This window comes from Budorcas taxicolor, chromosome 12 (assembly GCF_023091745.1).
Source record: "Budorcas taxicolor isolate Tak-1 chromosome 12, Takin1.1, whole genome shotgun sequence".
In the NCBI taxonomy this organism is placed as follows: domain Eukaryota; kingdom Metazoa; phylum Chordata; class Mammalia; order Artiodactyla; family Bovidae; genus Budorcas; species Budorcas taxicolor.
In genome coordinates, this window is record NC_068921.1 from 32,341,439 (window position 1) to 32,485,617 (window position 144,179).

A 144,179-nucleotide genomic window follows, 5' to 3' on the forward strand; every position below is an offset into this window, starting at 1 on the left:
GCCAAGGTGATAGCAGGAGGGGCGGGGCCTTACCTGACTCCCCCAGATCCCCTTTTCCCCTGGGGCCAGGATCAAGTCTCTTTCTGACTTGCTGCTGGCCCCCTGGCAGTGTAGCAGTGTCAGTCGCTTCAGTCCTGTCCGGCTCTTTGCGCCCCACGAACTGTAGCCCTCCAGGCTCCACTGTCCATGGGGTTCTCCGGGCAAGAATACTGGAGTGGAGTATTGCCATACATTTCTCCGGGGAATCTTCCCGACCCAGGGATCGAACCCAGGTCTCCTGCATTGCAGGCAGATTCTTTACCATCTGGGCCACCGGGGAAGATCTTGGCCCCGTGGGGGACGGGATTAATTCCAGGCTGGACCCCGCCCGCCCCGGGAGGCCTTTCCGGGGACAACGGACAGCTATAGTTGATCGATACATTTTGATGAATTTCACAACAGAACAAGATGCACGTGTAAGACGGTATTTGTCTCATCCGCGATCTTGAATGGTTTCACAGCTCAACTGGGTCAAAGGACAAGCGTTTGTTTATTTTTGCCGGGGGGGGCGGGAGTGGGGGTGAGGATGAGCGAGTTTGGATGTAAACTGTCCCTATCTCGCATCCCCATCCTTTCCTTCCTGGATCTTTTTCTCTCCCTGGAGTACGTCCTGCCTCGCTTTGGACACGTCCTTTCTTCTTCACCCTTTTGGCCTCTTCAACCTCACCCGCGGAACCTCCCTCTCACCTTCGTTCCCAGGTGCTCATGACCCCGCCTCGGCAGCCTTTCACCACCCAGACTCGCTCTCCGCGCCCCGACCCCTCAGGTGTTCTTTACCAAAACCCTCGCTTCTCCCTTCCTGTCCCCCCTCACCCCCTCCAGCTCCCGTCCCTTCCCCCCACCCCGACCCCCGCTGTCCTCTCGCCCGACACGCCCACAGTCCAGCTTTCCGGCGCCACCTGTTCTCCCTACCCCACCCCCGACCCCCTAGATGTTCCCCGCCTCCCCTAGCTGTTCCCCTGTCCTCGCGCGATCGGTAGTGAGAGCAGAGGCAGCACTGGCCCCGCGCCGGGGGCTGCAAGGCGGACAGCAGTGGGGACGGCTGAGGGGGTGGAGGGAGGGCGCGCGGCGGTCTGGGGCGGAGCGGGCTCACTCTAACCCGGAGTGACGGCCCGGGCCCGGCCCGCCCCCCGAGCTCTCGGATAGGTGAAGCCGCCCTCTGGCCCGGCCCTTCCCCGCCCTATGCCGCTACCCATTGGCCGGGGTGCGTGTCGGCTTGCGTGGCTCGGCCCTGGCGTTCGCCCGCGGGAAGGCAGCAGGGGCGGTTGAGGAGCGAAGTCTTGACTAGAGTTTGCTCCTTGCCAGGAAATCTGCGGCGGCGGCAGCGGCGGCAGGTCCGGGCGGAGCGGAGGCCAGCTGGCCCCCGCGCTCCCTCAGCGGGGCCGCGGAATCGGAGCCGACGCTCGGCTGGGGCGCGGGAGCCGGGCTCACCCGGTGAGTAACTTTGCCCTGCCCGCCACGCTCGGCGGCCGCTCGCGGTCCGGCCGCGCCTCAGGTGCGGGCGGCGTGTGGGGTGTGGGGCGTCGCGGCGCCCGGGAGGCGGCGGAGGCGGGCGGCCGCGGCGTCCGTCGCGCTCTCCTGGCCGGGCCGGGCTGCGGGGACACGGGGTCCAGGGAGGAGGGCGCGGGGCTGCCGGGCGCCGGCGGGGGCGGGCGGCCTCGGCTCTGACAATCTGGGGGGTCCCGGCCGCCGGTGGCCGAGCTTTTTGAGTCGTTTGCTCCGGTTTTAGGGAGGGGAGAGGTGGGGTAATATTTTTGTCCCCTGAGTGTCTGTGGCCATGGGTGAGAGAGCCACCGGCTGCATTACCCGGTCTTGTACCCATTTGAAAGGAGCGGGGCGAGGTCGTACGCTCCGTCCCAGCCTGTTGCCCGCGAATTCTCACCTTTCCCTGGAGGCTGGAGAGGGTGAGAGAGAGACGTGACACCCTCGAGGGGGTAATTTCAAAACACGGCCCTTGGCTTGGAAACAGCCGCACACAAAGCACCGTTCAGAAAGGACCTCACTCGCTTTTCAGAACCTCATGCCCGGATCTAGACGAAGGACTTGCGGCTTAGATGTAGCGTTTTTTCGGAGGTTTCTGTGTGCATTTACGGTTATGAATCAAGACGTTCAGTATATGCCAGGAGCTACAGTACGCTCATACCTGGGCTTAACTCTAGTAGATGGCTGCTTTTTAAATTACAGAAATGAAGTTGAGCGAAAAGCAGTGGCGATTCAGAAGGGGGAAACAGTTGTGAGCTTCGGTTTATTGTAACTTCGCTTTTAAAATTTCACATTCTGGCCGCAGTCATACTAATTTCTAAATTGGTCTCAGGACAGATTTTGACTTTTTTTTTTTTCCTCTCTTCCTTGCACCATACTGTGACGTAGCCCTGGTGAGTTCATCCCAGTAGATCAATATTATTTACTTGGATAGATTTGATTCCCATCTCCTCACCCCTTTAGACAATGGACTTTCATCTTGTATCCTTTTTGGCCTGTCCGAGCTTTCTGGAGCCACTAATAACAAAAGTTGTGCCCTTTTAGCTTGTCCAAGTCCTGCACGTGAGTTTTCCCATAGGAGGAAAAATGTAGGCCTGTTTGTAACCCAGGCAAAATAACTACTGCTGCTTTTAATGTGGCCCACCTGTGTGTTAGCATTCCTAATTCTGTATCTTGTTCCTCTCCTTTTCTCATCAGGTTATACTTTTCCTATTATTTATTCATTCAGCAAATGAGTGTCTTCTGCAAACCGGACATGCTTGGCAAGGGTCAGCTCTTGCCCTAAACTGGCTCACAGTGCTGTTTGGAAGCCTATATATGACTTTCTTCAACCAGCCACTTGAAAGCGATTTGAGCGGGTGTTGAGGGACCTTAAAAGAGGGAGAATTTCTGCCTGGAGTTTGTTAGGGAAGGCATCACACCTGCACTTACTCTTCAGGTGGCTGGGGGATTTTCATTCTCTGCAGAGGGACTAGCGGGTAGGGTGTTGCTTTGAGAGCCACATCTGGTTTCTCTGGCTGAAGAACATAGTGTCTGTGGTTGGAGTCGTGGTCAGGGCCTGGGATGTGTTATTCATTTCGGAGCACTTAGCACTTGGCCTTGCTTACAGTGGGCACTCAAATATTTATTGAACTGAGTTGAACAGGAACGTAAAGGGTTTTGTGTGCCAAATTAAGAAATTTGGACTTGATCCAGTCAGCGATATGGAGCTGCCAAGTTTAAGCAGGAGAATGTCATGATAACATTTGCCTTCCAGAAGGATGTCTGCGGCAGGCTGAAGGTTGGTGGGGGTCCAGATGGGAGGTAGGGAGACGGCGCAGGGCCTCTTAAATCCTGGAGGGTTTACGTGCTCAGCACTTCTCAATTCACATTGTCTGGGTTTGGATCTGGCTCTGTCACTCATTACGTAACCTCTTTCTTCTTTAGGGTCTTCACTTCATAGGATTTGGGGGATAAAGCTTGAAAAATATGTATGTTACTTAGAATAGTGCTTGGCACATAGGAAGGACTTGGTAGATGCTGTTTTTTGTTCTCTGTGAAGGCAGTAGAAGTAGAGATGATGTGGCATCCAGGAGGTATAATTGGTCCAACCAGATAGGTGACTATGAATGATTAATGAGAGAGGGATGGTTCGGAGGGTTTTTGACTTGGGAGCATTGGAGTATACTGCTTAAGCTGGTTGTGGAGTCTGAACGGGGTTGAATTCCATCACTTACTCTGAGCACCACTGTCCTCACCGAACTTTGGTTTCCTAACATTTAGAAAAGGAAGTGTACCTGTCTAGTGGGGTTTGAGGATCAAATGAAATTATGCATTAATGCCCTTGGCAGAGTACCTAGCACATTACAAGTGCTCAATAAATATTGGTTGTTCCTGAAGTGGTTATGACATTAAAGAGCTAGTGGAATGCTGGAAGTTACGAGAAGGAACAGTTAAGAACAGTCCGTGGTAGAGGTGGGGAAAGGAAGTAGTTTGGGACCAATCCATTGAGGTGCACATGGGTGGTTGAATCTGTGGTGCTGTTATTAGATAGATGTGCTAGGCAGGAGCTAGGAAAGAATGGAAGATAAAACGATCAAGAGCTCACATAAAGCCTTGGTGGGTGTGGTCAGCTTTTGGGAGGTTTGCAGGGGGTGCAGCAGTGGGGAGTTTACATCATTGCAGTGCCAGAAGTGTTGCTGTCCCATGCTGGGCGTCTCTAGCCTTAAAATGCGTTTTGGTCACCATCACAAGGGAACTCAAGGCTCCTGTAACCTGGTGGGCCCTTTGCCCTCATCCCCTGCCTCCTCTTCTCCTTTTTGATTGCTCCCCTCAAAATCCCGGTACTTTTTAATTTTATTATGCAGAGCCATTTAATTTTTCCTGGGGCTAAAGTTCACTTTAGGCCTACCTTCCTATATCAAAATCCTAGGTTTCTAGAAGAGTCAAAGTTCTCATCTAATAGGTTTACTTAGGAAGTAATGTTGGTTCTAAAAACAGATGTATATAAGCATATTTTAAATACATATCTGTGTGTATCTTGCATGTACAGGTACAGTTGTAGAAGGCTTAGGCCTAAAATGATTCTGTTAAGGGGCCTGGGAGATTGACAAACTCAGTCCCCTTCAGCTTTCCTGTCATACGTCTCTCTTCCTCAGAAAGTACAAAACTGGAAAAATCTGTGGTTACATAAGTTTTTTGGTCAGTCGAGTTAGAAGAAACGGCTGTTTTGTCTATTCACTGACGAGAAGTTGTTAAGAGGAATTTTTTAAGAAGCAAATGTTGGCGATGTACATTATGGTGACGGAGATAGAAGCATCCAGTCAGTGTGCTTTTAAAGAGGCAGATATATAGGCTCTGGCAATGGCACCCCACTCCAGTACTCTTGCCTGGAAAATCCCATAGATGGAGGAGCCTGGTAGGCTGCAGTCCATGGGGTCGCTAAGAGTCAGACATGACTGAGCGACTTCACTTTCACTTTCACTTTTCACTTTCATGCACTGGAGAAGGAAATGGCAACCCACTCCAGTGTTCTTGCTTAGAGAATCCCAGGGACGGGGGAGCCTGGTGGGCTGCCGTCTGTGGGGTCGCTCAGAGTCGGACACTACTGAAGCGACTTAGCAGCAGCAGTCCTCAGAATGCACACTTCGTGAGAGCAGGGATCATGATTTGGTCACTGCAGTAGAGTCCCCAAGTCCCAGAACCAAAGATACTAATGTATGCATGAATAAATGAATTGGCTCCATTGACTTGGATCTGTCTTGGCCCACAGACATACTGAAATCTTTAGAACAGCATTGGTCAGAGGGAAAACAAAAGAGGCATTTGAGCCAGCCAAGCTGCTTAAAGTACTCTATGTTCTTACAGAAAACACCGGAACAGAATTTATGGCCATTATGATTCAGTGATTTTAGTGCCAGCTGCTGTAATTTATTTGCATGATTCCCTTTTTCTCCCCTTTTACTGTGATTGTTGTGGGGTGTAGTTGGGAAGAAAGGTTTCTGTAGGGGTATTGCCTTGTTCAGAGCTAAACTGATGACACCTGTATCATCATTTTGTCCTCTTATTAGTAAAACTCCAGGCCAGATAAGACATGAGAAAAGGAGCAGAAATGTTGTGGGTAGAGCGGGCCAAGCACAGTTTACACCTTAATTCCCCCACCCTTGAGGTCTCCTTCTATTCTTTCTGATAATCAGGGTCCCTCATCAGAATAATTATGTGGGAGAATTTTGTTTCTCAAAATTGGACCGGGAAGGCAAAATGAGAATTAGAAACAAGTGCAGAAAATAGGCGATAGGCAACTAAAACTTTGCCTACACAGAATATATGCCTAAGTATACTATAGGAATTACATATATCATGTATTTACGTGTTTATCTATATGTATAAGCATAAACTGTCATGTGTCCACTTAAAAAGCATGCCACTTTCATGTAAACAAATTAGGTTTTGTTTCCTCTGTTGAAAGAGTAATCTTGGAGTTCTTTTAAATAGCAAATTTCCCTAAAGTATATAATAGGGGGCATTGTAAAAAATGTTTATAAACAAACTATGAGGACCTGTATCTTATGTAAAACAGGTGTCTGGTGGTGGTGGTTAAGTAGCTAAGTAGTGTCTGACTCAATGGCACCCCACTGCAGTACTCTTGCCTGGAAAATCCCATGGACGGAGGAGTCTGGTGGGCTGTAGTTCACGGGGTCCCGGACACGACTGAGCGACTTCAGTTTCACTTTTCACTTCATGCGTTGGAGAAGGAAATGGCAACCCACTCCAGTGTTCTTGTCTGGGGAATCCCAGGGATGGCGGAGCCTGGTGGGCTGCCGTCTCTGGGGCCTCACAGAGTCGGACACGACTGAAGCGACTTAGCAGCAGCAGCAGCAGTGTCTGACTCTTGCAACCCCATGGACTGTAGCCCGTCAGGCTCCTCTGTCCATGGGATTCTCCAGGCAAGAATACTGGAGTGGTTTGCCATTTTCTTCTCTAGGGGATCTTTCCGACCCAGGGATCGAACCTAGGTCTCCTGCATTGCAGGCAGTTTCTTTACCAACTATAAACAGGTGTCTACTTGGCTTTAATAAAGCTACCAAAGGCTCTGTTGGTTATCATTTTGTTTTACTGATAAAAGTAAAGTAAGTCTGGTATATATTTGTACCCCATGTCCCCTTTACCCCTCAGATTGGGATTTTGGCTACCAAAATTAAAAATTAATTCTTTATCAGAGTTCTTAATCCTGTTCAATTGAACTATCTAATTATTGAGCAAATAAATTGAAGTCCTTATGTCTTATTTCATTGTTTTATTCTAACCATTTCCACTTTTCTTCCACATGATTTTAATGTTTGTAGACTTCCAATTTAATTGTATTCAACAAGCAGCATACATGATGGGATCGACACTGGGCTGTGTGGGATATAACATTCTCTGCCCTTGGAAAGGTTAAGATCTTAAAAGACGTTAAGTCAGAGTTAATCATTCTGAGGCAGAAGATAGATGGACCCTGGGTTAGACATTTACAACTAACCTCCTGTTTATGCTTTAAGACAAAGATAATAACAGGAACAGGATAAGCAGCTGGATTTAGTCTCCTGTGGACGCTAAGATAACAGTGGTGGCAGGAACAGAGAAGGGCTGAGCCCTGGCTAGGTAAGGAGGTTGCACATTCCTCAGTCTTGGGGTCAAGGCAGTCTCCCAGACTACACATGCACAGAAAGGGTCCTCAAGGGAGGGGACACTAGCCCATAATATGTCCAGTCAACCTCCCAGAGACCTTCACGCTGGAATCCATCTTGGCTAAAAGATAACACAGGGGAGGGCCATGAGTCAGACCAAGTGTGGGGTTAAAGCAAGGTAATTGGCTGGAGGGAAACAAAGACCCAGAAAACTGCCTCCATATAGCAACCAGGGCTTCCCAGGTGGCTCAGAGGTAAAGGATCTGCCTGTAATGCAGGAGGCGCAGGTTCAATCCCTGAGTCGGGAAGATCCCCCGGAGAAGGGAATGGCTACCCACTCTAGTGGGAAATCTTGCCTGGGAAATCCCGCCTGGGAAATCCCATGGATAGAGGAGCTTGGTGGGCTACAATCCATGGGAACACAAAAGAGTTGGACATGGCTTGTTCGGTCACTGAGTCATGTCCTACTCTTTGCAACTATGGACTGCAGCATGCCAGGCTTCCCTGTCCTTCACCATCTCCCAGAGTTTGCTCAAACTCATGTCCGTTGAGTTGGTGATGCCATCCAACAGTCTCATCCTTTTGTCTTCAGTCGTTCCCAGCATCAGGGTCTTTTCTAATGAGTCAGCTCTTCACATCAGGTGGCCAAAGTGAAGAGCCAACTCATTGGAAATGACTCTGATGTGACTAAACAACAACAAGCCACCCCAAAAGCACCTGAGCTCACCTGCATGTATTTTTCTAATAAACAGTTTACCAGTTTCTCTTTTTTCCATCTTTTTGCTAAAATTCCTTTTGCAAAGAAGGCAAGAGCCAGGACCCTGCTTCTGGCTACTAGTCCCTGGTGGTCTAGTGGTGACGATTTGGCGCTTTCACTGCCACAGTCTGGGTTTGATTCCTGTTCAGGGAACTGAGATCCCACTTCAAGCCTCCACCCTCCATGGCCACCCCACATCATCTCAGAGCATGACGAACACCGCTGACTTAAAGCAAGTACCTTGTCTCCTCTTCTCCTTGACCTTCACTTCCACTGTCCTTGGACATTCCCCCAGTTCTCCACATTAGACCTTACGTTTCTGTATCCTGTCCTCTGACCGCAGCTTCTGAGCCTGTCCTTCCAGCTGTCTCACACTCACAGTCGCTCTTCGGTGCCCTTTGGGCAGGGACAGTTTGCCTGCCATCCTGTTTATCCCACCTCCCATCCTGTTGTATTAACATCTGTGGGATCTATATTTAAGCACCTGGAATATGTCTCCCTGGCACCTTAGCTTCTCTTGAACTTGCTTTTGTTCTGTGCCTGCTTCATTAACTCTGCTTCTCCCTGAGTTATTTTGACAAACCCTGTTAGAAGGCCAGGCCAGGCCAGGAATCACCTCTCAAACAGCCCCTCCCCTGCATTCCCCTCAGGCAGTTCCCTTTATTTGGCACCTACTGAGTGCTGCGACACTGAGCTCAGCAGGCAGGAGTATCTCACAGAACTTACATTCTAGAGGAGATGGACATTCAACGAATAGCAGCACACATTATAGTCACAAATACGGTAAGTACTTTGACGAGACAGAGAGCTGTGCTGTCCAGCACGGTAGTCACCTGCATGTGTAGCTCCTGAAACGTTCCTGGTCGGAATTGAGATTGCTGTCACTGTACTCTTCCCGATTTTGAAGACTTAGTACCCAAAATGGTAAAATAGCTCAGTAAGTTTTATATTGATTACAGGTTGAAATGATATCCTGGATATATTGGGTCAAATAAAATATTCAAACTAGTTCATTCACTTGGCTACTAGAACATTTAACATGGCAGGTGTGATTCACCTTCGGTTGGGTAGCTGTGGCATGGGGTGTTGTCAGGGGTATAACAAGGGGAAACTAACCTAGTCTCTGGGGAGCTGGCTGTCCCTGGAACCACCCCAAGGAAGTTGTCTTTGAACCAATATCTGGTTGCGTAGATGTTACAGGTAAAGCCTTCTCAGAGGAAGCAGCAGAGGCGGGTGGCACTCTGCAGGAGGGTGAGGAGGTGGGTAGCAGAGAGTTGGGAAAGTGTGATGGGAGATAGGGCCTCGGAGGTAGGTAGGGCCGGGTCATGTGGGCCCTGTTGGCCCTAATCAGGCTCTTGTTCTTCCTTTCTCATGGATGATTCTAGAAACCTCATTCAGAAACCTTTTATCAAACCCTCTCTTTTGCAGCCTGCAGATAATCTGATCAGTTCTTGAGCACCTGGTTTGATTTAGCAGATTTCTGTCCCTCCCTTTTCCAGCTTGTCTGAATAAGTCTGTTGTGTTAAAGGCTCATTTTCCCATGTGCCCATGATCCCATCCTTCAGAGTATCTTTTAGGAGAGCTTTATCCATTAACCCCCTTCTGTACTGAGTCTCTTTCTCCCTGATGGCTTTTTCGCCTACAAATATACTCCAGTTCCAAACTTGTAAAACAAAGCACCATTGACCTTACATCTCCTTTAGTTATTGTTCCTAAAAAGTAACGAAATATTTTACAGTTTAATATTTAAAATGCGTAATGTGTTAACATGTCAGTATAATTATATTGATACATATATAATTAATAAGATTTGACTTTTTCATACTATGTATTTGAAATATGGTTATACAGTTGATTGTCCATTGAACAACGTGGGGATGAAGGGCACTGATCCTCCCAGGCAGTTGAAAATCCATGTACAACTTAGGGCCAACCCTCCCTGTCCACAGTGCTCTGTATCTGATGATTTCAAATGCAGACTGTGCAGTACTGTAGTATTTACTGTTGAAAACAAGCGGTGTGTAAGTGGACCCATGTAGTTCAAACTTTTGTTCTTTAAGGCTCAACTATATTTTACACATATAGCCTATCTCTTCAAGAAAATTAGTGATACGAAGGGAACATTTCTTGCAAAGATGGGCGCAATAAAGGACAGAAATGGTATGGACCTAAGAAGCAAAATGTATTAAGAAGAGGTGGCAAGAATACACAGAAGAACTATACAAAAAAGATCTTCATGACCCAGATAACCACAACGGTGTGATCAGTCACCTAGAGCCAGACATCCTCCAATGTGAAGTCAAATGGGCCTTGGAGGCATCACTATGACAAAGCTAGTGGAGGTGATTGAATTCCAGTTGAGCTGTTTCAAATCCTAAAAGATGATGCTGTTACAGCGTTGCACTCAATATGTCAACAAATTTGGAAAACTCAGCAGTGGCCACAGGATTGGAAAAGGTCAGTTTTCATTCCAATCCCAAAGAATGTTCAAACTACCGCATAATTGCACTCATCTCACACACTAGCAAAGTAATGCTCAAAATTCTCCAAGCCAGGCTTCAACAGTATGTGAACTGTGAACTTCCAGATGTTCAAGCTGGATTTAGAAAAGGCAGAGGAATCAGAGATAAAATTGTCAACATCCATTGGATCATCAAAAAAGCAAGAGAGTTCCAGAAAAACATGTTTTATTGACTATGCCAAAGCCTTTGACTGGTGGATCACAACAAGCTATGGAAAATTCTGAAAGAGATGGGAATACCAGACCACTTTACCTGCCTTCTGAGAAATCGGTATACAGGTTTCTCAGCTGTTGTCAAGAAGCAACATTTAGAACTGGACATGGAACAACAGACAGTTCCAAATCGGGAAAGGAGTACGTCAAGGTTGTATATTGTCACCCTGCTAATTTAACTTCTATGCTGAGTATATTATGCGAAACACTGGGCTGGATGAAGCACAAGCTCGAATAAAGATTGCCAGGAGAAATATCAATAACTTCAGATATGCAGATGACACCACCCTTATGGCAGAAAGTGAAGAGGAACTAAAAAGCCTCTTGATGAAAGTGAAAGAGGAGAGTGAAAAAGTTGGCTTCAAGCTCAACATTCAGAAAACTAGGATCATGACATTTGGTCCCATCACTTCATGGCAAGTAGATGGGGAAACAATGGAAACAGTGAGAGACTATTTTGGGGGGCTCCAAAATCACTGCAGATGGTGACTGCAGCCATGAAATTAAAAGACGCTTGCTCCTTGGAAGAAAAGCTATGACCAACCTAGATAGTATATTAGAAAGCAGAGATGTTACTTTGCCGACAAAGGTCCGTATAGTCAAAGTTATGGTTTTTCCAGTAGTCGTGTATGGATGTAAGTGTTGGATTATAAAAAAAGCTGAGCAATGAAGAACTGATGCTTTTGAACTGTGATGTTGGAGAAGACTCTTGAGAATCCCTTGGCCTGTAAGGAGATCCAGCCAATCCATCCTAAAGGAAATCAGTCTGGAATATTCACTGGAAGGATTAATGCTGAAACTGAAACTCCAATACTTTGGCCACCTGATGCAAAGAACTGACTCACTGGAAAAGATCCTGATGCTGGGAAAGATTGAAGGCAGGAGAAGGAGATGACAGAGGATGAGATGGTTGGATGGCATCACTGACTCAATGGACATGAGTTTGAGCAAGCTCTGGGAGTTGGTGATGGACAGGGAAACGTGGCATGCTGCGGTCTATGGGGTCACAAAGAGTTGGACATGAGTGAGTGACTGAACCGATCTTAGTGCAGATACTAAATTTTCAGTGTGTAAAGTAAAAGGAATCTTATCAAGATAGTAATAATCTAACAAAAAAATTTTATACTGCTTCAGTTTTTATTGTGGTAAAAAAAACCATGTCGCATAAAATTGACCATCTTGACCACTTTTAGTGCAGGTCAGGAGTCTGAGGTGTGTTCACTTTGTTGTACAGCATGTTTCCAGAACGTTCTCATTTTGCAGAACTGAAACTCTGTACCCATAACAACAGCTCCCCGTTTCCGCCTCCCCCTTTGTCCCTGGTAACCATCATTCATTTATATTTTCCATTTATATGAATTTGATTACTTTAAATACCTCATGTAATTAGAACCATATAGTATTTGTCTTTTTGAAACTGGCTTCCTTCACTTCATATAGTATAATGACCTCACAATTCATCCATGATGTAGTGTGTTATAGGATTTTCTTCCTTCGGAAGGTTGAATAGTCCTCTCTATGTCTATACCCTTCCTCTGTTGATGGACATTTGGGTTGCTTCCGTCTCTTGGCTGTTGTGGTCAGTGCTGCAGTGAACATGAGTGTACAGATGTCTCTTTGAGATCCTGCTCTCAGTTCTTTTGAATCCCAGTTTTTCGATCCTAGACGTGATTTGCTGGATCATGTGGTAGTTGTACTTTTAATTTTTTTTAAAGTAGTTTTCCATAGCTGCTATACAGTTGTAAAATCTCAACAACAGTACTCAAGAGTTCCACTTTCTCTGCATCCTTACCAACCTTTTATCCTGAGTTTTTCAGTAGTAACTATCTTAACAGGTATGTAGAGATATCTCATTGTGGTTTTCATTTGCATTTCTCTGATTAGTGATGTTGAGCATCTTCTCATTATGCTTGTTGACCACTTGTAGATCATCGGGGAAATGTCTATTCAAGTCTTTGGCCCATTATTGTGTTATTTTATTTTTGTTGTTGATTTGTAGGCATTCTTTCTGTGTTTGGATATTAACACTTTATCAGATATAAATTTGTTAATGCCTTTTCACTTCACTGGTGTGTCTTTTGTTTTAAAGTTTGATATAATCCTATTTGTCAATTTTTGCTTTTATTTCCTGTGCTTTTGGTGTCCTATTCAAGAAATCTCTATCAAGATGTCACGGAACATTCTCCCTATATTTTGTTATAGGAGTTTCATAGTTTTTAAAATCCAGATGAATCGTATTTTGGATATGGTGTAAGTAAGGGTCCAAACAAAATATTTTGAACATATTTTTGAGACTGTATGTAAAAGCAAAAGGTCTGAAATACATGGAATAGTTTTAGTGGGAGGAGGAAATGGATGACACTGATGAAGGACACAGTTCTCAAATGGTACTTAGTACAGGTGGCCCTTGAACAACAGGGGTTTGAGCTGTGTGGGCCCACTTATTTGTAGGTTTTTCTTCTCAATAAATAGTGCTGCAGTACTACCCAGCCTGAGGCTAGGGGACCACGGATGCCAAGGGCCTGCTGCAAAGTTTAATGGATTTTCAACTAGAATTTCTCTTTCATTTTTGTATCTTGTACTTGTGAGACACCACAGTCAGCAATCTAAGGCTAGCTGAAGCTAAAAAATAAGGTGGTTGGGAAGGAGCCAGGTATCACACTGTATATGGTTGCTTTCTGTGTCTCTCCTACTAGATATGTAAGGTCAGTAGTCTGCCTTCTAAGACCATTCTGTCAGGGGCCCTTTAGTAAGATTTCAGAAGTATCCATCGCAATTAGATCTCATATGAAATATTTATTAATCTCATTAATTTCTCTAATTTTAGGCTCTGTGCTTTTATTATAGATGAGATACATTAATTGATACTTCAATAGACTAATTTCAGAGTTTGTTAAAAATAGATATAGTTTTTCTGGGTCTCTGACCTGTTCTTTTTCCAGGTATATGGAGTATATTAGTCAGCATCTTTGAATGATTTGTCCACCTTTGAAGGTTTTGTTGTTGTTTAATAATTTGTGTCTGACTCTTTTGTGGCCCTGTGGACTGTAGACCACCAGGCTCTGTCCGTGGAATTTCCCAGGCAAGAATACTGTAGTGGGTTGTTACTTCCTACTCCAGGGGATCTTCCCAACCCAGGGATCGAACCTGAGTCTCTTGTGTCTCCTGCATTGGCAGGCAGGTTTTTTTTTTTTTTTTTTTTTAACCACTGAGCCACCAGGGAAGCCCTTTGTAGGTATATAATAACATTAAGAAAACTTTCAGGACTTATTCTGAAAATCTGGATTCTGAGTTTTAATATATGATAGCTATTTACACAGAGGACTAAAAATTTTTTTTAATGAAACCATTCTATAAGTTACAGAAGGATGATAAAATCTCAGCTTATACCTAATGTGTATTAACTTTTTTCTTATAAAAGGTTTACATGTTATAAAGTTGCTTAGTGTGATTTTAGTCTATGACAATGTGACTTAATTTTCCTTCTTTATAGTTCGGATTCAGAGGTGGTAAATCAAACCTGATCCTGGAAGAAAGCAAAATAGACTATTAGGTAGTTCTGAAAATGCTTATTCGTAGTACAGAGTTCTTTACGTCTCCATAAAGAATTACTCTTGGTTACTTGAGCTTCTCGAAAACAAAATTGCTCTGTTAATAGAAAACAGATTGCTCTCACAGCATACTAGGATTTAAGGAAGGATAATGATAATCTATGTGGGAGATAAAGCTTGATGTTCTTAATAATATTTGTAATTCAATGTTAAAGTAGTAACATCACCATCTTAAAGAATGTCTTTCTATTTTCTTAAAAGAGAATTGAAAAAAATCAGAAATTGAGATGAATCAGATAACAGTGTTATTACAGTTACTATATTTTGATGCAAATATGGTATTTAAATGGTAAAACATAAGCATAGAGAGTATTGTGGCAAGGTGAAAGTTGATAATTACAGTTATAAATTGTAGGTGAAGAGTGGGAGCCACCCTGGTGGCTCAGTGGTAAAGAACCCACCTGCTAATGCAGGAGATGCAGGTTCCATCCTGGGTCCGGAAGATCCCCTGGAGGAGGGCATGGCAGCCCAGTCCAGTATCCTTGCCTGGGAAATCCCATGGACAGAGGAGTCTGGCGGGCTACAGTTCATAGGGTTTGCAAAGAGTTGGACACAACTGAGCAACTAAATAGCAACAAAGGTAGAGAGTAGTCTCGGAGGAAATTTCAGTATTTTTATGACTGTTGGTCTGGAGACAGCTGAGGTGTCTTTTCTCCTGCTGACTATTTATTGAATGTCTGTTACATGCCAGGCACTGTTCTAGGTGGTAAGACAATTCAGTGAACAAGACAAAGTGGGATCCCTGTTCTTACAGAGTTTACATGAAGGGAGGGAGGCAGATTAATGAAAAGCATAGTGACAAATGCTGGGAAGAAAATCAGACAGTGTGGTCAGATCTCAGCGATCTGTTACACCGGTGGCTAAAATCTACAGCTGGTCTTCAGGTTCAGCTGTTAATATTTCAGCTATCAGTTGTCTTCTTCACCAGGACAACTTCTTGCTAACACTGCCCGAAGGACACCAGTAGTCCCTTCTGTTTATTGCCCTTTTGTACCCTCTCCTGGAGGTTTTTCCCCCGCTCAAAGGACTACAGAGCGGAAGTGGGACGGAAGGAAGGGAAGCAGGGCATCTGAAAACTGTGTCTCAGATAATCTGGCTCTGCACCGAGCCGAGGCTTTGTTGAATTTGTACCTGTCAGTCTCTCAACAGCACTTACTGCTTGTAGGTTCTGAATTAAGAAAAATAGAGCCCTGCCAGTTATTAGGAAAGGGACCAAGGGAAAATGATTTTATCAGTCCTTGCAGTTTTATTTGAAAGTTCTCACATCATTTTGAAAATCCATCGTCTGTGTCACTATGTATCAGCTGGTGAGACTGTCATTACAGTTGATGTGTAAGATGTTCACGCCCTGCTTTTTTTGGTACAGAAGAGTTTTCAGTGTGACCCATGACTCATCAGTTGACGTTGCAGAGCATTTTTAGAAACAAAGAATGCAGTAGCAGATTTCCCCTGAGCAGCACTAATGCAAGTAAATACAAGAAACACAAAGTCGACTGTACCTCCTGGTGTTATTACAGCTGTATGTTGATTCTTAGAAAAGTGTTACAACCTTGGACATTTCAAAGAGCTTAAGTAGAATAGGTATAAACTATGTTGTGGATCCTGAAAAAGATTCTTACTCTGCAGCAGTCACTGCATTTTTCCCTTTCTTAGGATATAAAGTCACTTTGTAGATAAATACAGTACTTTAATGTTAGGCTTGTGTTTTACTTATTTTTGAAACAGATGAAGCAGTGAAGAAAAGGCCTTATCTTGGGGATACTACTTCATTTTTAGTGCTTCATAAAACTGTTTTTATTTTTTGATGTGGACATCTTGTTTGTTCACTTAGCTTTTTAATTTCATGTATGTGAGAACCAAGCATGGCTGCTAGAATTTATTGTTGTTGTTTAGTCACTCAGTCGTGTCTGACTCTTGGCGACCCCATGGACTGTAGCCTGCCAGGCTCCTCTGTCCATGGGATTTCCCAGGCGAGAATTCTGGAGTGGGTTGCCATTTTCTTTTCCAGGGAATTTTCCTGACACAGGGATCGAACCTTCGTCTCCTGCATTGCAGGACGGTTCTTCACTGCTGAGCCGCCTGGGAAGCCCTACCTCTGACTTTATCTCCTTTTGTATGTGCTCCTGCTGTGGCATACCCCCACACACGTAAAAGTCAGTCTGTACAAATAGATACTTAATGAAAGTGATCCTTGCACTTCTTTTTTCCAACAATCCAGCTCCTCCAAAGTTGACTATCACTAGTTTTTTCTCTCTAGCCATGCTTTACGCCTATAAACCCATGTGTGTATCTATACAGACATTTTAAAACACATACTGTTCTGTACCTTGATTTAAATTAGCTCAAAATTTGTTAAGTTGCTAGTCTTTTTGAAATTTAACTTAGTTGTTTGTTGGTCTCATCTAAATTATATTACATTAAGAAAAATTGTTTCTCTTGAGAAACATGTAAACATTACCATGCAGAGGTTTTCTCTGCTGATTATGATTCTAGGAAAAAAAAGGTTATTTGAACTTTTTTAAAACTATAAATCATGCCCTGTTGCTTATTCCTTTTTAAAGGGTGTGCTGAACATAAGAAAAATTTAATTATCATTATGATGACATAAGAGAAAATGGAGTATTTGCTGGTTTCTACAGCCATGGAAGAGTAGCTGTTTGGTACATTTTATATTTTGCTAAAAAACTTGGTTATTAGAGCCTATTCGGTAAAAATTATGGTGAATTAGAAACTACTTGTTTAGCAGATCTCCTTGCTGACTTGAAATATCTTGGTGCATCTTACAGTGTTCATCAGTTCTATAGGTTGTATCTTTACAGCATTAACATTTGTAGTGGACACTCTTAGGATACTTTCCAGTTTGAGAAGTGTTGAGTGCATTGATTTTATTCTAAAAGCAGAGGGGGAAAAGCAGTCTTTTCCTTGAATTCGATTAGAATACAATGTTAGATGTGGAGGGGAAAAAAGTAAATTGTTTTAGTGATTTAAGACTATCACCCTAGAAGGCTTTAATATTTTCACTGTATGCAGCCTTCCTTTTGGTTGTGAGATGTTATTGGGCAGAACTGTAAAACTGCAAATATGAATCATTGCAGTAACTACCGTTTGAATGACAACTCTGTCACCCTACTGGGAGCCTGAAGCACCCTGCACGGAGATGCCCACCCATGTGCACCCCTGGCATGTACAGCCCTTGCTTTGGGGCTTCTTTCCTGCCTGAGTGAGTTCGCAGCTAGGCTTGTATGACTCCGTGTCGTTATGTAATGGTTACCTGCTGGTTAGGTGGTCAGTGCTCTGAGGGATGGCCCTTCTTAATCTATCAGATACCCTTTTTATCCTCGTATAGTATATGGATACACATGACAATATGTATAGTATGTAGTGCATGACACTTTAAAGGAAGTGAGAAAATTTGTGGATTGGAGAAGTGAAATCAGTGAGGATTGTAAGATACAAAAGTTAGAAAGTTAAGTCAGAACAAAATTCTGCAGCGTGAAATTAGTAGGACTTTATAGTGGGCCAGTTGTGGGAGGTGAGGGTGAGGGCCGCATCACAGACAGCCTGTAACTATCTGGATTCCTTGGTGTCTCAGAGGGTAGAGAATCTGCCTGCAGTGCAGGAGACCCGGGTTCTCTCCGTGGGTCAGGAAGATCCCCTGAAGAAGGGAGTAGCTACCCACTCCAGTATACTTGCCTGGAGAATCCCATATTCAGAAGAGCCTGGCGGGCTACAGTCTATGCGGTCTCAGAGTCAGACACAACTGGCTGACAGACACTCTCATGACCACATAACCCGTGCTGGGGAGCTTATTCACTAGAGGGGGACTGAGTTTTGGTGGAAATGATCTTGGGTTTGATTCTGAACATGTTATGCTATCTCTGAGACAACCAGGTATGTATTTTGTTTTATCAAACTGTGAAGGAAGACACCTCCCCCACATAGTTCTGGTTTGTGACTCCTGTTTGCTTTCTCGGTCCTGTAAGTGTAGTATGATTCAGGCGCCTCTGGTCCTTGTCTGCTGATGATCTTTCTGATCCTGTTTGTCTACCAGATAATTTAGATGGACAGGTTGAATAAGCTCAAGATCAATTATATTCTTTTATGTTGCTCTTGAGGTATACTTAACAGTCCACAGTGGATGTTTGTTACAAAACACAAGTCAGAAGGTGACATTAGTAAGTATTGAGGTTTACTGGTCCTTTCCCTGTTCTCACACTACCCTCTGTCCTCAATGACCTCATACCTACTTTCCACGGCCTCAGTGCCTCCATATACTAAAAACTCCGTACATCCCTCGTGCAGACCTGTCCTCTCGCCTGTCCACGGGACCTGGGTCCCTGTTTGAATGGCTCTCTCACAGTCATGTCACACTATGTTATGACCTCTCCTCCACCAGACCCTAGGGGATGGCACTGCCCGCTCTCTGTTTTAAAAGTCCGACCGAGAGTGACCCAGACGTCGTCTTCTCTCGCCCTCAGCCCCGTCCCCCCAATATCTGATTCATCCGTCTAACCTTCTACATCTCTCAGACTGCTCCCTTTACACCCCCACCATGTGAGTTCAGATTGGCTTTTTTCCCTTGGACTACTCTGCTGGCTTTTTAACCAGACTCCCCTATCCATTAGTATATCTGGAATGCAGATCTCATCGTGTCAGTCTCCATAAATAACCCTTCAGTTGCTGCTTTCTGTTTATAGGATAAACACCCGAATCCTTAACATTGTCCATGGCGCTTTGTGAGTTACTCATATCCGCGCAGACTCCCCAGCTTTCCTCACACCCTCTAATGAGCTTTCTTTCTGTTGCCTTGACATTCAAGTACTTTGAGCCTCCTTGTCATGCTTTCCTAATAACACATTATGTACTCTTCCTGGCTGTTATACATCTGTGTCCCTGGATGCTTAGTGTCTGCACTGGAGAAGCTCTGTGAGGGCAGGCGCTGTGAGTGGTCCACAGTCACCCGGTGCCTGGCAGGCTGCATGATTGACAAATATGGGTTGAATGAATTGTGAATTTTCTGGCAGTCAGTTTCTGTACCTGTTATGTTCCATGTTTAGTAAAGTAAAAGGGGTCAACAAGGTGAATTAAAAAAAAAATGCATTATGTTTTACTGTTACGTTCTTTGCCTTCAGTTGGTTTCCATGGAAACAGGAAGCAAAAGATTGGCCTGCTGTAATAGTCTCTGGGTGATGTTTGCTGCCATTGTTAACCAACACCCAGAAACTTAAATATTTAGATCTGTGTTTCTCGAGTTTACCATCCCAAGTGTAAAAATTTGAGGAAAGTTGTCAACTATTCACTTTCTTTTCCTGGTATTCTTTTGAAGCTCTTTATTAAAATAGTCTGCCAGAGAGCAAAGAGTTGCTAAAACACAAGGATTGTTCTGACTAGATACCTTTGTTGTTTGCTTTCATTTGTATTATTTGTCACTTGTTTTCTTTCTTAATGAATGCTTTGTAAATAAGTGTTTTAGTTGACATTTACATTGTTAGAACAGAATTATATTGTCTGTAAAATAAGTGAACTTCTCTTACTGGAAATCTTAAGGTCAGATTGCACTGAGGATGCTAGTAGGGAATAGAGATAGTTATATCTCAAATTATGCCCAGAGCTATTGGCAAAAAAAAAATAAAGATGAGAATATAGATTTTGAGACATTAATATACACAGTAGTGGTAGATGGCCTTGGATGGCAGTGCTGCTGCACTGAGGAAGCATGAAGGCTCCTTTTGTATATTAAGCACAGGGAGAAAGCGCCAAACAGAGTCAGACCCTCACACGGTACTCTCTCGGTACCCATTAGGACCGGTTCCAGCACCCCCGAGGTCACCAAAATCCAGGGGTTCTCAAGTCCCTGATATAAAATGGCATAGTCTTTGCATATAATACTATATGCATCCTCTTATATACCTCACATCATTTCCAGATGGTATAATGGTATATGGATAGTTATAAATACAATGAAAAAGCTGTATACATAATTGCTGGTTTGCAGTAAATTCAGGTTTTCCTTTTGAGGACTTTTTGAAATTTGTTTACTTGTATATTTTCCACCTGACGTTGATTGGTTTCAGTGAATCTGCAGATGCAGAACCTACCTATAAAGAGGGCTGACTGGCCACCCTTTTATGTAAGAAGGCATTCAGAGCTTTGTACTCCACTGCAAATGTAAGTGAATGTTTTCCAGAAAGTGTTTAGAAAGATTGATGAACAGCTCAAAAATGGAGATGCTCTATGGTTATATTTATTCTGATTGATTTTGATATCTGAATGCAGAAGCACAAAGGTATTTTAATTTTGTGGTTGTAAAAAGGAATGTCGATTTTGAAAGTTTTATTTTATTATGGTAAAAATTAAAATATAAAATTGTGGAAAATTCCTGTGAGATTAAGAAATCAGGTCCATCCAGCATTCTGGCCCTTCTATAAACAGCATGTGTTTTCTTCTGGAAACAAGCCTCCCAGATGGGAACAGCAGAAGATAAATTATTTTCCTATAGGTTTATCATCCATTTATTTGTATGACTATATGTGTGTGCATGTGTGCTCAGCTGTGTCCGTCTCTTTGTGACCCCATGGACTATAGCCCACCAAGCTCCTCTGTCCATAGAATTTTCCAGTGAAGAATGCTGGAGTGGGTTGCCATTTCCTCTTCCAGGGGATATTCCTGACCCAGGAATCAAACCTGCATCTTCTGCATTGCAGGCAGATTCTTTTACCACTGAGCCACCAGGGAAACCCATGAACATATGTATGTGTGTGTATACATTTATGTGTGTGTATATACTGGAGAGTGTGTGCCACCTCTACATATTTACTTTGTACTTAATTAAGTACAGTATGTACTTTTAAAATTGTAGCTCTGGAGTCAGAGTGCCTGATTGGAATCGTGGTTGCATCAGTTACTAGCTTTGGGCTTTTGGGCAACTTAATGTTTCTTATTTTCAGTTTCCTCATCTGAGAAATGGGGATGCTGATGATATCAAACTCAGGGTTATCATGAGGACTGAATCTGTTAATTCTCCAATTTAGTTAATGCCATGCCTGATAGAGGGTAAATAAATATTAGCTCTTACAATTATCTCCTGAAACCCATTCCTTCTAGATGTCAAAATTGCCCCCATTAGTTAATCCCTGTTTAGACTGTGTGTTTCTTTGTCATATCCCTTTTGTCTAACAGCAGAAATCCTAATAGTTCTGTCCCATCACATGTTCTAGTTCCTTTCACTCATTCTCATTTTAGTTGCCTGCTTCTCAGTCTTTTTCTGACTACACTGTGTTTTCTTTGAGGTTATCGGGCATTGATTGACATTTCACTGAGGTATATGGTCTCTAGGTGTTGAGCACAGTGTTTGCCTTTGGTTGTAAACAATGCTGTGACTCCTCTCCTCTGAATAGTCCCCCACTCTGTACCCATCACTGTGCTTCCCAGAGTGTTTGAGCTGAAAGAAGCTTAATGGATTGTCTAGCCCAGAGCCCTGGTTGTTCAAAGCAGAAGGCTGGGGCTCACACCATACTCCTGCTGAGGATGGACATTTCTTTTCTTTTTTTTTTTTAATCTTGAAAGACGTTTTATTTTCAACAGACTATAATTCACAGACTAAAACAGTAAATGGACTTGTAAATTGGGGAGATAGTAGGAAATTCTTAGATTTATGACTGAGAAACTCACCTGAATTATAGGGAACATACATATATTTTGATGGAACATAAGAGAAAACTTCACTGACAGGTCTTTTTTCTTGGATATGTCTGTGATGGTTTTGGTTTGTGAACCCCTGCTTTTACCCTCTTGCTCCTCTTTTACTTCCACATTCTAAAACGCTGCGCGAATCCACTTTTCCTTTGACTGTTCTATATCACTTGATAGAAATTTATTTCCTTAAAGAGGTTTTGTTTCAAAAGGAAATAGGTAAGGGTGGAAAGGATAGTATTGAAATGAAGGAAGGTAAGGACATAGAAAAGGAAAAAAATGGTTAAGAAAACAAAATGTATGAGACAGAATTAATCACGTGTATGTCTCATGTACCTTCATAGGATCCTTTCCTTCTCACCGTCTTTTCCTTTAGGTTTTTTAAGAAATAGTTGATCGAGCTTTGTTAAAAGTAGAGAGTTGTGTAATAATAACGAATCTTTAATTCTGTGTGCTAGAACTTCAATCATGTAGATTGAGGCATCCTCACAATTTAAAAGTAAAAATAAAGTGTATAATTGAAAATATATTTTTATTTAATGAATATTTGACCTTTGTTCTAATATTGTTCTGTAAACCAAAGGTTTTCATTTTATAGCTATTTTAACTTGAGTGTCTGTCTACTTTCCATACTCCAGTGAAATGAATTAAAATGAAAAGGGTGTACATGAAAAACAGTTTATCTGGCAAAACCACAAATAAATCTGAAGCTTTTCTTTTGTTATTTCCAATTTTGATCAATTCTGTTAGTTTTCTTGAAAACTACTGTAAAACATACACAACATGTTGAAAATAGAAACTTAAAAAACTGTTTGATTAATAGAATCACAGATATATATTCAATTTTATTTGCCAAGTACCCAGCCTAGCACAGAGTGGGCACTCAGTAAATATTTATTAGGTGCAATTTAATTGACTAAAGTATAACATCAGTGGCCACAAAATGCTCAATCCATTCAGAAGCAATATCCTGAGATGATAATTTGAAAGACTAATACATTTCTCAGAAGCCAGAAATTTCCTTCTTGTTTCTGTATATGGGTAGAATTATTTAACTTGAAATAGAATAATGTCTACCATTTTAACACCTTTACTTTCGAAAACCTGATTTTCTTATGCTTAACAAAGTTGTCATTGGTAATGTAATGCATACTTTTAATACTTTACATAATATATATTTTTAATAGAAGTAGTTCTTGCTAGGTCATGTCTGACTCTGCGACCTTGTGGACTGTAGCACACCATGCTTTTCTGTCCTTCACTATCTCCCAGAGTTTGCTCAAAATCATGTCTACTGAATCGGTGATGCTATCTAACCATCTCATCTTCTGCCACCCTCTTCTCCTCCTGCCCTCACTCTTTCCCAACATTGGGGTCTTTTCCAGTGAGCCAGCTCTTCCCATAAGGTGGCCAAAGTATTGGAGCTTCAGCATCAGTCCTTCCAGTGAATGAATATGAATAGAAGTAGTTAGGCAACATTATTGGAAGTGTGGAAATTGTGGTGAGGGTGTGAATTAATTAATGTCATTGGGCCGTTGGTGATTGGGGTTAGTGCTGAGTGGACTGGAATTGTCCAAGAATAGTGACAGTAGGTGGTTGCAGTTATATCTGAGATGTAAAGAGGCTCAAAAATTAGTGTTTGGAGGATAAGATCTTAAGGGTATAGGATAACTGGGCATGACCCTTTTGAGTTGATCAAAGCTGTTCTCTTGACTATTATGCTTTTCATTGGCATGGAGAGGGTCAAAATTGGACCCTTAGTTCTCAGTAGAGACATCTTCACAGATAGAATTCCACAAACCTGGTGAATCCTTTTTCTGTAAAAAGATTAGATACAACTGAATGACCTCTTGTCACAGCAGTCTTGGGCATTTGGCCTAATTCTGGACCTCCACAGTTACTTCTCCTGGGGAAGTGGGGAGGGGTGGCTTCTGGTCACAGTCACATGCCCAGCTATGTGGGTGGTGTCCTCTGAGTGCGTGGACTTCTAGACAAAGCACTTATAGGGATAGGGAGCTTCCTGGAGTCGGAAAGGGCCATTTTCTGTGATTTCCTTCCTCTGAGATGTCTTTGTGGTCTAACCCATCCTTTCTTTGTGGTCTAACCCGTCCTCTTATAACAAACACTTCATGTGATATGTTACTGAAATCTACTGCTTTGGAGAGAGGTTAAATGTAGACATTTTCTGTTTGGCATTTGAAGGAAATAACCCTGCCGAAGAGCCCGTGAACACCGGTCTGCCCCAGCTGCACCGTGCTCCTGCCGTCGGCTTGCAGGGTGCTGCGCATTTGCTGGGAAGCCAGGGATGCCTGTCTGCCCCTGTCCCTGGGCAGGGGCTCTTTCTTTCCCTTTTTCATTGACCAGTTTCACACTTTTTTTTTTTCATTAATTTGGAGAGTATGCATTGCTTCTTAAATAAACAAACAATTTTTATTGTACAAGTTATACATGGCCATCTTAGAAAACTTTGAAAATACATATAGGTAAACATAAGAAAGTCAGTCACCTGTGATGTACATCTCAGTACTGCTTTTAATGTTCTACATGCTGAGTTTTAAATTATAGAAAGGATATATTAAAGTCTAACTTAGTTCATTTTTTTTTTGACCAGTTGGCCAATGATTTATAGTTAACTGACATAAATGGGTATAATGGATGGCTTTAAAATCTTTAAGTGAATATTTTTAAGCGATAATTGTAATCGGTCCCCATTCTAGCTCTCGGTAGAGAATCTGCTTGCAATGCAGGAGACCTGGGTTCGATTCCTGGATCAGGAGGATCCCCTAGAGAAGGAAATGCAGCTCACTCCAGTATTCTTGCCTGGAGAATCCCATGGACAAAGGAGCCTGGTAGGTTCCCAGTCCATGGGGTCACAAGAGTTAGACATGACTTAGCGACTAAACCACCACCACCCCCTTAAAAGGGGGGCAGTTGCCTGAGTAGCTAAAAGAAGATGATAGTGTTTGAGGGAAAATGTTATACAAAATCAGTAATTCACTACTCAGTAATATCATTGCTATACCTTTTTATTTTCTCCTCTAACTTTGAAATTTGATATTCATAGTCTGAGCACTTGTGAATTATATTTTGTAAAGACTGACTCATCTATTGCCCTTTTCAATTATTAAGCACTCTACAGCTAGTATTTCTATTTACATTTGAGTAGTTAATAGCATTTCATAATTAAATAATATTTTATATATGGTACACTGTACTCGCCCACATCGACCCAACCATATACATCCACCACACAGTGTTTCCTCATGGGTATTTTTGTACTTCTCCAGCCACTGCAAAATATAGCTGAAGGGACACAGTCAGCATCTAGGAAAGCAATAAGCATATGGTATTGAGCTATTTATACCATGTTCAGTTCAGCTCATTTGCTCAGTTGTGTCCGACTCTTAGCGATCCCATGGATCGCAGCACGCCAGGCCTCCCTGTCCATCACCAACTCCTGGAGCTCACCCAAACTCATGTCCATCGAGTTGGTGATGCCATCCAGCCATCTCATCCTCTGTCGTCCCCTTCTCCTCCTGCCCCCCATCCCTCCCAGCATCAGAGTCTTTTCCAATGAGTCAGCTCTCTGCATGAGGTGGCCAAAGTACTGGAGTTTCAGCTTTAGCATCAGTCCTTCCAAAGAACACCCAAGACTGATCTCCTTTAGAATGGACTGGTTGGATCTCCTTGCGGTCCAAGGGACTCTCAAGAGTCTTCTCCAACACCACAGTTCAAAAGCATCAATTCTTGAGCGCTCAGCTTTCTTCACAGTCCAACTTTCACATCCGTACATGACCACAGGAAAAACCATAGCCTTGACTAGACGGACCTTTGTTGGCAAAGTAATGTCTCTGCTTTTGAATATGCTATCTAGGTTGGTCATAACTTTCCTTCCAAGGAGTAAGCGTCTTTTAATTTCATGGCTGCAATCACCATCTGCAGTTATTTTGGAGCCCCCCAAAATAAAGTCTGACACTCTTTCTACTGTTTTCCCCATTTATTTGCCATGAAGTGGTGGGACCAGATGCCAATTTTCTGAATGTTGAGCTTTAAGCCAACTTTTTCACTCTCCTCTTTCACTTTCATCAAGAGGCTTTTGAGTTCCTCTTCACTTTCTGCCATAAGGGTGGTGTCATCTGCATATCTGAGGTTATTGATATTTCTCCCGGCAATCTTGATTCCAGCTTGTGTTTCTTCCAGTCCAGCGTTTCTCGTGATGTGCTCTGTATAGAAGTTAAATAAGCAGGGTGACAATATACAGCCTTGATGAACTCCTTTTCCTATTTGGAACCAGTCTGTTGTTCCATGTCCAGTTCTAACTGTTGCTTCCTGACCTGTATATAGTTTTCTCAAGAGGCAGGTTAGGTGGTCTGGTATTCCCATCTCTTTCTGAATTTTCCACAGTTTATTGCGATCCACACAATCAAAGGCTTTGGCATAGTCAATAAAGCAGAAATAGATGTTTTTCTGGAACTCTCTTGCTTTTTCCATGATCCAGCAGATGTTTGCAATTTGATCTCTGGTTCCTCTGCCTTTTCTAAAACCAGCTTGAACATCTGGAAGTTCACGGTTCACGTATTGCTGAAGTCTGGCTTGGAGAATTTTGAGCATTACTTTATTAGTGTGTGAGATGAGTGCAGTTGTGCGGTAGTTTGAGCATTCTCTGGCATTGCCTTTCTTTGGGATTGGAATGAAAACTGCCCTTTTCCAGTCCTGTGGCCACTGCTGAGTTTTCCAAATTTGCTGGCATATTGAGTGCAGCACTTTCACAGCATCATCTTCCAGTATTTGAAATATTAGGACATGCTTAATAACAGGAAATGATCTGAATATGAGATGGTTTGTAGTATGAAGTAAGTGTTTAGGTGAATCCATTGCTTGATTTTTTTTTTTTTCCAAGGAAAGTACAATTTTTGAACTTCTGTATTTCTTAAGTGAAGACCTAGGAAATAAGGATAATTTTTGTTTCTTTGCAAAGTAGGTTTCCTGCTAGTTAAGACTATAGGCATTCTTAAGAGTGAAGATGCATTTTGAAGTGTTATAATGAATTCTGAATATTTTTAGTACATAGGGGAAATGATATAAGGTTCCAGTAATTACAGAAAAATGTTCTGCTTAATTCATGTTTTAGTAGCTTATGTTGAACACCTATCCTAAGTTAGTTTTTTTTTCCCCTAAAAGTGTTAAAGTGTGTGTATGTGTCTGTGTAATTGTTTATAAATTAATCCAGATTCAGTCAGATTGTTTCTAGAAACAGAACAGTTTCTCATATTGGACTGCTAAGCAACAGATATTTTAAAGTTAAAAAAACCCTAACTCAGTTCTCTAAATAGAGAAATTTGAAGACAGAAGCAACAATATGTAAATTTTGGAGGAGTGGTAGGTGACTATGTCAGATAGCTATTTTATATGTACAATTTAATTCTAAAATTTCAAGAAGTGTTCTTTCAACAAGACCATTAGATTTTGTTTTATTTAGAGCTAAGATTTAAGAACAGTCAAGAATTATGGAATCTCTTGTTTCTTAGGTTGTCCTTGTTTAAATGTCTCAATGTTAGTGATAAAACCATTGAAATATTTAATGATAATTATTATCATTTCTTAAAAGTTGGAGGCCCTTATCAGGACAACAAAGCACAATACTTAAGGACAAGTTCGAGAACTGTCTTTGAGAAACCTAACAAGAATCTACATCCTGTATTTTAAAATAGATGTTGTATGGGGACATTTTCTATAACCCTTTTTTGCAGTATGATTTGAAGCGAGTTTCATGTTCCTGTAATGTCTCGCCTTACGTTGTATCTGAAATGGTAAATCTCATAGGTAAAATCTGTAAAGTGTAAAATACTATAAAAGTAGGTTGAGGCAATGAATGGTGACTCTGCAGTGGCAAAGACCATCAAACGGTTATAGATATAATTGAGAGTAAGGGGCTCATCAAGTGAGAATGTGATTTGTTCAGCCTTTTGGATTGGCACTTACATGTCTCACAGTAAATTTGAAAGTTGGCATCTTGGTCTGTGAGTGGCTCCCTTAGGCTGTGGACAGAGTGAGGGAAGACACTGAGCAGAGCCATAGATAGAGTTGTGTGTCCAGTTTGCAGCGCCGGAGCCATGAACTCTGCTCCCTTCCCAGACCTCACCACTGGCTGCTTTTTAATGCATGGTTCCTGATGGGTTGGGGTATCTGAATGCCCAGCCTAGAACAGATTAGCAGCAACAGATGGAGAGTTTCGGGGGTGTATTTGTATGAGGACAAGCTTTGAGGGGCGTGGCAGAAAAATGAAAAACTAAAATTGGCTTATTTATAGCACCATTTATGGTGATGAATTGTTAGATAAAAAGTTATGTATACTCTATTTAAGAAGATAAGGAAATATGCATATAAGACAAAGGAGGCCTTGAGAAACTGGTGAGGGGAATATGGTGTGGGGCGTGGAGAGGTCCACAGTCGGAGAGGAGGGGATTGAAGGAGACAGGAAGGAACCACAGCAGGAAGAACCCGTCCCGTCAGAGAGGAGTTCCCAGCTCCCCAGTTGCTGGGAGCATGATGGGGTAAGGCATGTGATCAGGGAATGGTTTGCAGCAGCATCCAGCTAGAGCACTCATGTGGGGTAACAGAGACAGACAGGTCCTGTTAAAGATGCCTGGTTGCTCTCCTGAGAGTGAAGGTCGCTCAGTTGTGTCCGACTCTTTGTGACCCCATGAACTGTATAGTCCATGGAATTCTCTAGGCCAGAATACTGGAGTGGGTAGCTGTTCCCTTCGCCAGGGGATCTTCCCAACCCAGGGATCAAATCCAGGTCTCCCACATTGCAGGCAGATTCTTGACCAGCTGAGCCATCAGGGATGCCCACGAATACTGGAGTGGGTAGCCTATCCCTTCTCCAGCGGATCTTCCCCATCCAGGAATTGAACCGGGGTCTCCTGCATTGCAGGCGGATTCTTTACCAACTGAGCTATGAGGGAAGCCCTGATCTGTCTCCTAGAATCAGATTTTTTTCTGGAGGGGAATGATAGAATAATAGTTGTGTAAAAGATCACCTTAGTGATGGAGAGGTGAAAGGGCAGGCAGGCAGAAAATAGTGAAGAAGTCATAAGAACCTGAATTAGGACAGACATAGTGGGAATAAAAATGCTAGAGAAGATCAGGATTTGGTAGGGCAGGCGACATTTGAGGAAATTTGTTCATTCATCCCCTCTGCGTTTCTTGAGATTAACCACATACTTTGTCTGTCAGGAGAGCTCCAAATGCCAGGGTTATAGAGATGAGGCTTGATTCTTGTTGTTGTTTTTTTTTAATTTTTATGTTATATTGGAGTGTAGTTGTTTAACAATGTTGTATTAGTTTGGGGTGTACCGCGTAGTGATTCAGTTATATCTATATGTGTATCTATTCTTTTTCTAATTCTTTTCTCATTTAGGTTATTACAGGATACTGGGCAGAGTTCCCTGTGCTGTATAGTAGGTCCTTGTTGGTAATGTGTTTTAAATACAGCAGTATATACATGTCTGATTGCTGTCTTTAAAGGGACACTTGGTCTGTAGCAAGACCCGTGCAAGCAAGTGCTTGCTTACCCCAGCAGTGAGGAAGAACACGGTGACTGTAGTAATGACACACTGATGTAAGGGAGAGTGCGTAATTATGTTCTGGTGGATCAGGAAGACCTTCGTAGCCAAGGGTCTCTTGAGCTGGCCCTTAAACGCATGGAGTTCTGCAGACCAGCAAGGTAGGCAAGGACATTCCAGGCAGAGAACAGCATGCTGAGGACAGGGGTCATGGTTCAGCCCTGCACAGAACGTATGGAATTGTGTCAGGAGATGAAACTACAGGAGCCAGATCCGGAGGGTGTAGGCACCAGGTTGAGACTTTGGCTTTCATTTTGTAGAAGCAGCTGGGGCTCCAAAAGAGTACTCAGCAGGGACAGTAATATCACTGGTGCTTGGATTCCAGTGTTGTAAAGGATGATGGGAGAGGAAGAAGCCTGCAAAACCTTGAGTGACAGCTCAGGGAGCCAGTGCAGTGGATAACAGAGCAGTGGTAGGGACCAGGGGAGGGGAGGCAGGGGTGAGACATTCTGGAGGTGGAATTGATAGGAAGCTGGTGACCAGTGGGGGGGTGGAGGGTGGGGATAGGCAGTGGGTGAGAGAGACCCCAGATTCCCTGGCCCCAGTTACAGGATGCTAGGAGTCTAGAAGGGTTGTTAACGACCACAGTAATAGGATCGGTTAGGGAGAAGTAATGATATGGCTTTTGAACATAAGCGTGAGTTAGATATACTAGAATTAGGACAGTTACTTATCTACTGGGAGAGAAAAATCTGTTTTCATACTGCATTCCAGTTGAATTGAGTGTTATCATGTTTTAAAATAGACTACGCAAATGAGGAATATAGGGGCAAATCTTCTTCTCAGCTTTTTGTATGTGAGAGTGCTCGCTTACTCAGCTGTGTCCAGCTGTGGCCCCACGGGCTGGAGCCTGTCAGGCTCCTCTGTCCACGGGATTTCCCGGGCAAGAATACTGGAGTGGGTTGCCATTTCCTCTTCCAGGGGATCTTCCTGACCCTGGGATCAAACCTGTGTCTCTTGCATCTCCTGCACTGGCAGGCAGATTCCTTACCACTGAGCCCCAGGGAAGCCCTCATCTTGTTACAGAGGAGGGGTTAAGAGTAGTGGAGGAATTTTTAAAGAGGAAAATGAATGCATTCAATTACATTAAAATTGACAACTTTTTTATGCCTGTAGACAACTAAAAGCAAACAGAAGGAAAAGTAGTTATAATAATGTGATAAAGGATTGTTTTCTTAATATATTGTTAATATCGATTGAGAAAGACACCACTATTCAATAGGAAAAAAATGAGGCCGAGCATATAGAGGCACTTCATAGAGAAATAAGTATAATAATCATAAATTTAACTAGACTCAAAGAGATGCTAATTAAAGAAAAAATGAGGTGTTATTTTGTATTTCAACTGTCAGATTTATAAATGTTTAAAAAATAAAATAAGCAGGATTAGGAGACTCTTGAGAGTCCCTTGGACTGCAAGGAGATCCAACCAGTCCATCCTAGAGGAGATCAGTCCTGGGTGTTCATTGGAAGGACTGATGTTGAAGGTGAAACTGCAATACTTTGGCCACCTGATGTGAAGAGCTGACTCATTTGAAAAGACCCTGATGCTGGGAAAGATTGAGGGCGGGAGGAGAAGGGGATGACAGAGGATGAGATGGCTGGATGACATCCCCGACTCAATGGACATGAGTTTGGGTAAACTCTGGGAGTTGGGAGTTGGTGATGGACAGGGAGGCCTGGTGTGTTGCGGTTCATGGGGTCACAAAGAGCTGGACACGACTGAGCGACTGAACTAAAAACTGGAAAGAGTTTGGGAGAAGTTAGCATACTAGCACTGCTAGTAGGAATCGAGATTTTGTTCACCATGTTGGAGAGCAGTTTAATGAAGTGAATCAGAAGACTTTTTCTCTTGGCACAACAATTTAAATTTTTTAGAGTTTGTCTAAAAGAAAAAAAATCAGACAGCTGTCATAAAAGAGTGATATGTAGTAAGAAAACTGGAGCAAAGTGGCATAATATAGACAGTGGAGCAAAGAGTTTCAAGGAGAGGGAAATCAGTGATGGTGCAGAGAGAGCAAACAATTCAGAACTGGGAGGTGACCACTGGAGTTGGCAGCCAGTCACGACGACCGTGAGTGGAATCAGCCTTAGCAGTCGGAGCGGGTAGAGGCCCTTTGGATCAAGAAATGGAGACTGCAAGCATGGTCATGTATTTCAGAAATATTGGAGGTGAAATGAAGGAGGTGAAAAGGGTAGTAACTGTAGGGGAGTATTTTGTTTTCATTGTTCAAGTTATTGGAACGTAAACTTCTTTTATGTGGAAGGGAAAAAATTAGAGGAGGTTGAAGAAAGATAAAATATGTGACAAAGGTTGCCAAAAAGAATGGAATATTGAGCCCAAGTGAAGGAGAAGTCTGACCCAAGAAGGAAGTAACTAGGGATGTGTAGATGCAAATAATGAAATTGTACATCTTTGTTAACTATTGAGGGGATCCCCGGTAGAGTCTCAGTTCTTCCCAGAATACAGAATTTCCCTTTCCATATTGCACAGTTTCTCAAAACGATTGTCGGTGCTCTCATCCCTCTCTTCCAAGTGGTCTCTTGAACTCTTTCCCAGGAAGCATTTCTGGGAAATGCTTGGTCCACCAAACCCCTGTCGAGGTCACTGGTGAATGCTGTGTTGCTAAATCCCACGCTTGATTAATTCTCAGTCCTAATCTTATTTTACTTGCCTCCCGCATCTGACACAGCTAATCTTTCCGTCCTCCTTGAAATACGCTGTACGTTTGGTCTGCGCGACACTCTGCCGATCTTCTGCACTGACCACGCCTGCTCGGTTTGGTTCCTTCTCCTCTCCCAGGCCTCGCCATACTGAACATGCCCATGGCTCAGTCCTCAGACCCCTTCTCTTCTACTTACACTAATCCACTCCTCTTTGGTGATCTTTCCCAGTTGAATCGCTTTCTGTACCATCTACACACTGAAGCTTACTAAATTTATATCACCAGCCCAGTCCTCTCGCTTGAACTGGACTTGTATACTTAACTGCCTACTCTGTGTGTCTACTTAGAGGTCTAACCCATTAAACCTACTCTGTTACAGACTTTCCCATGTCAGATGTATTAATTCTGTCTTTCCAGTTCAGACCAAAAGCCTTGGCATCATCCTTGACTTCTGCTGCCGGCAGCCCACACACACATTTTATTCATCAGCAAATAATAGCAGTCTGCTTTCAAAGTAGATCCAGAATTGGGTCACTTCCCACTCTCAACTGTGTGCACCCTGGTTCAGTCCACTGTCATCTCTTGCTTAGAGTATTTTAGTAGGTTCCTGCTTGGTTCTGCCTCTGGCCCTTTCAGATTATTCTCAGCACAGCAGCCAGAGCGATTCTGTGAGGATTCTAACCCAAAGGAAAAGTGAGCCTCTGTTAGGGTCTGCTGCGTTTCCTTCTCTCTGCTTGTGTCTCTCATCCACACGGGCCTCCTGACTATTCCCTGGACATACCAGGCACCTTGTCAGCTCGGGCCCTTTATCCTTACTGTTAACAAGCCACGTAGTTAATATCTGGCGTAGAATGTTTATGTCTATAATAAATGTTCTGTACCAGATATTAACTATGTGGCTTTCTAGTTACATCCTTGTGGCATTAACTCAGGTGTCACCTTCATAGTGAGTTTTTCCTTGATCACCCTGTTAAAAAAGCCCTCCTTCTCCCAGTATTCATTTCGTGTGTGTGTTGTCTATCTTCTCCCCAGCCCCCACCCAGAATGTAAACTTCACAAGGGAAGGGACTTTTGTTTTTGTTCAGGGCTGAATGCCTGGTCCTAGAACAGTGCCTGGCTCATAGAAGATTCTTAGTAACTCCTGGACAGACAGACAGACAGACAGATAGAGGGATGGAAAGGAGGCAGGATGGGAGATTGAAAAGGAGGTTGGGATTGAAGGTTAGGGAGATGGAGATGAGTAATTAGTTTGCTTTTGAATATTTTGTTTGTTAAAGTTTCCTAGTGGAAATGTCAGAAAGGCAGATAATAACTACATAATATGTAAAACCTGGGATTTTGTTTGACTCTGTTTCTGAAACTTGGGAAGCTAATGTAATTTAGGGTGCATTGTTGATCATCCTAACACAGCACAGCCCCTTAACAGTTTCTGGCTTTATAGTACAGACATTTCCCGTCATGTGACGTAGGCAGTTGTACTTTGGAGGGTGCCTGTGACACAGCTGAGCCTGGACCACAAGTCTCATCACATGAAGATATCCTTTTTGATTTTTCTCAGTATTAGAACTGTGTTTAACTCAAAGAACTCATTTTAATCATTTAAAACGACCTCTGGGAACACATGAGAGTCATTCTGGATACACACCAAGGCCAGCAAGGCTGTGGTCCCTGCGTCTGACACCGTGGCATGTCACCTGGTCCTGAGAAAGTACCAGATCTGGCCACTCAGTGATGGTCCTTTGAATCTGGTCCAGAGTCTGGACCAGTCTGGTGTTGAGCTGATCATTCTTGTATGTATTGAATTACAACTGGAGAACTGGGACAAACTGAGCATCTTAAATAGTATCTGTTCTTTTAATTATCAGTGTCCCTAAATGAGCTTAGAAAGCTGGAGCATTTAAATTTCTTATATCTTGCTCACAGTTAAGATAATGAAGCCTGGGAATCTTAATTATTAGTAATACCACCACCATAAAACCTATCCTGACTGTGATTTAGTTCCACTCCATTTATTTTATTGTGTGGGCTTGATCACAGAGGAGTAGGTGTCCTGCTGATTGCTTTGCATTTATTGAAGAAAGCAATGCTGAAGCGTTTGTCCTTTTCTGTAGCTTTGGATGTTTCTTTAATGGGAAAATACAAGATTAACTCTGGAGCAAAATCTGCCATCTAAAACCATGTGTTTATACTACTGACAATTACCTACACTTGTCTTAAAAAAAAAAAAAAAAAAGCTAACTGTATTAGTCCTTCAGATAGATGTACCTGCATCTCCTAAATGGCATTTTTCTGGGAGCCAGGAAGAAGTTATTTTTGTCTTACAGCACTATAGCATCAGATGTTGTAGCACCATAAGAAACGCAGGGAGATGTCCAGTTCTATGTCTAGCCCTCCTCTCTTGTATATAGACTTGTCTGCAAAAAGAGAAATTTTCAGGTCAGGAGATAAGTGGCTGGTACTATAAAAATCAAACAAAATTAAAAAATAAAAAAGAAACTCAAAAAAACCTCCTGATAACCTTCGGATTTAGATCATCTTTATAGTAATTACAGCACTGGATAACAGTAAAGAAAAACGTTTGTCCTTTGGGAACAAATGTGTGCTCAAGCACATTTCTAGTATCATGGAATGAGGGACCTGTAGGTAACTTAGAGTCTGTCTGGTGCGGCCCACTGGTCTGTAGGGAGAGAGAGGGGAAGCCTAGAGAGGAGGAGGGCTGAGCGGGATAGCCTGGTTGCTGGTCTTAGAGCTGAGCATCAGATGCTTTCCTCCTGTAACCAGTCTAGTGGAAGGAGCCCGGGCCACCCAGCATCCAGCTGTCCGCTCTTATCTGCATTGTCCCTTACAGGCCTTAATCTACTCAGAAGTTTCTGTTACGATGCCTTGTGGTCTGTGAGAGGGTTTTCTGGCAGTGTAACCTTTTTAGCCTCACAGTAATCCTGTGCCATAAGCAAGATACTATTTCTAACATGAGGAAGTTGAGGTTTATAAACTTCTAATTGCTGTGCCATGTTATGGTGTCACATTGCTAGTGACTAGCAGGTGGAGCCAGATTTCAAACCTGCAGCAGTGCTCTTTCTGATGCCCTTGGCTTCCTTGGATCACAGAGTTAGTGGAGGAGTTCTGATGCACATTTATAGAAATTAGGGACTGAAAAGACCTGGAAAATAAGAATTTTATCAATCACTTGAAAACAAATGTTTTCTAAACTTAGTGCAAGAAGATAAATGTTTGAAAGTTTTCACCTTTTAGAAGAAAATCGATCATTTAATTTATTAAAATGAGAACATTTGCCTTTGAATGTCATATTGTTGTTGCTCAGTCATTTCTGACTCTTTGCAACCCCGTGGACTGCAGCACACCGGGCTTCCTGTCCTTTACTACCTCCTGGACTTTGCTCGAATTCATGTCCATTGAGTCAGTCATGCCATCCAAGCATCTCATCCTCTGTCGTCCCCTTCTCTTCCTGCCCTCAGTCTTTCCCAGCATCACGGTCTTTTCAGTGAGTCAGCTTTTCTCATCAGGTGGCCAAAGTATTGAGGCTCAAGCTTCAGCATCAGTCCTTTCAATGAATATTCAGGGTTGATTTCCTTTAGGATTGACTGGTTTGATCTTGCAGTTGAAGGGACTCTAAAGAGTCTTCTCCAACACCACAGTTTTAAAGCATCAATTCTTCAATGCTCAGCCTTCTTTAAGGTCTAACTCTGATATCCAGACATGATTACTGGAAAAACCATAGCTTTGACTTTATGAACCTTTATCAGGAAAGTCTCTATTTTTTAATGTACTGTCTAGGCTTGTTGTATCCTAGGAGCAAGCGTCTTTTAATTTGATGACTGTAGTTACCATCCACAGTGATTTTGAATGCCATAATAAATAAGTATAAAACTATATCCAGCTGGTAAACATCACATGGAATAAAGCTAAACCTATGCAAACTGATTCCCCTCACACACCCCCACCTGTGTCATTTCTGTATTGTGCAACTCTCCTGAATTTGTGATGTCTTGAAGATGTTAGGCGACCATCCCAGTGAGCTGGTAGCTGTGCTGAGCTCTGCTGTGAAGCCGTCAGGTGTTGTGGGAGTGTGTCTTACCTGTATGGAAATGTTTAGTTTTCCATATGGTTTGTTTCCTTTTTGAAATAGTTTTATATCAATTCTGTTTTAAAATTACTCTAAGGTAACATCGTTTAATATAATTTTTAGAAGTATAACTCTGAGCCTACAGGAATTGTGTAGGTAATTGGTTTGGTTTTTGCATTAGAAAAAAAAGTTTTCATAGCTTAGTGGTTCAAAATTAGAAGAACTAAAGGCAGAAGGACGTTTGAAATTTGCAAAGTCTTTGGCAGCCACAATTTAACCTCCTTTTTATACTTAGGAGACTATTAAAGTTATCAAAGAACAATAACAGTTGTCAGGACCAGAAGATAAATACAACATATCATTAAGTATTTTATTGTGTATAAAAAGATATAAAATCATGAGAACGATGGAGCTAGATTTAAACTCTGTGCGTGTGTGTGTGTGTATGGTCAGTTACTCTTTAAGCATAGCTGGTAGTACACAGACAGGAAGCCAAGATACCAGAATATCTCTGTAATACCATCATCTAGTAGACTCTGGATAAACATGTGGTGAATGAAAATGAATTGTGTAGTGACCTAATTACCCAGCTGGCATGGAATTCAGAGCCTAAGTTTCATAGCCTGCGGCATTTTTTCTTAGCTTATTAATTTTCTAGCTTACTAAATAGGGTATGTCTAACTACAAGTAGCATCTTAAGAATTTTAAAATGGTTTTTCAGGCATTTCTACTTCATAAAAAGGAAAAGGGAGGCATATCACTGAGTGTGCTGAATCACACTTTTATGTCGACAACGAGAGAATTATAAATTACAGATGTGGAGTTGTTGGAAACTGGTGTTTGGGTTTTTCCTCATGTCTTGCAGTAGGAAATAAATTTTAATTAATTGAAGAATAGACTTTCTGTAAGGGTCTCATAGAATATGCTAAGTACTCCGTACGTACAGAGAAATATCCAGACACACATGTTTAGGGTAGAAGGCTCTGGGGAGAGAGCTCCATTCTAGGACAGGCAGACTTCTCCAGCATGCGCTCACCTCCACATCTTGCCTTTTTCAGGTTTTGTCTTTTTAAAAAGTTGTGTTGGTTGCCGACTAGGACCTCTTCCTGTGGAAGAGGGTGTCAGAACCCTTCAGCACTCTGTGCCACGTGTCCACGTGTGACCCAGGCCACGCTGTGTTCAGCGGGTCTACAAGACCAAAACTGTTTTCCCAGGAACACTAAGATGTTTCCTTCCCTTTTCACTCTCACTGCCTCTCATGAGGGTCCAGTAGAGTTTCCAGAGGAAACTTGACAGGTGAGCTCACAGCAGATTGAAAGAGACAGGCCCGAGACTCCAGATCTGCAAAATACATGCTTTATAAACAGGGCCTCCCCTCAGTGTGTCCTTTAATTTTGAAAAAAAGTTATTTTTCATAAAAAAGTTAATATGTAAAAGTGGGCTTTATTGTTTTATTAACAGATGAATAAACATAAACATCTTAATTAACTTAGTTGCATTGTCATTTCAAGAATGTTATGTACATGGAATAATACAGTATGCAGCCTTCTCAGATCAGCTTCCTCATTCCGCATGATTCTCTAAGGTCCATCCAGACTGGTGTGCACGTCCGTAGTTCATTCTTCTTTACTGCTGAGCCATGTCATGTGGCGTGTCACCTGTTGAAGAATACCTGGGTTGTTTCTGAATTGGGTCTATTACAGATAAGGCTGAACCCATTTTTGTGCAAACATAAGTTTTCGTTTCTTTGAGATAAATGCCCAGGAGTGCAGTTGCTGGATTGCATGGTAGTTTTGGGGTTTTTTGGAAATAGCCAGACTTGTCCAGGGTGGATAAAGGAATCCTTAGGTGTAAAAGGTTGACAACTGCTGCTTTATACAAAGGTAGCTGTGCAAGCTGATATGTAACATAGACAATACAAGAAAATTTTGTGGTATTGATATCATCAAGCCAGAAAAAAGAGGCAGTTTTTTCCTCAGACTTTTGAAGATTAAAGGAAGTAATACCTTATTCCTAGTGTGTTTATGGTCATAGTGCAGGGTCCAGTGTATTGACTACTTGCAGTACCACAGGTTAATACAAGATTTTCTCATATATTTACGTAGTTATATTATACGTCTCAGGACTGTACTTCAGGCTCAGTCTCAGTTTTTTTTATTGCATAGTATGTGCTAACACGTGGGAATACAAGAGAGATAGCAGATACTGTCTTTACTCTCCAAGAGGTGAGAAGACAGCTAAAAGTGTGGCGGTGTTAGTCACTCAGTTGTGTCTGACCGTTTGCGACCCCATGGACTGGAGCCTGCCAGGCTCCTCTGTCCATGGGATTTTCCAGGCAAGAATACTGGAGAGGGAGTTATAAGACTGTTTACCACCTAACTCCAGTCACTATTAATATGCTTGCTCTTCCTGGTTTATGAGACAAGACTATCCTGGTACATCTTAGAAACTCATTTCTTCCTTCAGGGGATCTTCCTGACTCTGGTCTCCTGCATTGCAGGCAGATTCTTTACCATCTGAGTCACCAGGGAGGCCCAAAGACAGATAAACAAGCATGCAAAGGTAGTAACTGCTAAGAGGAAGGCGTGTGTACAGAGCAGCAGGAACAGGAGGGAAGGCCGTGGTCCTGAGAGCAGGAAGGAGCCTGATGGGATCTGACAGGAGGTAGAGGCAGAGCTGAGACTTAGAGAGAGGAGAGGTTTTCTCAGATGTGTCAGAGGAACCAGTGATGTGTTATATCCTGTCCCATCCCTCTACCCACCCCAACCATGCTTTGGTGCTAACTCTTAGCTTATCATCTTTTATCCTGGGCTGGATCTTCCAGGTTAGGGCCAATGAGGACCCTTTTAGCCTAAATGAAAAGTAACAGTAAGATAAATTATCTGAATAACATAGTTTAGGAGTGTGCAGATTAACTGAAAACTACCCTCCATCTGAGTTTCTAAGATGTACCAGGATAGTCTTGTCTCATAAACCAGGAAGAGCAAGCATATTAACAGTGACTGGAGTTAGGTGGTAAACAGTCTTATAACTCCCTCTCCAGTGCTATTTAAATGTGTTGTAATATTCCCAGCCAGTTTAATAGCATCCATCTGTTTACTGCAAAGAATATAATCAATCTGATTTCAGTGTTGACCATCTGGTGATGTCCACATGTAGAGTCTTCTCTTGTGTTGTTGGAAGAGGGTGTTTGCTATGACCAGTGCGTTCTCTTGGCAAAACTCTATTAGCCTTTGTCCTGCTTCATTCTGTACTCCAAGGCCAACTTTGCCTGTTACTCCAGGTGTTTCTTGACTTCCTGCTTTTGCATTCCAGTCCCCTATAATGAAAAGGACATCTTTTTTGGGTGTTAGTTCTAAAAGGTCTTGTAGGTCTTCATAGAACTGTTCAACTTCAGTTTCTTCAACATTACTGGTTGGGTCATAGACTTGCATTACCATGATACTGAATAGTTTGCCTTGGAAACGAACAGAGATCATTCTGTCATTTTTGATGCTGCATCCAAGTACTGCATTCCGGACTCTTGTTGACTATCATGGCTACATTTCTTCTAAGGGATTCCTGCCCACAGTAGTAGATACAATAGTCATCTGAATTAAATTCACCCATTCCAGTCCATTAGTTTGCTGATTCCTAGAATGTTGATGTTCATTCTTGCTATCTCCTGTTTGACCACTTCCAATTTGCCTTGATTCATGGACGTAACATTCCAGGTTCCTATGCAATATTGCTCTTTGCAGCATCGGACCTTGCTTCTATCACCAGTCACATCCATAGCTGGGTGCTGTTTTTGCTCTGGCTCCATCCCTTCATTTTTTCTGGAGTTATTTCTCCACTGATCCCCAGTAGCATACTGGGCACCTACCAACCTGGGGAGTTCATCTTTCAGTGTCCTATCTTTTTGCCTTTTCATACTGGTCATGGATCAAATTGCCAACATTCGCTGGATCATCGAAAAAGCAAGAGAATTCCAGAAAAACATCTATTTCTGATTTATGGAGTATGCCAAAGCTTTTGACTGTGTGGATCACAAGAAACTGTGGAAAATTCTGAAAGAGGTGGGAATACCAGACCACCGGACCTGCCTCTTGAGAAATCTGTATGCAGGTCAGGAAGCAACAGTTAGAACTGGACATGGAACAACAGACTGGTTCCAAATGGGAAAAGGAGTACGTCGAGGTTGTGTATTGTCACCCTGATTATTTAACTTCTATGCAGAGTACATCATGAGAAATGCTGGACTGGAAGGAGAGCAAGCTGGAATCAAGGTTGCAGGGAGAAATACCAATAACCTCAGATATGCAGATGACACCACCCTTATGGCAGAGAGTGAAGAGGAACTAAAGACCCTCTTGATGAAAGTGAAAGAGGAGAGTGACAAAGTTGGCTTAAAGCTCAGCATTCAGAAAACGAAGATCATCACTTCATGGCAAATAGATGGGGAAACAGTGGAAACAGTGCCAGACTTCATTTTTTTGGGCTCCAAAATCACTGCAGATGGTGATTGCAGCCATGGAATTAAAAGATGCTACTCCTTGGAAGGAAAGTTATGAGTAACCTAGATAGTATATTAAAAAGCAGAGACATTACTTTGTCAACAAAGGTCCGTCTAGTCAAGGCTATGATTTTTTCAGTGGTCATGTGTGGATATGAGAGTTGGACTGTGAAGAAGGCTGAGTGCCGAAGAATTGATGCTTTTGAACTGTGGTGTTGGAGAAGACTCTTGAGAGTCTCTTGGACTGCAAGGAGATCCAACCAGTCCATCCTAAAGGAGATCAGTCCTGTGTGTTCTTTGGAAGGACTGATGCTAAAGCTGAAACTCCAATACTTTGGCCACCTGATGCAAAGAGCTGACTCATTGGAAAAGACCCTGATGCTGGGAAAGATTGAAGGCAGGAGGAGAAGGGGACAACAGAGGATGAAATGGCTGGATGGCATCACTGACTCAATGGACATGAGTTTGGGTGAACTCCGGGAGTTGGTGATAGACAGGGAGGCCTGGTGTGCTGCGGTTCATGGGGTCACAAAGAGCTGGACACGACTGAGCGACTGAACTGACTAATCTGTATACAGTATTCCTGGAATACTAGATACAAATAATGTAGCTTGTGAAGATACACATTTTGTGACATTTTGTCTTTATATTTTGGAGACTATTTAAAACTAGTATTTAACTTGTATTTTGGAGAAGGCAATGGTACCCCACTCCAGTGCTCTTGCCTGGAAAATCCCATGGATGGAGGAGCCTGGTAGGCTGCAGTCCATGGGGTCGCTAAGAGTCAGACATGACTGAGCGACTTCACTTTCACTTTTCACTTTCATGCATTGGAGAAGGAAATGGCAACCCACTCCAGTGTTCTTGCCTGGAGAATCCCAGGGACGGGGCAGCCTGGTGGGCTTCCGTCTATGGGGTCACACAGAGTCGGACACGACTGGAGTGACTTAGCAGTAGCAGCAACTTGTATTTTAGTATTCAGATTCTGTTCGTAGAATATCTGAAATCAAAATTAAACATGGGCGTATGCTTCTGTATGTATAAGTGTATTTATAGCCACCTAACTAGCAGGAGTGAGCAAACATTTTGTTACTCAGTTGGTCACTCCACGTTTACGGAGCTTCAGCCTCATGGGAGGCTCAGGTGTGCGGAGCTCTCAGTTAGTCAGGGATGGCAGTGTGAGATGCTGTAAGAGCCATTATCATGGGCTTGCTCCCAAAGTAGAATTACGTCCTGGGCTGCAAGGAGAGGAGTTGGGCTGGGGGTTGGAAAAGCAGGCTCAGGCTCCCTGGTCTTCACAAAATTCATACACTAAGACTTTCATGAGATAACTTTCCTCTTTCATGTAATTACTTAATGTTATTCAGTTGCTAAGTTGTGTCCATCTCTTCGCAACGCTGTGGACTGTAGCCCACCAGGCTCCTCTGTCCATGGGGCTCTCCAGGCAAGAAGACTGGAGTGGGCAGCCATTTCCTCTTCCAGGGAATCTTCCCGCCCAGGGATTGAACCGACTTCTCCTGCACTGCAGGCAGATTCTTTACCACTGAGCCACTGGTGGTAGCCAATTACTATTGGGTTATTTTGAAACAAGAAGGAACTGGATTTATTTTCCTTCTCTCTTACTAAGTAATTACAAGTTGTGTGGCTTTGAGCAAATCATAAAATCTGTCTGAACGTTTATTCCTTTATCTTTGATAATAATAGTAAGAGCTCATATCTCTACAGCACCTATTATGTGCCTGTTTGTTCTGTGTATCACCCCTCTGAGATCGGCACTGTCACTAACCTCATTTTACTTGTGAGCAGGAAACAGCCACAGAGAAGTCCAGTCAGGCCACAGGGCGGGTAAGTGACTGAGCAAGGGTTTGAACCCCTTGCAGACTGGCTCCAGGGTATATGTACTTGTAACTTTCTAGGATCTATGATCTTGATACTCTAATCCATATTTATATGAGCATGTTAGTGATTTACCCCTGAAAAAATTTCAGTGAACATTTGTGTCATGGTACCATGGAGGCATTTTGGGGCTGGCTGTGATGGTGCAATTGTTATTTGGAATTTTGAATGGGAGCATGTTATTTTTCCTCATGAAAAGGTTTTGTGATAAAATAAAAATAAAGAACTAAAAGTTATTTAGAGATTTAGCAAATAACTAAAATATAAGTGTCTTAAGAGAAATGCTTCCTTAGTCATTACATGGGAGGTCAGAATTGCAGTATATTTTCTTGAGAAAAAATTAGCGTGAATGCTGTCACAAACCAAGAAGAGCAAGGGATATATGAATTTTCTTGCTTTTTGAGTAGGGAACAAGAGTCTGTGCACATCTGTATTAAAATGCCTACATTGAAGTAGTCTGTTTGCCTGAGATAAATTTTGTTTCTATCCACAATCTCACATACCTCGTACTGACAAAAGTTATGGTGCGCAGAGTAAGGCCCATGAGTTACAGAATATGAGAAGTGTTTGCTGTCTTAATGCTCTCCTGGTTGTTTAAGATCACAGGCTACTATTATTATTTTATTAAATTGCTTTTGAAAACACAGTTGATCTGAGTCAGCTATGCCAACTGAATCTTGTTCCACCCTCTCATAGTTCATGGCATTTCTTGTTAAGTCTCTTAAAATGTTAATATTGTTTTTCTGATAAGTACTCCACAAAGAAATACAAAAACATATATATATATTAATATATACATGGAGAAGGCAGTGGCACCCCACTCCAGTACTCTTGCCTGGAAAATCCCATGGGCGGAGGAGCCTGGTAGGCTGCAGTCCATGGGGTTTCTAAGAGTCGAACACGACTGAGCAACTTCACTTTCACTTTTCACTTTTATGCATTGGAGAAGGAAATGGCAACCCACTCCAGTGTTCTTGCCTGGAGAATCCCAGGGACGGGGCAGCCTGGTGGGCTGCCGTCTTTGGGGTCACACAGAGTTGGACACGACTGAAGCGACTTAGTAGTAGTAGTAATATATACATATATGTGGATGATCAGGGGAGAATGATCACAGAGACAATGCCAGCAGCATTAACATGCTGTCTGCTCTTTCTCATCTGGTACTGGACCCCAGGTTTCAGGACCACCCCACCTGAGTGCCTTTCTTGTCTTCGCCATTTCACCTGCTCGTGTGCTCAAATTGCTGTGCCAGTTCAGGTGTGACTTAGTCGAGCTCCCCTTGTCCATTTTCTCCTCTGGCCACTGATTACTGCCACTGCCCAGCAGCCACAAAACCAAACTGAGTTAGATACCAGTTCTTCTCCACTTTCTCTGTGTTTGCACAGCGTCCCGTGCACAACTTTCTTAGAAGTTTTAGTGCCTTTAGTTTTCACACTGGGCTTTCTTAACCATCCTTTCCCTACATCCCCTCTCTCCCTGTTCACTGTTTGGCACTTACCAGGGTCTGTAAGTATTCAGAGTAACTTAGCTGCTGCCTTTGGAGGTGAAACTTTTAACCCCTGGTCCTGCAGTGGCAAGAGTTATGGAACCTTCCCTGCTGGCCCTGCACTGGAGTGGGCTGCAGTCTCAGAGGAGACACATACATGTACACACACACACCCCTGAGCTGAGTAAGCCAGAACCAGTGGGTGTGTGGAATAATATGAGCTGAGATTGACATTTATAACATAGCTTATCTCTGTAATTGAATTATAGCAGGTTTTTTTCTCCTAAAGGCATGTAATAATATTGAAGTTTATGGAGTTTGCCTAGATGTCATTCATCTATGCCATGTCTACCAATACAGACAAAATCTGTATTAGAGAATATTCTAATCATACATACGTTCTTTGAAATCCATTTTTTCCTAAACAGTGTAGTGCAGAGGTCATTTTTTCACAGATACTGACTTATCCTTCCAAAGACACCATCTTTGGGATGGCACTGTAGATGTGTAAAAATCCATCAGAAGCAGGGAGCCATGACTGGGATAGCAAATGCAAACATGTTACATATAATATATCTCAGTTTGCACTGTTAGCATACTGTACAGATTAATTGGCATTAAAACTACCATTAAACAGTGAAGTCTTGAGTGATTTCAGTCAGTAGAACATGTGATTCCTGTATTATAACATATATAAATATGACTTCTCTGCTTTTAATCCTGAATTCTTTTCTTACCGATGACTTGGCATGGTAAGTCATTCTTCTCAGCCAACAAGCAAACTATATTAATTTTCATTTTTTTATGTTTTTACGGCTAATTTATTATATGACCTAAATTTTAATTTTTCACTAAAATTTTTTTAGTAACATTTTTATTAAAATGTTAACTGCTAATATGATGTTGATTCTTTTAACCTATGTTGATTGATATTAATTACTTTTTGGGTTATTTTGCTTTGTCTAGTCTAGAAAACCAGGCCTGGATTTTAAAGGACAGCATCACTGACTTTTAAAGGAAACCAAACCTTTGGTGGAAGTCCAGCATATGAAGATACAGAAACTGCTGCAGTTGATTCACAATGGGAACCACAAGTGACGAGATGGGGTCTGTGGAACAGACCTCGTCCTCCTTCAACCCTTTGTGTTTCGAATGTGGCCAGCAGCACTGGACGCGGGAAAACCACCTGTACAATTACCAGGATGAAGTGGATGACGACCTGGTCTGCCATATCTGCCTTCAGCCTCTGCTGCAGCCGCTGGATACTCCCTGCGGACATACATTCTGCTGCAAGTGCCTCAGAAACTTCCTACAGGAGAAGGATTTCTGTCCACTGGACCGGAAGAGACTCCACTTTAAGTCGTGTAAGAAGTCTAGCATTCTAGTTCATAAACTCCTGGACAAATTGTTGGTTTCATGTCCATTTCCTTCAGTGTGCCATGATGTGATGCAGCGCTGTGACCTGGAAGGCCATCTTAAGAACAGGTGAGCGAGAGAAAGGGAGAGCATGGCTCTAGGCTTTGTGGAAAGGCTGCTCAAGCAGACAGAAATGAGAAACATGAATATAAAACCTACAGACAGAAAGTACCATTTTATACCTATCAGTATTTTTAAAAAATAATATTTACTTATTTATTTGGCTGTGTGGGACCTTAGTTGTGGCCATGTTATATCTGTTGCAACTCTTAGTTGCAGCATGTGGGATCTAGTTCCCTGACCAGGGCTCAACCCAGGCCCCCTGCATTGGGAGCTCAGAGCCTTAGCCACTGGACCACCAGGGAAGTCCGCCTATCAGTGTTTTTGGTGGTATAATATGAAGTTGTTATTTTCACATGGGTAGCAGGATATGCAAGGCAGTTTCACAGTTTGTTTCAAAACTGGAACTGTCAGTATCATCTTACCTAGCTTTTCATCCTAAGGACATAATCCAAAAGGAGGGAATGTTGTATATAAAGATGTTCATTGCAACCTTGTGCAGAGTTCAGTAAATTGGGGTCAAGCTAATAATTATTTAACAGTGCTACATCAGTGCATCGGGTTACTATGCAGCTGTTAAAAATGACAACATTGCTGCAACATGGAAATGGGCACAGGCACCCCTCAGAGATGTTGCGGGTTGGGTTCCAGACCACCGCTATAAAGCGAACTTCAGGGAGCATAACACCACGGGTCACAGGAGCTTTCTGGTTTCCGAATGCTTATGAAAGTTATGTTTACACTATGCTGTGCTCTAGGAAGGGTTCAACAGCATTAGGTAAAAATGTACCCACCTTGATTGAAAATCCTTTACTGCTAGGAAAGAAATACCCATCATCTGATGACACATAGGACTGCCACAATTTGTAAAACATGGAGTATCTTTGAAGCACAGTAAAGGACATGCGATAAAATGAGGTCTGCCTGTATCCATGATTTCTTTCTTTAAAATCTTAAAAAATTCTATGTTCAGGAACTAGACTGAACAAGAACTAGAGGTTGGAAACATTTTAGTAGGGGTTTTTGTTCTACTAACAAAGGCTTTTTAAAGGGTGAAGTAATCTGTTCAGCTGATTGTTTAGTGAGTTTTTATCATTTGACCTTAATAAAAGACTTGTTCTTTAAAATTGTTTATATACTTTGGGAAGGGTTAAAACTTACCTCTTCTTAGATAGAATAATATAAAATGACCAAAATAAATGTATTGATGTTTCATAGGTAAACCACTCTTGCAGTGTAAATCTGCAGTAATTGTGAATAACAAAGCTTAGTGTAAGATACTGGATTTAGAAATAATATAGTATAAGTCTGGTATAGAACAGCTTGTCACTATACTCACACTTGCAATCATAGAGTTGAATCTAAGCTCATCCCCTCACTTTAAAAATCAGGAAGCTGAGTCACAGAGATTTGAAGGCAGGTAAAAGCATGGTTAGACTTAAACTTCAGTGTTCCTGCTTACTGTTCTGCCATACCATGCTGGCCTTATGCAGGGTGAATCCCATTCTCTGCTGTGTGGTAGTAAACGTTTGATATGTGAATATGTGTTCATTCTGATCCTAAATATCAGTGTTATATAATGAGTGTACTCATTAGAAATAATTTACATTTATGAGAAAGAATGAGAAGATTTACAAAGGAATTGCTTAAACTTAAGCTCCACTGAACTAAGAGTGGGATAAATGTGTACACTTTTGAAAATGCATGTGATGTTAGGTTCTTGTTTGTCTTTGATCACCAGCAGGCATAGAATCTGAACACAGTAACAGAGACTTCCTGGAAACTGACCCCAGACTTTTGAGTCTACTGTCTGGTTCAGGCCTAGTTGTGGTTGAGGTTGAAGATTTTAGGCTTTTCCTTGAAATGTTTCTTTTCTGGCTCTTACGAACATCGGTTTTGGGATATTAGAGGAACTGAACAGAGTCTCAGTTATTTTGATAGCAGTGAGATAAAAATTACACAATTATTATAGGAATGTTTACTTAAAATGTATATAAGAATTTAATATGTAGTTGAAGTATCATGAATTTTTTCTATCAAAGTGTTATGTTGATGATGTAAAAACTTGGGAACTGCAAACTATCCCTTCACTTATAGGTTGATAAAAGCTAAGCAGTTATGTCCAATTAAAAGTTCCATTTTCCAAGTGTGTTTATTAATATTTGAGCTACTAATTTAATCATTTCCAAAGTGTGTTAGGCCTGTGTTTTGAAAGATAACACTAAAAAAGGTGTATGATTTGAAAGGTGAGGTGACTTGCTTGATGGAAAGAGCTAAGAGTGACTACTGATTATCAAAATTGGAACTAACTTTTGTTCAGTTAAGTTGTTAATCTGTGTTCTGGTTATCTATTGTTGGGTTGCTAAGTCATATCTGACTCTTGCAACCCCATGTCCACCAAGCTCTTCTGTCTATGGGATTTCCCAAGCAAGAATACTGGAGTGGGTTGTCATTTCCTTCTCCAGAGATCTTCCCGACCCAGGGATCAAACCAGTATCTCTTGCATTGGCAGGCAGATTGTTTACTGCTGAGCCACCAGGGAGGACCCTGACTTCACTTACCTATTGCCTGACTGACCTCACAAATGTTAAATGTCAGTATTGGTGAGAAACCAACCACTGCAAATATAACCACATAAAAACAGTGAGCACATGGAAACATATTCCACTTGTGGATTCGGTGAGTCCCAGGGACTCAGGGCATAGCAGGGCTGGCTTGTCTCTGCTCTGTCCACTCTGGGCCACAGCTGAGAACTGAAAGCCCAGGACTGCAGCCATTGGCACTGGAGTGTTTACATCCAGGAAAGAAGCTTCATTCACGTGTCTGGCACACTGATGGAGGTCACAGGAGGCATGGGCTCAGGCAGGACTTGTCCGCGGGAGAGCCTCCAGGTGCCTCTCTAGCTACTTTAAGTTCTTACATGGGTTCCAGTGAATTTGGAGAAGCTGCATGGCCTTGTATGGTCTAGCCTTCAAGTCACATAGCATCTCTTATGCTGTCAGTCATAAGACCGCCCAGATTTGAGGCATAAACTTCCCTTTGTGGGGAGAGAACAAAAAATGTACAGTCACGCAAAACCAGCACAAACTAGCAATAAGGGTGATGTCATGAGACACAGAATTATGATAATTTTATTAGTAGAAATAGTTTGTTAAATCTGGTAGTTTTGAGTGCAAAATTACCTTCCCTATTTGAAAAAAATTCTACTCTTAAGAAATCTGCTTCAGTTTGAGAACAGTTGACATTTTGTCCTAGGGCTAAGAGTATAAAACATTTGTGAAAGATGACTATTTTTAAATAAAATTACTAGTTATTAACTGATTATATATTAGGAAAACAATGAAGAATTTTAAAAGACATGGGAAAGTGCTCATCTTTGAAGGGAGAACTAAAGCCCTCAAGAAATATTCCATATACTGTATGACACATGTAACATTTTAGTAATTGCTTTATGAAGTTCTGCCAAGCAACATCAACTGTGAGGATTCCTCTTCCCCTCTCAACCCCATCCTGCCTTATCCTCAGCAATTTAACATTTAAAGCTTATGGTAATTTAAGTGATAATTTTTTTTAATTAAATTAATCATTTGTGCCCTAGTTTATGGCAAAATTCAGAACCGTTTTTTCTTTTCCTCTTAGAACTTGTGTTTAACAGTGTTCTAAAAGAAAGTACAATACAGAGAAAAACTTGAAAGAAGTCTTTCTGTGCTGAGAGCTTCTCTAGTTAAGTTAACATGGTTTTGAGCCTTTAAGGGTCAGGGTACACTGAGAGAAGACTGCTCTTTTATTTTTTATTTTATTTTTCTTTAAGATTGCTCTTTTATTTATTTATTTATTTTTAATTTTTTTTTTTTAATTTTAAAATCTTTAAATCTTACATGCATTCCCAAACATGAACCCCCCTCCTACCTCCCTCCCCATAACATCTCTGTGGGTCATCCCCATGCACCAGCCCCAAGCATGCTGTATCCTGCGTCAGACATAGACTGGCGATTCAATTCTTACATGATAGTGTACATGTTAGAATGCCATTCTCCCAAATCATCCCACCCTCTCCCGCTCCCTCTTGAGTCCAAAAGTCCGTTATACACATCTGTGTCTTTTTTCCTGTCTTGCATACAGGGTCATCATTGCCATCTTTCTAAATTCCATATATATGCATTAGTATACTGTATTGGTGTTTTTCTTTCTGGCTTACTTCACTCTGTATAATCAGCTCCAGTTTCATCCATCTCATCAGAACTGATTCAAATGAATTCTTTTTAATGGCTGAGTAATACTCCATTGTGTATATGTACCACAGTTTTCTTATCCATTCATCTGCTGATGGACATCTAGGTTGTTTCCATGTCCTGGCTATTATAAACAGTGCTGCGATGAACATTGGGGTACATGTGTCTCTTTCAATTCTGGTTTCCTCGGTGTGTATGCCCAGCAGTGAACGCTCCAACATTCGAATTATAGGAGTCCCAGAAGAAGAAGACAGAAAGAAAGATCATGAGAAAATCCTTGAAGAGATAATAGTTGAAAACTTCCCTAAAATGGGGAAGGAAATAATCACCCAAGTCCAAGAAACACAGAGAGTTCCAAATAGGATAAACCCAAGGCGAAACACCCCAAGGCACATATTAATCAAATTAACAAATATCAAACACAAAGAACAAATATTAAAAGCAGCAAGGGAAAAACAGCAAATAACACACAAGGGGATTCCCATAAGGATAACAGCTGATCTTTCAATAGAAACTCTTCAGGCTAGGAGGGAATGGCAAGACATACTTAAAGTGATGAAAGACAATAACCTACAGCCCAGATTACTGTACCCAGCAAGGATCTCATTTAAATACAAAGGAGAAATCAAAAGCTTTACAGACAAGCAAAAGCTGAGAGAATTCAGCACCACCAAACCAGCTCACCAACAAATTCTAAAGGATATTCTCTAGACAGGAAACACGAAAAGGGTGTATAAACCCGAACCCAAAAATTGCTCTTTTAAATTCACTTTGTAACTTGGAGAGAAGTTTGTGTCTAGCACATGCTCACCAGCATTTTTTCATCCTACATAATGTAAAAAACAGATATGTATTTGTAAATTGTATCCAGTAAGGGTCTAGTATCCAGAATATATAAAGAGTTCTTACAACTGAACAAAAATTCAATACAATTTTAAATGGTCAAAGGATTTAGGTAGATATTTCTCCAGAGAAGATATTTAAATGGCCCATAAGCTCATGAATAATGCTTAATGTCACTAGTCCATTTTAAAAGTGATTGTCTTTTTGTAAGTTTTAAACAGTCTCTATGTATTCTGACACTTATTAAATATGTGATTTGCAAGTATTTTCTCTTATTCTGTCAGTTGTCTTTTCATTTTCCTGTGCCCTTTGAAGGACAAACAAGTTTAATTTTTATGAAGTCCATTTTATCTTTTCTTTCTTTGCTTGTGGTTTTGGTGTCATAGCTAAAAAACCACTGCCTAATCCCAGGTAATGAAGTTTTGCGCCTATGTTTTCTTCTGACTTTTATGCTTTTAGCTCTTACATTTGGGTCTTTGATCCAGTTTGAATTAATTGTCATTGGAAAACATGTATATGACTTAATACTTTAAATTTTATTGAGGCTTTTTTTTTTTTTTTAAGTGGCCTAGCACACAGTCTGTCTTGGAAAATATTCCATTTGTACACTAGGTGTGTTTTACTGTTGATGGGTGGAGTGTTCTATAGATTTATTGTAGGTCTAGTTGATATATAATACTGTTAAAAGTCTCTCTTCTTTTCCTTGTGTCTAATTATTCTATTCATTATTGAAAGTAAAAAAGAGAAGTCTTAGACTTTTTTTTTCTTTTTTTTAAAGACTATTAATTTTTTCCTCTAATTCTGTCGTTTTGAACTTCATGTAAATACTTTGAGGGCCTGTTGTTGTGTTTATTTATAATTGTTATAGTTTTGTGATAAACCCTTTTCATTATTGTAGAATGTTCTTTGTCACTAGAAAGTATTTTTGTCTTAAAGTCTCTGTTGTCTGAAATTAGTATACCCATTCAACTCTTTATGTTGTTTGCTTGTATATTTTTTTCTCTCCTTCTGATTTAAACCTGTTTGTATCTTTGAAATGTGTCTCTTGTAGACAGTATATAGTTGGATCCTGTTTGTCTTTTTAATCCATCCTGCCAGTTACTGGTTTTTGATTGGAGTGTTTTAATTTATTATTATTTGATGTAATTACCACAAGGTAGAATTTATATCTTTTTTATTTGTTATTTGTTTATATATATATCATTTCTTTTCAGTTTCTCTAAAGGTTCATCTGCTTCTTCCCCTGTTCTTGTTAAATAAATATTTCCAAGAATGCCATTTTAATTCCTTTGTTGTTTCTGTTCATACCTGTTTTTTGAATTATTTTCTTAGTGGTTGCCTAGGGGATTACAATTAACATATTAACTTCAACAGTCCAGTTCAGATTAGTATGGACTTGATTTCACTGGTACATAAAAATTTAGCTCATATGTACCTTCTGTTGAAACTCAGTCATTTTTCTTAAATAAAACGCATTCCAGATTGCTACCGAACCCTGGCTTATTTCCAGAGTTCAGTAATAGTTGGTACTGACAATTTTTCCCAGTGTTCGCATGGCTTTATGGAGGAGAGGCTTTTCGGATACCCCAGTCTAACAATTTTACTAATGCCATTTAAGTTGATTTTTGCATGCTATAATCCGTGACTATTTTTATCATTTTTCTTGGTTCTAAGATGCTCGTATTCATTGAGCTTCATTAAGTGCCTGGCATTGTGCTGGTACTTAATCATGAGCTATTTAATCTTACGCCTACTGTTCCTGCCGCTGCCACCCCGCCCCCCGCCCCGCAACACTGCTACTAATAATACAGCGTGTTCTGCTACACTCTGCATCTCCTAATGTGAGTCATCGTATATCAGGGAATGGTGCCACTATGCCATAAATCAAGCTAGTTCATATGTGATTTTCCTCCATAAGGAGAGCCAGAATAGGGGAGTGCAGTTAACCACCTTCAGTAGGAAAGAAGTCCCTCAGTTTGCTCTGGCTGCTGCAAGAGCCTTTGGGATTTATTTAGGAAAATTTTAAAGACACACCTGCATGTAGAGGGCCCTCCCTGGGGAGTGACAAGTGCTCGGCCTGTGGCCGGTCACATTGCATCCAGTGCCCTTGGTCAGGGTCCATACTGTCTCAGGGTTCCCCTTCCACCCGCACTGAATGCACACGTACCCCGATCTTGTTCAGGGCATTTAACTTGGATCAGTGTGCACTTGTTTTCTGCTGTTTTTCATCATGTGCAATAACGTCCACACTAGCCTCCTATTACACTCAGTTACCTACCCTCTGGTGCCAGTTGCAGTTTGTCTTGTTATTGTTAAATGCACCATTTAAAAAGCAGAGGTTTTGTTGTTGCTTGTGAGTTTTGTGTTACCAAGGCCTTTCTTACTGTAACGTTCTATGGCTGTGTTTCTAGGTAAAAGTTTGTGAAAGCAATGCAATTTATGTTTTCTTAAGGCGTAGAGATGGAACTCCATAAGATTGAACTTAGTATGATCCAGTATAAAGAGCAGACATCTTTGAAGTCAGATCTGAGTTTGTTTGGGTTTTGACTCTGTAATTTGGTAGCTCTGTGGTTTTGGCTTAGTTCAGGTTTCCCATTTGTAAAATGGGGATAATAGAGTGGTTATGAGGAGTCAGTGGAATACAGTCCATAACGTCTACACAGCAGCAGGCACAGCTTAGACACTCAACACATCCTGGTGTCTTCCTTTCTCTTTCAGGTCCAAATGTTTACAGATGGGAGGGACACTGACTCTGGCCACCTGTGTCAGAGCTTTGCTCTGGTCTATTCGCTCCCTAATATTTGTTTAAAAATTAGTTTTATTGAGATATATTTCATCTACCATAAACTTCAGCTATTTTTGAAGTGTACAATTGAGTGGTTTTTAGTATATTCGCAGAACTGTGTAACCATCATCACAGTCTAATTTTTAGAACGTGTCAACACCCCAGAAAGAAGCCCTGTACCCACTAGCAACCATCCCCAGACACCCTGGTTTTAGATGGCCTGCCCCAGCCCTCTTTTCCCCTAAGCTCTGCAGATTTTGTGGAATGCATGTATTTTGTTAACAGAGCGGCATGTGTTTGGTCTGGGCATCTGCCCTCATCACTGAAAGTGTTCTCTCTAAGGTCACCATGACCTTCTCATTTCCAGATCAAACAAGTGCTGTGGCCCTTATCTTATTTGCCCCTTCATGGCATTGACACAGTTGGCTGCTTTTTCTTTGTTTTTGCCCTTGTGTGGTTGTTCTATCTCCATCTACTCAGCTGGTTCATCGTATTTAAACATGGGTGTTCCCAAAGGTTCCCTCTCTAACTTCCTTCTGGTGCTAGGCAGGCTTATTCTTTTGTATGTTTGTATGGCATCATTTTTAATGTCTTTAATTCTTGTTACCAATTTGCTCTCCTACTGGGAACTTATATATACCTGTTTCTTTACCTCTCTAGCAACTTTGTTTTGCTTTTTAAACTTGTTTTTCTGTATTTAATAACTATTTCTTAGCCTTTATGATTATTTACTTTTGTAGGAATTTTTTTAGTCATTTGTTAGGCTAATTCCCAGGTGTTCATATTGTTTGTATTTCCTCTTCAATTCCTGTTCCTAGTTCTTTTTTCTAGTCTGTGTAGATATTTGTATGATATATGTTTTGAGAACTAAATCTTTACCTATCTTAGTGATAAGTGTTTTTATGATTCAGTTTTTTTGTGTCAGTTTTTTATTGAGTAAAATATTTTAAAAGTGAATTTCAAATTAAATTCTAATTACTTCTCGACAGAAGTAATCTTTTCAGTGATCTAATTTTCAAAAATATTCACCAAGCCCTTACAGAAACACTCCGTGGAGCACTGCCCCGCAGTGCAGCTCAGAACATCCATTGTGCCCCTTTTTAGCAAGGTGAAGGGAAAATTAGTCAGGAGAGAGTGCTGAAGAGAGACTTCATAATGACCTTCTCAAGACCTTGAAATCCAGGACCTAAAATAAATCTTCGGTTCATGTGGGAAATTGTATTACTCATACCCTTAGGGAATAGCTTCTAATTTTAATTGAATTCTATACTTTAATTGAATTTAATTCTATACTTAATTTGTTTGAAATTTTAGGTTTTTTAAGAATGCTGTCATTGAAAGGCTGCAGGCCTGAACACAAGACTGTCGTCCACCCTGCCCCACCTTTTCTAAACTTCTTCCCCCAGCAGGAGAGTCGGTGGGGTCTGTGGAGTCGTGTCAGGGTCTGGGACTGTGTGCCTGGCTCTCTCCTTCACAGATGCCCGACTCCTCCTGCTCACTCCTCAGACGGCATTCATTATACATCCTGTGTCTTGTCGAGGCGTCAGGTGGAAAAGAGCTGGCACCTTGCAGCATTTCCAGCGTGTGTATAAGTTTCTTTAAATGTTTAAACAAGCATGTATCTGCCTCCTTTGTTTGCCTGAATAAGTCAAAACAAGCCAGGTAACAGTTCTTATTTCTTGGTACTTATGGAAGTTTCCCCAGAACTTAGAAATACATTTTAAGTTTCATAGCGTACCTGTAATTCCCCTGTTGCAGCTTTGCTTTTACAAACCAGGAGGTATGTTTTCACCTGCTTCCCTGTCTGTCATAAAGTAGGTAGTCTGAGCCTTGGCTGAGCTTCCTGCAGCTGGTGAAGCTTCATGTGGATCTCTGCTCCTAGCGGGTGAGGTGCAGTGTTGGTTGCAAGAGCAGAGAGGCCAGCAGTGCTCAGGGTCTGAGGCAGGGTGCCGGCGGCATGTGGAGAAAGGTGCTCGTTCCCACTACTGCGGTTCAGCCGTCTACCTGTGAAAAGGGGGATTAACTGGAGCCTCAGGACAACCCTCACAGGGCAGAGACTACTGTAGTGCTGTATACTGGGTATGTACTAATATATTCCTAAACACAGCTTCTTACTGAAGTATTCTTTGAGATATACCAAATCCTTGTTTGTACAGATGCCTTGTTTTAAATTTGCTGCATGGAGTGGTAAGAACTTAGTTTCTGTGGAAATTAAGATCAGAATTATGTACTTCTTGCGGGTACTTCTAGGTGCTTTTTGCATAGAAGCCTTTGCCGTTGTTTAGTTGTGGTACAAACTATTAGTCACCTTTTTTTTCCCCTTTCACACTGTCTGGAAACCACCCCCTGTTGTCTTTCTAGATGCCCTGGAGCTTCTCATCGGAGAGCTGCCCTAGAGAAACGGAAAACTAGTAAGACTCAGATGGAGATTGAGAATGAAAATGGAACCACTGTCATAGACCTTCCAGCTGCTTTATCACCCGAAACGGACTGCTCAGGGCGGACCCTGACATCGGCATCCCTTCCCTCCTGGACGGAGGAGCCCGGCCTGGACAACCCCGCCTTTGAGGAGAGCCTGGCTGGGGACAGTACGTGCCACCCCCGCCTCTGTTCTCCACCTTGTCTGAAATCAGGCGTTCCTTCCTTCCTTCCCACCTCTCCCCACTGCCCTCCCACATGTGTTGTTTTCCTCTCTAAACAGTTAACTTTGAGATATGGTTCACATACCACAGAAGTCACCCATTTAGGGGTACAGTTCTAACAGTTTGCAGCTTAGAAGCAGGACATGGACCTTAGCCCGAGAAAGGGGACCTTTCCACTCCCTCTTATATTCAGTCCAAGATTCACTGGTTGTTAAACTGCTTCTTATTGTGTTTGTGTTCAAACATTTGCTTATCACTTCTTGACTAAGAAAACAATATCAAGAGCAACGAAAATAATGACCCCGATTAAGTGCCTCTTGTGTCAGGCTCCGTGCCAGACCCTCTCCATCCACTAACTGACCCAAAACCTGTGTCAGTGCCGTGAGGAGGCTGTATCAGGGAGAGTCTGGAGAGTGCTCGGTCAGCATGTGCGGCCAGAGAAGGACTGGGTGTGTCCCTGACACCGAGGCCACTCCTCTGCTGCGATGCTCTGGTGGCCCCCTCGACTCCCGCCCGCTAGGAAAGCCTATAGTCGTAGCTCCTAGGCATAGCTTGGTGGTTGGCCCTGGGTATTTACTTTTAAATACTTAAATTAAATTACTTTTAAATATACTTTTCTTGAAGAAGTTCCTACAAATTCAGATTTTGCTCGCAATAGCCATAACCCATTTTTAAGACGCTCCCTTTCTCAGGGCCTATATGACTTCCCTCTTACCCCTGTGGTGACCACATACCAGAACTGTCTTTTCTTTATACTACTGTGCACTGTTGAGATTTGTTCCACCCTCCAGGGACTTCCTTCATAGCTCAGTTGGTAAAGAATCTTCCTGCAATGCAGGAGACCCTGGTTCAGTTCCTGGGTCAGGAAGATCTGCTGGAGAAGGGATAGGCTACCCACTCCAGTATTCTTGGGCTCCCCTTGTGGCTCAGCTGGTAAAGAATCCGCCTGCAATGCGGGAGACCTGGGTTCAATCCCTGGGTTGGAAAGACTCCCTGGAGAAGGAAAAGGCAACCAACTCCAGTATTCTGGCCTATACAGTCCATGGGGTCGCAGAGTCGGACACAAGTGAGTGACTTTCACGCATACCACCCTCCAGACTGTCTCATCAGTTAGGATGAGGTGATGTTCTCTTAATACAGTTTCCAGATCTCTGTGTCACCCCTCATGATCTGATACATAGTAGCTGGTTGCAATAATTTACTGATCACCTTTAGGAGAAGAAATGTTTAGATAATCTTAACACACAGATATTGTTTGTCATTCTGTTTTCTTATCCAGTGGTATTGCATAGCTGTTAATGTAATATGACTTCTTTGCCTGAAGATAATCAAGATATAAAATGTTGTTTCTCTTTCCATCTATTTTTCTCTCACTTTTAACTTGGCAGCCACACCACAACCACTTAGCTTACCAGAAGGTGAAATCACCACCATCGAAATCCACCGGTCTAATCCTTTTATTCGGCTAGGAATTAGTATTGTGGGTGGCAATGAAACGCCACTGATTAACATTGTCATCCAGGAAGTCTACCGTGATGGGGTGATCGCCAAAGACGGACGCCTCCTTGCTGGAGACCAGATTCTTCAGGTACTTGTTTTAATTCCTCTGTCAACTTGGCGCTTTCTCGTTCTTACTCATGAGATTAGAACAACATTGTGGTACTGTGGGACCTGAGTTGTATGTAAGTAAGTTTTGCTGTTTCTATATGCAAAGTGTGTCAGAATTTGTTAGCAATTTCTCGCCTTTCCCAAGAGCTGGCTTAGGACAGGTGGTGTTTTCTTAGCCTTAGGCCTGAGAGGAGAGGGAGGTGAGGCTTCTGTGTGGGATGAAGTTCCAGCCTGGCCCACTGTGCTGGCTTGTCCACCTTCGTCCTTCCAGTTCTGCTTAGCCTTTCTCCCCTCTCCTTTGTGAGCCACTGACCACCTTCATTGCTCCATTCATTACTTGGCACATCAGGACAGTGCACTGCGTAAGTGGACTTGTCTTTTCTGTGTGACCGCAGCCACCCTGATGGAGTGGATGTGGCTCTAACATTCTGCCAGGCATAGCCACCTCCTTTATTGAAGTAAACCTGGAACCTCTAGGAATTTCCCCACCCCTAGGTGTATGCTGCCCCTCAGGTATGTTATCCCCACTATAACGCTTGGACCCCAAACCCTTAGCATGGCTGATACAGACGGAACTTCCCAGCAGGGTTTTGTTAGAAATACTAAGAAGAAACAGGGTACAGGAAGCGTCACCAGTCCTGGTTATATAAACTCAGCTTCTTGACTGTGCAGTGTTTACCAGTAAGCTCATTCTTCACTGCACAGCTGTGATTGCTCTCACCTTATGACATTAGTCTCTAGCTGTACGAGGCTGGCAAAACCTGTGGGTACCTCACCTGTACTCCCAGCCCCGAAGGCTGGGTCCGCGGGTTGCCCCCACATCCTGACACGCGGGCGGTTCAGGAAAAGAAAAGAGCCCAGCTGCCCTTTTCTGCAGCTCATATATTGTCTTATTTTGGTCCCGTTTTCTCCAACTGCCAGCCATTCTGTTAATAAGTGTACATGGGTTTTTCTGTTTTCTTTTTTGCCAATAGTGATATACTAGCATTAGGTATTCTTTTTCTAAATTTTAAAGGTAAAAATAAATACTTTGTTTTCATTTGCATTTGTTTGATTACAACTGAGGTTAAATAGTTTTTTAGGCTTTGTTAGCTAATATAGTTGGGCAGTAGACTTTTTACTCTTCTGTTTTAGTGAATTGTGTTAAGTAATATAACTGAATCCTTATAACTCAACATTACAGTTATCTGAAATTATTGACTATATTTTTTGAAAATTTACTCAAAGCTGTATACATTTACATTATAGAAATTCCAAGGCTCTGTTGTTTATGGAGGCATAATACTAATAACTCTAGTGATAGTCATCTGAAATCCAGTTTAAGGATTCAAATTGGTAACAAAAGTATGAACACATAACCTGATTAATGAATTCGAAAGAATCTCTGCTACTGTGGGCCCTGACTTCTGCTTAGCCTCTTGGCTGGTTGTGCTGGAACCAGTAAGTAAAGCCACACCCCTCACCCACATGTGGAGTATTAATGGTCACTCAGAAGTGAATACTGGGAAAGGAGGCTGCTTGGAATTTGTTACTATCTGGTTATCTCCATCTTTGCATGAGCTACATAAATAATACATGGAGCCCAATTTGAAAATACACGAGAGTTGTGAAGATGGTATATTTATAGAGCAAAGAGCTCTAAGCCTGTGCTTTTATTTTAGCAAACTTTTTGCAGCAACAGGTGTGGCTTTGGTTTTCCCACATTAAACACACCTTCTTCTGCTACATAGATTCTTTGACTAGGAGACCCATATACCTTCAGGGCCTTTTGTGATGCAGCCTTTGGAGCAGTTGGAAGAAAAAAAATACTGCTGGTATAAATTATATCAGTGTCACAATGAAAGATAATACAACTTTTAAGAGCATTATGAAGAATGAGTGTTCTCAGTTGGAGTTATCATCAATGATTGAAGCATGTTCAGTTTTAAAGGAAAATAACTACACCCATGTGTTGATTGAAAGTGAAGTGAAAGTTTGAGTCGCTCAGTTATGTCCAACTCTTTGTGACCCCAGGGACTGTAGCCTGCCTGGCTCCTCTGTCCATGGGGTTCCCCAGAATACTGGAGTGGGTTGCCATGATCTTCTCCAGGGGATCTTCCCGACCCAGGGATCAAACCCGGGTCTCTTGCACTGCAGGCAGAGTCTTTACTGTCTGAGCCACCAGAGAAGAAGCCCCGTGTGTTGATTATACTGGTACAAAGCACATTTAACCAAAATGGTAGAGTTTACTCTTCTGGCACTGCTTTTACAAAGCCTAGAAACAATAATTTATTTGGTCTCTTCTTTCTCTGCATTTTTCCAGCAACCACACATTTATGAGGGAAAACCTTTTTCCCTTGTGGGATATTCCACACCTACTGCTCAAGGCTAGTTAAGATGCTATATGCTTTCACATGGCTACGACTGGGTTTCGGCCAGAGTCATGTGATATCTGAATGCAAGAAAGACAAATGTGAGCTGAGAGCTAGGTGGCTCTTAGCTGAATAGACAGAAAGGATGGTTTTTGATTCATGGATCCATGGCTGACTAGTCTTTTTAGACACTGCTTTAATTATGTACTTGATCCCGTTATAAAGTGTTCTTATTGAGGGCTTGGGTGGCTACCAAATGCACAAAAGGCTCAGATTTGGGAGAATAGCAAGTTTGTGTACGATACCTATGAATTTGATTGAAGTTTTAAAGACATCAACAGGCCAAAATCAGCAAAATTTCAAGGTAATAGTGTTCAGAACTATCAACCCTAGAGTAACAGGAAGTGGGGAAGCCTTGCTTCATGTAGATTAACATGAAAAAAATGTAAGGAGTTCAGGTGATCACAGCTACCTCAGCCAGAGCCTGTCACTGCTATTCAGAGCCTTGTCCCCCTCGCTGTTGCGTTGGGTTGGGAGCAGCTCTCACTGTGAAAAACTCAAGAGCTGTGCTAATCTCCTCCCATTGGGTAAACAACTGGAACTGGGTGTATTTTCTTAGTGATGTTACATGTCCAAGGATCAGTCACTGTACTTATTTCAGAGTTAAAAAGTTTAATAAGTGTTCTGTGAGTACTAAATTATGCTTATGTTTGTTAGATACATTACACTTGTGAGCCAAAGAATTAGAGTGAAATTATGATTATCTGCTTTAAAGTAACTCACTCATCTGAAATAAGATACATTTGGAATGCGCCAGTTTCCTTAAGTTTATTTTCTCTAACTTAAGTGGATTTCATTTGATCAAGCAAACTTGTAATCCAGTAGACCTTCCGTTTCTGTTTGACTAGAGCTAGTCTTTCATCACCCCTTGTCATACCTGATGTTGACTAGTTAGGCTCATCCTGACTCGGTGGAGTAGATAGTGGTAAACACATTTTACACATGAGACACTCACGCAAACAAGCTCTGAAATCCACCACAGGTTATCCAGCTATCATTAAAGGCTGTGAATTGAACTACCAATCTCTACATACTGCTCTTCATTTTAAGTTAATTTTAGGAAGTCTGTCTTTTAGAATGTCTTTGTAAAGTGTTCTTTGTAAATAATGACTGTATATGTTTTTCACAAGGTTGGTCTCCTTTAGAAATGTTACACATTTCCACAACTTGGGAAAATAAGAGTCGTCCTAATGCTTTCTTTACAGGTCAACAACTACAACATCAGCAGCGTGTCACACAACTATGCCCGGGCCGTGCTATCGCAGCCCTGCAGCACTCTGCAGCTCACCGTGCTTCGCGAGAGGCGCTTCGGAAGCCGCATGCACGGCCACCCCGAGGGCAGCTCGCCCCGGGAGGAAGTCTTCCCAGTGGTGCTGCACAAGCGCGACTCTGCTGAGCAGCTAGGCATCAAACTCGTGCGCAGAACCGACGAGCCGGGAGTCTTCATCCTTGACCTGTTGGAAGGGGGGCTGGCGGCCCAGGACGGTCGGCTGAGCAGCAACGACCGGGTGCTGGCTATCAATGGCCACGACCTGAAGCACGGGACGCCCGAGCTGGCTGCCCAGATCATCCAGGTGAGCCCTGCCCACGCCCACTGCGCTTGCCCAGTCTCCCCTTGGAGCTCAATGTGTGTTCCCAACAGCAGGTAACAGTGATTGGTCCAGGGTGGTGCAACGTCACCTCACCATCCAGCCACGCCACCTGAATTCTTCCATACTGTCTAATCCATGCTAGTCCTGCCTCTTCCCAGCTGATCTACACCCCCATGACCCCTTCTAGGTGGGCTGTTTCTAAAGGCCCTTTGGTGCAGGTGGCCGGTGGTGGTGTCCACAGTTCACATGTGGACTTGTGGGAGCAGCAAGACCCCAGGGGCTGTAGTCACCAAGGGTGTGACTCACCTGGTCTCTCCACTCCCCTGCACTTCTCAGTCCATAAAAATAGGGGAAGGTAACTTACTATTCAGAGTATCTCTATAGTGCCTTTTTTAAAAAATATAATATTTTCTGGAAGTAGGTTGTCATTATTAGAGAAAAGAAATGTGTTTTCAGTAACAGCATCAAAACAGATGAGTTAAAAACCAGAGAAGATCTTTAGGTTCTAGGATGCCATGGCATCTAAGGGGGAGTGGGGAAGGGAGGGGGCTTCCCACAGCCTTACAGAAAGGTAAAGCAAAATGGGTTTTTTTAAGGAGGCACAACACATATTGCAGTGGAAACCAAGCATCTGTTAATTGAATATCTGAAATTAAGATAGGTTGATAGTCATGAAATATGTATATGTACATAGAATCAAATAACATGACGTTTTAAGACTAAGAAAACCCAGGTTTTGCTCCCCCTTTGACCTACTCCCCCCCCCCCCTTTTTTTCCCCCACTTTTTGGTTAAATGTAGCCTTCAGGAAACACACGCACAGCCATACTGCACTGAGAGGAGTTTCAGGCATTGGTCTTATTTCATAGACTTCAAGCTTAAAGAAATAGAATGCCTTGACATTCCCTCACATCAGAGGCAGCACTCAGGGCACCAGGGGCTATACCTGTGGGTTGCATCAGCTGCTGTACTGCTGAGAACAGTTTATCTTGTGTGGGGGGGGAGTTAACCCAGTTTGGAAATTTGTTAAAGGAAATGAGTGAGTTGGATAGGCTTTTTGAAGTGAGAAGTCAGTTCATTAAGATAGCCAAGAAGAGAGCAATATATATTGACTATGTCTCAGGCAGTGTTCTAAATTTCTAACCAAAATGTGGAAAATAAAGTTACACAGGTAGAAAACACACTTAAAATTTTTCATCAGTAATTCATTTATTTGGATTTTTATAATTTAAATAGTTACATCATATTTTGTGTTGTGATTTTTTTTCTCCCAAGGCATAGAAAACTCAAGTTGCTCAATTTAAGTTTCTTTTTGAGAAAAATGAATGGGTTTGACCCCTGGGTTGGCAAGATCCCCTGGAGAATTCCATGGGCAGAGGAGCCTGGCAGGCTACAGTTCGTGTGGTCACAAAGAGTCAGACACAACTGAGCAACTTTCACTTTCAATAATCTTATTGAGGATTGTAAAAATAGATTCTGTGTCTAAAATGGAAATAAAATACCGAAGATAAAATATTGAAAATATGTTAAAATTGAATTTGCACTAAACACTGCAGGCGATGTCAACATTGTTTGGAGAACATCCTTACAAACTCCTGAGTGTGTATGTCCACAGACAGACACACATTTATACAACACATGCACTTACCTTGTAAGTTCTGAATTTGCAGCTTTGTGTCTGCAGTATGTTGTGAACATCCTAACTATGAAAGTAAGTGTAGAACTGTGTCCTGATCTTCACCAGCTGGTTGACTCCGTCATCTCCTATTGACAGACTTGCATGTTTTGTTTTCATTTTAAAAGAAAGTTACGCTTCAAGAAGTCCTGGGGAGGAAGAACACCTTCCTCCCCTGGGGAGGTGGACTGCTCTGCCTGGGTTGTTGGGGAGGGGGGTCTGGGGAGGGTCTGTCCAAGAGCTGTGTGTGTATTTCAGCGGCAGACACCTTGAACCACAAGCTCACAAGACCAGCTCCCTTCCTCCTACCACCAGGCACTTGCAGCCACCCCAGGCAAGGTGCTGGCGCAGTGATGGGAAGTACTTGTGCTCTGCGAAATGAGAAACATCGGTAATGACTGGTGGCTGTGTCTGTATTTCCTCCAGGCCAGCGGGGAGAGGGTGAGTTTAACAATTGCCAGACCAGGGAAACCCCAGCCTGGAAGCACTGTCCGAGAAGCAGGAACTCAGAGCAGCAGCCAGCACCACGCACAGACGCTGCCTTACAGTAGACCCAGCTCGCATAAGGTGAGGCGCTTTGCTCATGGTTCTGAATTCATCCACCCTCCAAGGATAAGTCATTACAAGCTGGTGACACTTGAATGAGGGCTGTGCGCTCCTGGAGAAGGTGCACAGAAGTGTTTGTGCAGTGTGTGCGTCCTGCCACCTTGGAGAGTGCCTGTCTCAGTCCCTCAGTCAGTAGTTTCTTGGTGGGGAAGGCCTCCTGCCAGGTGATTAATGAGAAGTAATTGTCCAGAAAAATCTTTGGTTTGTTTAGTTCTGTTTGAAAGTGGGACTTAACTTGCTCATTTAAATGAAAAGTTTACATAATTGAAAAGGCATAATGAAGACAATGATTGACAGCCTGTACTTAGCAACTGTAGGTAGCTTGCCTAAAACAGAATTACATGTGAATATTAAACACATAACTCATAAATTTTGACAGCTACATGTATAGCATATATAATTTTATCTGCTAGAACAGGAAGACTATTCTAGAATAGGAAGACTACCCTAAATCTTCTTAAAATTCCTGTATGTTTTATCCCTGCTTCTTCAGTATTTCACTGGTTTTATAACATATTCCAAGGTCTTTTACTTGTGCTGAGAATTTTGATACTGTCTCACTGAAGTTGCAGAAATTTAAAGAGGGTTTGTAGTTCCTTCTTGCTAAATGAGCTTCCACAGTCAATCTCTTTAAGTAAAATTAAATTTCTTTACTAAACAAAAACATCTGTTGGTCTGCTTAAAACCACAGGAAGTTCCCTGTGTGTTCAAATGACTTCTTAGTGTAAGGAGAGTATTTGAGAGAATACTTACCTTTGGAATGTCACAGGGACCCTGAGAAAAGCACCCCTTAACAGCAGAAGTATTTTTGGCCTGTCAGGTGTATCTGGTTTCCTAACTTAAGTACAGACTTGTCACTGGTTTCTGGTTTAGTTAATACTTGTAAGAAATTGTACCCACAGGCTCGTTCTCATTTCTGAACTGAAATTGAAGTATATGAAGGAAACCTGTAATTTCACCTTCATGATGATGACTATGAAAAAGGACTTACTGTTTTTAATAGGAATTTCAAATAGTTGTTTCATATGGCTTGTCCTTGCTTTATGCATATAATGTATATTCCTAAAGAATCATAAGGCAAAAATAGGTTACTGAATCAATTTTTGAATTTTACATCATTGAATTTTACGGTAATTTGAGATGTGAGTGTCTGAACATAATTTTAAGACACTTAAAAAACTGTACTTGGTCATTCCAACATTCATATAGAAAACTCTGCTTATTTTATTTGGGGCAAATATTTTTTTCTCTTAACTCTCCTGTTAACTCTGTTGTCTTTAATGTTACATGACAACTGACTGATGCATTTGAAAAGACCCTGATGCTGAGAAAAATTGAAGGCGGGAAGAGAAGGGGATGACAGAGGATGAGATGGTTGGATGGCATCACCGACTCAATGGACAAGAGTTTGAGTAAACTCCAGGAGTTGGTGATGGACAGGGAGGCCCGGCGTGCTGTGGTCCATGGTATCGCAGAGTCAGACATGACTGAGCAACTGAACTGAACTTACATGACAACATTTTAAATAGAATAAGTTTAGCATTACTGTGTACTCTGCAAATCTGATTGGTTAGAACAACCACATGAAATCTACTTTTAAGTGTTAGCTATTTACTACTAAAATACTACATTTGTTATATAAAATCCTGATTTGGAAAAAGGGTCTCCTAGGGAAGACAAACACAAATTCACCCAAAAAAAACCCGTTCAGATGATTATAATCATTGTAAAATCACGGCATACATGAGCCTACTACTAGGCCTCTAAGTAGCTGCTTAGATAAACATTTGTATGATTTAGTACTTTAATTGAAGTATACTGAGTATAATCTTTAAAGTTTGGTTTGGTTCCATTCCCAAGGAGAAATTGTATATCTGAGCCCTCTAGACAACTAAAATAACTAATTGATTAAATACCTGAAAGCCAAAATTGCTTGTAAATACACTCAAGACTACTGAATTTACAGGAGTTGTCTTAATAAAGTGGGTTTTGTCCATTTTTGAAGGATACTAAGATGGATTTCATACCTTTAAACAGGCTTAAGACGTTTCCAAGTTTTCTACTAGGTCATAACAAAATAAGGTTCATGACATTGTACAGGAGACAGGGATCAAGACCATCCCTATGGAAAAGAAATGCAAAAAAGCAAAATGGCTGTCTGGGGAGGCCTTACAAATAGCTGTGAAAAGAAGAGGCGAAAAGCAAAGATATAAGCATCTGAATGCAGAGTTCCAAAGAATAGCAAGAAGAGGAGAAGAAAGCCTTCTTCAGCGATCAGTGCAAAGAAATCGAGGAAAACAACAGAATGGGAAAGACTAGAGATCTCTTCAAGAAAATTAGAGAATCCAAGGGAACATTTCATGCAAAGATGGGCTCGATAAAGGACAGAAATTGTCTGGACCTAACAGAAGCAGAAGATATTAAGAGGTGGCAAGAATACACAGAAGAACTGTACAAAAAAGATCTTCACGACCCAGATAATCATGATGATGTGATCACTAATCTAGAGCCAGACATCTTGGAATGTGAAGTCAAGTGGGCCTTAGAAAGCATCATTACGAACAAAGCTAGTGGAGGTGATGGAATTCCAGTTGAGCTATTTCAAATGCTGAAAGATGATGTTGTGAAAGTGCTGCACTCAATATGCCAGCAGGAAAACTCAGCAGGGCCACAGGACTGGAAAAAGTCAGTTTTCATTCCAACTCCAAAGAAAGGCAATGGCAAAGAATGCTCAAACTACCGCACAATTGCACTCATCTCACATGCTAGTAAAGTAATGCTCAAAATTCTCCAAGCCAGACCTCAGCAATACGTGAACCATGAACTCCCTGATGTTCAAGCTGGTTTTAGAAAAGGCAGAGGAACCAGAGATCAATTTGCCAACATCCACTGGATCATGGAAAAAGCAAGAGAGTTCCAGAAAAACATCTATTTCTGCTTTATTGACTATGCCAAAGCCTTTGACTGTGTGGATCACAATAAACTGTGGAAAATTCTGAAAGAGATGGGAATACCAGACCACCTGACCTGCCTCTTGAGAAATCTGTATGCAGATCAGGAAGCAGCAGTTAGAACTGGACATGGAAGAACAGACTGGTTCCAAATAGGAAAAGGAGTATGTCAAGGCTGTATATTGTCACCCTGCTTATTTAACTTATATGCAGAGTACATCATGAGAAACGCTGGACTGGAAGAAACACAAGCTGGAATCAAGATTGCCAGGAGAAATATCAACAAACTCAGATATGCAGATGACACCACCCTTATGGCAGAAAGTGAAGAGGAACTCAAAAGCCTCTTGATGAAAGTGAAAGAGGAGAGTGAAAAAGTTGGCCTATAGCTCAACATTCAGAAAACGAAGATCATGGCATCTAGTCCCATCACTTCATGGGAAATAGATGGGGAAACAGTAGAAACAGTGTCAGACTTTATTTTGGGGAGCTCCAAAATCACTGCAGATGGTGACTGCAGCCATGAAATTAAAAGATGCTTACTCCTTGGAAGAAAAGTTATGACCAACCTAGATAGCATATTCAAAAGCAGACAGTACTTTGCCAACAAAGGTCCGTCTAGTCAAGGCTATGGTTTTTCCAGTGGTCATGTATGGATGTGAGAGTTGGACTGTGAAGAAGGCTGAACGCCGAAGAATTGATGCGTTTGAACTGTGGTGTTGGAGAAGACTCTCGAGAGTCCCTTGGACTGCAAGGAGATCCAACCAGTCCATTCTGAAGGAGATCAACCCTGGGATTTCTTTGGAAGGAATGATGCTAAAGCTGAAGCTCCAGTACTTTGGACACCTCATGCGAAGAGCTGACTCATTGGAAAAGACTCTGATGCTGGGAGGGATTAGGGGCAGGAGGAGAAGGAGATGACCCAGGATGAGATGGCTGGATGGCATCACGGACTCGATGGACCTGAGTCTGAGTGAACTCCAGGAGTTGGTGATGGACAGGGAGGCCTGGTGTGCTGCGATTCATGGGGTTGCAAAGAGTTGGACACAACTGAGCGACTGAACTGAACTGAACTGAGGAGTGCTAGGCAGTTCTTGCAAGTAGCTCCCTTAAATAAAATTTCAAGAGTTATATGTGTTCTAGGATCAGAGAAAGGGAGATGGGCCTGCAGTTTCAGGGGCTGGATTAACAGATATGTACATGTCAGTGCTTTCAAATCATGTCATTAAAGGAGTGCTACAATTCTGTAACCAGAAACTCATATTTCTGTTGTTAATAATGTTAATTCTTACCTGCATTTTCTCATAGTTGATAAGTGTTGGAAACCTTCTTACGTTAGCTTTCCCTGTGGGACGGTAGTGGTGTGGTGTGGGTGCACATCATATGTGCACATGTTCATATATTTGCATCTGCTCAAGTGTCTGTGCAGGGGCTTAAAGAGCTGTATGATTTGGGACAAGTTACAAGAGCTGAGCTGTTCCTCATCTATAAAAGGGGGGCGCCAATAGTACACTTACTTTGAAGACCACAGTGAGGATTAAATTAAATAATGTACATAGTGCTCCCCTGCTGGCTCAGTGGTAAAGAATCTGCCTGCTAATGCAGGAGACACGGGTTTGATCCCTGATCTGAGAAGATCCCATGTGCCACTAAGCCTGTGTACCACAGCTGTTGAGCCTGTGCTCTGCAACAAGAGAAACCACCACAATGAGAAGCTCCTGCACCATAATGAAGAATAGCCCCCACTTGCCACAACTAAAGAAAAGCCTGTGTAGCAGTGAAGACCCAGCACAGCCAAAAACAAGTAAACTTTAAAAATAATGCATAAAAGCCATGAGCTTTGCACATAGTAAGCCTTCAGTATTGTTTGAATATTCCTATTATATATGTACCTTGATTTTATTGAATTCTATTTTCAAAAGAAAACTGGTTATCAAGAGTATCTCAGTAATAAGTAACAGTAACAGATGTCAATAAAAATAGCTTTTCCTTGAGAATATAGTTTGTTGGGGATTTATTTCCCTGTCATTAACTTCAAAAATTCAATTATTTTATATCCTTTTAGTTTTTCGTAAAACATTTGAAGGTAGATTTGCATCTGCTTCATGACTGAGTGCTCTGATAACCTTTGTAAGTCAGAATCAGAAGATAAGTATGTAGTTTTTTTGTTTTTGGCAGTTAGTAAAATCCATACTTTAATACTACTGTCAACTTTTCTCTCGAAGAATATAAGAGAAAAATGGAAGTAAAATTAATTGGCTTCTCTTCAGGATCTTAAAATTCAAGTGCATTATTTACTTTTGTAGATTGATCCGACCTGGGAGCTCATGGTAACTATATACAAATGATGAGCTTGTTTTACTTGGACTTGCCTGTGTCAGCAGCCCTGAGTGTTTCAGTTACATGTAGTCATGTGAAGAGACAGTAGTCCAGAGTTTGCCATTGTGATCCACAGGGTTCCTGTGCCTGTGAAGAACTGTGTATTACTTTCAATTCTATAGTGATTTTTTTTAATGCCTTTATAATTGCCATGTAAGTTTTTACTTCAGCTGTCTTTACTTTGCCTATATATATTATTCATTATCCAATAAGTTTTTCTTCTCACATTTAGGATATTGCCCAGTGTGTTACATGCCAAGAAAAACACATTACTATAAAGAAAGAACCACAGGAGTCCCTTGGGATGACAGTAGCTGGAGGCCGAGGAAGTAAGAGTGGGGAACTGCCTATCTTTGTGACCAGTGTTCCACCTCATGGCTGCCTTGCACGTGATGGCAGAATCAAGAGAGGTAAGCTAGGGGCTTGGACAGTTTCACCACATCTCTCAAATTCAGCTCGCGTTCTTACAAATAAGAATATCTAACAAAGTTTACTATTAAGCATAGCTTCTTAAAATATCCCTTGCATCAAGAATCCTGGGCTCTGGGATCTAATGCCTGATGATCTGAGATGGAACTGATGTAATAATAGAAATAAAGTGCATAGTAAATGTAATGTGCTTGAATCATCCCCTGCCCCCAATCCCAGTGGAAAAATTGTCTTGCGTGAAACTGGTCCCTGGTGCCAGAAAGACTGGGGACCACTGCTTTACATATGGAAGCATAAAGCCTCTATAAGGTTAGAAAAATTCCTAAGTAAAGGGAAATTGCTGGAGCTTAATAATGGTTCTGTTACTTTCTGTTACTCAGACTGTTGGGTTACTTTTATGTTGGAAAAGATCCTCTAAGAGGTTTATGTTCCCAGCATTATGGCAGACTAGATACTTGGAAAGATTATCTCTCTTGATTTTACTAACTGCCAGCAGAAATATACTTGCTGACTATTAAAGTGTCTGAGTGGGAGGAAGCTCACAGAAGAGGTTGAGCAGAAGATAAACTTAGTAAAAAGGTAGTGGTTTTAGGGATTAATTCATTCACAATTTCACAACCCCTATCAATACTACTAGAGAAGGAAATGGTAACCCACTCCCATTTTCTTGCCTGGGAAATCCCATAGACAGAAGGAGCCTATAGTCCATGGGGGTCACAAGATTTCAACATGACTTAGCAACTAAACAGTCAATACTATATAATTTGTATGGGGGGTGGTAGTTGTAAAAATAGCATTCTCAATATATTTGGTTTGTTTCATATGGAAAAGTAAACCTTAAAAGCTATTTTCCAAAAGTGAAGTTGGAGCCCTACCTTACACCATATATAAAAATTAACTGATCCAAGACCTAAATGTAAGAGGTAAACTTTTAGAGGAAAACCAAATGTAAATCCTCATGGCTTTGATTAGGCAATAGATTAATCAATGGTTATCTTAGATATGATACCAAAAACACAAGCAGTAAAAACAAAAACAGTAGAAAAGATCAATGAAACTAAAAGCTTGTTCTTTGAAAATATGAACAAAATTGATAAACTTTTTTCCAGGCTCAGCAGGAAAAAATGGAGAGGGCCTAAATCAGTAAAATTAGAAATGAGAAAGACGTTAACAGCCAACATCACAGATATACAAATACAAAGGACTTTAGAGACTGCACTAGCAACTATAAGCCAATAAGATGGACAACCTAGGAGAAATGGACAAATTCTTAAGAGAAGTACAATTTCCTGTGACTGAACCAGGGTGATATAGAATATATGAACAGACCGATTACAGGTACTGAAATTCAATGTCAGAAAAAAACTCCCAATAAATAAAAGTCTATTACCAAGTGACTTCATAGGAGAATTCTGTCAAACATTTAGACAAGAGTTAGGACCTGTTCTTCAGAAATTATTACAAATAACTGCAGAGGAAGAAACACTCCCAAACTCAGTATAGCCACTGTCACCCTGATACTAAAACCAGACAAAAATACCACAAAAAAATAAAAATTACAGACCAGTATCACTAATGAACATAGACTCAAAAGTCCTCAACAAAACACTAGCAAATTGAACCCAACAATACATTTAAAGGATCATATACTATGATCAAGTGAGATTTATACCATGGGTACAAGGATTTTTCAATATCTGCAAATCAATCAGGGTGATACACATTAACAAACTGAACAATAGAAACTATATGATCATCTCAGTAAATGTAGAACAAACTTTTGACAAAATGTAACATCGATTTATGATAAAAAAAAACTTTCCAGAAAATGAGCATAGGGGGAACCTACCTCAACATAATAAAGACCATATGTGACAGAACCAAAGCTAACAGATTCAATGGTGAAAAGCTGGAAGCATTCTGTCTAAAATTAGGAACAAGACATGGTTGTCCACTCTTACCATTTTTATTGAATATAGTTTTGAAAATCCAGGCTACAACAGTCTGATAGAAGGACTCTAAATTGGAAAAGAAGTAAAACTCACTTTTTGCAGATGACATATTAATATTTATAAAGTCCTAAACATGCTACCAGAAAACTACTGGAGTAGTTTTCAGTGAATTCAGTAGAGTAGCAGGATACAAAATTAGTGCGTAGAAATCTGTTGCAATTCTATACACTAACAATGAAAGACAAAAAGAGAAGGGAACAATCCCATTTACCATCACATCAAAAAGAATAAAATACCCAAGAATAAACCTACCTAACGAGTTTCCCTGGTGGCTCAGACAGTAAAAAATCTTCCTGCAATGCAGGTGGCCAGGGTTCAATCCCTGGGTTGGGAAGATCCCCTGGAGAAGGGAATGGCAACCCACTCCAGTATTCTTGCTTGGGAAATCACATGGACAGAGAAGGTTGGCACACTACAGTCCGTGGGATTATAAAGAGTCAGACACAACTGAGTGAATAACACTTTCACTGTTCAAGGAGGCAAAAACCCTGTACTCTAAAAGCCATAAGATGCTGATGACAGAAATCAAAAATGAGACAGATGGAGAGATGGATACCATATTCTTTGATTTGGAAGAATCAGTATTGTCAAAATAAAGGAGTTTATTTATTTTCAGATTCAGTGCAATTCCTATCAGATTACCAGTGGCATTTTTCACAGAACTAGAACAAAAAACTAAAAATTTGGAAACATAAAATATCTGGAATAGCTAAAGCAACCTTGAGAAAAAAGCAGAGCTGGAGGAATCAGGCTGCCTGAACTCAGACAATACTACAAAGGTACAGTAATCAAAACAGCATGACACTGGCACAGAAGAGAAATATAGATCAATGAAACAGGACAGCCCAGAAATAAATGCTACAGTCAATTAATTACACACCTATAGTCAGTTACAAAGGAGGGAAAAATATACACTGGAGAAAAGACAGTCTCATCAGTAAGTGGTGCTTGGAAAACTGGACAGCTACATGTAAAAGAATGAATTGAGAACATTCTCTAACACCATATATAGAAATAAACTCAAAATGAGTTAAAGACTAAATGTAAGACTGGATACTATAAAACTCCTAGAGGAAAACATAGGCAGAACACTGATGAAAACTGAAGCAATGTCTGGATCCGTCTCCTGCAGTAATGGTAATAAAAACAAAAAACAATTGAGATCTAATTAAATTTAAAAGATTTGCACAGCAAAGGAAACCATAAACGAAACAGACTACCTACAGAATGGGAGGAAATATTTGCAAACGATGCAGCCAACAAGGGGTTAATCTCCAAAATATACAAACAGCTCAGATATCAAAAACAAAACAAAACAATCAAAAAACAGGCAAACGATCTAAACAGATATTTCTCCAAAGAAGACATTAGATCGCCAAAAGGCATGTGAAAAGATGCTCAAGATCTATGTATTTATATGTATATATAAAACTGAATCACTGCTGTACACCTGAAACTAACATGACATAGTAAATCAACTAAAAATCTAAAACAGTAAACTGAACTTTATCAAAATCACAGATTTTTGTGCTGCAAAGGATACATCATTAAAGTGAAAACCCACAGAATCGAAGAAAATGTCTATAAATCATGTATCTGATGAAGGGCTTGTATCTAGAGTACTTATAGAACCCTTATAACTCAATAATAAGAGATAAACCAATATTAAAATGGGTAAAGGATCTGAATAGTCATTACTCCCAAGAAGACACACAAATGGCCAATAATCATTTGAAAAGATGCTCAGTGACACTAGTTATTAGGGAAATGCAAATTCATCACTAGGATGAATATAGTTTAAAAAGACAATAGCAAACATTGGCAAGGATGAAAAGAAACTGACTTCTAATTTGCCAGCAAGAATACAGAATGGTACGATTGTTTTGTTAAACAGTTTAGCAGTTCTTTCAAAAGTTAAACAGTTATCACATGACCCAGCAATTCCATTCCTAGAAAAATGAAAACATATGTTCACAAAAAATGTGTCCATGAAGGTTTATAGCAGCACTTTCCATAATAGCCAAAAAGGAAAAACATCCCAAATGTCCATTTACTGGTGAATGGATGAAGAGAATGTGATTCATCCATACAATGGAATATTAATTAGCCATAAAAAAGAATGACGTATTACCACATTCTATTGTATAGTAGAAATGAATCTTGGAAACATGCTAAGTAAAAGAAGCCAGTCACAAAAGACTACATGATTCCATATATATGAAATATCCAAATTATATCTATATGTCTACATATCTATCTTTAGAGATAGAAAATAGATTAGTAGTTGTTTAAGACTAGTGGTATGAGGTTTTGGAAGTGATAATAAAAATGTTCTCAAAATGACATGTGATTGTTGTACATCTCTGACCATAAGACCATAAAATTACAGACTTTAATTGAATGGTATATGAATTATATCTTTATAAGGCTGTCTTTTTAAAGTTATTCATTCTGTTGAGGAATTTGAGGTAATTTTATTTGTTTATATATATATATATTTTAAATTTTCTACAAAGAGAATGTTTTGCTTTAATAATCTAAAAAATGATGAATTGGGAGAGGATTACTGTGGACTTTCTTAGTACAAATGTTTGTGCTTCTTATAGAACTAATCCTTTCCTTCCTAACCTTTTATATAAGCTGCATTGCTGTTTTTCATTATATTACTCAGCGTAGCAACAGACACTGTTTTTCTTCCTCAAGCAGGACACGTTCGAATAATGAATTTCGTTTGTGTTGGCCTAAGGATACCCTCTGTACATACTCTGATAAGTTTGCACTGTGTGAGCTATGTAGAGGTGTCTAGATGTATAAAACTGTATAAATATAAACTAGAATGTATTAAAAATCCATTTCTAAGGGCAAAAGATCAAATCATTTTCTTAATTGGAAGGAACTGTAGATAGAGAAATGACAGTGTCCAGGGCCTGTCCGCTGCTACACCAGCGCTGACAATGTGAACCCAACTGAATCCCACAGCCACAACTTTTCCTGAATATTACTACATTAAAAAATTTTTTTTGAATTGTTTGGGAGTATTCTCTGTGAACTGGATTTTTCCTCAGTATTCTAGAATTATAAAGAAGAGAAAAATGGTCTTTTATCTCATTGGAGGTTTTGGACCTAACCTTTGATTAGTTTACAGATAGTAGGATTCATAGGGAAGTAACCACTTGGTAACTCATTTTCCTTGTTTCTTCATTTGAACAGGTGACATCTTGTTGAACATCAATGGCATTGATTTGACCAATTTAAGCCACAGTGAGGCTGTGGCTATGCTGAAGGCCAGTGCCACATCCCCCACAGTGGCCCTGAAAGCGCTGGAGGTGCAGGTGGTGGAGGAGGCTACCCAGGGCCTGGACGAGCCACTCAGCGCCGTCAGTGAGAACGAGTACGATGCCAGCTGGTCCCCGTCGTGGGTCATGTGGCTTGGGCTGCCCAGGTGCTGAGGCTTTTCTGTTATTTTATGGAAAATTATCATTACAGCCTTTATCAGGGTGTAGCACAGCAAGTTAATGAGGAAGGAAAGAGGCTTTGGTTAGATAAAAGTAACAAACCACTCCAGTGTTCTTGTCTAGAGAATCCTGTGGACAGAGGAGCCTGGAGGGCTGCCATCTATGGGGTCTCACAGAGTCGGATACAACTAAAGCGACTTAGCATGCATGCATGCATGCATTGGAGAAGAAAATGGCAACCCACTCCAGTATTTTTGCCAGGAGAATCCCAGGGATGGAGGAGCCTGGTGGGCTGCCATCTATGGGGTCACATGCATGTGTTGAAGAAGGAAATGGCAACCCACTCCAGTATTCTTGCCTGGAGAATCCCAGGGACGGAGGAGCCTGGTGGGTTGCCATCTATGGGGTCGCACAGAGTCGGACACGACTGAAGCGACTGAAGTTGCAGCAGCAGCAACTTCAAATCAGGTCAGTTTTTCTTCGTGCTCGTGCTCAGTCACTAAGTTGTGTGCGACACTTTGTGACCCCATTGGTTGTAGACCAGGCTCCTCTGTCCATGGGATTTCCCAGGCAAGACTAATGGAGTGGGTTGCTATTTCCTTCTCCAGGGGAACTTCTCGACCCTGGGAACAAACACATGTCTCCTGCATTGGTAGGCAGATACTTTACCACTGAGCCACTTAGGAAGCCCCCAGTTTTTCTTAGGTTATTATAGTCAAAAAAGGTAAATTTAACAATAAGAACTAAGCTGAAGAGATTTACATATGCTTATAAAAATGACCCCTACTAGAGGCTCCCACGTGGGCCGCTGTGAGAGTGGGCATTCAGTCTCCTGCTCAGAAGACTCTCCTTTACCAGCCTTCACTCTGACACGCTGCTGGGAGGTGCTGACACGTGCTACTAGAGGCTCCCATGTGGGCCGCCGTGAGAGTGGGCGTTCATTTTCCTTGCTCAGAGGACTGTCCTTTACCTTCACTCTGACATATGCTGGGAGTCAGGTATATTCTCCACTGGGAAAACCAGGTCAAAGTGTCTTCCTGTCCCAGAGCTGTTCTAAAAGCCCTTTCTTAATCCTTTTAACTCTTCCTTAAAAGGAATGTAAAACAGTTTTTATTGGACATAGAGAGTCTGTAGGCCAAATCACTGATGTTCACAAGTACGTGCTCTTAACCCCTGTTACAAAGAGGTAACAGCTGATCAGCCAGGACATTCTGCAGCTGGTTAGTGTCTGGTCATGAGACGTTTGGGACCTCCAGACCATGGCTGTGTGGCTTGGTACTGAGGTAGGGAGGATGCCCATTACATTATCATCTTTGTTTCCGGCTCAGTTTAGGTTCTTACTGTAGAGAAGAATACTGAAACTGAATTATGACAGAACATTCTTTTAACCCAGTGTGAAAATGATCGATTCGTTAAGTAGTAAGAATGTACCAGTTTCTGAGCCATCTGGTTTCATTTGGAATAAATCACTAATAATTAGCATTTATATGGTGCTGTATGGTTTATAAAGTATTTTCACATAAAGAATAACAGAAAAAAGCAAGAACGTTATTGAACTTAGTTTGTTAATTTAATTTTCTGACTTGTCCTCTTGGTTAAAAGGAAAAGGGAAAAAAAGAAGGCCCAAAATTGTAATAGAATTACTGTTACAGGGACCTATAGGGCTCTTGTGGAGAGAGATTTTTTTTTTTTTTACAACAGAAATGATTAACTGCTTTATAGGTTTATTCCAAGTACCAAAAGTGATCTTTTCCCCCATTAAAAAGTCAACATAGCTATAAATGCTTGCTTTTCAATTCCTGCAGACATGCCATCTAAGTTGTGAGGTGTTGGCCCTGAGAAGGAGCCTAACTGATTATAAACGCTCATCCCAAAAGTCTTTGTGTGAAGTTGCGCCCTCATGCTGAGCAGTTCTGCACAGGTACTCCCCACCTCTGCCTCTGGACAGGACAGGACCAGTGAAGTCCTGGAGAAACACCCCTGCTACTTGTAGTTCTCCTTTTGTGTTATCCCAGGCTAGTTTTGGGGTCAGCACTTCTTCCTGTGTTCAGAGCATTTTCTGATGTGCCAGGAACAGTAACAAAGATTTTAGGTAAGAAATACACAATATAGTACAAGGCAGTCAACAGATTCAATGCAGTGTCTATCAATGGCATTTTTCACAGAACTAGAACAAAAAGTTTTAAAATTCGTATGGAAACACAAAGGCCTCAAATAGCCAGAGCAATCCTGAGAATGAAAAACAGATAAGTGGTTGGGATGGTGGAGCAGAAGGACCTGAAGCTCACCTTCTCCCACAAGCGCATCAAAAATGCATCTGCGCATGGAATGAGTCTCACAGAGTGCCTGCTAGATGTTGGCAGACGACCTCAGACAGCTGAAAGGGCAAGAGAATCTTGGGCTTCAGAAATGAGACCCGGGAGAGGAAGGACTGGGGTTGGCTGTGCAGAAACAGCCAGGGAGTGATGGGTGTCTGCTGCGACTGCAGAGGGTGTACACGGAGGATGGCTGGCCACCCTTGAGACCAGGTGCCAGTGTCTGGGGATGTGCAAGGCGAGGGTCAGGACCCACCGTTTTTCCCATATGCACAGAGGGCAGGACACAGCCTGCACAGGATCCAGGAGCCGCCATGAGCCACCACTGCCGCCCGCCCAGACACCAGGAGGATCACAGCTGCTGCCATCTCCCTTTCGGACTCCAGGCGTGGTCGCAAGATACCATCATGTGAGCCACTGCTGCCACCACCTGCCCAGATGCCAGAAACAGTCACAAACCACCATTGCTGCTCCCCTGGGACTCCAGGAGTGGTCTCGAGCTGCCTCCATGCCCACTGTGTGCTCTGGGGGTGTGCCCAAACCACCCCTGCCACCAGAAACTCCAGGAGCAGGCCAGCCACTGCATCTGCACAACCCCGTCAAGGGACATGACCGGCATACACTGAGGAGAGGCAGCAGGCATCCATGCTAAAGACAGCCCTCGCACCAAATATATTAAACCTTCACAAGTGACACAGGGATGCCCCCTCATATAAGTAGCCCCCAAGACCACAGTTTCTCCTAAACTCAGAATAAGAGAAACAGAAGTAAAATAAAGCAGAGGAACCATTTCCCGTTAAAAGGCCAAGAGAATTCCCCTGAAAAAACAAACAGTGAAAGACCTCTTCAGTCTAATAGACACCAATTTTATAAAGGAGGTGATGAAAATATTGAAGGAATTAAGAAAGGCTATGGACAGAAATGCAGAGTACTGTAAAAATGAACTAGAAATATAAAGAAAAACCAAGAAAAATAAGAAAGCTCATTTGCAGAGACAAAAGCTGAGCTGAAGGCAATGAATAGCAGAATGAATAATGCAGAAGAATGAATAAATGGCCTGGAAGAAAGAATAATGAAAATCACCCAGTCAGGACGGCAGAGAGCCAAGTCGGGGGAAAAAAAGTGAAAGCAATATAAGAGTGCCATGGGGTAATATAAAGTGTGCCAGTCTACTCATAGTAGGGACTCTGGTAGGGGAAGAAAGAAAATGAGATCAAAATGTATTTGAAGAAATTATGGCTGAAAATATCCCAAACCTAAAGAAGGAAACAGATACTCAGGTTCAGGGATCACAGAGGGTTGCAAACAATCTAAACCCAAACAGACCTACCTACACCAAGACGTAGTATAATACAAATGACAGAAGTTAAAGATTGGATCCTAAAGGCAGCAAGAGAAAAAGTTGGTTACAAGGGAACCCCCACAAGGCTATCAGCTGACTTCTCTGCAGAAATGGCAGCAGGCAAGGGAATGGTGAGATAAATTCAAAAGTCCTGGAAAGAGAAAACTATACCATCCAGGATGCTCTCCCCAGGAAGATTATCATTTAGAACAGAAGGAGAGAAAGAATTTCTCATACAAGCAAAAACTAAAGAACGCTGCAATACTAAACATATCCGAAGCTCCAATACTTTGGCCACCTGATGCAAAGAACTGATTCATTGGAAAAGACTCTGATGCTGGGAAAGATTGAATGCAGGAGGAGAAGGTGACGACAGAGGATGAGATGGTTGGATGACATCACCGACTCGATGGACATGAGTTTGAGCAAGCTCCAGGAGTTGGTGATGGACAGGGAAGCCTGGCGTGCTGCAGTCCATGGGGTTGCAAAGAGTTGGACATTACTGTGTGACTGAATTAAACTGAAAACATATCTGAAAGGAAAGATCGAAAAGTCTTCTCTAAATAGGAAAAAAAAAGTAACAATCTACAGGAAAGAGAAAATCATAAATGGAAAATAAATCACTTCTATAAGCCAGTACACAGATTAACATATCATTGACCAGAGACACATGTTTTTAGAGAGTAATGCAATTAATGTGCTCACCCTGGACTGTAGCCTGCAACGCTCCTCTGTCCATGGAATTTTCCAGGCAACTTTATTGGAGTGGGTCGCCATTCCTTCTCCAGGGGATCTTCCTGACCCAAAGATCGAACCCACTCCTCTTATGTCTCCTGAATTGGCAGGCAGATCCTTTCAAAACTGATGCATCACGAAATTTTGTGTTTCTAAAAGAACCCCCCTCAGAGATCCACTTTGTTTACTATCATGGAAGATAAAAGAACATATTCTAGAGGAAATACCACCCATAGGACTAAAAAAAAAAAAAAGGCCACCAGAAAGTGTAGCGTCTGCTCTTCCAGGGGAAAGCACAGTGAAACACTATGTTTTTGTAGTAGATGTTGTGATCCCCTGAACAGAGGAACCTGCCACACTGCCTGCCACGCTTTAATGAAATACTAGAATGCTTTACAGTAAGACATGTACAAAGTTTCAAATAAATACATTAAGTGCAAAAAAAAGTTGCTGATATGATTTGAGTTTACTCAAATGCAGGTGTTTCAATATTCACTTACATAACAAATTGCCAGCACAGGTGTTAAATTTCTGCAAAGAGCACCCCCCCAGTTGATAATATGTTAAAAAAAAAATAAAAAATATTTCCATGAAAGTGATAACCATACTGAACAACAAAAGAATGAACATAAAGATGTAAAAGAGGTCATCAAAATTATATAAAATGTGGGGGAGGAGAGTAATTAAATGTAGATTTTTTTTTCCCTCTAAAATGTGTTTGAGCCTGTATGACTACCAGTCTAAGGCAAATAGATATAGGAAGTGGGTAACATACTTGAAAAACAAGATAACCACAAATCAAAAATATAAAATAGATTCACAGAAACCAGAAAGAAGAGAACGTTAGTATAATACAGAAGAAAATCAAACCACGAAAGGAAAAACAAAAAGAAAAAACAAGGGACAAAGAAGAAATATAAAATCAATGGGAAAACAAAGTTTAAAATGACAACAAATACATATATGCTACAATAAATATTATGTCTACTACTGTTGACAAGAATCCCTTAGAAGAAATGGAGTAGCTGTCATAGTCAACAAGAGAGTCCAAAATGCAGTACTTGGGTGCAATCTCAAAAACGACAGAATGACCTCTGCTCGTTTCCAAGGCAAACCATTCACTATCACAGTAATCCCAGTCTGTGCCCCAACCACTAATGTCAAAAAAGCTGAACTTGAACTTGGACGGTTCTATAATGACCTTTTAGAACTAACACCAAAAAACAAAAAATGATATCCTTTTCATCAGAGGAGATTGGAATGCAAAAGTGGGAAGTCAGGGGATGCCTGGAGTAATAGGCAAGTTTGGCCTTGGAGTGAAAAATGAAGCAAGGCAAAGGCTAACAGAGTTTTGCCAAGAGAATACACTGGTCATGGCAAACACCCTCTTCCATCTACACGAGAGATGACTCTCCACATGGACATCACCAGATAGTCAATACCGAAATCAGATTGATTATATTCTTTGCAGCCAAAGATGGAGAAGCTCTGTAGAGTCAGCAAAAACAAGACCAGGAGCTTACTGTGGTTCAGATCATAAATTCCTTATTGACAAATTCAGGTTTAAATTAAAGAAAGTAGGGAAAACCACTAGGCCATTCAGGGATGACCTAAATCAAATCTCTTATGATTATACAGTGGAAGTGACAAATAGATTTAAGGGATTAGATCTGATAGACAGTGCCTGAAGAGCCATGGACAGAGGTTCATGATATTGTATAGGAGGCAGCGATTAAAACCATTCCCAAGAAAAAGAAATGCAAAAAGCTCAAATGGTTGTTTGAGGGGGGCTTACAGATAGCTGAGAAAAGAAGAGAAGCGAAAGACAAAAGAGAAAAGGAAAGATATACCCATCTGAATGCAGAGTTCCAGAGAATAACGAGAGATAAGAAAATCTTCTTAAGTGAACTTTGCAAAGAAATAGAGAAAAACAATAGAAAGGGAAAGGCTAGAGATCTCTTCAGGAAAATTGGAACTATCAAGGGAATATTTTGACCAAAGATGGGCACAATAAAGGACAGAAATGGTATGGACCTAACAGAAGCAGAAAATACTAGGAAGAGGTGGCAAGAATACATAGAAGAACTGTACAAAAAAGATCATAATGACCCAAATAACCATGATGGTGTGATCACTCACCTAGAACCAGACATCCTGGAATATGAAGTCAAGTGGACCTTAGTAAGCATTACTAAGAACAAAGCTAGTGGAGGTGATGGAATTCTAGCTGAGCTATTTCAAACCCTTAAAGATGATGCTGTTAAAGTGCTGTATTTAATATGCCAACAAATTTGGAAAACTCAGCAATGACCACAGGACTGGAAAAGGTCAATTTTCCTTCCAGTCCCAAAGAAGGGCAATGCCAAAGAATGTTCAAACTACCACACAGTTGTATTAATTTCACATGCTAGCAAAGTAATACTCAAAATCCTTCAAGCTAGGCTTCAACAGTAGGTGAACCAGGAACTTCCAGATGTACAAGCTAGATTTAGAAAAGGCAGAGGAACCAGAGATCAAATTGCCATCATTTGTTAGATTATAGAAAAAGCAAGGGAATTCCAGAAAAAAAAAAAAAAATCTACTTCTGCTTCATTGACTACCCTAAAGTCTTCGTGTGGATCACAACAAACTGTAAAATTTCTAGTGAGAGCCAACTCATTGGAAAAGGCCCTGATGCTGGGAAAGATTGAAGGCAGGAGGAGAAGGGGGCAAAAGAGGATAAGATGGGTAGATAGCATCACTGATTCAATGGACATGAGTTTGAGCAAACTCTGGGAGATAGTGAAGGACAGGAAACCTGGTGTGTTGCAGTCCATGGTATAGCAAAGAGTCGGACATGAATGAGCAATTTAACAACAAAATACATATCTTAGTAAATTAGCTTTAACATCAGTGGACTAAATGCTCTAGTCAAAACAGAGTGGCAGCTGGATAAAAAAAAAAAAAAGCCTATAATATACTGCCTGTAAGAGACCCAGTTTAGGGCAGAGGACACATAGATTAAAAGTGAGGCACTGGAAAAACATTTCATGCAGCAAATCACAAGAAAGTGAGGGCTGTAGTACTCAGACAGAATAGACTTTAAAGGCTACAAAGAAAGATAAAGACGGACACTATATAATGATAAAAGGATCAATACAAGAACAGGATTTTATACTCGTCAACATATATGCATCTAATATAGGAGCACCCAAATACAGAAAACAAATAACAGCAGACATAAGGGAGAAACTGATGGGTATACAATAATAGTAGGAGACTTTGACACCCTAGTGACATCAATGGACAGATCTTCTAGACAGAAAATCAGTAAGGCAACAGAAATCCTAAATGATACAACAAAACAGTTAGGCTTAATTTATACTTTCAGGATATTACATTTAAAAAAACCCCACAGTACATTTTCTTTTCATATGCACATGGCACATTCTTTAGGAATTAACTACATACAAGGGCACAAAATAAGCCTCAAGAAATTTAAGAGTATAGAAATTATATCAAGCATCTTTTCTGATCACAGTGGCACAGAACTAGAAATTAACCACAGAAAAAGAAGAAAAATCAATTACATGGAAACTAAACAGCATGCTACTAAAAAATCAATGGGTCAACAAGGAAATCAAAGAGGAAATTAAAAAAAAATACCTTGACAAATGATAGGGAAAGCACAGTCATACAAAATCTGGGAATGCAGCAAAAGTATAGGGAAGTTCAAAGCAATATAGGCCTTCCTCAAAAAAACAAGAAAAATCTGAAATAAACAACCTAACCTACCACTTGAAAAGATTAGAAAAAGAACAAACAAAACCTAAAGTTAGCAGAAGGAGGAAATAAAAGATCAGAGTGGAAATAAAACAGAGATTTAAAAAATAGGAAAAAATCAACACCAAGAACTGGTTCTTTGAAAGAATAAACAAGATTCACAGATCTCTGGCCAGGCTAAACAGGAAGGAAAGAGAGAGAGAACCCAAATAACCAAAATAAGAAATGTAAAAGGAGACATAACAACCAATGCCACAGAAATACAAAAAAACATGAGAGAATACTATGAATAATTAAATGGCAACAAATTTGACAATCTAGAAGAAACAGATAAGTTTCTAGAAACACAGCCCACCAAAATTGAATCAAGAAGAAATAGGTAATTTTAGATTACTAGAAGTGAAATAGAATCTGTAATTTTACTATCTTAGACTTTTTACTTTATATTGATGTATAGCCGATTAAGAATGTTATGATGGCTTCAGGTGCACAGCAAAGTTACTCACCCATATATATGCATGTATCTATTCTCCCACCCACTTCCTACAAACAAATGTCCAAGACCAGATGGCTTCACACCAAATATACAAAAAGAATTTAAACCAAACCTTCTCAAACTCTTCCAAAACACTAAAGAGGAAGGAACACTCCCAAAGACATTTTGTGAATTCACCATCACTCTGATACCAAAACTAGACAAATTGCCAAATTCGCTGGATCATAGAGAAAGCAAGGGAATTCCAGGGAAAGTCCTTGATGCTGGTAAAGACTGAGGGCAGGAGGAAAAGAGGGCGTCGGAGGATGAGATGGCTGGATGGCATCACTGATGCAATGGACATGAACTTCAGCAAACTTCAGGAGAGGTGAGGGTCAGGGAGGCCTGGCGTCCACGGGTCTCAAAGAGTTGGACACAGCTGGGCAGCTGAACACCACCACCTGTGGCTGGCAATTTGTTATATAAGTGAATATTGAAATGTCTCTGGTCAAATATACTTTTGTGTGACAAAAGACATATTAATACGTCTCTGGTCAATAATGTGTTTAAGTGGCCATATACCCAAAGCAATCTCAGATTTAATGCTATCCCTATCAAATTACCCATGACATTTTTTCATAGGATTAGAACAAATAATCCTAAAATTCACATAGAACCATAAAATACCAGAATTGCTAAAGCAATGCTGAAGAAAAATAACAAGGCAGGAGGCATAGTCCTTCAGACATCAGATAATACTACAAAGCTGCAGTGCTCGAAACAGCATGGTAGTGGTACAAAAACAGACATGGGTCATGGAGCAGAACAGAGCCCCGAAATAAACCTGCACACCTACAACCAGGTAACCTCCGACCAAGGGGGCGAGAGTATACAATGAGGAAAAGTCTCTTCAGCAAGTACTGTTGGGAAAGTTGGACAGCTGCATACAAATCAGTGAAGTTAGAACACATCCACTCACCAGACACAAAACAAACTCAAAATGTCTTGAAGACTTAAAACAGGACACCATAAAACTCAGAAGAGAACATAAGCAAAACACGCTTTGACATAATCATACCAATGTTTTCTTAGGTCAGTCTCCCAAGGCAATAGGAATAAAAACAAAAATAAGTGGACCTAATCAAGTCTACAAGCTTTTGGATAGTGAAGGAAGCCATAAACAAAAAGACAGCCTACAGAATGGGAGAAAATATTTGCAAACATGTGACCAACAAAGGTTTAATTTCTAAAATGTATTGATATAAGCAGCTTATACACTGAAACAACAGCAACAAAGAACAACCCAATCAAAAAATGGGCAGAAGATCTAAATAGACATTTCTCCAAAGAAGAAATACAGATGGCCAATAGGTACATGAAAAGATGTTCAACATCACTAGTTATTAGAGAAATGCAAATAAAGATACAGTGAGGTACCACGTCACAGTCAGAATGACCAACATCAAACAGTCTACTAATAAATGCTGGAGAGTGTGTGGAGAGAAGGAAAGTTCCTACACTGTTGGTGGGAATATAAACTGGTGCAACCCCTATGGAGAACAGTATGGAGGTTCCTCCAGAAATTAAAAACAGCTACCACGTGGTCCAGCAATCCCACTAGGGGGATATATCCAAACAAAGCTATAATTGGGAAAGATACATGCACTCCTGTGTTAACAACAGCACTTCTCACGATAGCCAAGACATGGAAGCAACTTACATGTCCACATACAGAGGAACGGATAATGAAGATGTGGTACACAGTACAGTGGACTGTTACGCAGCCATACAACAAGAACAAAATGCCATTTGCTGAAACATGGACAGACCTAGAGATTATCATACTGAGTGAAGTCAGACTAAGAGAAATATCACATAATGTCACTTACATGTGGAATCTAAAAAGAAAAGGATACAGATGAGCTTATTTACAACACAGACCCTCAGACATTCAAAAATAAACTTACAGTTACCAAAGGGGAGACATAGCAACAAGGGATAAATTAGTTTAGGATTAACATACACGTCACTGTATACAAAACAGATAATCAATAAAGATCTGTATAGCACAGGGAACTGTACTCAATATTCTATAATAACCTATATGGGAAAACACCCTGAAACAGAATGGATACATATAACTGAATCTCTTAGCTGTATACCTAAAACACCGTTATAAATCAACTGTGGTGGTGTTTGGTCACTAAGTTGTGTCTGTCTCTTTGCGATCCCATGGACTGTAGCCTGCCAGGCTCCTCTGCCTGTGGGATTCTTCAGGCAGGAATACTGGAGTGGATTGCCATTTCCTCCTCCAGGGGATCTTCCCAGCCCAGCAATCGAACTCACGTCTCCTGGACTGGCAGGCAGATTCTTTACTGCTGAGCCACCAGGGAAACTAAATCAACTATACTCCAATATAAAAGAAGAAACACAGGATACTAAAACCTAGTTTAGTATAGGTCAAAAGAATACCTGTCACTAAACAGCCACTGTTCTGTAGACTCCCAGAGGTGTCTACTATATGCAAACCAGTATTCAATGACCATGGGTCAGAAGGGCTGTCATTTGGGGCAACAGCTCTGCTTTCCCTGTTGGGGTGGGAGTGGGGGCCCTTCCACTGTGTGTGCTGGCATGTACACACACCTGCTTGTTTGCATTGTTTTATCTTCTGCAGAAGATTCAGAATAACAAAAATAACCTGTACTGTCCTAAAACATCAGGCCAATGCATGGGACTCCTCTCTACTGGAAGCCTTTGTACACATTAATGACCAGAGATGTAGTAACACCACAAGCGTTACTTTGTGCAAAGTAACTTCTGTCAGTGTTCTGTTAAGTGCTTCTCATTGAGCTAAGAAACCAGAGCACATGAGCAGCTCTGTTCTGGCATGTTGTATGTTGCTCCCCATCCATAATGGAGGCACGGACCATGGTGTGGAGTTACAACAAAGATGAACAGGCTATAAAAAGCCCTCACACTAATTTTTCTTGGTCTCTTGACAGTGCCCTTCATAGCTGCCATGACATAGTCTTGCGAAGAAGCTACTTGGGAAGCTGGGGCTTTAGTATCGTCGGTGGATACGAAGAGAACCATACCAATCAGCCTTTTTTCATCAAAACTATCGTCCTGGGGACCCCTGCTTATTACGACGGAAGATTAAAGTGAGTCTTATTGTATCTAATGATGTGATTTGCATTTACTGTGATGGACACAAGGTCAGCTCCCAAGTCCAGCCTGTTGTCCATCCTTGTAAATAAAGTTTTATTGGAACACACCCATGCTCCCTTGTTTACCTATCTCCCCGGGCTGCTTCTGAGATGTGATGGCAGAGCCAAGTGGCCAGTCCCGAGACTAGTGACTCACAGAGCCCAGGCCCTCTGTCTACCTACCATCTGGCCCTTTACAGAGACAGATCTGCCAGGCCTGATCCAGACTGAAGCATCTTGGTACCACAGGTCAGTGCCTCTTGTGAGATTAACAGTAACGCAGAGTCATGCGGACATATCACGACCCGAAGCTTGCCCTGAGCACCTGACTCCAGTCCTGTCAGTAGGTGACTTTTCTCTACAGCACTTATGTCAACGTAACGCTCAATTCATGCAAGTCCACGTGGGAGGGATTTTGTTGCATTTTGTGTTAGATCCCTGGCAGCCAGCGTGGGGCCTTGCATTCGTAGTAAAGGTTTCATCAGTATTGATGGATGATGTGCGTGCCAGGCGTGGTGCTAGGTGCTGGCTATGGGTTACTGCACCTTCTTAGCCTGCGAGGTAGGTGCTGCTGGTGTTCCTATTTTATAAGCAAGACACTGAGGATTCAGGTTAAAAAAACTGCCCATAGTCAAATAGCTGGAAGTCGTTGACATCAGTTAATCTAGGAGTCTTGGCCATTCAGCCCCTGCTGTTGTCACCACTGGGCAAAAAGTACCCTCTCAGCCTCTGTGCCACCTTTCTCAGAGCTCAGGCACCATGAGAAGAAACAGGCATTCCATCAAGAGATTATACAGACAGAGGAGACGGGTGACTGTAAGTTCTTAGGACCTAGTTTTGGATGCAAGAAACAGTTCTTAAAAAGTAGATGCTGACATCCTAGTCAGAGTGCTGCACAAATCAGGGCATTTACATTTTGCAAACACAGAGTAACAGCTCGGGAATATCGAGGAAAATCCATCAGGGTCAATGTGCGCCAGATCCCACTATCACCTGGTAGAGATGAAAAAATCACTTCAGGAGAAAAGAGTGGGAGGCTGGGATGAAATAACCATTCTGTTAGCCAAGTGTTCAGCCAGTCTGGGTCTCTTGTAAATTATAGACTAATTAACTTCCACTTCCTAAAAGAAGTTGAACTAGATCACAAGAAAGTAACATATTCATATTCAAAATAAAGACTAAAAATTATAAAAGATAGAAAGGTCTTCAGATTCACCATCCATTTGTGATAATTCAGCTGAAGGACAGTGAGCATCCTTGGCTGAAAGAGGTGTGGGTCTCATTTAGTTGAAGCCTCGAATGAATGGACTGTAAAAAATCAACCATGAAAATAGCAGCCCCCTCCAAATTTATCATGTGGTATTTTTAAAGGAGGCAGCAGGTTTATTCTCTTAACTATACATTGCTTAAGCTTCTGTGAAAATTACTCTGCTTTCCTTTGAAATCATCCACCAGTTACAGGAGAGGCTGGCATGGGGGTGTCCCTGGTTGACGAGGGAAAGCCAATATAGGCTTAAAAATCACCCAGATATTTCTCAAAGAAAGTCATATAGCCTGATCATCAACAGTTAATGGGTAAGTGTACCAAACAAATCTCAGGACAACATTTCTGATACCGTGAAAACAGTAACTGTTTCTGTCTCTCGTTGTCCAGATGTGGAGACATGATCGTGGCTGTGAACGGCCTGTCGACCGTGGGCATGAGCCACTCGGCGCTGGTCCCCATGCTGAAGGAGCAGAGAAACAAAGTCACGCTGACCGTCATCTGTTGGCCTGGCAGCCTCGTGTAGATTTTGAATTTGATGTTAAGTCGAACAGCTTCCCTATTTTTTTAGGTCTTGGAAAGAAACCCCTTTGGTTTTGTCAAGTTTCTGTTAGGGCCTGCTGACTCAGCTGGGACACACAGGGCCAAACCCACTAGGCTTGTCCTTTTGTTATTAATATTTAAATGCCTCCTCCCCCCTAGTTTGTCACATTTCTCTCAGCTCAGAACGCGTCTTCCCCTAACCCTCGTGGGGTCACATTTTCAGAATCCAGGTTCTCAGTTGTCAGAATGTGAGCTGTAATAAAGAATGAAGTCTGCCCAAACTGTGAGCCAGCGGGCTGCATCAGGCGGCTTCCAGTAGCTCTGTTTTAAGTAACTGAGTCATAAAATGAGTTCCATGTGCCCGAGATGGGCCAAGTGGGCTGTCACTTGGGTGGCCAGTGCCGTGAGTGGCCGCCTGCTCAGTGTGGAGAAGCTGCTCCCCATTTTCATCTGTGCCAACATTTCAAACAATACTGTTTAAAAGGTCATTTTTCTGGCTTATTTTGTGTCTACTTTCATCTCAGTACTCATATATGAAGACATAAGTCTGAGACCACTAAAGGTATTTTTAAAAAATAATGTACCATTATTAGAATACTGCAGAATAAAAGATAATATTATCCAATGAAAAAGAATTTGGGAGGTAATTATAGTTTAGTGCTAGAGATGGTAAAAGCTGCATTTACTTGACAGTCTAAAAGATTTCATTTCCAAAGGAATGTTTTGTTATGTAGGAAAATTTTGAAGCAATTTCTGCTAAAAATCATTTTCTAGAGTTTGTATTATACTTCTGTCAGCAAACTTGGCTGGGAATGTTTTTGTGATTTATGCAATTAGATGATAAAAATAAAGGCATATTGCTATTAAATGCACAGTCATATATCACAGCTAAGTAGAAGATAGGCCTTTTTTATTTTATTCTCTTGAGCGTTTTAGAAGCCCTTATTTTCCCCCATTATTGCTTTACTTATATTATACACTTAGTTGTTTCAGGAAAAAGTCTGAAAGATATTAATGTCTGAAACCACCTACTCCAGATTTTTAAAAAACTTTTCAGCTTTTCAGTCAGTCCTTGGTCACTAGACTGTCTCATGTTTTTTGACATGTTTCTGAAAACTGACCAGCCCATTCTGTTCATCCTTTAGTCATCACAGTTGTCCACTGGAAGAACGCATGACGTGAATAAGAGGAGAGTCTCCACCTTATGGATATTATGCATACTTGAAAAGTTTCATTTATAAACCTAGTTCAGAATCTGAGCTAATTTACAAGTGCCCTCTGTAATAAACGGTGTTAATGATCAGAGAATGTATTTCAGAACACTACAGTATATTATGAAGCATGACCATGTTACTTTAAAACCTCACCATCGCATCATTTGTGTAGCGTGTCAGAGATTATTCCAGTTAGTTTTTAAATTGTTTTTTTAAATATATCTCTTTACTAAATAAGAAATGGCAACAATGACTGTTATGACACTCTAAGGTCAGTAGTTAACCAAGATGGAGTGGAGTGCCCCTTGCAGGGTGTCACTATTCTATGGTGACTGGCTTCTGAAGCAGTCTGGTATTGTTACTTGTTACTCTGTTTTGTTACTCTAATTGACATGGAACAAGTGTTTTGGTTTTGTTTTTTTTTTTCCCCTGCTCCTCAAACAGAATTTTGTAGCCCAGTTTGCTATTTTTTAAAACATTTTATAAGAATGTGTCATCCTTGGCAAGTGGCAGTCCATCAGCAAACATCCTGACCACCACTTTGTTATAAATAAAAGGCTTACAGCGGACCCAGGGGTCAGATGAGTATTTTGAAAGGCGACTCTTTTCCAATATTATTTTACCGTGGAAATCTTGAAATCAATTTAAGCTAATTTGGTTTTATTATGAAAGACCAGAGCTTTCGGTCAGAATGATGTTTGGTGATGGAAACTTGTTCATAATTTATTATTACTGAAAAAAAATACTCGAATTCCCTCATCTCAAGCTTCAGTTAAATGTGTTGATTTGTTCTGTGCCTTCAGTTTACATTATTTCAGGATTTTTCAAATGTGTTTAAATAATAATGTGATAATCACTTAGGATGGAAATAAAAATCATCCTTTCCACAAGAGCAACACTGTCTTTTTTTGCACCGCAGGTGCAGACTCGTGTGGACTTATTTTTGTTTGTGGCATTGTGTCATACTACAGCATCCCAAGCTTGACGCCTTGGGATCACAAACCCGTCTTCTAATCGTCACTGCCGAAGGCGGAGCCCACTCTCTCCCTACTGACTGTCGGGTTGTCAGCCGGTGCCAGACCTCTGGATGGCGGCCACTGAGCACCAGAAACGTGGCAAGTGCCACGTGCGGAAGTGCTAATACCCTGGATGTATTGTGTAATATAAAGTTATTAACCTCACCAACTTTTTATTTTTTGAATGTGGCTGACCTTCCCTGGTGGCTCAGACGGTAAAGCGTCTGCTTGCAATGCGGGAGACCTGGGTTTGATTCCTGGGTCAGGAAGATCCCCTGGAGAAGGAAATGGCAATCCACTCCAGCACTCTTGCCTGGAAAATCCCATGGATGGAGGAGCCTGATAGGCTACAGTCCATGGTGTCGCAAAGAGTCGGACACAACTGAGCGACTTCACTTTCACTTCCACTAGGAAACTAAATCTCCAGGGTGGCTCACCTTGCATTTCTGTTGGTTTCCTCAACCCTGGTTTCCTCACCCCTTCCTCTCACAGCACCTCCCAGGTGGCCCTCACTGGGGTTTCCATCCTTGTAGAACTTTGGGTACTGCCTGCATTAAAAAAAAAAAAAAGGTTATTTTTAGTTGAAAGTTGGTTCCCAATTTCCTTGTAAGTTAAGCTCCAACCGAGGCCTCTGGTCCAACCTCAGTCAGGATTTCTACGGCTCTGCAGCCACACTTACCCCCATCACTCCAGCAGGTGCCCCAGGTCCCACCCTCACGCACTCTGGTCATCTTCCCTCCTGTGTCCCTATAATGCTGTCGCTTCTCTGCCTGCTCACATGGTCCCATATATGGAGGCATAGCTTGAATGCTGCCCGCTTTCATCTCCACTCCCCACTTTCGAGAGAATGATCCTCCATGTGATGATTCTCAGCAGGCCTTTGTTTGTGTTGGTATTTCTTATGGCTCCAATCACCTACTTCCAGGCATAGTTCTAAAGCACCATCTTTGAGCTCCACCTTGCCATTCTGAACACGCTGATGCCCTGTAACTCCCATAGTCTGTAGACCAAGCATCCTACTGCTATAGGGCCCCTGAATTCCAAACCTGAAACATGTTTTCCCAAGCACTTGCCTGCTTCCACTCTTTCAATCCAGACTCCCCTCCCATCAGCGTAACTTTAAACAAACCCCAACCCCAGTCATCAACGACCACGTCCTCACCCCATTCACAAGACCAGTGGCTCTGTGTTGTCCGAATGACAGCAGCACGTGACAGGCTCCCCAACACCTGGCCCCAGCCTTCTCTGCCTCTCTGCTAACCCACCACCCACCCCCACCCCCTGCCTTCCTGTGTCACTGTGGCTGGCCTGGCTCAAGTGACGTCAACGTGAGAAATCATTATCAACCTCTCAGGGTGAGCTCCTCCCTTCTAAAAGATTTTACCAGCCAACTCATTGGAAAAGACCCTGATGCTGGGACAGATTGACGGCAGGAGGAGAAAGGGTCGACCAAAGATGAGAGTTGGATGGCATATGAGTTTGAGCAAACTCTGGGAGATGGTGAAGGACAGGGAGGCCTGGCGTGCTGCAGTCCATGGGGTTGCAAAGATTCGGACACAACTGAGCGACTGAACAACAAAACTTTTAACAGTCATGGATGTGCACTGGAAAACTTGTCAGGCAGATGTTTACCACTATTTCAAGCAATTTTTAATACTAGACATTAAATACCAGATTCTGTACCTTCTGAAGAACACAAGTTATCCCAGAGGGAAAATGTGGGCCTCCTGGGCTTTTCTGCTTCAGGGTCCCACGAACCACCAGTTGTCAAGTCTCCGTAGGCTTTCCTTGGCTGTGAGGCTACTCTCGACTTCGCTTGTTTAGGAGGATCTTGAAAGTGTTGAAGAGGATGGTCAGGGACATTGTAGAAAACCCTCCATCAGCACTGTCTGCTGTTCCTCGTGATTAGGTGGGTTGTGGTTTAGGGTAGTAACAGCACCATGTCCCCATGTCCCGTTGAAGGTACCTGCTGTCAACAGGGTTTATGACCCCTGCTGCTGCCCTTGACCTAGCCCAAGTGTGTCCGGCTTCTCACAGTGAAGTGCTCTTCCCTCCGAGCCTCCCTCTCCACCCCAAAGCTCTGTCCCCCCTGCACTGTCGACTCCAGTCACCCCTGCAGTCTAACGTGGTGACCACTGTTGTGGTCCCTCGTCTTCTCCAATTCGTCGTTATGATTGTTCTGAGAAAAGATTTGTTTAGATTTAGTTTCTAACTATGTGAAATACAGAAAAGCTGACACCAGCGCTGTTAGTAGTAGTTCCATCATTGGTAGTAGTTGTTATTGCCATCATGTCCCACAAGGAACACGAGGAGAAAAGTTACTGACACCCCCGTCTTCACCACCACACTATTCACAATAGCCAAGACCTGGAAACCACCTACCTGTCCATCCGTGGCTGAAGACGGTGTATGTAAACAGTAAAATACGGTTCAGCTGTAATAAATAGATCTTCCCATATGGCGCAGCATGGATGGACCCCCAAGGGCATCTTGCTAAGTGAGATAAGTCAGAGAGAAAACAAATACCAAACCATCTCATATGTGGAATGTTAAAACAGACTGCCCGAGTTGGGGTGCAGGTGTGGGAGAAACAGTGAAAGCGATCAAACGGTGTAAACTTGGAGTTATAAAATAGGTCAGTGGGCGGGGTGTGCAGGGGAGGGAGGCTTCAGAGGGAGGGGATATGTGTATACATATAGCTGATTCACTGTGTTGATACAGCAGAAACAACACTGTAAAGCAACCTATGTGCCCTAAGTTGCTTCAGTCGTGTCCAACCCTCTGTGACCTCATGGACTGTAGCCCACCAGGCTCCTCTGTCCGTGGGATTCTCTAGGCAAGAATACTGGAGTGGGTTGCTATGCCCTCCGTCAAGGGATCTTCCTGACCCAGGGATCAAACCCGCATCTCTTATGTCTCCTGTATTAGCAGGCGGGTTCTTTACCACTAGCGCCACCTGGGACGCCCTGCTATATTCCAAAATAAACATTTTAAAAATATTTTGAAATAAGTCATGAGAATGGAAAGTGCAGCATGGCGACTATAGTTAACACTGTTTATTGGAGAGTTGCGGAGCAAGTAGATCTTAAAAGTTCTCATCACAGGGGAAAATGTTCTAACCATGCACAGTGATGACATTAACAAGACTTACTGTGGTCATTCTGCAATGTATACAAATGTCAGGTCTTGTACACCTGGAGCTCAAGTTGTAGGACAATTATACCTTAAAAAAAAAAAAAAAAGAACAACACATGTAGGAAACAGGCCAGAAGGGGATTAAAGGCAACATATTGACCTAGCCCAGAGGTCCCCAACGTCCAGCATCTAATGTCCGATGATCTGAAGTGGAGCCAATGTAATAACAATAGAAATACATTGCACAATAAACGTTTGAATCATCCCGAAACCACCTCCCTACCCCAGCCCGTGGAAAGACTGTCCTCCATGGGACTTCCCTGGTGGCACAGTGGATAGAAATCTGCCTGCCAATGCAGGGGACACGGGTTTTACCCCTGGTCCGGGAAGATTCCACACGCCCCAGAGAAACAGCCCCCGTGGGCCTAGAGCCTGTGCTCTACAAGAGAAGCCGCAGAGGTGAGAAGAGTAGCCCCGTCTTGTGGCAACTAGGGAAAACCCACCCACAGCAATGAAGACAGGACAGCCGAAAGGAAATAAATTTTTTAAAAAAATTGTCATCTACAAAATCAGTCCTTGATGCCGAAAAGGTTGGGGACTGCTGACCTAGACGATCTGGCAGCTGGTGCTACAGCCCAGATGTCAGGAGCGGCTTCAGAGAAGTGTGAGTGCAGCACTGTGGTCACTTCGTTGCCAGCTTCCAAGCTGTCTGAAGTCACTAAAGCAGTTTTTCATTTGCAGGGGATGTGGGGGAGGGGGCAGTTGCAGAGATCAATGTCAGCAGCTTGTCCAGAGAAAGGACAGCTTGTATTAAGCCCAGATACAGCTCCCATAGGAAGAGTCAGGAGGCAGGTCTGGAGGGTTGGTTTTCAGACCACAGAGCCCTACAAGACCACGGCGCCTCCAAATTCTATTGCTGCAGCTTCCCGATGTCCATTCTCCTGTGTATTAAAGTGGACTGCTGCTTTACGATTTCTCAAATGCATGTGTGCATGTGTGCTCAGTCGCATCTGGCTCTTTGCAACCCCATGGACTGTAGCCCTCCCAGGCTCCTCTGTCCATGGGGTTTTCTCCAGGCAAAAACAAAAGTGGGTTACCACTGCACAAACAAGTGGGTTACCATTCCTTTCTCCAGGGGATCTTCCCAACCCAGGGGTTGAACCTGCATCTCCTGCACTGGGAGGTGTATATTCTTTACCACTGAACCACCAGGGAAGCCCTCTCAAATGGATAGTTAAAATGAAATCTGAAGTTATCCACCCTGGATAGCTTCTAAGGCCACATCATCCCATTTATCCTGCCTGAAACTGCTGCTGCTGGTAAGTCACTTCAGTCAAGTCCGACTCTGTGCGACCCCATAGATGGCAGCCCACCAGGCTCCCCCATCCCTGGGATTCTGAAGGCAAGAACACTGGAGTGGGGTGCCATTGCCTTCTCCAGCCTGAAACTCTAGTGGTACAGTAAACTCTACCGTGTAGAGTGAAACTCCATTCATTCAGATTTAACCAGTTTGCAGTATTAAAGCTTAGAGCTTAAGTAAGATAACTATTCTTAAAGTGCCAAGTGAAGTCAAGGTGTCAGATAAGTGAAGGGCGGTGTGTTGAAGCTGCATGCAGACATACATTGGTTAAATTGCCTTAAATACCCAAGCACCTTCAAGCGATTGAAGGGTTTCTTTTCCACGTGGTTTTTTAAACAAGAATTTATCTAGCACCTATGTGTGCAAGAGACACAGACGGGTCTGGATCACTGCTTTAGAACACCTGACTTCCTCCTTCATAACCCAGACTCTCCTCTGTTTGTCTGCACTTGGTGATACATGAAGCCCTAGAGACTCCACCGGCTTGGTGGAGTCAAGTCACTAGACTGCCGCTTAGTCACTGATTGGGAATTCAGAAAGGGAGCTTTTCCTGTCACTCTCTTTGCCTGAAGGGAAGGTTTCAGCTCCTCAGAGTCCTTATTAGAAAGCTCTTTGCTATTTTGCAGTGTAAATCTGTGCCATTTAACTAAGCTACCAATTAGTTTCTATGGCAACGCGGAACCTCTCTGGAAGTAAGGTACAGACGCTCAGGGCCCAGGGTCTGTCTGTACAGAGCTAAGTAAGAGATGCAGAAACTTCTTCAGCGCAGCAGTAGACCGGCAGCCTGTGGGGGCCCTGCCACCCCTGCCCATGGGCCGGGGCACACTTCCCACCTGGAGGGTGCTGCACACACACACCCCCACCCCGCAGTGAGCACAGAAACTCCCCCAGCTCTGTTCCCTCTCACCTGCAAGTCATGAAGCTAGCCTATTTACCAACTTCGATCAGTTCTCAGCTCCTTCCCCAAGAGCTTCGGGTTTAGGGGTGAACCAACAACCACACCTCCTGGCACTGCCTGCAAACTCATCACCAGTCCTAGAAAGGCCGGGCAAGCGCTACTGCTTAGACTCTGATGGAAGAGAAGCAACGACTGCCCAACGTGGAGGCTCCAAGGGTGGAGGCAGCTGTTAAAAAGCAAAGTTTTTCTCCACTTTGCTTAGATTCTATGAAACAGTACTCTGTCGCCCAGGACTCAGAACCAACCTGAGAGTGTCCGAGGTCACGGGAGGTGTGGAGTCACTGGCCCCTGCCTCTCCCCGGGCCGTTTGTGCAGATCTACACCCTCCCCAGCCTCCTGCTCCCGGGACCTGTGGACCCAGCCAAGAGCAGAGTTGGCCTGCGCATAATTTATAAATGTTCTCAGGGAAAAAGAGTTCCTGTCTCATCTTGTTACAGGAACGAACCAAGTCCGGGCGCCTGCCACATGGGAAGCCACAACACAGGGATGCCGAGGTGTGCAGCAAAGGAGGGGGGGTTATCCACAAGGTATTGGAGCAAGATGTCAGACCTGCTCCACTGAGGGGTGAGGTATTTACGTGAAGAGGGATGGAGAGGCAGGCGTGGGGGCTGTGGGCATGGGGAAAGGTGATTGGAAGGTGAGGTTTACAGTTCTGCAGAGGCCTAAAGAGTCCGAAATGCTATCTTCCACCCAATCTCAAAAACAACAGAATGATCTCTGTTCGTTTCCAAGGCAAACCATTCAATATCACAGGGATCCAAGTCTATGCCCCGACCAGTAATGCTGAAGAAGCTGAAGTTGAATGGTTCTATGATGATCTACAAAACCTTCTAGAATTAACACCCAAAAAAGATGTCCTTTTCATTAAGGGGACTAGAATGCAAAAGTAGGGAATTAAGAAACACCTGGAGTAACAGGCAAATTTGGCCTTGGAGAACAGAATGAAGCAGGGCAAAGGCTAATAGAGTTTTGCCAAGAAAATGCACTGGTCATAGCAAACACCCTCTTCCAACAAGAGAAGACTCTACACGTAGACATCACCAGATGGAAATCAGATTAATTATATTCTTTGCAGCCAAAGATGGAGAAGCTCTATATAGGCAGCAAAAACAAGACTTGGAGCTGACTGTGGCTCAGATCATGAACTCCTTATTGCCAAATTTAGACTTAAATTGAAGAAAGTAGGGAAAACCACTAGACCATTCAGGTATGACCTAAATCAAATCCCTTACAATTATACAGTGGATGTGAGAAGTAGATTCAAGGGATTAGATCTGATACACAGGGTGCCTGAGAACTATAGACGGAGGTTTGTGACATTGTACAGGAGACAGGGACCAAGACCATCCCCAAGAGAAAGAAATGCAAAAAAGCAAGATGGTTGTCTGAGGAGGCCTTACAAATAGCTGTGAAAAGAAGAGAAGTGAAAAGCAAAGGAGAAAAGGAAAGATATACCCATTTGAATGCATAGTTCCAAAGAATAACAAGGAGAGATAAGAAAGCCTTCCTCAGTGATCAGTGCAAAGAAATAAAGGAAAACAACAGAACAGGAAAGACTACAGATCTCTTCAAGAAAATTAGGGATACCAAGGGAACATTTGATGCAAAGATGGGCTTGATAAAGGACAGAAATGGTATGGACCTAACAGAAGCAGAAGATAGTAAGAAGACATGGCAAGAATACACAGAAGAACTATACAAAAAAAACCTTCATGACCCAGATAATCCCAATGGTGTGATCACTCACCTAGAGCCAGACATCCTGGAATGCAAAGTCAAGTGGGCCTTAGGAAACATCACTATGAACAAACCTAGTGGAGGTGATGGAATTCCAGTTGAGCTATTTCAAATGCTGAAAGATGATGCTGTGAAAGTGCTGCACTCAGTATGCCAGCAAATTTGGAAAACTCAGCAGGGCCACAGGACTGGAAAAGGTCAGTTTTCATTCCAATCCCAAAGAAAGGCAATGCCAAAGAATGTTCAAACTACCACACAATTGCAGTCATCTCACATACTAGCAACATAATGCTCAAAATTCTCCAGGCCAGGCTTCAACAGTATATGAACCGTGAAATTCCAGATGTTCAAGCTGGTTTTAGAAAAAGCAGAGGAACCAGAGATGAATTTGCCAACATCCACTGGATCATGGAAAAAGCAAGAGAGTTCCAGAAAAACATCTATTTCTGCTTTATTGACTATGCCAAAGCCTTTGACTGTGTGGATCACAACAAACTATGGAAAATTCTGAAAGAGATGGGAATACCAGACCACCTGACCTGCCTCTTGAGAAATCTGTATGCAGGTCAGGAAGCAACAGTTAGAACTGGACATGGTACAACAGACTGGTTCTAAATTGGGAAAGGAGTATGTCAAGGCTGTATATTGTCACCCTGCTTATTTAACTTATATGCAGAGTACATCATGAGAAATGCTGGGCTGGATGAAGCACAAGCTGGAATCAAGATTGCCAGGAGAAATATCAATAACCTCAGATATGCAGTTGACACCACCCTTATGACAGAAAGCGAAGAAGAGCCTCTTGATGAAAGTGAAAGAGGACAGTGAAAAAGTTGGCTTAAAGCTCAACATTCAGAAAACGAAGACCGTGGCATCCAGTCCCATCACTTCATGGCAAATAGATGGGGAAACAGTGGCAACAGTGACAGACTTTATTTTGGGGGCTCCAAAATCACTGCAGATGGTGACTGCATGAAATTAAAAGACACTTGCTCCTTTCAAGGCAACCTAGACAGCATGTTAAACAGCAGAGACATTCCGTTGCCAACAAATGTCTGTCCTCAAAGCTATGGTTTTTCTAGTAGTCATGTGTGGATGTGAGAGTTGGACTATAAAGAATGCTGAGTGCTGAAGAATTGATGCTTTTGAATTGTGGCGTTGGAAAAGTCTCTTGAGTCCCTTGGACAGCAAGGAGATCCAACCAGTCCATCCTAAAGGAAATCAGTCCGGAATATTCATTGGAAGGACTGATGCTGAAGCTGAAACTCCAATACTTTGGCCACCTGATGCGAACAGCTGAGTCATTAGAAAAGACCCTGATGCTGGGAAAGATTGAAGGCAGGAGGAGAAGGGGACGACAGAAGATGAGATGGTTGAATGGCATCATTGACTCAATGGAGATGAGTTTGAACAAGCTCCAGGAGTTGGTGGTGGACAGGAAGCCTGGCGAGCTTAGTCCACGGGGTTGCAAAGAGTTGGACATGACTGAGTGACCGAACTGAACTGACCCATGGTTCACTCTCATCCATAAAGTCATTTCAAAGAATATTATGTCCTTGTGTCTATCAAGTCCCCACACCCTATATACTAAAGTATATATCCCCACTATTGATCCCCAAATCACAGAACCTTAAAATTGTTTCTGGTATGGGAATCACGTCTATAAAATGGTTATCTAATACCTGCTTGAATGTTCCCATGACAGGGACCTCACTACTTTATTTCTAAGTGTAAGTGGCTTTTTTAGAGTTTGTCCCTGTCCCTCTTCTCAGCTAGAGTATGGAAATTTGGGTGTATGTGGGGAGTGAGTCCCTCCATTTGTTACTTTTAATATCTAAATGAATATCAGACAGGTATTATACACAAAATACTGATTCCTCTTTTCACCCAGAAAATATTTATTGAGCATCTACTGTATGCCAGGTACTATGCTCAGAATCCACCAGTTACCAACACAGAGCTACCTCCTGAGCTTATATTCTACAGAGGGGAATAATAAACAATCAAATGAAGGGATAAAGTAATTTTAGATGGTGATGAATGCTATGAGGACAGTTAAGCCAGATACCTGGAGAACACGAGATGGAAATGAACTGGGTGGGAGAGGGGGTCAGGGGAGGTCTCTGTAAGGAGACACACAGGGCTGCTGTTGCAGGTTGGGTGCTGTGTGTCAACTGTGTACTGACCACGGGAAGCTCTCATCCCATTCGCAGGCGACCTCACTCCAGGACATGGTGCCGACATAGTGGGCTCCAGCTCGGGGCATGCTTGTGGACCGCCCCCCAACACACACACACTTCTTACTCAGGCTCTGCAGCAGGAGCACCGACAGAGGCCGGTCCACACACGACACTAACCTAGGGCGAGGCTACCTGCTCCTCACAGAGGATGGAGCCAGAGCCCTAGATCTGCTGTGGCCACTGCCTCCCCAAGAAGAGGGGCAGTTCTCTTAACCTCTGACCTCAGCTTCTCGTGTGTCAAAGGAGAACACCACTCACTCGCTAGATGGCTGCCTGCTCTAGAGATGGTGCATGTAGAACGGTGACGCGTGGTGCAAAGAGGTGATGCTGCCCTGACACCGAGAGAATAAGCAGGAAGCGTGCTGCAAGTGAGTTCTCTACTATAGAGATTCCTCTGAACTCAAGCTTTCATCTACTCCCCAAATAGTGCGTGTTTCCTGAACACGATGCACTGATCGGCAGGATCGCTCACGCACCTGGAATCACAGACCTGCGTCCTGTTCCCTATGTGTCACGGAGCTCTGCCCTGGCCGGGCTCTGCTCGCACTGACCCCTCCACGGACACCCCAGCCCAGCCCCTCAAGCCCTGTGGATCCTTCCAGCCCAGCCCCAAAGCCAGGCTTGCAGAATGGTTTGTCCAGTTCTGACCCCCCGCCTGCAGCACTGCCCCGCCCCTCGCTGTTCCTGCTTGTCCCTGCGGTGCCCTTGGTCCTTCGGGCTGTGCCCCCAGGGGCTGTGAGCTCCTGCAGGAGTGGGGGTCAGTCACCACACCCGACAGTGCCTGGCTCACCCGTCTCCATCCACCAGGGTGGGAAGCAGAGGATGAGACTGTGACGCTGTCTCTGGGTCACATCCTCGGTGACTTTTATGAGAACACGCTCCACAGTGGGCTGAGGCTGGGAAGGCCCAGGGCTGAGGTCAAGGGAGGGGACAGAGCCCCCCAAGGAAGATGCAGGCTGCACTGGCAAGGCACACAGGTACCTGTGGACAAAATGACATGACATCTGGGATTTGCTTTCAAACCGTCCAGCAAATAAGGAAGAACGTGTGGAAATAAGGGAACAGAAGGGAGTAAGGGATGTTTGACATTTTAACAGCAACAAGGCAACCAACAGAAAAGTTTGGAAGTGAGGAAAAAAAAGCTGTCATTGGCCAGATCCCTGCCATTTGAAACTGGAACTGTGGGGCTGCACAGGAAACACTGCAGTGTGGTGTATCTATTTTCGCTTACCCATTCGGACATCATTTCTAGGCAAATTCGCTGGTTTTTGTCTCTCCACACGTTCAAGGGGAAGACACCAGTGAAGCCCACACATCTGTCTGATAATTTTGCATACACATCACAGCTTCACTTTCATACTCTCTGCATGCATCACACGTTTTCCATTTGATTCTCAGAGTCACCTTATGGGGTCTGCTCAGTATAGGTTATTCCCATTTCACAGCTGAAGAAAACTGAGGTCCAATGGCTTAGTTGCCCCAAACTGGCAAATGGAAAAATACAGGTCAAGTCAGAAGAAAAGATGACCCTGTTCTGCTGGAGCTCGGAGAAGCCAGGTGTTAAAGCTCCGCCGAGGAGGAGAGCTGCAAGGTTGCAAACTATGCTAAGTCTATGCTGTGCTGCCTCCTGTTCTTGATTCGGAAAAAGACTGGCTTTCTTGGTTTATAGTGTCCAACCTAAAGCGTTCGGCCCATCCTGCGCATCGGAGCTCTTTGCTGTCACAACGTCTCATTTAAATTTCTAAACGGGAGAATGTCCTTGGAGGCCTCTTCTCAACCCCTGCTCTTGGCGGTGACCTACCATGTCTTGGAAAGCCTCAAGCATACTTCAGAACTCCGAGACTGCACGCATGAAGAACCAGACACTGAAATTCAGTATAAGACCTGGAGAACTGCAGAAATATAGCCATCTCCACCTGCAAAACATTTTCCACCGAGCACCCATGGGCGTGAGTGTTTGCCTCGTATTTCCCCAGCTGCACGGTGGAGAAACTGCCCCCTCCGTGGGTGCCGCCGTGGTGACAGCCAAGGCCAGGCCGGACCTGGTCAGTCGCTCCCAGCTCGAAAGCTGCTGCTGGCTCCTCAGTGTTAGTCACCCAGTCGTGTCTGACTCTTTGCGACCCCATAGGCTGTAACCCACCAGGCTTTTCTGTCCATGGGATTCTCCAGGCGAGAATATTGGAGTGGGTTGCCATGCCCTCCTCCAGGGGATCTTTCCAACCTAGGGATCCAACACAGGTCTTCTGCCTGGCAGGCCGATTCTTCATGGTCTGAGCCACCAGGCTAAGGAATCTGGACTTTATTCAGTGACCTGAGGAGTCAGCAGGGCTTCCCTGGTGGCTCAGATGGTAAAGAACCCGCCTGCCAGTGCAGGAGACAGTGAGAGATTCGGGTTTGATCCCTGGGTGGGAAAGATCCCCTGGAGGATCTTTACTGGCATGGCAACCCACTCCAGTATTCTTGCCTGGAGAAGTCCATGGACAGAGGAGCCTGATGGGCTACAGTCCACCGGGTCACAGAGTCAGACACAACTGAGTGACTCACTCCTTCACTTTTTTTTTTTTTTCATTTTTCTTTAGCCTAACTTAGGTTAAGGCTGCAGACCCATCACCTGCTGGTCTCCAGTTGCCTGTGGGGCTTGACCCTTGCTCTCCTGGGAGACCTGCCTGGGGCAAATCCCTGCTGATCCCAAGAGTTTTCTCCTGTTTGTCCCTCTGCTTCCCTCTGCCCTGGATCGCAGCTGGTTCAGTGACCCTTAATGACTTTGCACTGCCCAAGGCCCGGGCATCACCCACCTCGGCAGGCAGGGAAGGAAGGTTGAACTGGGGGTGCAGGGCTGGCACGTCTGCGGGAGGAGTCAGGGGCATGCCCCATGTCTCCGCCCCTCTTGCTGGGCCGCTCCTGTGATAGGTGTGTGTGTGTGTGTGTGTGTGTGTGTGTGGTGTGTGTGTGGTGTGTGTGTGTGGTGTGTGTGTGTGTGGTGTGTGTGTGTGTGTGTGTGTGTGTGTGGTGTGTGTGCGGGTGTGTGGTGTGTGTGCGGGTGTGTGGTGTGTGGTGTGTGAACTGAATTTCAGTTCCGAATGAACGCGGACGTCCCTCCTGCATGTGGTTCCTCCTCCCAGCTGCAGCGGGGCGCCCCCCTGAGCTCTTAGCGTCCTTCCTTCTTTGAGGGCGAGGAGAGGTCTGTGCTCCTGGCATGGCAGCCAAGGGAGGGCGACACCCCCCCCCCCCCCCCCCCCGGCCCCAGCCTGAGCGCCTGTGACCCCGGCGTCACGGGGACCGGGAGGCCAGGCCGAAGAGAGACCCCGTGCGTGAGCCCCGGCAGTGGGGATCTTCCAGACTGGAGCACTGCGCTCCACCCTCCTTTGGAGCAGTACCGAGAGCTCGCATCCTCACAGTGCAAGAGACAGCAAGGTGTGCAAACACGGCCGACCTTTCCCGTGGACGCGTCTCCCTCCTGAGTCTCCAGGACCGCAATTTGCCTTGTTCCCGGCATGCGAGTTCCCCACATCTATAGTTGGGGCTCTTTGAATGGCAATGTGATTGAGGTTTTCATAATTATGCACCTTCAAAAGACGTAATTCTGATCATCCTCCTCGGAAAATGCCTCAGATTAAAAGCTTCTGCTGGCTCTTTAGGCCGTGGGCCTGCAATTACAGAAAATGAACCGCCTTTTAGCTTTCCATTGAAATTAATAACAGCAGCTCCCCGGTTGACTCCCGGTGAATAGTTTAATGGAACAAACAGGATACTTCAGTACAATGTGGGTTGGGAAGCCATTTGAGTGAGTTGCTGAGTCTCCAATGGGAAAATAATTCATGCTATGCAAACCTTTCTCATGTACACTCAGTGTTCCTTCAAAATAAAAACTGAACTATTTAACAGGTGAGTAACGACTCCTGGGTCTGCCTGTTACTTTGCCAGACAAAGAAGGTAAGTCACTGGGCACGTGGCATGGAGCCCTGCAAATAGATGGACCTCCTCTGACAACGAAGAAGCTCAAGTTCGGCTCCAAAATCACTGCAGATAGTGACTGTAGCCATGAAATTAAAAGACGCTTGCTCCTTGGAAGAAAAGTAATGACCAAACTAGACAGCATATTAAAAAGCAGAGACATCACTTTGCTGACCAAAGTCCGTCTAGTCAAAGCTATGGTTTTTCCAGTAGTCATGTATGGATGTGAGAGATGGACCATAAGGAAAGCTGAGCACCGAAGATTTGATGCTTTTGAACTGCGGTGTTGGAGAAGACTCTTGAGAGTCCCTAGCCAAGAGGTACATGAAAATATGCCTAAGACTACTAATCATTGGGAAAAATGCAAATCCTAATTGCAATTAGATCTTACCTCACACCTGTCAGAAGGCTAATATCTCAAAAACAAGAAATCAGTGTTGGTGAAGATATGGAGAAAAGGGAACCCTTGTGAACTGTTGGTGGGAATGTAAACTGGAGCAACCAATTATGCCTCCATTAGTGGATGCATGGGTAAAGAAATTGTGGCATATATATATATATATATATATATATGCACACACACACATATACATGGGCTTCTCACGTGGCACTAGTAGTCAAGAACCTGCCTGCCAGTGCAGGAGATGTAAGGGATGTGAGTTTGATCCTCGGGTTAGGAAGATCCCCTGGAGGAGGAAATGGATACCTACTCCAGTATTCTTGCCTGGAGAATCCCATGGACAGCGGAGCCTGGTAGACCACAGTCCATGGGGTCGCAGAGAGTCAGACACGACTGACATGACTTAGCATTGTTTATTTATCACTCCCATTAATCCATTGGTAGCTGTGGAGCCCGCATCTCTGGAGGGGTCTTTCAGTCCTTCCGAGCAGAAAAATGTCACAGGGAAGATTGTGGCCTGGTGTGGCCGGAGGTGTTTGGTTACGAATCCCCTCTGGAGCACGGATGCTGTGCTGGAAACTTTGGAACCTCCTTCCCCACTGTTTCAGCAGACCCTTGTCCACCACCCTGCTCTGTGGCAGACAGGGTGACAGAGGCGGTGTTCCTGTACCTGGCACTCCAGCCCCCCTGGTGGCTATGCCCAGGGCTCCAGGCTCTCATCTGGCTCCAGGAGAGTTTCCCGAATGGGATCCCCTTCCTGCAAGTGGCTGCCCCGGCTCTGGGAGGCCGTGGGGTCTCTTGCTGGTCGGGTCTGTCTCCTCCCTCCTCCCTCTTCCTCTCCACTCCCTCTCCCCAGCTGCACGCCTCCCAAAGTCCTCCTGACTTCACTCAGACTTCACCACTTTCCCCAGCAATGTCTTTTTGCCATTTCAAGAGCCAAGCCAGGATGCCACTGTGAATTTCATATAAAGTTCCTTTATGTTGTCTTTTGATGCATGGAGATCTTAATTTTAATGTAGTTGCATTTACAATCTTTTCAGATATAATCAGTACTCTGAGGGAGTTTTTGAAGGGATTCTTCTGTATGCCTAGGTTACACTGCCTCATGCATTTATTTAAGTTTTGCCTCTCATGTTTAAGTCTTTCTTCATCAGAAGTTACCTCTGGGCATGGTGTCACATGGGATGGGGGGGGCGATGTCGTTCTTTCCTTATGGTCATAGTATATAATGAGACTTTATATTTGATCTGAAAGTCCCTCTGTTTTTTCCTTCTTCGAGAATTCTTTGTCTATTCTTGATTCTTTACGCCTACGTAAGGTTTTAGATTCAGCCTGCTAACCTAAGGAAGGGGCAAACATGATTCCTTTTCTTGCATACCAGCAGACAGCAAACTGCACAACTGCACGTTTGTTCGTGGACCTGAGCTCTACATTTTTTTGAGGCACAGTGTGTGTTTCATTGCACTAACTCCCATCTGCTAAGGATGTGTTTCCAGAAGGAATTCCAGCTTCTACGATATTTCTAAAAATTACTTATTAAGAAAATTTACCCATTTATTTTTGACTGCTAGGTCTTCGTTGCTATGCAGCTTTTTCTCTAGTCGCAGCAAGTGGGGGCTGCTCTCTAGCCGCGGTGACAGGCTTCTCATTGCGGTGGTTTCTCTTATTGCAGAGCATGGCCTCTAGAAAACAGGCTCAGCAGCTTGGTGCCCGAGCTTAGTTGCTCTGCAGCATGCGGCATCTTCCCGGACCAGGGATCGAACCCGTGTTTCCTGTATTGGCAGGTGGATGCTTTACCACTGAGCCACCAGGGAAGCCCTATGATATTTTTAAAAGAATTACTTAAAAAAATTTTATTGGAGTATAGTTGATTTATAATGTTGAAGAATTATTTTCTAATTTTGATAAAATACACATAACAAAATTCCCCATCTTGACCATTTTTAAGTGTACAGTTCAATGGCCTTAAGTACACTCATGTTGTTGGGCAACCATCACAGCCATCTATCCCCAGAATGCTTTCATCTTGCAGAAGTGAAACTTTGTTCCCATTAAACACAACTCCATATCCCCACTCCCCTAGCCCCTGGCAGTCACAACTCTGTTTTCTGTCTCTATGAATCTGATGACTCTAGGTACCTCGTGTAAGTGGAATCTTACAGTATTCATTATTTATGACTGGCTTGTTTCACTGAGCACAATGTCCTCAGAATTCATCCATGTTTCTGCATGTGTCAGAACTTCCTTCCTCTTTAAAGCTGAACAATATACCGCTGTACGGACAGACCACATCTTGTTTATCCATCATCTGGGGACACTTGAGTTCTTCTACCTCTTAGTTACCGTGGAAAATGCTGCTATGAACATCAGGTACAAACATCTCTTTGAGACGCTACTTTTGATTCTTTTCGGTGTCTACCCAGTAGCTTACATGGTTTTTAAGAAAGAAAGAAGTTCCAGAGTTCCAGCACAAGCCCTCCTAGCTATTGCTGCCCCCATCACTCAGGGAAGATGCTATTTGCCCTAACTGTCTCACAGAGGTCACGAGAGGAGATATATCTACAGTCTGACTGGTCTGCTCCAAAGCCCATGTTCTACACACTGTAATTTGCTGTCTCCACCACCAACCAGAAAACTACTGGAAGTAATTCAGGTTCCCAGAATTGACACACTGACAGAAATCTACGAAAATCAGTGGCTTTCTAATATACAAGAGATAAACAGAAAACATAGTGAATGAGGCAATCCCCTTCACAGAACCTTAAGAATCTGCTTGGAAGGGGACTTCCCCAGTGGTCCCGTGGTTAAGACTCTGTGTTTCCAATGCAGGGGGCACAGGTTCAATCCCTGGTTGAGGAACTAGGATCCCACATGCTGTGTGGTACAGCAAAAAAAAAAAAAAAAAGAATATGCTTAGCAATTAACATACTGTGGCAATTTCAAGATCTGTTCAAAGAAAAATATAAAATTCTTGTGAGAGAAATAAAGGAAGTTTTAAAAAGTTGGGTGTTGGGTTCTATTTCAAGCTACAAAGATACAACACAGTAAAGATTTTAAAAACTACAATTAGTTATGGATGAAGTTCAAACTCCTGGGTGTAAGACAGGATATATTATACACAATGGGAAGTATAGCCAATACTTTGTAATAACTGTAAATGGAGAGTAAACTTTACATCACATTAAAATTAATTAAAAAGTATACAGTTCAAAAACTAATTTAAAAATTTCACAGGAATTTTACTAAGAATCCAGCTGGAAAATTAAGTAGCTAAGAACATTCCATGGGGGAAGGAAAATAAAAGCGGAATCAGGAGAACTCACTTCCCAGATAATTATAAAATATATAATCAAATGATAATCAATAGGACAGTGACATTGGCTTAAGAACAGAAAAAGTAACCAACCAAATAAAGCATAGATTCCAGATACATGCTGTAAACTACTAGGATCAGCTGGAAAAAGAAAACAAAGGGGAAGGAAGCGATTTTTAATAAAAGTCATTGCAGAAACTGAATGACAATAATAGCTAATATTTAGTAAGTATTAATGTAAAGTGAAAGAAGAGAGTGAAAAAGTTGGCTTAAAGCTCAACATTCAGAAAACTAAGATCATGGCATCTGGTCCCATCACTTCATGGCAAATAGATGGGGAAACAGTGGAAACAGTGTCAGACTTTTTCTTTGACTTCAAAATCACTGCAGATGGTAATTGCAGCCATGAAATTAAAAGACGCTTACTCCTTGGAAGGAAAATTATGACCAACCTAGATAGCATATTCAAAAGCAGAGAGATTACTTTGCCAACAAAAGTCCATCTTGTCAAGGCTATGGTTTTTCCTGTGGTCATGTATGGATGTGAGAGTTGGACTGTGAAGAAAGCTGAGCGCCAAAGAATTCATGCTTTTGAACTGTGGTGTTGGAGAAGACTCTTGAGAGTCCCTTGGACTGCAAGGAGATCCAACCAGTCCATCCTAAAGGAGATCAGTCCTGCGTGTTCATTGGAAGGACTGATGCTGAAGCTGAAGCTCCAATACTTTGGCCACCTCATGCGAAGAGTTGACTCATTTGAAAAGACCCTGATGCTGGGAAAAATTGAAGGCAGGAGGAGAAGGGGACGACAGAGGATGAGATGGCTGGATGGCATCACTGACTCGACAGACATGAGTTTGAGTGAACTCTGGGAGTTGGTCATGGACAGGGAGGCCTGGCATGGGGTCACAAAGAGTCGGACATGACTGAGCGACTGCACTGAACTGAACATACTTATTATCAGGGGTTATTCTAAAAGTGCAATGACTTATTTAATCCAATTAACAACTTCAAGAGGCATGTTCTATTGCTTTCCCATTTTATGGATGAAGAAACTGAGTCACCAAGAGGGTGAATAAACTTTTGCCCAAAGTCACATAGCAGCTCTGGCAGCAGAGGTGGGATTCACCCCCACAGCATCAGTCCACACCCAGGCTCTTGACCCCACACTGCTCCTCCACTCACCCCACAGTGAGGTCAGAACTTCAACCCAGTTGTTCAAACAGTTAATCTTCAAAAGCCCTGCTAAATCCCACAGACATGGAAAACGAACTGATGATTGCCAAAGGGGAAGGGTGGAGGATAAATTAAGAGGATGGCATTAACGCATACACACTACTACATATAAAATAGATAAACAAGGTTATTTTGTAATAACCTATAAGGGAAAAGAATCTAAGAAAGCATATATATATATATATATATGTATATGTATGTGTGTGTGTGTGGGGGGGGCAGCATTGTTCATGGTAATCAAGAGGTAGAAGCTACCCAAGTGTCCATCAACAGATGAACAGATAAGCAAGCTGTGGTGTGAACACACAATGGATATTACTCAGCCTTAAAAAGGAAGGAAATTTGGACAGAGGCTACACAGTGGATAAACCCTGAGGACGTGATACTCAGTGAAGTAAGCCGGACACAAAAGGACAAGTAATGTGTGATTCTGCTTATATGAGGTCCCTAGAGTAGTCAAGTTCATAGAGGCAGAGAGAATGGCGGGTGCCAGGGTCTGGGGGGAATGGAATGGGGAGTTGCATGGTTTGGCTTGCAGGATGGAAAGGGTCCAGGAGAAGGGTCGCACACACTGAGAACGTCTCCAGCGGCATCTCCTGGGAACACCTGTGCCTGGGAATGTCCCCATCGGGCAGGGCTTGGCACACAGAGACTGTCATATGCACGAGGCCAGCACGTCCCCAGTCATGCAGGACTTCCCGTCTATGCAGGCTGAACAAATCCCGAGGCCCCTGTGCCGGGCAGACCTGAGCTCCAGTCCCACTTGGTGTCGTTACTTACTAGCTGTCAGATGAGAGCAAATTGCTGCACCTTCTTAAGTCTCATTCTCTATAATATAAAACAGAACCAGCGTGACCAAACTCAAACACGTGTGGTGGACGATAAGGTGTGTGTGTTTGACGAATGAGAGCTGCAGGGTCGGTGTGAGTGTCCAGGGGATGCGCAAAGCAGACCGCGTCTGCTCAGAGTCCACGTTCACCGCACACTCGGGCCCCTACCCTTCACTGGATCCCAGGAACCAAGGGCTGACAGGTCAACTGCCCAGACACTGGGGAGACTGGGCTTAAAGCCTAAGGTCAGCGCCTTGGCCCAGGCCCCCTAGCCAAGCAGAGGCCATGCCAGGCCAGGAGAGTTTGCCTTTCCCTCCGCATGTAGTGGCAGCTTTAATAAACACCTTCTCTCCTTGCAGCAGTGGCTTTTGGAATAGAGCTCAACCCCTTTGGACTAAAAAGACATTGGAATGTTTGTGCGGGCATCACAGCACACAGGTAGGCTTGGACTCCTGGGGTCCTCCAGACCAGCGGGACTCCTGCCCAGGCCCCCTGCGCAGGGGACAGTCCTCTCTCCTGGCATGGCACCCCCCCCACCAGTGGACACAATGCTCCTTAGATGGGAGCCTGCGTCTCGTGTCGTATCCCAGCACGTTGTAGCTGCTCCATAAATCCTGAGTGAGGAAATGCATTCTGCGTTTCTTAAAAAGAGCCCCGAGATTTTACTCTCTTCTCAGCCTGCACCTGCAGAAAAGCTTCCGATCATCCCTGACAGCTCAGTTGGTAAAGAATCCGCCTGCAATGCAGGAGACCCCAGTTTGATTCTTGGGTTGGGAAGATCCCCTGGAGAAGGGAAAGGCTACCCACTCCAGTATTCTGTCCTGGAGAATTCCATGGACTCTATAGTCCATGGGGTTGTGAAAAGCTGAACACGACTGAGTGACTTTCGCTCACTTCTCTGTCAAGCGTGGGGCCACCTTTGTTTGCAGTTTGTCTTCTCTTGTGTCTCGCTGAATCCAGCAAAGGTCAAAATCATCTGCTGTTTACTCATCAGATATATATCTTAAAATATTTGTTTTTATTTTTGGCTGGGCTAGATGTTTTTAGCTGCATGTAGGCTTTCTCTAGTTGTGGCGAGCTGGGGTTACCCTCTAGTTGAGGTGTGTGGGCTTCTCATCATGATGGCCTCTATTGTGGTGGAGCATGGGCTCTCTGCTGGCTCAGATGGTAAAGAATTTGCCTGCAATGTGGGAGACCTGGGTTCAATCCCTGGGTTGGGAAAATTCCCTGGAGAAGGGCCAGTGCAGTATTCTTGCCTGGAGCATCCCTACGGACAGAGCCAGCCTGGCAGGCTACAGTCCCTGGGGTCACAGAGAGTCCGACAGGACTGAGCAACTAAGCACAGCATGGGCTCTAGGCACACAGGCTTCAGTAGTTATGATGCACAGCTAAGTTGCCCCATGGCATGTGGGGTCTTTCCAGACCAGGGACTGAACCTGTGTTCTTGGCACCAGCAGATGGATTCTTAACCACTGGACCACCAGGGAGGCCCACTCATTAGATATTTTTGAGCAGCCTCTATGTGCTCAGTGTTGGAGGTCTCGCCCTTGGAGGGTGACAGAATATGGTTGTATAATTTGTCTACTGCACAACCCCAGGCTACAGCCTTCACAGCACAGCCCTTCCCTAAGGCATGGCCGAGGGCTCCAAGCCTGAGGACAGAGGAGCAGATCAGACCTCCCCTTCTCTGGGGAAATGCTCAATTCTGTCAAATCAGGTGCTTGGGAGACTTACTCAGGTGGAGGAAGGGGGGAGGCTCAAGGCTCGCCAGCATCTTGTCTCCTAGATCACCCCTACTTTGGCATTTGGGTGCCAGGATACTCCCTGGGGGACATTCTTTTCCCTTAGTTCTGCACTGGGCTCCAACTTTCAGCATTGGCCAAATTTTCCCAGATGGATTTCTAACCAGTGAAATGGAGGTTCCTAATGGAAATCCCTGCGGCCCTTTACTTAGAACCGTGCTGGTGGGCGCTTCTCTAATTATTCAATTGCCTAATCCCATTTATCTTTCATGATCCATTATGCACCACTGCTGACAGGATGCCTCGTCCTCAGCAGATACATAACCTGGTCTAATGGACTCTGGGTGAGACCAACCACACTGACTAAGGGATTCAGCTGGTACCTAATTCCCCTAAACTATTATTTGATAAATGAACAAGGCAGACAGACACATTTTCTGCTTTAGGATAAATATTTTATGAATCGCCCCCCCACCCCGCCCGATACATCACATTATTAGTACATTATCTGTCATTCCTCTCCAGGGTTTGCAGGGCCTGGGCCTACATACACTCAGGAGTGCATCTGGGTGATTTTATTGAACAAGCCGATTTTAAAATCTTTTTGTATCCGTGGAGAAAAGAAATCATCTTGTCCCATGAAAGGGACCAGGAACCAGGAAATGTTCTTTAAATGTTGATTTGCTATTTCAGCGAGAAAGTCATCATTTTGGGGACTGTGGGTTTGACAGATGTGTCCCACATCTCACTTTAAAAACTCAGTGCATCTTCTTTCCTTGGCACCCCCCCATAGAACCGTGCAAGCCTGGGGTGAGCTCTGCACAAACACAGCAAGGAGCATGCCCCTCATCTTGAAAACAAAGCATCCTGAGAAAGTCAATCTTTCTTTTTGGTCAGGTTCCTTTTTAAAAAAAAAGATGCAGCTTTAATACAAAGCCTGTTTCTCACCCAACATGCTGATGTTCTCACTGTACTCACATGGGCGTTTCAACCTGGGGTGGGTCAAGGCACTCAGGCTAGGAATTAGCACATACCTGCCCAGGATGGAAAAAGAAACCCACCTGGAATTGCAGTAGCCTTTCTCTTGTCCAGAGTAAACAGTGTACACCTTTTTTTCATGCTAAGGTCTGTCTAGTCAAAGCTATGGTTTTTCCAAGAGTCATGTATGGATGTGAGAGTTGGACCATAAAGAAAGCTGAGTGCCAAAGAATTGATGCTTTTGCACTATGGTGTTAGAGAAGACTCCTGAGAGTCCCTTGGACAGCGATGAGATTCAGCCAGTCCATTCTAAAGGAGATCAGTCCTGGGTGTTCTTTGGAAGGACTGATGCTGAAGCTGAAACTCCAACACTTTGGCCACCTGATGTGAAGACCCGACTTACTGGAAAAGACCCTGATGCTGGGAAAGATTGAAGGCAAGAAGATAAGGGGACAACAGAGGATAAGATGGTTGGATGGCATCACTGACTCGATGGACATGAGTTTGAGCAAGCTCCGGGAGTTGGTGATGGACACGGAGGCCTGGCTTGCTGCAATCCACGGGGTCGCAAAGAGTCGGACATGACTGAACAACTGAACTGAACTGAACCATAATATATACATTATTAAAATGATAAAAAGCTCTAATCAGACTATTATTTGAGAGCCTTCACATGACGACACAGAAGAGGATGCATACTTAGAAAATGCCGAGGGACAGAAGCAACTGATTTTAAGATCTCTCCCAGTAAATGGGAGAGATACAGACGAAGATCTGGAAAAAGCGAGCAAACCAAATCGCAGGAGTTTCCCAGATGACAAGAGCCTTCACATTTGTTTCAGATATTATGTCAACATATCTGCTTACAGAAATGAAATGAGTCGTCCTATTTCTTAGGGGTTAATTACAATGGAATTTGTTAGGAAACACTGCCTGCTCACCTTTGATAAATGCCCCGGGAAAGTTGAGACAAGAGTGATGCGGAAGGGAGGTGTAAGTGTGGTTAATGCATTTACACCTTCTTAGATTCTCCCTTGAGTATATTTTACCTTTGCCATAAAATGAAAACATTTAAATTTCTTTAAAATTACATTTGACTTAATTACACCCAGGCCCTGATACCAGTAAGCACCCCATTTCTGCCTGTTTTTCTGTCATAAAGAGCGACCGGGCTCATCATTTCATAAAGAGTTGTTTTCTATGGGATGCTCGCTATGTGCAGAATGTTAATAGCTGGCTGAATACGAATAGGCTCTGTGGCTCCACTTGAAATACAGAAAAATGGCCCAGACATTAAAAAAGATAAAAGGGAAAAGGGCAGTAATGAATTTAGAGGAAAATGAACATTAATGGTACTAGCATTACTCATGTTCCACATAACAAATTATTGGAAATCTGTCAAGTACACCAAATTATCTACTCGTCGGCGGCTGTGGGGCCCTCTGCAGCCATCCAAAACCAGCAGAAGCAAGACAATTTGAGCTAATTTTACTATTTATAACAATAGAACAGGCCATTAAGATAAATTAATGTCATTATCAAGTTTCTATGAAAATGACAAATACCACTATTTCGAGCAGCTTAGAGGCTGTTGACTATAATGAATTCCCTGCACAGGTACTAAAGAGAAACACTCCAAGTAATTATTTTCTAGTAGCCTGTTTGTTTCCTGACCATTCATTTGCTTTCACCACAATTAGTTCTGTACACAATATGGTGGTAACTAAACAGTCAACACCGCACAGCACTAGGACTAATTGGCCCATTACGATGTGGTTTCTAGCATTTTCCTCCCTAAAGAGACTCGGGAGAAAACAGACCAGAGACAACAATGAGAGGACCGTGCCGGCACGGACGGTCTTCATTTCAGGGCGCTCCAGACAGGACAGTGAACCACACAGGTGAAGAGCTCTGCAGAGAACACCCTCGAGTGAGTGGGGCAACCACCAACTGGACGGCAGGGGAGTGCACCCCCGCACCCCGTTCCCAGGCATGCCGGCCTGCTAAGCCTGCTGCGGTCGCTTCCTTGGGCCCAGAGGAGTGCCACTCAGAGGAGCTGAGAATACCTTGTTGAACGGACAAAGGAGTAATCTCTAAGATGCATGAGCAGCTCATGCAGATCAATATTTAAAAAAACAAGCAATCCAATCCAAAAATGGGTTTAAGACCTAAACAAACATTTCTCCAAAGAAGACATACAGGTGGCCAACAAACGCGTGAAAAGATGCTCAACGTCGCTCATTATTAGAGAAATGCAAATCAAAACTACAGAAAGTATCACCTCACACTGGTCAGAATGGTCATCATTAAAAAATCTACAAACAATAAGTGCTGGAGAGGAGGTGGAGAGACGAAAACCCTCTTGCGTTGTTGGTGGGAATGCAAATTGATATAGCCACTATGGAGAACAGTATGGAGTTTCCTAAAAAAATAAAACAATAAACATAGAACTACCATATGACCCAGTAATCCCACTGCTGGGCATATGCCCTGAGAAAACCATAATTCAAAAAGACACATGTACCCCAGTGTTCACTGCAGCACTGTTTACAGTAGCCAGGACACAGAAGCAACCTAAAGGTCCATCAAGTGATGAATGGATAAAGAAGTTGTGATGCATAAATACAATGGAATATTACTCAGCCATAAAGGGAATGAAACCGGGTCATCTGTAGAGACGTGGATGGACAGAGTCTGTCACTCAGAGTGAAGTAAATCAGAAAAAGGAAAACGAAGATTGTATAGTAACACATATATGGAATCTAGAAAAATGGTATGATGACCCTATTTGCAAGGAAGGAATAGAGGCGCAGACATAGAGAACAAACTTGGGAACACAGCGGGGGAAGGAGAGGGTGGGACGAATTGGGAGTGAAACACTGACACATATACACTATCATACAGATAAATAGATGGCTGGTAGGAAGCTGCTGTATATATGACACAGGGAGCTTATCTCTGTGCTCTGTGGTGACCCAGAGGGATGGGATGGGGGGGGGTGGGTGGGCTGCTCTGTGGATATCACTCAGTAACTGCCCACTGGCCAGACTCACCATCTTTCCCCTCCTCCAGCTGAGATGAGGGTGCGGGCGTTCGGGATTCTAACACAGGAGACACCAACAAATATGCCAGGTCTCTAAAGAATTTGGAGCATGTGAGATGTTCACGCAACAACAGAACGGCTAAGAAGACACAGAGAAGAGGGCCTCAAACGGAAGAGGGGCAGCGTGCCCAGCCAACCACGTTACTTAGGACGTTTGTCTCCACACCCCATTCAAACTCACACCCCAGTCTCCACTGTCAATGTCCATTCTCTCTTCCCTTCTGCCCCTGAGGAAACTGAGGTTCCCACAAATCAAGAACATGCAACCCCAAAAGACCTGCCAGTGGGTGCAGAGGCGGGGTTCGAGCCTGGGCCATCTTGTTTGGGAGGCTTTTCCTCCCTCAGGCTGCTCCACTCCCAATGCCAGGGACCAGAATCCGAGAGGGCTGAGCCTCAGCTTCCTCATCTGTAAAATGGGGCTGATCCTGACGCCCTCGGGTGACTGTGACTATGCAGATAAATTTGCTCACATCCCACACAAGGCAGAAAGCCTCATTCCCCTCTCCCCCCTTCCGGCACACAGGCCTGCCTTGACCCCATCTGCTTGATTTCAGGCCTGCTGGTGCTGCCCGAGCCGATTACTGGCTGCAATAACCTCATTCTGCAAAAATCACACTGGCTTTCACAGGTCTTTACGGGAAGGAAATAGGCTAATGCACTCTTTTCCCGTGCGAGTCAGCAGCCCAGGCTCTCTCTAATGGGCTCAGATTGCAGTTTTAGAACCTAAACTAGGAACTTAAACTCTCCTCAGGACATCCTCAGGACGGGCGTCCTCACTCCTCACGCTTCCAGTGAAAATGAGAGGAAAACATCCTGTCCTGTCTTCCTCTGAGAAGCCAGGCTCAGACACAGGAGAGAGCCTGGCCCCAGTTCAGATTTTCCACCTAAAGGTGAACAAGACGGAAAAGTCAGGAAAGCGCTCTGATTTCATAATCACAGTAGCTTCCAGCACTCCTCTCTCTTGCTGCCCCAGGTACCCCTAGTCTGCAGTCTCAGGAACTGCCGAACAGAGTCTCCGGGCAGTCCTGGGGTCCAGGGCCACCCCTCTCTTTGCTGCAGCCATTGACCTGCCTGCCCTTCCAGCCTGAACTCTGCAATCATATTCCCTGATCACCTACCAGGCCCCCTAGCTGCTGAGATTGTTGTTACTGTTTAGCAAATAAACTGAACTGCCCTCAGTAAACTAAAACTTCAGGCCAAGATCTCTTGGTAAGCCAACAGTTAACACTTCCTGTGTGCCAGACACCCAGATGGCACTGGACGCCGGCACAGACATGGCCCCATCGGAGGCCAGGCGCTGGGCCCACTTCTACGTGGAGGGGACTGGCTCAGATGTACACAGTAGACTTGCCAGAGGTCACACAGCTGGTGAGGGACAGGGACGAGACTAACCTAGGCAGTCTAAGTCTAAACTACCCTCGATTCCTCTGCCACCTAGGGCCCGCAGCCCAGCTAGATTCCTGGTCCTGGCCTCAGCGAGACGGACCTGTCCCCTTAGCACCCAAAAGCCCCTGTAGCAAGTCACTGGCCGTATTCATCGGACAAGCAAAGGGGGCCTTGTGACTTAATCGTCTTACCTGCTCTCTGCCACTGGACCGTGTGCTCCATGAGGTCAGGAAGAGCATCCACCTTCCCCACTGTCTTATCCCCAGCACTGGTGCCTAGGGGGAGAAGAAGGTGGACAGTCACGGATTTGTTGAATAAATGAAAGAACTATGGTAAAAGAGGAAGCTCTCCGGCTGGGCGCCCAGCACAGGTCCAGGCTGTTTGCGTGGTACTTGAATGTGGTCCAGGGGTGGACTGGCAATGGTCTCCCTCTCAGTGCTCACTCGGGTCACGGAGCTGTTCAGAACAAATCAGCAAGCATGTGCCACACAGCCCAGGCTTGGAGGCCGAGTGTGCATGGTCCTTGCTTTCTCATAGCAGAGAGGACGGGACACACCTGGTTCTGGTTGGAGGGTCCGGGGAGCGGGAGGAGGGAGGGGTGATTGTCTTCTGGTCTTGCACGCAGTGTCTCTTCAAACTCTCAGCAAGGATTTTCTTAACACCGTTTGTCACGTGTTCGGCTCCCAGTAACCACTGGCGCAGCAGGGAGTCAGACTTGCCTCTTTCTTCTCAGCCCACAGTAACTGCTATGTGGATTGCTGCCTCCCAGCCTCCCCAGGATCCAGGCACTGGGTGGGAGCCTGTGGCAGACACACGGACTACATCTGGTGAAGCCCCTGGGGGCCTGGCTTGGCCATGCTGGCTTCTTCACTTTGCTAAATCTGCTGCTCTCGTCTAAACTTAGCAACCTGTTGACTCCAAAGACGAGGCTTAGGCCAGGTCCAGCACAGCGAGGCCAGTGCGTCAGTAGCCAGGCCCCAGAAGGGTGCACACCTCAGGGCTGGCGAGAAAACAGTAAGCAGGGAGCCTCAGCCCCCTCCCGGGTCAAGGAGACCCGTGTGCTCCTCTGGAGGCTGGGAGCTGGGTCTGGGCCTCCTTCCACTCTGCCCAGTTGGCTTGAAACAAGTATCCCAATCCCTTCAGGCAACCTCTTCTCATCTGGGCTGTGAGTGCTCCATAATCCCAAATTCCATTTCGGTGCTTAAAAAAAAATTGCATTGATAACCAACCAGGACCTACTGCATAGCACATGCAACTCTGCTCTGAGTTCTGCGGCAGCCTGGATGGGGGGGGAGTCTGTGGGAGAATGGAGATGGCTGAGTTCCTCCGCTGTTCATCTGAAACGATCACAATATTGTTCATCAGCTATACCCCAATATGAAAACGTTTTTTTAAATAATCTGTTGATTCCAGGACCATACAGATTCTGTGACTGTCCTGGATTTTTGTGCTGGATTCAGAATCCTTTCATTAGAACACAAGGTCTGATTGATACAGTTTACTCCTCATTGTGGATGGAGGTGGGGGAATCCCACCTCATGTGCAAACAGGTGTCCCTGGAATGTGCTGCTTCAGCTTCCCTCCAGGGGGCGTCACACAGAGACGGGCAGGTATAAGAGCCTCAGAACATCCTCCATCCTCCACCACCATCACTCCATCATCTCCTGAACATCCTCCTGGGTTCACCGAGCACAGGATGGTGACTCAGTGTCTGAAGTGAGTGTGGGAAACGCCCAGTGAAGAAGGAGTTGGTCCAGGGGCAAACAGGTGGTCTTCATCCTAAGCAACGACAGTGACCATCCAGCAGTTTCCCATTTTGATTCTTAAAACACCGAGTCGCAAGCCAAGCCATTTCTATTTAACTGGGTTTTCCAATTAATTTGAATCTTGTGCGTAGAGATTTGTTAAACAGATTTATCGTCTAGATAATGGTGGCGATGAATTCTGACTTCTTGTCGTTTTTCAAGTTGATTGATCCAGAGCAGCTGAATCGGAATGTGGCTGTGATGTCCCTGTGGTGTGCCCAAGAGAAGCCTGAGGAGACAGCCAGGTCCAAAGGCAGGCCTGGAAACCCACTCTTAAATTCGAGCCCAGGTTCATCGGTGAAGCCAGAAGGCAAACCTGACCCAGAGGGTTAGTGAAAAGGAGAGAGGAATTCATTTCTTAGCGCCCTGTCCTTACTGGTGTTTTAAATTTTTTAAATTAGTTAGTTTATGTATTTGTTTGCTTTTGGCTGCTGCGGGTCTTCATGGCTGCTCACTGGCTCGCTCTCGCGGGGTGAGCTGGGGCTGCTGTTCACTGCGGTGTGTGGGGTTCTCAGTGCGGCAGTCTTCTCTTGTTGGGGAGCGTGGGCTCAGTTCTTACGGTTCCAGACGCTGGAGCACAGGCTCAATGCCTGCGGCACACACAGGCTTAGCTGCTCCACGGCGTGTGGAATCTTCCCGGACCAGGGCTCAAACCTGTGTTCCCTGCACTGGCAGGTGGACTCCTATCCACTCACCGCCAGGGAGGTCCCCTTACTGGTCTCTTTTAAGTGTCTGTAACCAACTACTAGCAAATGTTTTCCTAAAGAAATGGTGGCTTTGGAGCATCACACATCCTGGAAGTCACCTTTTCTAAAATGGTGTTTTGATCCCCATCTGGACCACATCCTAGCCATTTATGTATCCACAGAAAGAGGAGATAAAGACCCCCGGCTGGCTTGGGCATGAGAACCCAAGAAAGAAAGCCCACAAAGCAGGGAGGTCCAGCTCAGTCCCCCAGGAAGGAGAGACGTGTCTCCCCATTCAGGACAAGGGAGCAATAAAAAGCCTTAGGATGCAACAGAGGTGGGGGAAGGATGGGTCCTCAGCCCAGAGAGACGAATAATACAGAGGAGAGCAAACACCAGCACGATTTCACTCCTAATCAGGATCATGAAGCATTTCACAAATGGACCACTTTCCTCCAACACTTACGTATTGAGTGGCTCTAGGTAGACCATCAGGGCGGACTCTGCCATCTGCATTTAGAAAATTGCCTATACATTTATTACAGTGAGATTCACCCATTAATTAATGCCGTTCTCCCTGAAGACTCTCATTAACACATTGAGCTAATTACTGAAACCACAGGCCCAAGGGCTGGGTTGTAGTGGGTTGTTTTCATTTTTTCCTATTACAGTAAGATTTGCTCCTGCCTTAGCTTTATAGGATTTAAAAAGAGAAAACAGCAGAGTCAGAAGAACCCTTGGACGCTGGAACTGAATCAACATTCGGGTTGCTTTCAGGCTGGTGGTCTTGTCCTTCTCTGTGGGAGGCCTGGAGAGCTGTTATTTCAGCAGGAAATACCTCCAGCAAAGAGAGGACCAAGCGTCCAGCCAACACTGCTGTCTAGTGGCTCAGCTGTGGGGCTGGGATGACTTAGGAAATAAACTTAGGATGGAACAGCCAAGCTTCTGTTCATGGCTTCCTCTGATCTCCTCTTCCCCACCATCCAGGTGGTCCGACAGGCCCTTCTCATCCAGCAGAAAGCAGAGATTGTGAAGGGTGAGGAAGGATTAGACGTATTTCCAAAGCTTCCCACTGAAGTGTCGGTGGTCCAGTGGTAAAGAATCTGCCTGCCAATGCAGGAGACACAGGTTCAATCCTTGGTCTGGGGAAGATCCCATATGCTGTGGAGCAAATAAGCCCGTTCACCACAGCTACTGAGCCTGCACTCTAGGGCCCACGCACCCTGGCTACTGAGCTCAAGCCTCCTAGAGCCTGTGCTCTGAAACAAGAGAGGCCACCTCAATGAGAAGCGCGGGCACCACAATCACAGAGTGGCCCCAGCTCGCTGCAACTAGAGAAAGCCTGCACACAGCGATGAAGACCCAGCATAGCCAAAATACAAATAAGTAAATAAAATAATGAAATAAGTTTAAAAGAATATATATATGTGTATAACTGAGTCACTCAGCTGTACAGCAGAAATTCACACAACATTGTAAATCAACTGCACTTCAATAAAAAAGTTAAAAAAAGAAGGGGGGAAATGTCAGCTGAAAAAAAAGATTCACAGCCTAAAAGTTGAGAATGGTGTTTTATTCAGTGGACGAAACTGAGGACTTAAGCCCAGGACACAGCGTCTTGGGTAGTTCTGAGGGACTGCTCAGGACAGATGAGAGTTTTTGCAATTGAGTGCAGGTAGTCGAAACATCAAAAGATTCCTGCTAACTAAAGAAAACCAGACGTCTCAAGGTAAGGAATTTACCTCTTTTCTATGTTCGGGAAGATACAAGAGTCTGGGATTGTTGAAATGATTCCTTTGACGTGACACTCAGATCTCTGGAGCCAGTTTCTCATCTCAGTCCCTCCAGGAGGTTTAAGAGGCTGACAGCCAGATTGGCTTAACTCTCCTGTTAACTTATTCATTTATTCAAGTGTTTATTTTTTGAGCGCCCCCTCTGGCAGGGCTCTGTGCGCTGGGCCAGACACACAGAGGAGCCACCATCTCAGCTTCAAGGTGTCCACAGGCTGCAAGTGGCAAAGGTTCAGGGTGTGTTGGAGGCAGAGTCCGCAACCCATCCTCTGCCCAGTGACCCAGATGTTTTCAGAGAAGGGCCTCAGTGAGAGGAATTCACACTAAAGACCCAGGTGGAATGAAAGAAATAGGAGAAAATACTTATTTTTTTTTAATTTTGAAAAACTCAACACATAAACGAAGGTTCCCATCATCCAGCAACATCCTGCCATTCTAGTTTCATCCACACGTTTCCCCCCAAGCCCACCTCAAAGGCTATTGTGAAATGTATGTCTGTTGAAATGGACACAGCTTGTAATTCAGGTATGTGTGTGTCCTCAGTCGTGTCTGACTCTTTGTGACAGGATGGACTGTAGCCCACCAGACTCCTCTGTCTATGGAACTTTCCAGGCAAGAACACTGGAGTGGGCTGCCATTTCCTTCTCCAGGGGATCTTCCTGACCCAGGGATCGAACCCACATCTCTTGCAGCTCCTGCAGGCAGATTTTTCATCACTAAGCCACCTGGGAAGCACCCCTGTGTCACAAAACAGAACACTGCCTTCTCCCAGAAAATTTCCTTGTATCCCTTCCTGGGTAATCCTCACGCTTCTCCAAGGTCACCGTTGTTCTGAGTTTTTTCCCCTAAAAGTACTTTCACTTGTTCTAGATCTACATGTGAGGGGACCCATGGAGGATGCACTCTTTAGTGTCTGGCTTCTTTCGCTCAACATAACACCCTCTGTGACATCCATCCGTCATTCCATCTATCAGTAATTTTGTCTTTTTACTGCTGAGTATGATATCAGAACGTATATAGTTTTGATCACTTTACTTATCTATTGACTGATTGATTTTGGCTGTGCTGGGTCCTTGTTGCGCCTCGGGCTTTCCCCTAGTTGCTGTGTGTGGGCTTCTCATTGCGGTGGCTTTTCTGCTTGCAGAGCACAGGCTCCAGGGCAAAGCAGCAGTGGCTTCAGGAGTAGTGGCCCCCGGGCTCTAGGACGTAGGCTCAGTAGCTGTGGCGCATGGACTTAGTTGCTCCACGGCATTTGGGCTCTTCCTGGACAAGAAATCGAACTCGAATCTCCTGCATTGGCAGGCGGATTCTTTACCACTGAGCCAGCAGGGTAGCCCCAGAATTTATGATTTTCAAAATATCTATTTAGCTTCCTTTCAGACAAGCCACTCAAAGACGGGACAACAAAGACACAGAAGGCAGGACCTTTGCCCTCCTTGGGAAGTTTGGTCTACCTTCAAGGAAAAGGCAAGAAAAAAAGTGACCCACAGCTAACCGGAGATGACCTTCCTCCCAGATAACTAGTTCCTCTGCACAGAACCATGTGGTCTGGTCAATGGTGAGCTCTGTCCACTGGTCTAAGAGCCTTGCTCGTCTACTCTTCTTGACATCATTTAAATTAAGGTGGGGCGCCTGGCCCAAGATGGGCAGTGAGGCACACGGAGAAACACAGGGGTAGGGGGCTTCTCTAAGAAAGAGAGATAACACGAGGGGGAGAGAAAGCTTGACTCCCTTCCTTCTTTCTTGGATGTTATAATAAGAAGCCGATACTTGTGTCCACGAAGCAAACTGCACCCCAAGGATGGCAGAAGGGGCCAGAACTCCATGACATTACTGAGGCGCCAACCAATTCCTGTGCTGCCCGCCGCCTTGTTTTTTATATAAACAATACTTATCTTTCTGGTTTCAGGAGCATTCAGCAAATAGTCTTATTTGCAGCCAAAGGGAAATACGAGCTGGGGACACGGAGTGTTTAAAGGGGTGTCAGGAAACATACCTCTGCAAGCACCCGGTCCCTTACATAATGCTGGGTCTCAGGTATAAAAAAGACTCCAAAGTGGGACTAGAGCAGAGGGCCTGAGGCCTGAACAGCGAAGGGGACCTGGAGGGCACAGAGGGCCCAGGGGCTGGGCCCCAGGAGGGAAGGCTGTTTGTTACGGCTGGGGTTTACTATTAAAATATCCACACAGATCCGAAAATATGGAGCGTTGTGGTTTTGGCCAGCGCTAGGGTGTCTTGCCATCAAGTCACAGCTCCTCACAGGATGCAAAAAGAAGTCCCTATTTCTGGTGAATAAAGTACAATCTGAAGAGTCGACTCCACTTTCTGGTAAGCACCAGAATAACGGTGTCACACCACATTACAGAACGTTTTAAGGTTGTCTTACTTGTGAAGATATTTGTGATCAAAACAGAATAGGTATTTGATGACTATCAGTTCGTTCTTTTTCTTTTTTTTTTTTACTGTGATTGGGGGTTTCATAACTTTGCAAAGTTATTAAAACTACAGCCCTTGATGTGAACAGAAAGGGAACCCCCCTCTCATACTGTTGGTGGGAATGTAAACTGGTGCAGCCATTGTGGAAACAGTATGGAGTTTCCTTAAAAAACTAAGAATAGAATTGCCATATGATCCAGCAATCTCACTCCTGGGCATATATCCCAGATAAAATTCTAATTCAGAAGCACATATGGGGATTCTCTGGGGGCTCAGTGGTGAAGAATCCACCTGCCAATGCAGGAGACACGGGTTTGATCCCTAATCTGGGATCAGGGCAACCAAGCCCGAGGGCCACAGCTATTGAGCCTGTGCTTTAGAGCCGGGGAGCTGTAAGCTGGGCCTGCAAGCCCTAGAACCCACGCTCTGCAGCAAGGGAAGCCATGGCGATGAGAAGCCCGAGCACAACTCGAGAGGAGCCTCCACAACTAGAGAAAAGCCCACATAGCAACCAAGACCCAACATGGCCAAAACATAGTTAAATAAATGAAAATTATTTTAAAATGATATATGCATGCCCATGTTCACAGCAGCACTATTCACCACAGCCAAGACAGGAAACAACCTAAATATCCATCAACAGATGAACGGATAAAGGAGATGTGGTGCGTATATACAACGGAATATTACTCAGCCATAGAAAAGAACAAAAGAATGCCATCTGCAGCAACATGGATGCAACTAGAGATTACCATCCCAAGTGAACTAAGTCATAAAGAGAAAGAACAAATATCATATGATATCACTTATATGTGGAATTAAAATATGACACAAAAGATCTTGTCTGTGAAGCTATAACAGAATCACTGACTTAGAGAACAGATTTTGGTTGCCAAAGGGGAGGGGTCTGGGATAGGGATGGAGAGAAAGGCTGGGGTGAGCAGATCTAAGCGTTTATATCAAGAAGGGATTAACAACAAGTCCTACTGTAGAGCACAGAGAACTATATTCAATATCCTATGATAAACCATAATGGAAAAGAATATTTTAAAAAGCAGGAATGCATGTGCATATATACACACACACACACATATATATGCATGTATAACTGAATCACTTTGCTGTATAGCAGTAATTAGCACAACATTGTAAATCCACTATCCTTCAATTTTAGAAAAATTCTAAAAAGATACAAGCACCCCTATGTTCATAGCAGCACTATTTAAAATAGCCAAGATTGGAAGCAGCCTAAATGCCCATGGACAGAGGAATGGACACAGATGTGATACATAAATATAACACAGTATCACTCAGTCATAAAAAAGAATCAAATAATGCCATTTGCAGCAAAATGGATGGACCTAGACTAAGATCCATCATAAGGTCCATTTTCATACTAAGTGAAATAAGTCAGAGAAAGACAAATATATGGTACTGCTGACATGTGGAATCTTAAAAACGGAACAAATGAACTTATTTACAGAACAGAAATAGACTCACAGACACAGAAAACAAATTTATGGTTACTGAAAGGGGAAGGAGGAGGGATAGATTAGGAATTTGGGGTTAATAGATACACACTGCTGCTGCTGCTGCTAAGTCACTTCAGTCGTGTCCGACTCTGTGTGACCCCATAGGCAGCAGCCCACCAGCCTCCCCCGCCCCTGGGATTCTCCAGGCAAGAACACTGGAGTGGGTTGCCATTTCCTTCTCCAATGCATGAAAGTGAAAAGTGAAAGGGAAGTCTTTCAGTCGTGTCCGACTCTTCGCGACCCTATGGACTGCCGCCTACCAGGCTCCTCCGTCCATGGGATTTTCCAGGCAAGTGTACTGGAGCGGGGTGCCATTGCCTTCTCCAATAGATACACACTACTATATATAAAATAGATGTATTAACTTGCCTAGGGTCACACGGGAATTCATTCCTAGGCCAGGATTTAAGCTCAGGACTCATATTTCAGTATTGTAAAATTTATTACTTATTTGGAGAGGGGGGAATATGGAGTAAAATATAAACAAAAAGACATGAGAAATGTACACATATGATGTCTAAATAGATAAGAACTTATTTAACAACAACTATAATTAACAGCACTATATGATATATCAGAAAGTTAACAGTCGAGCTTAAATGTTGTTCCCCACCCCCCACCCCACACACAGGTAATTATGTAAGCCATTGGAGGTCTTAACTAGCTATTATGGTAATTATTTCACAGTAAATGTGTGTCAAATTATCACCCTGTACACTTTAAATGTGCGTATCTTTTACATTAATAATATCTCAATAAAGCAAGGGAAAAACTTATATAAGCGTAAAAGAAGAAATTTTAAGACAAATTGTTTTTGACAATTAAAAATTTTACTTTAATTTTTATAAATTAAAAAATTATTCATCAAAGACAAATAAGACAATTTTAAGGCAAATAACTGAATGCATGTCAAAAAGCGCAGTTGAAAAGCAGATGGAAAACTGGGAGAATACTTGAATTAACTAGGATAAGGAATTAGTATCTTTCACATATAAAAAGCTCATAAAAATCAACAAGCAAAATATTAAGTCTCTGTGAGAAAAATTAGTAAAGGTTTTATAGAGAATAACACACAAAAGTAGTATAAATAGCCAAAAGTTGCTTTATAGTCTCAAATAAATACATTTATAATAGCTAAAAACAAGCATCTAGGAAAAAGTGCTTGACTTCATCATTAATGAACTGCCACCCTTAAATAGCCTTCTGTTTTGCAAGTTGGCTACATTTTTGAAACTTAAAATAAGCAATACTGGTAAAGAGTCCATGAAATCATTATTACACCCTGCTGATGAGAATATATACTTGGTACAGTATTTCTGAAGGGCAACTGGTCAATTTTTTCCAAAAGCCTTAAAATTGTTCCTGCCTTTTGACAGGTCCTCAGTAACAAGTGTCTTTTGCAATGAGCACATCTCCTGCACAAGTTATCTTTATGCGCTACCTAGTGTCTGGCCCATCAGAGGGGTGACAGGAGTAGTGTCCTGTAGAGCATGCTGCTGGGAGAATTCAGATCTCCCTTGAGATTCTGGGGCTTTTTGACCCAGGAGTAGCTAATCTCAGCTTTATTTTGTCCTCCTCCCCCACTCCCCTCCCCCCATATTCCTCTCCATTATGGATCATTACATCCTGGTGGCTCAGGCGATAAAGAATCCGCCTGCAATGCAGGACACCCAGGCTCGATCCCTGGGTCGGGAAGGTCCCCTGTAGAAGGGAATAGCTCCCCACACCAGTATTCTTGCCTGGAGAATCTCATGGACAGAGGAGCCTGGTGGGCTACAGGCCATGGGGTCACAAAGAGTCAGACACGACTGAACAACCAAGCACACACACTGGATATTGAATATAGTTTCCTGTGCTATATACAGCAGGACCTGGTTTTTCATGTACTCTACATACAACAGTTTGCACCTGCTAACCCCAAGCTCCCACTCCACCCCTCCACCCTCCTCCACCCTTCTACCCCTTGGCAACCACAAGTCTGTTCTCTGTGTCTGTGACTCTGTTTTGTTCTTCACTGGGAAAAAAAAGAAAGCTTCTTGGGTGTGGACATAGTATATAATAACATACTGCAGCCAGAGAAGTCAGAATAAAAACTCAAACTCCTTCACAAACGCAGTATCCGCCCCACACCACTGCTGAGCTTTTCTCGCCTGTGAAATGTTTCAGTGGAGAGAGGCTGGGGTGATGGCCTGGGAGAGTGTTGTTAATGAAAAGCAGGATAAATGCTCAAAATGATTTGCATAGAAGGAAGCTGGCTGGCTGATATTCGAAAAGGAAATCCCAGCGGAGATGCCCCACATGACCCGGCTTCCTTTGTCAGCGCTGAATCTGAAAGAAGTGTCTGAATCTGAAATAGTGAGTTCACAGTTTCTCCCTCACCGACCAACGCTTGCAAGCTCCATACCTGCATTTCCAATCACACTCCTTGTTAGGGTTCACAAGGGGCTCATAGCGTATAGTTTAAAAATGGCCCATTGTGGTGACCTGACAAACAAGGGATGAAGTCACAGTGGCCACATTGCTCTGGTGGGCATCCTGTTTTTTTCCTTAAGGTGATATCCTGTTTCTCCCTGCTGGTGCCAGTTTCTCAAGACTACGTGACCACCCGACCGTGAGACCCCTTCGACTACGTGACCACAAGACCCCAGCTGCGGGCTAAAGATCAACTAAGGCCCCCTCCCTTTGGGGCACAATTTCCCATCGATAGGGTATAAGAAGGCTTGGCTGTAAAGGGAGGGTACTCGTTTCTCTCTAAAGCCAGTCACTTTCTTCCTTTCTTCCTATAACAAATCCTTTTCTGCCTGAATGCCCGGCCTGTGTTCGCCTTACATTCCTTATTCTGCAGTTGTCTGTGTGTTTGTATCGATAATCTTTGCTCTCCTAATGCCCAGTAACCCCCCCAGGGCACTGCTCTCCATGGAGCCCAGTGCCCCAGGCTTGGAGCTTGTAGATGCACTGGGCTCTCTCAGTTCACCCTAGGGAGAACAGTGCCAGGGAGAACGGGAAAGGATGCCCAAACCAGGGGTGCCATTCTGCCATCACCTGGGTCTTCCTCATGGCAGGAATAGTTCAGTGGTCAAGCTCAGTGTCAGATTCCCTGGCAAAGATTTCCACCAGCTGCCCCACCCTCTGCCTCCCCAGACTTATTCCTGTTAGCATTAGCATCTGTGGGGAACTGCTGATGGAGGCGAGGGGAGGGGTTCAGGTCACAAAGGCACAAGGTGCCCGGAACCTCAGAGCCTTCTCCCACCCTTCCCTCCCTGGGAAGAAGCACCGCATGTGGGAGGCACTTAGGGGAGCAAGTGTGCTCTGGCCCCTCCCCCACAGTGCCCTCACTCACGCTCGGAAGAATTACAGCAGATGTTCCAAAGTTCTGCACCCAGACCTGGCTTTCCATCTACTTCCATCCCTTCTGGCTGCGAGAGCTTTGGCAAGCACTCATAAGAGGTACTGTTCCTAGTAGAGGTTTGCAGGGAGGGATTCTAGCCACATGTACAGGTTAGGAGGGGCTTTTTATCTTCTAGAAGGTTGGGAGGATGCGCATGCCTGCTAAGCCACTTCAGACGTGTCCGACTCTTTGTGACCTTGTAGCCCACCAGGCTCCTCTGTCCATGGGATTCTCCAGGCAAGAATACTGGAACGGGTTGCCATTCTCATCTCCGGAGGATCTTCCTGACCCAGGGATCAAACCCAGGTCTCCTGTATTGCAGGCAGGTTCTTTACCACTAGCATCACCTGGAATGCCCCTTGAAGGATAGTGATAGAAAACCACAAGGCCCCACAGAGCTCTGAGCTACAGAAGTAGGGTCACAGGAAACTTCACCTAAAGGAGCAGATGCCTCCAGCTGTAGCTTTTTACACAGACAAGCCTTCTGCAGATAAGATCCAAAGCTCCTTTCATGCAGCAACCTCAGTGTCTTCTTTACAATAAGATTCTTTCAGCTCTCAGGTTGTGCCCACAGAGCCAGTCTCCCAGGGTGAGTCTCAGAGCAGCCACTTCAAGGAGGATACTGTGGTTTCTAGTAAACAGGGCCACGTTGAAAGCCAGGGTCCCCTACACCCAAGGAGCAGCCGTCCACAAGGATGCCCAGTGGTTAGTGCTCCCTGGTCATCGGGCTCCTGTGGAGACAGGTGCTCTCTGGAAGGTTAGGAAGCACCGTGAGCTGTGCAGGTCCAGCCCCCAACTCCACCCCTAGCCCCGCAGGCTTAGCTTTGCTCCTGGTGAGGCCCCAGCAGAGCATCTCACACTTCACGTAGATTCTGACCCTGCAGGGCTGGGGCAGAGCTTGAGTCCCTGCACTTCCAACAAGCCCTAGGGACACCAATGCGGCTGGACCCAAGGACTGCACCTGCTGTGCCTTGAGAATCCAATGAGTCCAACGGGGTCCAGGGGGCCACTGGAGTTCCCTCCACTGCAATGCAGAGACCATGCCCAGCTTCCAGTGCTCCACGGGGCTTCAACCACACCCAGGGTGCTCAGCCCTTGGTCCAGACAAACACCTCTCTCTGTCTTTAAGGTCAGGTTGTTGGCCAAATTCAGATCTGTGTTATTCCATACAGTAGGGTGGCTGCCATCTGAACCTGACTAGCTCATCTTTTCTGAACTGTTTCTTCTTTGGCTGATTAACTATTTTGATTGAGAACTTCATATGTCATACATAAATGTATGAACATAAATAATAAACACAGAAGATTCTAACCCATCATTAAACATTGGTTTGAACTCCACATTGTTGAGGTTTTGTTTTCAATACTATTTTTTTAGAGTGGGCTTCCCTGGTGGCTCAGCAGTGAAAGAACCAGCCTGTCAGTGCAGGAGAAACAGGTTCAATCCCTGAGTCGAGAAGATCCCCTGGAGAAGGAAATGGCAACCCACTCCAGTATTCTTGCCTGGAGAATCCCATGGACAGAGGAGCCTGGTGAGCTACAGTCCATGGGCTCACAAAGAGTCAGACAGAGCTGAGCACCCCACCCACCCGCCCACCCCTACCCCACCCACCCACCCACCCCTACCCCCAACACACATATACATTTTTAAAGCCGTTTTTAGGTTCACAACAGAACTGAGCAGAAAGTACAGAGAATTCCCATCCCCACACAGGCAGGGCCTTCCGCACTATCAACACCCCCACCAGCATGGTGCATTTGTTACAATCAATGAACCTACATCAATCAACCTCATCAACACCCAAAGTCCAGTGTTTAGCTGGATTCACTCTTGGTGGGGTCCATCTTCTTAGTATAAGGACATGGACCCACCATCATAGGGTCATGGAGTATTCTCACTGCCCTCAGCATCCTCTGAGCTCTGCAATTTATCCCTTCCTCCCCCAAGCCCCCCACAGCCACTGCCCCTTTCTCTGTCTCCAATGTCTGTCTTTTCCTGGATGCTGGAATCAACTGTACGCTACTTTGCTAACTACCTTCCAAACGGGAAGTCAGAACCACAGTGAAACGTCAAGCTGCAGCTGGCCTAACCCTGAGACACTTACTCATTCTCTTCAAGCTTCACCCTGGGGGTGGGGCCGCTGAGTTCCGACGTGCCTACACAGGTCCTCTGTGTCGTGTGCACAGCTTCTAGAACACGGGCAGGCAGTGTGTGCCCATGATTTGAGCGATGAATGAATTCTATTTTCATTATTTGACTTAAAGGTAGTCATTCGCCTCAACCTTAAAAAAAAAATTATTTTGAAACAAAAATACCCTTCAGGGCTTCCCTCGTGGCTCAGTAGGCAAAAAATCTGCCTACCAGTGCAAGAGACACGGGTCTGATCCCTGGTCCAGGAAGATTCCACATGATGTGAGAGCCTGTGCTCCAGAGCCCAGGAGCCACACTACCGGACCCATGTGCTGCAACTACTGCCGCCCGAACGCTCTAGAGCCTGAGCTCTGCAACAGGAGAAGCCACCGCGATGAAAGGCCCTGGCACCACAACGAAGAGGACACCCCGCTCACCGCAGCTAGAGAAAGCCCATGCACAGCAACAGAGACCAAGTGCAGACAAACTGAATCAATTAAACTTCAAAAGGAACTAGCAGTCTCCCAATAAAGTAGCCTCCAAAGTCAAACTACGAATTTCATCCTGACCATCCTTATTTTAACACTAGTTAAACAACATCCTTATTTAATACTAGCCTCAAGCATAATAACACACTAGTGTTAAATAAAGAGGAGAGTGAAAAACACTGCCTTAAAACTCAACATTCAAAAAACTAGGATCATGGCATCTGGTCCCATCACTTCATGGCAAATAGATGGGGAAACAGTGGAAACAGTGACAGACTTTATTTTCTTAGGCTCTAAAATCACCACAGATGGTGACTGAAGCCATGAAATTAAAAGACGCTTGCTCCTTGGAAGAAAAGCTATGACCAACCTAGACAGCATATTAAAAAGCAGAGACATTACTTTGCCAAGAAAGGTCTGTCTAGTCAAAGCTATGGTTTTTCCAGTACTCAAGCATGGATGTCAGAGTTGGACCATAAAGAAAGCTGAGCACTGAAGAATTGATGTTTTTGAACTGTGGGGTTGGAGAAGACTCTTGAGAGTTCCTTGGACTGCAAGGAGATCCAACCAGCCCATCCCAAAGGAAATCAGTCCTGAATGTTCATTGAAAGGACTGATGATGAAGCTGAAACTCCAATTCTGTGGCCACCTCATGCAAAAAGCCGACTCATTGGAAAAGACCCTGATGCTGGAAAAGATTGAAGGCAGGAGGAGAAGGGGATGACATAGGATGAGATGGTTGGATGGCATCACCAACTTGATGGACATGAGTTTGAGCAAGCTCTGGGAGATGGTGATGGACAGGGAGGCCTGGCGTGCTGCAGTCCACGGGGCCAAAAAGAGTCGGACGTGACTGAGTGACTCAACTGATCCTTATTTTATCACAAAGATATAGACTTTACTAATTTCTCTCTTATAAAAAGTTATAAGATGCATCACCCTTAATAATTGCTATGATTAAAGGTCAGAAAAGGATGTAACATTTGTTTAGGGGAGACTGAAGCTTTACATTTTACAGAGGCAGAAAATTGGGGGACTCACTCAGCAGGCATGGCTACCTAAAGAAATGTCCACAAAATAAAGACTCACTAAGGAAGCACTCCCCAGGACCTGCCTGACTTGACTTCCTAAGGTTCTAACATACCTGGGGCCCATTCTCCCTGGGGCTTGCCCTGAAGTCCCCCACGTCCTCAGCTCTGATGAACCATCCGTGGAGGAGCACTTACCCTCGCCGCCCTCTGGAGCATTCTAACTCTGCCAGTCCCTGGAACTGGGTCACTGAAAGGTGCTGTCTCATTTGTGGTCCACATGATAACATTTTTACTTATTTTTGCCATCATATGCATGGATTTTCACTCCAGTACTCTTGCCTGGGAAATCCCATGGACAGAGGAGGCTGGCGGGCTACAGTCCATTGGATCAGAAAGAGTCAGATGTGACCAAGAGACTAAGACACACACACACGCACGCATTTTAAATTTTCTTCGCTTAACACCAAAGACGCTGCCGTGTACTGTTATGTATGGTGCTCGTGCACTATTCACACTCTTTCCTGCCCTCCACTTAAGCGGCATCGTGGCCTGGCCGTGGTCTATGCCAAGCCTGCTCGAGGATGGCCACGCACAGGCCCACAGGGAGATCAGTGGCTGGGCTCCTCCGCCCTCCCCTGGGATGGTCCTCTGACCCAAAGGCAGTTGGCTTATCCTCAAATCTATTCTTACCAGTCATACCTGATACTATAATTACATAATTGAATTAAATACCAACATAACCATTGATCTGTGAATGCAGACACTAAAAACCAAGCTGCAAATCTCCAAAAGGGGCCAGTCCCTAAACATAAAGGTTGTTGAAACAGATGCAGTGAGAGGAGGCGAGCAGTGCATGAGTGACCCTGTCTCCATTTTGTCCCCAGGCCAGTGTGGGTGTGATTGTGCACCAGGCTGGGGGGAGTTCCAGGCACGCTCACACCCCACCCCGGCACCCCGATAAAAGGTTCAGGCTCTACAGCAAGCCTGGCAGGTAACTATGTATCCTTCAAGTAGAAATAAACACTGCAAATATGTATTTTTTTTTTTTTTTATCTCCAGTGCCAGCTCAGGTCCACGACAGGACAGGGACGCTGCTGTATCATCTCAGAAAGCAGATGAGCGTCCCTTGTATTGATGCCTCATAGTGTAGTAAACCTGCCATTCATTTTTGCTGCATTACAGTATTTGCAAGTTTGTTTTTTTTTTTTTTTAAGTAAATGCTCCAGAAACATTCCCTGGTGGTCCAGTGGTTAAGACTCCGTCTGTACTTCCACTGCACGGGGCATGGGTTGGGGAACAAAGATCCCACATGCTGCATGGTGGGGCAAAATACAAATAAAAATAATGCTGTTATATTCACTATACAGTGTGTGTGTTAGTCGCCCAGTTGGGTCCAACTCTTTGCAACCTCATGGACAATAGCCATTCCCCTCTCCAGGGGATCTTCTCAACCCAGGGATCGAACCTGCGTCTCCTGCATTGCAGATTCTTTACCATCTGAGACACCAGGGAAGCCCAAAAAGTCACTAGAGGACCCAAAACTCAAGATTTCAAGGGCATGTGAGTCTTTATTTAATTTATTCCAAGAACCCTGCTTTAGCTGGAGAGGAAGAGCATCCCAGCTGCCCTCCCCGAGCAGTGGGAGTAGACGCTTATGAGAAAGCTTTTGTTCCATGGGTGAAGTTAGTAATTGCTACTTTCTTTTTTAAACACTACTTCAGCAAAGCCAGAGTGTCACCAATATAGGAGTTGACTCCAAAACAAAGACCAAAATGTATAAATAGCTCCTCTGAAAGCACCACAAAGGCTAGGCTGTGACCTCCCCACAGGAATCAATATTTCAAATGAACCGCACTGCTTCTGGAAACATAGCTCTGTTTTATCACCCCACCCTGGGGCCCTCCCGCCTCCCCCTGTCTCCTCCACCCTCCACACCATCTCCCCACCACCAGCTTCCTCTCACTTCCCAATTCCAAACAAAGAGCAGCCCCTGCACAGGCAACCAGGATTGCAGGACTGCACGCCCAGCCAGGGCTCCCAGCACAAACTTCTATGATAAGGGGACTTAGCAGAGGGTCACGGCACCAGCCCTATGTTTAGGAAGGCTGCAAAGTCTTAGAATGTCTTCTGGAGGGTTCCAAGTGGGCAACAAATCAAAAACACCCCTCTGGCTGGGTCGGGGGCACTGGGCCCTGTGTTTTCCTGTTCCATGGGGAGCTGTCTGAGGGCAGGAACATTCACTGCAGCCACCACAGTGCTTTATAGGTAGAAGATGCGAAAGAAGTAGCTAGAGTTTAATTACATTTGTGGGTCATTTCAAGAGTTGGGCTTCAAAAGGTCCCTTTCACGTGGAAGACAAAATCACCCGGTTTGCACAACAGGTGAATGGAGGTGATGCCTTCCAAAGAAAAAGGCAAACGCCCCTCTCTGCCAACCCTCCCGCCCCACTTCCCTGCCTTGTCCCCCCCCACCTCCTAGCTCTTCCTGTCGTGAACGTTATCAAGCTCCAGAGATCTAGAAATTTAAAACACAGGCTTCTAGTTTAGGGGAAAACTGGACACAAAAAGCCTTACCTTATGACCTTAGAAAGACCTGCACACAGCGGATACAGAGGGACAGACAGGTGACTGATTTATTGGAGGGTGGGGAGGCCTCCTTTGAGCTCCCGGGAGGATGGAGGAGGAGGAGGAGAGAGAAGGCCGCTGGGGCAGAGGCCACGGGGCTCAGGAGCACAGAGGCCACACCAAACACAGAGACCATCTCTGTCTTACCCTCCAGACCCAGCCACCGGCCCCTTCTAGAGATACTCCATCAATATCTGTTGAAGAATGGACTAAACGTACTCCACACCAGTGCTGCTCGAACCTTGGCGTGCATCAGAATCACCTGGAGGGCTTGTTAAGCATGACTGCAGACTCCATGCCCACAATCAATTTCTGAATCGGTAAACCTGAGAACAAACCGCGAAACAAGGTTTCCCAGAAGCTTCCAGGGGCTGCTAGCGTTACTGGTCCCCACACCACGCTTGGAGTAGCACTGGTTCACCTAGCTTATTCCCTTATCAGTTCATGCCCAGCAAATGCTCAGAGATAAGTATTTCGAGGGGACCTGGGATGAGGAAATGAATAATATCTCTACATTTCGATGTTGCTTTGTAGTTTCCAAAATATTTTAATTTATCCTGTTTGATCCTTGCACCATTTTAAGGATGAAGAAGCAAGAGTCCAGAGATTTAAAACTAACTTGATTCATGTCAATGCATGGCAAAACCACTACAATATTGTAAAGTAATTAGCCTCCAATTAAAATAAATGAATTTATATTAAAAAAAACTAACTCCTCAAGGAAACTTAGGAGGTAAAAGATGGAGTTGGCAAATAAACCTCACAACAGAGCTCTGTCCTCCACATGGAAAACAAAGAATTTTTAAAATAAAGTATAAACTAACATAAATATTCCTCTCTAAATGATTTTCAGTATCACCTCCCTACAAGTTTTCGAGAAGTAAAGGAAGTTCTGGGATTATAACTCACTTTAAGTCAGACCTAGGTGTATAATCAATTTGATAATGTCACTATTTTTATTACTACATAGATAAGATAGCACATAAAATGAAATACATAGATAAAATGTTATTTTAACTCTCACTGGTAGTACAGTAGGTAAGAGCATAAACTCTGGAGACAGACCTCTGAGGTTCTAATCCCAGCTCTGTTGTTAATTAGTTGTATGACCTTGGGCAAGCTACTTAAACTCTCGTCTCAGCATCCTTATTTATGAAAGAATATATAAAAACAAGGAGAAGGGGATGACAGAGGATGAGATGGTTGGATGGAATCACTGACTCGATGGACATGAGTTTGAGCAACTCCAGGAGTTGGAGATGCACCGGGGGACCTGGCATGCTGCATGGGGTTGCAAAGAGTTAGCATGACTGAGCGACTGAACTGAACTGATGTAAGAACAAGTACTTAATCAGAAAGTTTTTATGAGAACTAAATGAGTCAACAGATGTAACATGTTTAGAAGGGTGGCTGGCACACACAGTAGGTAGTATACATATATATGTGTGTGTAGATATATCACATATTATATCATTGTTATTACTAACGGCCTGAAGACATTCAGCCTTCGGGCCAGGGACAGGTAGGACCTACAGGGGGCCTTGATTCAGATCAGGACTCCTAGGTGTCAAGGCTCAGTTTTCTGACTCAGAATTCTCAAAAACAAAATAGAATCCCTCCATCAATAAGACCAGTGAGGAGGTGACCTCAGAAAAGAATGTCAGGGAAGGATTCGCAGAGCACCCGGGACCCAGCCCTGGCCATGGAGGCAGGAAAAGCCACATCCCCAGGTGGTGGCAGTGGGGTGCAGCAGACCCATGCCAGCCAGGAGGAGCACGGGGTAGGAAGTGCTGGGGGTCCAGGATGGCTGAGCCCCCAGATGGCTGGCATCACGCCCCTCCTGGATCTGTATACAAGGCCGGTCACCCATGTGGGGCTAAGTTACAGTGCCCTTCCAAGAAGCTGACACTGCAAACTAGACATGCAGTGACTACACAACACCACGTCCAGTGACTGTACAATACCGTGTCCCATGACTACACAACACTGCGCCCAGTGGCTACACAACACCGCATCCAGGGACTGTACAACATTGCGTCCAGTGACTGCACAACACCGCGTCCAGGGACTGTACAACACCACGTCCAGGGACTGCACAACACCGCATCCAGTGACTGCACAACACCGTGTTCAGTGACTACACAACACCGCATCCAGTGACTACACAACACCACGTCCAGGGACTGCACAACACTGTGTCCAGTGACTACACAACACCACGTCCAGTGACTACACAACACCGCATCCAGTGACTGTACAACACTGTGTCCAGTGACTACACAACACCGTGTCCAGTGAATAGACAACACCACAGCCAGTGACTACACAACACCGCATCCAGTGACTGTATAACACCACATCCAGTGACTGTATAACACCGCGTCCAGTGACTACACAGCGCCATGTCCAGGGACTACACAATGCCGCATCCAGGGACTGCACAACACCACGTCCAGGGACTGCACAACACTGTGTCCAGTGACTACACAACACCGCATCCAGTGACTACACAACACTGCATCCAGTGACTGTACAACACTGTGTCCAGTGACTACACAACACCATGTCCAGTGACTACACAACACCGTGTCCAGTGAATAGACAACACCGCATCCAGTGACTACACAACACCGCATCCAGTGACTGTACAACACTGTGTCCAGTGACTACACAACACCATGTCCAGTGACTACACAACACCGTGTCCAGTGAATAGACAACACCACAGCCAGTGACTACACAACACCGCATCCAGTGACTGTATAACACCACATCCAGTGACTGTATAACACCGCGTCCAGTGACTACACAGCGCCATGTCCAGGGACTACACAACACCGCATCCAGTGACTGTATAACACCGCGTCCAGTGACTACACAACGCCATGTCCAGTGACTACACAACACCGCATCCAGTGACTGTATAACACCACGTCCAGTGACTACACAGCGCCATGTCCAGGGACTACACAATGCCGCATCCAGGGACTGCACAACACCACGTCCAGTGACTACAGTGCCCAGTCCAATGAATAGAGTACCACACCTTGGCCTACCCCAAGGGCATCCCCGGGTCTGGGGCTGTGTGTGTGGTGGCCGTGGGGTGGGGATCGGGGGTGGGGGGAGGTAGGTTATTAATTCCAGGTGCTGGACTTCGGGAAGTTGCTTCCCAGGGTGGTTTGAGCCCTGTGCACTCCCTTTGTCTGGGTTGTTTTTCTCAGTGTCGGTACTTGACTGACAAACCCTTGCTGTGGTCAGAGGCCCTCCTGCACAGCTTTCTCGCATGTGGCTTTGCTAACAGTTGTGTGTGCTGCCCCCCTCAGGAAGCCCATGGGCATTCTGTTGTGGAATTAGGGACACAGTTCACCAAACAGTTCCTGGCCTCTGAGGCCTGATTCCCTCTTAGGAAGGGGTCCTCAGGGCAGGCGAGAATGATTCGATAAGAGTACCAGGAGGGAGACCTGCTGACCAGCACAACAAGATTTTCCCTAAAGAGTCTAATGACCATTGAGATTTTTGTGGGATCTGCAGGACCGATGTCCATGCCCAGTGTCTACAGAGCGCCCGGGACACGCATACACTTTGTATATGAAGGGTCAGCTCTAGTGCAGCCTCCTCTCACGAGAATGTTTAGACAACTGGTGGTGAAAACATGAAATCTACGTTCTTGTGGAATAATAAGCATTACTATTTATACAGGTTAATTTGTAAAGGAAATTCTATTTACACTCAGGCTGAATTTATAAAATCTCTCTCACTGAAACTGACTCAAAACGTATGCAAAATGTAGCTGGATTTTAATTTGCATTTTATGTAATAAAGTATCCTGTCAGCGGCAGTCCAATTATACTTTCAAGTTGTGAAAAGCCCGCTATAATGCCATAATTGCTAAGGCAAAAGTATAAAACCTGATCACACTCAATTCCACAGAATACTGACTCACTGGGGAAAATAAATATATTCCTATCTAATACCATATGAATTGAAATAAATACATGCTGCCTTTTTGCACAATGATAATTTTAGAAAAATTAAACTGCCATTCATATTTAACATCCCAGTGAGGATTTTACAGGTCACTGAGTGAGATAAAATGGATGCGATACTAAGAACAGAAATTCGGTAAAATGATATTTTTATATAATAAGATTTTCCTAGAAGAGCTTGGATTATTATTAAAATAATAAATCCTTTGACTTTTTAAAAATAGCCTTGAGTTCAGTCATGTCCGACTGTTTGCAACCCCATGGACTTGCCCACCAGGTTCCCCTGTCCATGGGATTTTCCAGACAAAAATACTGGAGTGGGCTGCCATTTCTTACTGCAGGGGATCTTTCTGACCCAGGGATCGCACCTGTGTCTCTTGTGTCTCCTGCATTGGCAGCCGGATTCTGCACCATCTGGAACATCCCCCAAATAGCCTTACTGATACCCAATATGAATACACACCATAAAATTTACATCCTGTAAAGTCCACCCATTTTTACAATGGAGTTTTAGTGAATGTATACAGTTGTATAACTATGACCACAATCTAATCTTAGAAATGCTTCCATCAACTAATTAAAGAAAAAATTTTCTGTTCACAATCCTTCCCCATTGCCAGCCTCTGCTCTAAGTAAGCATCATCTACTTTTTGCCTCCATATAGTTGTCATTTGGGGATGGTTCTTATAAATGGAAAAACAATACGTGTTCCTTTGTGACTGGCTTCTTTCACCGACCATCACGTTTCTGCAGGTCATGAGGCAGTGAACCAGCTCCCCTGCTACCTGCTCCTGGGTCCACCCTCTGGCAGCTCAGCCTCCCTGGCCCAGTGCCGGCTTGGGGCTCTCCCAACCTACTGGCCACGCTGAATCCCTGCCATCCTGCGTTTTCTTCTCTGACTCTGTCACATTCACTGTATGAATGTGTTTCTCAGTCTGGGTGTATACTTTCACTGATGCCACCTTTGGGAAAACACCTTTGGGCTTCCTTGGTGGCTCAGATGGTAGTCTCCTTGCATATGGGAGACCCGGGTTCCATCCCTGGGTCAGGAAGATCCCCTGGAGAAGGGAATGGCAACCCACTCCAGTATTCTTGCCTGGAGAATCCCATGGACAGAGGAGCCTGGAGGGCCACAGTCTGTGGGGTCACAGAGAGCTGGACACTTGGGAAAACAGATGTCCCCCTCTGCGGCAGCCCCGCAAGCATGCGAAGCTCCCATGGGAGCCCCCGGCCACACTTAGGGAGTCCAGCAAGAGGCGAGAGCCTGGCCTAGTCAGGTCTGGGGAGCGGCGCACCCCCTGCTGTAACTTGGCAGCCGCCTCTCCCCGGCTTGAGAGAGCAAGTGAGCTGGAGGCCAACTAGCAAAGGAGTAACTTCAAATCCATTCTCATCTGCAAACAATAAAGTCTGTGGCAACGTTTATGACTTACACTATTGCTAGTGAACAACACTCACCTACACCAGTGGATCCTGACATGATGGCTGAGTGTGAAAGGGGATACTAGAAGTTGTGAAAGGCCATCAGTCACAGCCTATAAAGGACAAAGGACACAGCAGAAATGTGGGGCGAGGGAGGGGGCTTCCCCGGGGGTACAGCGATAAAGAATCCGCCTGCCAGTTCAGGAGACACGGGTTCCATCCCTGGTCCGGGAAGATCCCACATGCCTCGGGGCAGTTCTTCTACTCATTAATTCTCATTATTCTGTTGCACTCCCTCATAGTGATCATTTAAAGATGCAATTATAATAACACATGGACCTGTTTGTTGTATGATGTCTGATTCTTACTGTGAGATTCATGTGAAAGTGAAAGTGAAAGTGAAGTTGTGTCTGACTCTTTGAAACCCCATGGACTGCAGCCCACCAGGCTCCTCCGTCCATGGGATTTTCCAGGCAAGAGTACTGGAGTGGGTTGCCATTGCCTTCTCTGGCCTGAGGTTAATCATGTTTTTATCACAAAATACAAATGGCTGCAATGGAGAGAGGTTCAATTGCATGCCTAATTCATGGGGGGGAAAAAGTACTTGCAAAAATTTTTTCTATAGTTAGGTAGTTTTTGTTTTTTATGGAGAATAAAAATTCAAATAAATGAAAAGTGTACACAGAGAATTTAAATAACTAACAAGCTTGATCTAAATTGATAGATTCATATACACAACTTTATATCCATTTAAAAAAACCTGGCATACTATAGAGTAAAATGAAAATATCTTGGTGGATCTTGATTTAAAGAGGAAATGAAATATACAATTTCAAAGTATTTAGATACGAGTGCATTACATGTTACTAAAACATTTGACCACAACAGTCGTAAAAACCCATCAATCACGCACAGAAAGTTAAAGAAGTGATTAAGACTGGGTGTTCTAGTTCCTTGTGAACTTTCTGTTTTAGAGGCAGCAAGGTCAAGCCAAGGTTATACATGTTTGACCGTTTAATAATCCTTTGACAATTCTTATGATGAATATGGGCTTCCCAAGTGGCACTAGTGGTAAAGAACTCGCCTGCTAATTTAGGAGACCCAGGCTCTATCCCTGGGTCAGGAAGATGCCCTGGAGAAGAGAATGGCTACCCACTCCAATATTCTTGCCTGGAGAATCTCATAGACAGAGGAGCCTGGTGGGCTATAGTCCATGGGGTCACAAGAGTAGGACACGACTGAGCAACTGAGTATGCGTGATGATTATACAGAATGTCACTTGCAATTCTAGAGTCTAACATGGCAATTAACACAAAAGTTTGGAGACTCAGCTATTACCCCTGTACAGACACTGAGCTTCCCTGTGATTTTTTTCATAAATAGTTTATAGATATTTCGTGCTTCTAATTCAGCAGGCATGCTACTGAGCATAGCAATTTGTTTCAACAAAAGATGCTAACCTCAGAGAGTTTCCCAAGTGGTTTAGAAAGGTTCCTCCTAAAATTGTGACTCAGCATCTGTGGTCTCTGGTTAAGGACTGTCAGCTCCAAGAGAGCAGAGATGAGGGAAACATCTAGAAGACATGAAATCCTGCAGCAGAGCTCCTGCAGTTTATTCAGAGACCCCCATCTGAAAAGGCTTAGGTGTGTGCTTCATAGCCCACAACAAATTCTTAATGTGCATTAAGGAAATGCAGGTCCGAGGCTGGCCTCTCTGCAGGACGCAGGGACCAAGGCTCTCAGCCTTGAAGGTGCTGACATTGTAGAGGGTGGGATGTGCCAACGTCTATGTAAACGCATTAGGAAACAGAGAGAAATAAATGGCACAGAACAAGCATACAAGAAATGACAGGATCCGAAGAAGGGAGAAACTCACCCACTTGGGCGAAGGGAGGGTTCCGTGAGGACAGGGTGCTGGACTGGATTCCAGGCAGAGGGCAGGGTGTGAATGGGCAGACACAGAAAACACAAGGAAGATAGGAGCAAATCATGGTTTGGCTGCTTGGCAGAGGAGGGTGAAGAGGGTTAAAGCTGTAAAGATGTTTGGTTTCAATCAACAGACAGATAAGAATATCCACATCAGGATGTCCCTGGTGGTCCAGTGCTTAAACACGCTGACCTTCCACTGAAGGGGCATGGGTTTGATCCCCAGTTGGGGAACTAAGATCCCACATGCCTCATGGTGCAGCCTAAAGATAGAGAAATAAATATACTCTTAAAAGGGAAGGAAAAAAAAGAAAAAGAAAATCTGCTGAAGAGTTATCCAAAGACAGGAAATGAAGCCCTGCAGGCCCCAGGGGACTGGAGTTGTCTTTATTCTGGGCAGCTATGTGCTCAGCTTTATTTTCTTGGGCTCCCAAATCACTGAAGATGATGACTGCAACTATGAAATTAAAAGACGCTTGCTCCTTGGAAGAAAAGCTATGACAAACTGAGACAGCATATTAAAAAGCAGAGACATTACTTTGTCAACAAAAGTCTGTCTAGTCAAAGCTATGGTTTTTCCAGTAGTCAGGTATGGATGTGAGAGTTGGACTACAAAGGAAGCTGAATGCCGAAGAATTGATGCTTTTGAACTGTGGTGTTGGAGAAGACTCTTAAGAATCCCTTGGACTGCAAGGAGATCAAACCAGTCAATCCTACAGGAAACCAACCCTGGAATATTCATTGGAAGGACTGATGCTGAAGCTCCAATACTTTGGTCACCCAATGCAAAGAGCCAACTCATTGGAAAATACCTTGATGCTGAGAAAAATTGAGGGCAGGAGGAGAAGGGGATGACAGAGGATGAGATGGTTGGATGGCATCATTGACTCGATGGACAGGAGTTTGAGCAAGCTCTGGGAGAGAGTGAAGGACAGGGAAGCCTGGAGTGCTCCAGTCCATGGGGTCGAAAAGAGTTGGACGTGACTGAGCAACTGAACAACAACAAATGTGCTCAGCTAAAACCTGGGAGAGGAGAATGGATATCCAATTAGTTTTTCTGCCCCAAGTACCCTCTGACACCCAGCAAATCTCCCAGGTTGACCGCAAACTGTCATGGTGGATGGACCGTTCTGCTGTAGGTCCTGCCTTGGTCCAGTGAGCTGAGAACTGGAGAGGGTCTGGAGGATGGACATTTGGACTGTGAGGCTCCCCTCTCAGGGGTCATGTCCAGGAGCCAAGATGGAAAAAGTAGTCTGGGCAGAACAGACAAATTGACCAGCGTGTCAACTACAAAAGGCTCATGGGTCATCGCAGAGGGTGAGAAACCCTGCAGTGGAAACTCACAGTCCATTTCAGCAGGCAGGCCGTGCAAAATCACCAGCAGT

At 43.6% G+C, this 144,179-nt stretch overlaps 1 protein-coding gene across 1 annotated transcript; it reads left to right on the forward strand.

Annotated features, from left to right (window-relative positions):
• The first annotated feature begins 1,373 nt into the window (after positions 1–1,373).
• On the forward strand, positions 1,374–89,546 carry LNX2 (ligand of numb-protein X 2). The gene is made up of 10 exons (XM_052650082.1): positions 1,374–1,473; positions 45,185–45,703; positions 55,916–56,142; positions 57,585–57,784; positions 61,421–61,789; positions 63,908–64,048; positions 69,650–69,827; positions 75,069–75,300; positions 86,945–87,103; positions 88,803–89,546. The coding sequence occupies exons 2-10, from the start codon at positions 45,300–45,302 to the stop codon at positions 88,936–88,938; spliced, it is 2,046 nt and encodes a 681-aa protein (XP_052506042.1). The 5' UTR covers positions 1,374–1,473; positions 45,185–45,299; the 3' UTR covers positions 88,939–89,546.
• Positions 89,547–144,179: the final 54,633 nt, after the last annotated feature.

Coding starts and splice junctions, on each gene's coding strand:
- LNX2 (XM_052650082.1), top strand. CDS start 45,300: ATGGGAACCACAAGTGACGAGATGGGGTCTGTGGAACAGACCTCGTCC. Junction 45,704..55,915: donor GAAGGCCATCTTAAGAACAG/GTGAGCGAGAGA, acceptor TTGTCTTTCTAG/ATGCCCTGGAGCTTCTCATC. Junction 75,301..86,944: donor ATGTGGCTTGGGCTGCCCAG/GTGCTGAGGCTT, acceptor GTCTCTTGACAG/TGCCCTTCATAGCTGCCATG.